Below are 133634 nucleotides of genomic sequence, written 5' to 3'. Positions count from 1 at the left end.
ACAATCGTCACAGTCTGATCACAGTCAGTCCCACGTCTGCCATGTTCTCAGCTTCCTTTAGTACAGGTAGCTTTAATGATCATTTCAAGTGTGGTTGTTTCATGGAAACAGAGAGCAGACTGCAACATCCGTGGCAGCCACCTCTAACACTCTGATGGACGTGTGGACAGCAATGCTGCCTGGAACAGTACCGATGTTTCAGGGCTGATGACGTTTTTGGGTGGGACATCTACATCCTGACATATCAAGGTTACTTTACTTTTACGTAAATTTGCTTTACAGAAAAATAATAGCATTTGTCATCCCTTCACAAACACACACATCGATTTAAACCTGACAGACACATATTTGGAAATTAGACGCGATGAATCAAATCAGAAAAACAGTTATTAGTTATTAAGTTTAGTGACGGCAGCAGGGACAAAGCTGCTTTTATAAGACTTTGTCCTGCATCATTGCATGATAAAACAGACTCAATGGCCCCAAGATATTTATATGACTGCACTTGCTCAGGTTTGTCCAGATTTCAAACTGTTCTAAAAGTCTTTTGATTCAAATCTGGGGCTGTGTTATTGAAAGCAGCAGAGAAATCGATGAACTGAAGTCCTTTACTCTCTACATGTTTGACAATCAGGTGAAGTAGAATCAAAAGCGCGTCCTCCACTCCTCTATTGGGCTCATGTGCAATCTGCATTGAATCAAGCTGAAGTTCAGTGTCTTCCATAATCACATTTCTGATGATTTGTTCAAAGACTGAGGTGAGGGCAGCAGGCCTGAAGTCGTTTAGAACTTTTGGACGACTAGATTTAGGACCAGGAACCACAACAGCTTCTTTCCCAAGAGAGGGCATGAACGATTTATTCAGAATAACCTAAAATATAGGACTGAGTTCTTGAGCACAAGTGTAGGAGCCATATGAGTTGTTCCTTTTTGTTTTGGATTAAGAGGGTTGGTTTAAATGCACACCTTGTATTGGTGCACGGGTGTGGGGCGTGACTCGTGGGCGTGTTAGGTGATAAATGTGGTTGCACTCACCTGATGAGCAGAAAGGTCGGGTGAGCATGAGGGGAACCTGTTGACCCCAGCTTGAGTCATTTTGATGCATTTTTGGCTGTAACTTGATGTATGTTTTATGCACTAATTGATGCCATAGGCCGATGTTGTAGTTTGGTGTAGTAATTGGTGTAATTCTTTGTGAGATGCAGTCATTGTGTTTGTGCAGTCTGTGCATTTGTTTAATAGTTCGATGTGCTGATTTGTATAGTGGACAGTAACACGTGGAATTAAAGGAGCAAATAGTGCAGAAGTGCATCTCATGTGTTTGTTGTTGTCGTCATCAGCGTCCTCATGTTTAGCCTGCTGCGGACATTTGCTGGAGGAGCCACAACAACTTGTCAACAGAAGAGTTTGTAGGTTTTATTAGATTATTTATATATAGTTTTATTGGTGAGAGTTTTATGGTTCGCTGTTGCCTTTTAGAGTAAGCCTGTGGCTTCACACAGCTGGTTTCAATCAGGAGTCTTATTCCCCTGTTAGGTTTCAGCAGTTTCACCTGCATTAGGCGTTGTACTGATTTGCTTTCTATTGTGCATCAGGCGGCTGAAGCCATTGGCTTGGGAGTACCGCCGCAGTTTGTGTTTAAGACAGTTTGTCTTCCTCACAGCTGACGGTATGGAGGTACATAAATACCCATCGCCAGTATGTACGGAAGACTAGGCTGGGTTAGCTAGGTTTAACAGGCAGATTAGTGGGGATGTTACTCCTGTTAATTGTGTGTGTCCAAGGTTTATTGAAAGGAACGTCATTAATTTGATGTGTTGGAATGAAGCTCTGTGGCATAGGTGCAGTTCAGCGTTTGGATTTTGTAATGTTTGAGTTATGAGTTATGTGAGTTATGCAAACAACAAAGTTTTTTGCAGCTGTTCACCTAAAAATGCAGCCAAGACGTTTTTAAAATAAACATTTCAAACTATTTACAGAACAATCAGCTGTTTGGCATCAAATCTGATGCCACACAAATTATTTGTGCCACTGCAAAAAATAATTTCTGTCCACTATGAGATAAAGGAGAACAACAGCCTGATACCTGCAGGCCTGACAACAGCAGATGTATCACTCCACATCAGCCACGCCGCTTTGCTAGCTAAAACACATAAGGACACTGTCATAGCCTGTCAACCATGTTGATTAGCTGCGTATATACACGAATGTGAATCGCATCATTGGCTGGACTATGGGATAAGGTGGCATCATTCTAATCGCATACAGGAGCAGCCGGACACTTACTGACTATTAACTACTCGATTTAAATCAAGACGCAACCTCTCGCGCTTTCTCTCTCTCTCTCTCACACACACACACACACACACACACACACACACACACACACACACACACACACACACACACACTTTCTAACAGCCATCTTCAAGATAAAACAAATCAAGCTCCAATAACTAGTGAAAAATGTAAAAACTCTCCAAGACATCTGGATTAACGTTAAATCCTAATAACTGTGAACTCTTTGCCATAAATGATAAACTGTAAGATTCCTGTTAAATCAGAAATAAGATATTTGGAAATTCATCTCACAAAGGACCAAAAAGTAAATCGGTCGTTGAACGTGGAGAAGAAACTAAAAGAATTCAAGACCAAACTGAACTCTGGGCTTTTGTCACGGTTCTGGGTCATTTTGACCCAGCATTTTCAGTTCTTATATTACTTTGTATTATGGTTTGTATCCCGATGCTTTTGTTTATTGGTATTCCATGTTTCTGTTATTCTTAGTGAGGGATTAGTTCTTAGGTTGTCTCGTGTTTAGTATAGGTTCAGTGTCAAGTCTGCGTCTGTTTCTTGTTTCCTGTTTTATTGTGAAGGGTTGTCTCATGTCAGTGGCTGTATCCCAATTCAGGGTCTGCAGCCTTAAAGTACGCATTTCAAGGCCGATTACGTCACAGCGGCGCGCCGAAGGCTGTCCCAATTCAAAGGCTGCTCCAAATGTGGCCGTGAAATGCGTCCTTCATTTCCCTGAATTTTAAGGCTGTGGCAGTGTAGACTTCGTGGCCCAACATATCCCAGAATGCATAGCGCGGCAGTGGGTGTGGATAATTTAGCCGAAAAATGGCATTAAAACGGATCTCCAATGTGCACTGGACGACAGGAGGGGGAAATCCTTGTGAAAGTGGCCAAAAGACACGAAAAAGGTTACGGCAAAAACAACTAATCATCCGTGTGGATACTAACTCACTCGCCTGGCTAGTGCGCTGCAGAGAGGACGTGAGTAACATCAGTTCTTTTAAGTGAAGGATGTTTTTGAAAATACTGAGAAAATGTCAGGAGGCGTTGGACAAATGGACATTTTTGATAATGGCAAAGAGGATTGAACAAATGTGGTGAGAGATGAACAATATTGTCTGGCTAACAAAATAGAGGATGAGAGGAAAGTTGCTGTGTTCCTGAGTGTCATGGGAGGAAAAACATACAACTTGTTGCGCAGCATCAAACAAAAACTAAATGTGCAAAAGAGACCGAAAGCTGCATGAAGTAACTGAGAAAGACTCAAATGATTCTCAGGAGGATTTGGCATGCCTGGAGCTGTACACAATGCAAGAGAAAGATAATGATGCAATATGGCTCACACCAAAAATACAAGAGGTTGAGTTACAGATGGAACTGGACACTGGGTCTGCCCTCTCACTGATCTTATATGAAGATTACAGAGACAAATTCCCCAATCTGAAACTGAAACACACCTCGGTGAAACTGAAAACATACACAGGTGAAAGAATAACTCCTCTGGGAAAAGTGAAAGTGGAATATGAGAAAAAGAAACGCAACCTGGAACTTTATGTCAATGAGACTGGAATGAGGCCTGAGTGCACATTCTGTGGATGAAAGACTGAAACAGAAACTTAATAACCGTGCCCAGGTGATCAAAGATGGAATCAGCACCCTGAAAAATATTAAAGCACAGATCATACTGGAGGACAATGCAAAACCAAGATTTCACAAGGCACGTCCTGTACCTTATGCTTTATGCCCCAAAGTCGAAGCAGAGCTCCAGCGCTTGGAAGAGCAAGGAATACTCACCAAGGTGGAATGGTCAGATTGGGCTACACCAATAGTGTCAGTAAGCAAGAAAGCAAGTGACAGAGTGCAGATCTGTGGTGATTTTAAGGTTTCAGTGAACCCAGTTCTCCACATAGATCAGTACCCACTTCCACGGATAGAAGACATATTCACAGCAGTCGCAGGTGGCAAACACTTTTCAAAAACTGACCTTGCCCAGGCTTATCTCCAGTTGGAAGTAGAAGAGACATCCAGGAAATATGTGGTGATAAACACTCACAAAGGCCTATATCAGTACAACAGGCTGGTATTTGGTATCGCCAGTGTCCCAGCAGTATGGCAACGTGCCATGGATCAGGTCCTACAAGGCATTCCAGGAACAGTGTTTTCTGGATGACATAATAGTCACTGGTGTTGATGAGGAGACTCATCTGGCTAACCTAACAGCAGTCCTGGCCAGGCTAGAAAAATATGGATTGAGAGCAAACAAAAACAAATGTGAGTTCTTCAAGGATGCCATTGAGTATTGTGGACACAAGATCGACAGACATGGGCTCCACAAAACCGAGGACAAAGTTGAAGCAGTCCTGAAGGCACCAGACACTAAAAATGTGAGTCAGCTACGTTCATTCTTGGGCTTAATTAATTATTACCACAAGTTTCTACCAAACCTTTCAACAGTCCTGCACCCGCTGAACTCTCTGCTGCAACAAAATGTCAAATGGAAATGGACAAAAAACTATGAAGAGGCATTTAATTTAGTTAAGTTAAACAGCTCATTACATCAGAGGAGGTTCTGACACACTTTGACCCCAATCTACCACTTCGCCTCGCCTGTGATGCCTCACCATATGGCATTGGTGCCGTGCTATCTCACAAAATGCCTGATAGATCCGAACGACTACTTGCCTTTGCCTCAAGGTCCCTAAATGCAGCCGAGCACAACTATACGCAGATAGACAGAGAAACACTCAGTCTAGTGTGGGGAGTGAAGAAGTTTAATCAGTATTTATATGGACGACACTTCACCCTGATCACAGACCACCGACCGCTGGTGTCCATCTTTAACCCTCAGAAAGGTATTCCAACCATGGCTTGCGTACGCTTGCTTGGGCTTTGTTCCTGGGTGCACACACCTACACCATTGAGTTCAAAGGGACAAAGCTACATGGAAATGCAGATGGACTTTCACGTCTTCCACACATGCAACCCACCGAAGAAATGACTGATCCAGCTACTGTGTTTCATGTTACACAAATGGAACCCCTACCTGTCACAAGTGCTCAGGTGAAAAGAGAAACGAGCCAAAACACAATCTTGTCAAACGATCTTACTGTGAATGGTTGGCCGTCCTGTAGTGACACTCAGTTCTCTGCGTACTCCACCCACAAAGACCAACTATCCGTTTGCCAAGGATGTGTCATGTGGGGAACTCGTGTCATCCTGCCACCCAAACTACGTACAAAGGTACTGGACTCACTGCACGATGGACATTTGGGTGTTAAGATGAAAGGTCTTGCTAGAAGCTATGTTTGGTGGCCAGGCACTGATTGTGAAATGGAGAATATGGCTAAATCCTGCATTGTTTGCCAGCAGACGCTGCGCCAGCCTCAAACAGCACCTGTACACGCGTGGGAGTGGCCATCTGCTCCATGGCAACGCATTCATATAGACTATGCTGGCCCATTTATGGACTAAATGTTCCAGGTTGTGGTTGATGCCCACTCAAAGTGGCCAGAAATCTTCCCCGTAAAGCAAGCAACAGCTGCCAGCACGATCAATAGTCTTTGGTCACCGTTTGCACGCACAGGTCCGCCACAACAGCTCGTAAGTGACAATGGTCATCAGTTTACTGGAGAGGAGTTCCAGTGTTTCCTTAGGAGTAACGGCATACGACATATCACTTCAGCTCACCATCATCCTGCAACAAAGCTGAACCAGCCAGTCGCACAGAGGGGAAACCGCTACAACAGAAAATTGACAATTTTTTTACTGTCTTACCACTCATGCAACAACTGGACACACACCTGCAATGCTCTTCATGGGATGAGATCTGAGATCACATCTAGATTTGCTGAAACCAGACATTCGCAAGGATGTCCAAGATAAACAGTCTTCCATGGTGGAAGCAACAAGAAACAAAACCAGGTTCTTCAATGTTGGACAAAGAGTTCTCGCCAGAGACTACAGAGACCCAAGTCAGAAATGGCATTCTGGCACGATTCGTTCACGGACCGGACCGCTGATATACACCATAAATGTTGGAGCCAACTTAGTCTGGCGTAGACATGTTGATCAGATTCTAGATGCAGAATGTCACTTGGTTCCAGAGCAACCTGAGAGGACACATCTACACTTCAAGATTCAGAAGAGTTTGCCCTCGCTTCACCACCTGAGGTTCAGGGTTTACGTGAAACCACCAATGTTCAAACACCTGAACTTTCCACACAGAGCACTATGGACTCTGACCAAACAGGCAGACGTTACCCTGAGAGAAATCGCAGAGCACCTCAGAGACTGAACTTATAGGTTTCCAGTTCATTTTGTAAGGAAAGCAGTTAAAATGTTTAAGAGGAAACAACCTACCTCTATGTTGTAAATCACTGAGTAGGTGTCATATTTCAGTTTAAGTACAATCTTATGCTTATGCATAAGATTGTACTTAAACTGAAATGTATTTAGTAAAATCAGTCTATATTTTGTGGTAAAGTAGAGAACACCAAGCGTGGTGCATGTGCGCATTGATATGCCTGTGCCTTTCCACAACATGGTTAATAAAGTAAGTTACTAACAACCAAAAATGTGTTGTTACTTTACCAGTTAAGTTATAAGAGAGAACATAACAAACTGGTTGAGATCCTGGATTAAAGAGGGAATGGGAAGGGAAGAGGAGTACAGAGGACTGATTGGTCGGTTCGTGAGGAGAATCACCTGAAACTGAATGTGGCCAAAACAAAGGTGCTGGTGGTGGACTAACTGTAATTTAAAATGTGAAAATTTTAGCTGTCCTCCATCATTCTCCCTGAGGAGTCGAGTTACGGTGACTTTGTATCTTCTACAAGAGACGCACAAGAGCAAGTTTAAAAAAAAACTGTAGAGGAAAATATGGCAAAGTCCCAAGACTTACAAAAGGAAGCTTATGCTAGACGAGTCCAGAAGTACAGAAACCTTGTGTACAGCGTTGGAGATGAAGTTCTTCTCTTGAACATGAAACGTGGAAGGAAGGGAGGAAGACTTCATCCAGATTTTTCAGGACCCTACACAATTCAAGACATCGCTGGCAAATGTGTGAGATTAAAAAAACACGGAAGGAGCAACTTTAAGAAATCACTACAGCATTGACCATATCAAGCCATACAGAAGAAGCCACCATGTAAATATCAGTGACAATTAAAAATACCCAACTCGCAGTCAGACGGTGAACAGCAGCACAGACCTGAAGATGCCTCCCTGCCATCCTACTGCTAACCCTCAGTGCCAGCAAAGTCCAGAGGATTCATTATGCACCCAAAACGGCTGACACAAGGAGTTTAATTGTGTTCCAGGACCAGAAACGCGTGAACAAGAACTTCCCTCCTGGAAACAAAGCTTAGAAAATGAAGGTGACATAGTGAACAACTCTTTTTGACCAGTTGGTCATTTGTTGCCAGTTTGGCGTTGCAACTTAATTGACTGTTGCATGACTTTGTTTGCATTTTGCAGTCTTCAACTCATATTGGATATAAAGAAACATGCAACGTGCACTGAGCTTGTGGAAGTCTGGAAATGGATCTGCCTGTCAGTAATTTTCTATTTTGCCCACCCGCTGTACCTTTCCTATTTCTCTGCGTGTAAATGCATGCCTATTGTATTGACTTTTTTCCTGTTGTGGCCCGTTGGCCTTTACCAAGTGTATCCACTAGAAATCTCAGGCATGCCTGAGCTAACTTATCATATTTTTCTTTTAGTAAAGAGGCTATGGCGTGCAAAGGATACTGGGCGCCTGGAGTCAGTTGTTGGAACATAAAAGTTATTTGATTCCTCTTTTCGAACACTGCAGGGGTCACGGTGGTTTCTGATGAGGTAAGAGAACTTATCATTATTGAGTCTGATTTCGAGGTTCTGCTCCTTCTGAAGCATTTGCAGTGCAGAGACCATTAATAGTTTAAAATGTGCGGGTAGGTGGGGGGGGGGGGGTTATATTGCAAAACTCTGATAAGGTTTCACCCATTCACTTCAACAGGAAAAAATGTTATCAACCACAACACAGATGTTGTGACATCTGTGACATCATAATACCCAGTTCCAGTATATGCAGAAAGAACCTTTATCAGCAATTCTATTCCTTTAGATGTTTTTGTGTACAGCACTCAAGCAGTTACTTCAAAAATTGTTGCTGTTGTTGTATAAACTCAGATTTTTCAAAACAGGTCATTGATGCATATCTGCACCGTGTTATTGACAGACGAAAGGTAAGTAAGAAATGTCATTTACCTACTAATTTTGAAATTTAAAAAAAAACCCTATTTACTGTTCTATAACATTTTTGTATACTTGTGCAGAATGCTGCACACCTGCTCTGTTCAGTAGTTGCAAGCTCGTTGTTTTCTGGGCAGTTCAGATGCCTCAACTGGTATGTTGAAAGCTCAGAAGTGGTCCAAACAGTTGACTCCTTTCTGTTGCTGAGGAAAGAGTTCGGTTCCTTTAAAGAAGACTATATTTGAAAACACCCTGAGACGCATGGTACCTAAGTAAATCCAAATTACTCTGCACTTCCAATCCCACAGATGAAGTTCCCAGTTGAAGACGTGGCTGTGCCCTGTGAACTTTGGTACACACTGGATTCTTGTGGTATGTGTTCATTTTGTTATTAATTTGCATAATTTGTTGTGAAGCAGTTTCTTGCACAAAGTGTTATTTTTAAATAAGTTTTCAGTGGCACAAACAATTGTAATTTTTAATTTAACTTTTTCTTTAGATTGTCAACATTTCTGCACAGAAAATACTGCTCATAGACCCCATGGGAATGAAGGTGTTTATGACAGGAAAATTCTGCGCAACTGGAGGTATGTATGATACTGAGGTGTTATTCTTAGATTAAAAAAAAAAATCTTGTTTCATTACAAACACTTTTGTTCAACTAGGAATTTTCTGAGGATGAGAGGGCATGAAGACACCATGGAGTGGCAGTTACAGACTATGCAACACAACAAGCGACAGGATTCCAGCAGTTGTGGAGTTTTACTGTTAAAGGTAACACTTATTCAAATGATTCAGTTTCTTGTTAGCTAGAATTAAGACTTTAAGTGAATTTAAGTGAAGTGAAAGTTATTTCGGTCAACAACAACAAAGATGATCATTTTACATAGAAGTACTTAATCATACAGTAACTGAAAAAGGAATAGGCTGAAGCCTTGTGGCTTATAATTATCCTATCCTTTACCTAATTAAGACTTTACATTCTAATTATGATCAATCTCACAGTTTGCAGAACACTACCTTGATTTTGGAGAGGTCGGTGAGGTGTCAACCACTACAGAGCCAGTTGTGCTGGAGCGAATGCAGATAGCTTGCACCCTACTTGAAAATCGAGGTAAGTCCAGTAAAGTCCTTATCACGTTAGTGCGTACTTCCAATTTAAATAGTGCTTTTCAAACAGCACAGTACAAATAGTGCTCTTCAAACACTTTCAGATAAGACCCTTCTCAAAGTCTAATTTAGACTAATTTTCCAGGAAGTATATTTGGAAAAAATGTACTATTATTTTTTAATTATTCAATAAATAATGTTTGATTAAAACCTAACTATGATTGTGTTTCAGGGAACGCTGAGGACTACTGCATTGTTTGCTCCATGTTAGATGCTAACGCTGACCGCAGCATGATTGAAATGGTAAAACAAAACAAAAGAAACACATAAGTCTTAGTATCATTACTTGCCAATCATGATTAAAATGTTGAGTAATAGTATTCACCAAACAGAATATGAGCCATTTATTTTCCTTATTTTTCCTTTCCAGGTGCAGTGTGAATCTTGCCAAAGATGGGCACATTTTGCATGTGAAAAATATAAAGAGAGCAACCAAGAATATAAATGCCAAAAATGTAGCCAGAGTCAGACAGAGACTGTGCAGAGACTGTAGAAGGACAGAGCAGCAGCAGAGCAGTCCAGATACACTGATGATCCTCTGTCAGATCCAGAGGGACACACAGGGATGATGCTGGACTCTACATTGTGTCTGACAGTGGAGCTGTTCTCAGAGCAGTTCACGCTGCAGCACTGACAGTCATCTGCACTTCTTCTCATTCCTCTGTCAGTCACTGCTGGATGAAGCTCTCCTCTCCACCTCCCAGTAACATGGCCCAGTCAGAGCGTCTCTACACACAAGCTGCTGCTGCTTCAACCTCTCTGGATCATCAGGACACAGCTCCTCCTCTCTCAGCACACACACCGTCCTGTTTAGAATAGAATAGAATAGAATTCAACTTTATTGTCTTTGCACATGCACAGGTACAGGGCAACGAAATGCAGTTTGCATCCATCCAGAAGTGCTTTAGTGATATAGATATATTACAATATATATTAGCAATAATATAGATATGTGAGTATATTACAGAAATGGGTCTATTATGGTATGTTATAATGTACACGGTATGAAGTATGTTGTGAATATTCTATAACTATAAGTATGTACAGGCTGTAGTGAGTACAAGCTATGTGCAGGCTATGAACAGGATATAAATATGAAAAACTATACAGAATATGAAATAAATAACTTTACAGGAATCTGAGATATACAGCTATACAGAAATGGGAACTATGCAAGTTGTAAACAGTTGTAGGATTAAAGATTATCGAATGTACAGAATGATTATTTACAGAGCTATACAGTAGTGCAGTTAAGATAAGTGAGATATGTGGATAATTTCTACAGAGGCTATATAAAGTGCTGGTGGTTGTGAGTGGTGGTTCAGTCCATGTTATTATTGTGTTTGAGGGTACAGTTGTCCGTTGTGGGTGTGTGTATGTTCAGTCCATGAGTTTAACGTGGGTCAGATGTCAGGAGGCAGAGTTCAGGAGTCTGACAGCTGTGGGGAAGAAGCTGTTCCGGTACCTGGTGGTCTTAGTCCGGAGGCTCCTGTGGCGCCTCCCAGAGGGCAGGAGGGTGAAGAGTCCATGTGATGGGTGACTGGGGTCTTTGATGATTTTCCCAGCCCTTTTCAGACACCGCTTCCTGTAGATGTCTTTTATGGCAGGAAGTGGTGCTCCGGCGATGCGCTGGGCAGTTTTCACGACCCTCTGCAACGCCTTCCGGTCCGAGGCAGAGCAGTTCCCGTACCAGACTGTTATACCATAATCGGCTCCACCTGCAGAGAGAAGAAGGAAGAGCAGAGGAGATAAACGAGTGTTTCCAGAGACTCTTCATCAGCTGTCAGTCAGTGATGCAGCACATCCAGTATAAAGAGCAGCAGGGACTTCAGTGCTGGGACTGTACTAGGACTCATTGTTGCTTCACTTTTTCGAATCTTTGGATTTTTATTGAAGTTGATGAAAATGTTTTTCCCTCCTAGTTTGAGTTTGGACTTTCATTCATTAGAAGAACCTTGGTGTGTCCACTCTGAGCTCTGTAGGAACCCCAACAACAAGCCCAACAATCCAGATGGACGGTTCCAGCTGTTAACTGGAGGAATTCCATCCAAACATCTGCTCTCACTAAATTCTTCCTCACCTACAGACTGTGTTCTTCACTGCTTTAAACTTGGAAATGAATGCAGTCATTGGTCTGCGTGCTGCTTTGTTCAGAGAGCTGATTGGCTGTTGACAGTGTTTGATCAGAGCGTGTCAGCTGTTACCATGGTGACCATAAAGGTCAGAAACAGGAAGTGTTTGTGTCCAATCCTGAAGCCTGTCACCATTCTCCTCTCACAGCTTCACTGAGAAGCTGCAGCTTTACAGGAAACACTGGATCTTTGTTTCATACTGACTGTGTTTAGTACAATACTGCTGACAGCACCACCCACTCACTCCATCACTCTACTTACTCCAGAGTCTCCAGTCTGTAGTCTGGACTCTGCTGAAGATCAGACAGCTGCTTTACATCTGGATCCTTCAGGTTGTTTCCCCACAGGTCCAGCACTCTCAGATGGGAGGGGTTGGACTTCAGTGCTGCTGCCAGATAATCACAGCTGATCTTTGACAAACCACAGCTCCTCAATCTGTATAAAGAATGAAAGATGTAAGTTTATTAGACAAAGTGTGAGCTTGAAATCATTCAGTGTTTCATCATCTGTTCAGAGCTGAAGAAGGTTCAGAATGTAGAAGTTTAAAAAATGGAAACTCCAAACAGCTGAAGCCAACAGGAAGCAGCTTCAAACAGGAAACTGTGCAGAGTTTCAGACTATATGTCCTGATGCAGCCAGTTGGATTTTGGAGATTTGAATCTCTGTTCTGTGACTAAGTCCTTGAATCATTTCTTCCAGTTGGTCCAACAAGACAGACTAAGTATTGGACATGTGTTGTGGCTCCATTAGGGGAGCTTCTAAATGTGATGTGATGGCCCCTCTGGGTCTGTCAGGTCACAGCACTGAAGAGAGCTCAAACTGGGCACACAGTTGTTCCAGTCTGGACCAAAGACTCTATACTGGGACTGAGGGACTGCTTTGACTGCACCCACTGGGACTTTTTAAAGGATCATGTTCTCACTTAGATCATCGATTTCTACTTACATCTCTTTCTGGGAAAAATGGGGATTACTTTGGAAACAGGAAGTATTTTCCCCAATAAGCAGCCCTGGATTAGTAAATCACTCCAACATGTTCTCAGGCAGAAGAAGCTGTCTTGTTATGAGGAAGAGAAGAAAAAGATTGAGGCACAGAAACTTGTTGAAAGAGAGATAAAGCAGCTAAAATCAGGTGTAAAAGTAAAGCAGAGGATGAGCTGAATAAAGGGCACTCAAGGCTGGCTTGGAAAGGAATGAAGTCCATGGTGGGGATGCAGAACAAGGAGCAAAGATGAATGTGATGCTGAATCAGCAGAAGACTTGGACTCATTTGATTCCAGCTTTGATATCATTGATTTCAATGAAGAGCTTTGTGATTGTAGCGAAGGGCTGGTAGCTCTGAGAGTCCCACTGATGAGGTGTTTGTGTGGAAATCTCTTAGTGGGACCAAAGAGAGAAAAAGCCCTGGTCCTGATGCTGTGGGAGGGAAATGATTGAAGTGTGCTGTGAGGAACTGACTAGGAGATTTTCACACATTTTCCAGTCCTCCTTGGAACAACAGGAAGTTCCCAGCATATGGAAACAAAGGTTAAGTGTCCTATGGCACTCAGTGATGATGGTGCTGTGGCCCCACCACCTCCACCTCTTTGTAAAGGAACTAACTGTAATCTGAAGCTTCAAATGGGACTAAGACTTCCTCCACTAGGTGGCAGTGTCTGATGAGAAAGTGTTAGTGGAGCTGGCCTGGAGTCAGAAACAGGAAGATGCAGGATTTGGGCTGAAATGGGGAAAAGTGGTTCGCACTAGTGCCTTAAAGCAAGAAGGTTGTAGGTTGAAGCTTGTTGGCCTTTCTGTGGAGGTTGGATGTTCTCCCACAGTCCAATGAAATGCTGCTTAGGTTCATTGGTACTTCTAAATTGGCTGTAGGTGTGGATGTGAGAGAGTGCTTCTCTGTGTCTCTCTGTTGGCCCTGTGATGGACTGCTCACCTGTGCAGGTGGACCACGCCTCTTGCCCTATGACAGCTGGGGCACAGGCTGCAGCCCTGTGAGCCTAAGCTGAATAAACAGTTAGCAAAAATGATCCATAGATGGCCTGAAATCCCCCAGTTAGCAGTTTGGTAGATAGCTATGACATGCTAATCCCATCCAGCAGCTGTATTCTACCTGTAAGCTGATCCCTGCTGAGCCAAAGCACTTTTTCATATACAAATTACAACCTTTAATAGAAACCTATTGGTCAGCATCTTATTAGCCTGCTGTTAGCTTCATTCCACAGAAAACTGAGAGAAACTAACAGAGTTGATAAAGAATAAAGAGAAATGTGCTGATTTAAAGCCTTTGAAGTGCTTCAGATGATCTCTGTCCACTTCTGTCCACTCATTCATTCATGTAAGCTTTCTAATGCAGCTTTGATCTTCACAGTCTGCTTCATGAAACTCATTCTAACCCTGAATGTCAGAGTGTTCCTCCTTCTCTTTCCCATCATTCATGCTGGCAGTGGAGGAGATTTGGATGTTGGACTGTGTTTTGGATGATGTGTGTATGTTTGTGTTGGACTGCTGTCTGTAAAGCAAACGCACATTTTGCTTTGGATTTCAGTGTCAGACAGACTTTAAGGTGGAATGAAGAGTTGGAGAGTTTCACAGTGAATTATCCAGTGGAGGATTTTTCTTCTTCTTTGAAGGTTTGAAATGTGAACATTGTTCTGCTGCAGTCAATGGACTAAACCAGAGAAGAAGAAAACAGACTTTACCATGAAGATCCTCAGTGTGGATCAGTATAATATCAGCCTGATGTCTGCAGTTTAGTGTCAGCACAACTTTCACATCATATTCATCTCAGCACAACTAAAACATGCTGACTGACCTCAGAGTTTCAAGTCCACATCCTGGACTCTCCAGGAAACCACACAGATGCTTCACTCCTGAATCCTGCAGCTTGTTGTTGTCACTCAGCTCCAGCTGTCTCAGATGGGAGGGGTTGGACTTCAGTGCTGCTGCCAGATAATCACAGCTGATCTCTGACAAACCACAGTTGATCAATCTGTATAAAGAATGAAAGATGTAAGTTTATTAGACAAAGTGCTTGAAATCATTCAGTGTTTCATCATCTGTTCAGAGCTGAAGAAGGTTCAGAATGTAGAAGTTTAGAAAATGGAAACTCCAAACAGCTGACAGAGTTCATACGCCTTTGTCAGGGTCAAATTCAAGCAAGACCATGTGAAAATTAAAACACATCATCCTAGGTGAACTTAAACACCTTTGTTCCCCTTTTGTTAAGACATAGAAAAGTACACCACACAAAAATACTGCAAAAGGAAACGGTCGCCTTATATACATAGTGTATAAACTCAAAATGCACATTTCACTTCAAATTAAGATTAAGGCTTTGAACAGATCACATAGTTCAGTTCAACATATAAGACTTTAAGAATGCACAAGCATCTACTTAAAATCTATTTAATTTATCATCCATGATATTATTTTGTACAATTCCAATGTATTTTGTTCATCTCCCTTAAATAAACAGGCAGTCTTAAAGTATGAAATATTCATATACAAACACATATAAATGTGTGTACTGTCTCAGTGGCTGATAGTACCCCACAGGCCTCAGTGTGAGCTTGAAGACATTTATAATGTTTAAGTAGTTTAATGTGCAGGTGCTGACGATAAACACATTTTGAATGAAAGCCGGGGAACTTTGGTAGCACAGAAACAAGTGGCTATTCTTTGTGACTATATGGATCACTCACAATACCATTATTTCACACAAAGGCACCAAATTAATACTCAAAAAAGCTGCAGCAATACACACAAATATAAACAGTACTTGGTGACAACTTTGCTTTTAGCCTTTAACCCTTCTTGACTACTTTTGATGTGGCCTCTATATTTTACCTTTAAAAACGGTTTATCTTGCCAATCTGTTATTTTCTCATTTTGACCAACTGTATCAGCACAATTTATCTAAATTCAGACAAAATTTAAAATACATGTAGAAAGTGATATTTTGACTGTAAAAACCACACACATGTTTAACGAATCATCTTCATAACTTGAAATGCAAATAGAGATTGTACACTTTTAAAAATACGCACACGTTTTGCAAACAACAAAGTTATATGGTACTATTTACCAAAAAATGCAGCCAAGGCTCAGACGTTTTTCATATAATCATTTCAAACTATTTACAGAACAATCAGGTGTCAAACAATAGTTTGTGTCACTCTAACACATATGAGAACAGCACAGGGATAAACCTGCAGGTCTGACAGCAGGTGTGTCACTCAGCGTTTACACTGCAATCTGCCTTTGTTGGCTTTAAGGCAGCAACTGTGACGATCACTAGTAGAACTGACACACAAAACAAAACAACAGCTACACACTAAATACACAAGACAACAAACTAACTTGAGACCAAACACGGTAAACGTCACAAATCTCTCACGTATCAAAACTCTCTCTCTCTTTCGCTCACTCGCTCTCTCTTGCCGGTCACTCCTAAAACTTCCCCCTTTTGCTAAACAACCAAATGTCATGTTTCCATATCATTTTTGATTGGTCGACATGGTACATTTTCCCACCTATAGGGCTTTGGAGCGTGATGTCACGGGAGATGGGCCATGCCCCCTTCCGCCATGACAGTAGGCCAGCCAAAGGATACCATTTCAGCTATGGATCGTACGTGTTGTGTTGTCGGTTGCAACGTTAGATCACACGATCGTGAAGGCAAGAAGCTGGATAACGGGCTCTCTTTTCATCGTTTTCCATCCTGGAGGCAACGTGAGGGATCCCATGTATCCGATATTACTAAACAAAGACGTCAGGCTTGGATTGCAGCGGTGAGACGAGGGGATATCGAGTTCTCTGCAATCCCCAGCTTTTTGTTGGTTTGCTCACGGCATTTTCTTTCCGGTGAGTTCTAAATTAATTCATATCACTCTTGAAAGGCTTTTAGTGTTATTTTCAACGTGCGGAGGTCATAGATAATGAGATAAAACATGCTAATGTGTGATGCTGCAGAACCACATCATGTCGACTGAGTAGCTTATGATTTGGCATTATTGCAGGCAAACCAGCATATGAAATGGATGTAACAAATCCAGACTGGGAACCAACACTGCACATGGGGCATGACGACATACCTGTATCAGACTCGGACCGGCACTCAAGGCGTACGCAACGGAAGCGAAAAAGAGCACCCATCGGAGGTAAACAACCCCCCCCCCTCTAAAAACATACTAAATTGCTATCACTGTACACTAATCCGCACATAACTTCCAGATGAATCACACACCTGTCATTGGAATATTGGTGTACATTTACCTTATGTCTAATTTTATCTTACAGGCTTTCGTTATGCAGCTGCAGAGTCTGAAGGTGTGCCCCGTGCAGAAGTGATTGATGAAGATCTGACAGAAGACCAACAGCAAAATCACAATGTCATGGAGGCAGTGGACAGCAGTTGTGTTGGACAAGTGGAGGTTGAGGTAGCAGCTGCAAATGTGGATATACTGAAGAAATGTAAACCTTTTAAAATGATGACAGATTACAAACTCTCAGCTGTGTCTGTAATCAAACCTCTGTAACTTTGCTTCACTTCAGCAGCATCAGCTCATGTTCACATGTTGATTCATGGTTTGCTTCAGTTTTTGATGGACTGCAGAATATTTTGAAGGTTATCTGCTATAAAAAGCCAGAACAGGAAAATCTGCTTCATGTGTTTCTGTTTGATCCTCAGTGACTTTGACACAAAGGCCTCTGCTGTGATGATCACACCTCTGATCAAGTCTCACAGTGTCAGCTTTGTTTTTATACATATGGATATGTGCTGATAAATGATCAGAGTTATAATATTTCCCACTGCCTGCTGTGTGCCGTGACCTTTGACCTGCTAAAGACAGTCAGCTGTGGATTATTCATTGTTGTGTCTGATACTTAGAACTGTGAGGAAGAACACTACACAGTTAATCAGGGTCCCCTCTCTCTGAATCAGGAAAGGTGGGCAGGCCGCGTGTGGGCCGCGGGCCATACGTTGAGTCTCACTGTTTGAAATGTGAACATTGTTCTGCTGCAGTCAATGGACTAAACCAGAGAAGAAGAAAACAGACTTTACCATGAAGATCCTCAGTGTGGATCAGTATAATATCAGCCTGATGTCTGCAGTATAGTGTCAGCACAACTTTCACATCATATTCATCTCAGCACAACTAAAACATGCTGACTGACCTCAGAGTTTCAAGTCCACATCCTGGACTCTCCAGGAAACCACACAGATGCTTCACTCCTGAATCCTGCAGGTTGTTGTTCCTGCTCAGGTCCAGCTGTCTCAGATGGGAGGGGTTGGACTTCAGTGCTGCTGCCAGATAATCACAGCTGATCTCTGACAAACCACAGTCCATCAATCTGTATAAAGAATGAAAGATGTAAGTTTATTAGACAAAGTGTGAGCTTGAAATCATTCAGTGTTTCATCATCTGTTCAGAGCTGAAGAAGGTTCAGAATGTAGAAGTTTAGAAAATGGAAACTCCAAACAGCTGAAGCCAACAGGAAGCAGCTTCAAACAAACACAACAAGAGAAAAAACTCTGAATGTTTCACATTAAAGTCGTACATTTCTCATAAAAACAGGACAAAGACTTGAAAAAGTCGTGTTTTTCCTTCCAGGAACCACAAGGCTTCACTTTTAAAGGTGAAGTGTGAAAGAAATGGACATATTTGAAGTCCAACACCTTTTTCCAGTCACATTATTAAAGCAGACAAACTACAAGCTCATTTTCATTCCAACAAGTCATCTTCTGACCTGGACTAACAACACTGGTCTCTATGTGCAGCTGGCTGTGAGACCAGTGCTCAGGGAGCGTCTACAAAGTGCAACACTGAAAGAACATCACACACTAGCTTTGTCCCAAAACGTTGGCTGCATCCTTCGGAGGACCCGGTATTCGCGGTCTACGTGGGCCGGGTCCTTCAAAGACCGAAAAGGCTGGAAGTGCGAGGCTGTGAAATGGGACGGTCGAGCCTTCAGATTTGCATCACCGCTGTGTTGGTGGAGTTTAATAAACTCGGCCGTCTGCTCCTTGCTATCTAAAATATAACAGGACACTGGCGTAAACTCTCGACCGTCTCACACTTCTGTTTAATCAGTTTCCTGTTTAACGTTTATTCAGCTGTGTGAAAATCCCGGAGGAACTTTGATCTCAGCCAAAGCGATTTACTCCGGAACAAATAAAACACAGAAAAAAGGCAAACAATTACATTTTTAAGTTATCTGGGTGACTTATATATCATGTTTAACCTGAGTAGCGAAAGAGCGGGGTCTGAAAACGATGAAGCCGGGCGTCCGCTGCTCTCGCCGGCTGGAGTGACCATTGAACCCCCCGGCTTGCTAGCGAGCGGGTGGGGAACAGACGTCTCCGAAAACGTCTGCACACTTTTGCAAATATGCGATGTCTTGATAAACCAAGCAGATATTTGAAGTTTACACAGCTACTTTCTCGCCTGAAAATATGTTAAAAGTTTATTTTGTGACCCAGAAAGATTAATAAGAGTAATTTGAAAACTTAGTAGCTGCCGCCATTGTTGGCAGCTGAAATTTGGCTGGGCCGCGCTATGAATTCTGGGATATGGTGGGCCACGAAGGACACACCCGACGAATCCTTCAAATTCGGGGAAATGAAGGACGCATTTGTCGGGCACATTTGAAGGAGTCGACAAATACGGACAGCCTTCATCGCCTGGCTGTGACGTAATCGGCCTTCAAATGCAGCCTCTGGAGGATGCAGCCGACGTTTTGGGACACAGCTACTAATTTGCTTCCATCATCCAACCTGAAGAGGAAACAGAGACGCCTCCCCTTCAAAGTAAAAGCTGCTCCTTTTGGACACAGTATCAAAGAAAGTCTACAGTATAACATAGAAAAGACAGAACAAAGTTTTGGTTGTTTTTAAATTGTGCAGAAATGAAACTACACTAAGCTCAATTATGTGACAGACATTTCATCCCATGTCAGTTTGGCCTCATCCTGGGCCGGATTATCCAGCACACACTCTGACCACAGGTCCATGTTGAGCAGGATGAGCTGCTGGCTAATCTGGAGGCTGTAGCAGCAGCTCACAGTCACAGTGGGTTTCCACTCATGAAAAAGCTCTGGCTGCTTCATTTCTCATCTCATATCAGAGACTTTAAAGCTTCACTGAAGCTGTACTGTGATGCTTCCATATCCCAGTGAGGCCTCCATAATGATTTCAGCTGTTCTGTACACACACTGTGTGCCCTGTATGGCTCAAAGTCTCTGCAGCCTGTTTTTATCTGCTATCATCAGATCTTCATCATCCTCATTCACATCCCTCACACACTCTACAGCCTCATCAGCACTGACTTCATCTTCACTGACTGATGGAGCACAACATGAACCTGTGGAGGCTGAAACACTGTCCTGTCAAACATCTCCCCGTCACCACTCCACTTCTGTCAGCCTTTAAATGAACCCTGCTCAAGTCTGTCACTTCTGTTTGGAGCCAAACGAGGTTAAAGATTACGCCACTACATTCTTGTCTAGAAAATATTAAAGTGTATTTGGTGACACACAAAAAAGGGTAAAAGTATAGTTTGGGTCCACACATGTCCAAACCCTGGTGTGTAGGCCTACTTAGTATTGAGAAAAGCCCACTAAAAGAACGCCCACCAGACCAAAGCAATGGTGTTGACTTGATCAGCATTAACCCCGCCCCCTGACTTTGATGGGTGAAGCTGACAAATAAAATGTATTTATGAACAGCGATGCAGGGCCAGGAGTAGCAACGTGAATTAAATAAATACATCATTAAATAATTCATTAAATGTGTCAGTAAAATAATTAAAATAGAAAACAAACCAACAAAATATGTAATTAACTAATTTGAATTGTACATAAATACTTAATGAATTATTTTAAATGAAATTAACTGATAATTCATTGTGATTTTGTTTTGTGTTTTGATGAGCTAATAATCAGCTCTCTTTTTCTCATTGTTGTTCTAAGCCGCTTATCCAAAGGTAAGGCACTACCTGTTGAATTATTTCCAAAGTGTGCCAAATTGGACATTACAAATTAAAGTCTACTCACTGAAATTACTGGGGAATGTCTGCTTTAATTTTGATGAGAATCTCATGACAGTACTGAGGATTTAATGCAGTTGGACTGCTAAAAATGATTGAATGCGGTTGGACCGCTAAAGGATTTAATACGGTTGGACCGCTAAAGGATTTAATACGGTTGGACCGTGGAAAGCAGTTGGACTGCTGAGTGATTTTAGTATATTAGGGAATTTGGTTATTGTTTGGGGTGGAGCCCGTATTGGTTATAAGGTTGGACCTGCTTCAGTCTTACACTTTTTTGGCTGTTTTACTGTTGTTCCAAAGTATTATAAATTATTCAAGAACGTCAGTTGGACTGATAGGAAGCACAGTGCTCAGAGGTAACGCTTGCCAATGCCAAGGACGCTTAGGCATTGTCCTCGAAGAGGGATAGTCAGTTGGTCACTGTGGAGCTTGGGGCACTCCAGAATAACTAGGAGTTAGAGTCTCCTTACCGTTTGGAACGGTAGTCTGCGCTTTTTTGGCCAGCAGAAGTTGGACTTCGGGCGTGTAACTTTAACTTAAAACTTCGGGGTAAGCCTTGGCTGTGAAATGCCAAAAATAGAGCTTCAGGCAAAGTTTGGGTTGGTTGACGCTTTTAAATTGAGTTAGGGATTTTAGAGATGAGGCCAGAAACTGTTGGACAGATACTGGTTAATTGATCACAAAAAAGTTGGACTTTATCGGTTGGACCGTTAACTCAAATTTGTCGAAATTGTTTAGGCGCTAAAGCTGACAGATGTGACAGTGGTTGTAAATATAAGACGTCTTTGTAATATAAAATAAGAGATCTCTGTGTGAAAGGAGTCTGAGGCAGTGCTGGAGCTATTTTTAGACTGTGTGTGTGTGAGTGTGAAAATGCAAATTAGTCAGCAGTGAACTGTTTAAACCACAGTTGGTTTTACAAATACTGCTGCAAACATTGTTGAGTGTGTGTTTAAGACGCCATTTATGTTCATTAGAGGGCTATAAATAAAGTTTTGAGTTGCCGTAGTGAATGTATAGTAATTGACTGAGTTTTGATATATATATATATAAATATAGTGAGTGCACTGTATATATTTAAGACTAACATATTACTTTTAGGAGTAACCTCTCATCAGCAATAAATGCTGGTGTGTTTTATTTTTTCTATTCTATGTGTGTGCTGTGAGAATTAATAGAGGTTTCAATTGTTTTCTTTGACTTGCTCTTTCTGATTATGAAAGGCATGTCTGAAATACTCTTAGGAAAGCGTGTTGTGAGTATATTCCTCAACTCTTGTCACAGTTTAAGTGTGTGAATGCTGTGAGTAGCAGGTTTTGAGCGATTGGGTGTGATTTGTACAAAATAATAAATAATAATAACACTATGAAAGTTGATAGTAGAGTGAGTGCAGAAGTGGAAGTGTGAGAGAAAAGGCGGTGTGTGTGTGAGACGATCTGACAAACGCAAAGAATTTAGTATATTTAGAAGTGTGTGCGTGAAATAAGGGTGAATTGTTTTAGATCAAGACTTAGTAAAACAAGAGTTTTATTAGCCTGTAAAAAAAACAAAACAGGAGAGATAGAAACAGAAAATATGGTTCTGAGCAGCTGCAAGGTTGACAGGAAATGGTGTGTGTGACAGGAACTTTGCATGCCCATAAAAGGAACTGACTGTGACAAGTGAGCACACAGAGAGAGAGAAACATACGAGGTAAACTCCAGGCAGATGAAGCAAATGGAGGTTTTAAGAAAAGAAATGAAAAGGATATTAATTGTATGCTTTAGTGTGTCAATACAGGTGGACTTCTTTCAACCTAGAATCTTGAGTACAAAACCATTGATTAACAGAATTGGGAGGAAAACAGGCCAGATTTTGGCTTAAAATTTTACAGCTTGACCTCCCACTTGTCCCGATCCTGAGAAGAAGCTCATAGGACAGTTAATCTCCTGATGAAGACCGACAGAACATCGTGGACTTCAAGAATTAACAGCAGGCAAAAGACAGTGCAACTGAAACTACACTGACGATACCAGCAGCAGCATGGAAGAAAAGCACGTGATGGAAAATGCACGGTGAACTGCAGGCTGGTAAGAACAGTGTGACATAACTGTTTAAAGACACTGAATGGGATATTTTGCCAGGCTGGGATTTAATCTAAAAGGAAAATACTGAAAAGAGCAACGGAGAAGAAACAGAGAAGAAACAGACTGTGTTTGCTGGGGATCACAAGACAACAAAGGACACTAAGAGAAGGGCACAGGGGCCAGTGGGAAGGTGAAGCCCAGACGAGTTCGACTGCGAGAATAGAGGGTACAATTGGGTTGAAATTGAAGCCGGAACTCAGGATGGTTTAGGGATGTCCACGTCACAAACAAAGAGGTAAACAAAAAGAAGGTAAAATAAAGAGAGAAAATAACTGACAATTACATTAATGAATAGAAGACACACATACAGATATTACATAGATTTATTTTTAGGATAAAGGGGAGAGCTTATACGTAGAAATGACTTTTTATACATATTGCATTTTGTGCCTTTAAGGGAGTTGTGGCTCAATTCGTCTCTTGTGGGTCACGAGCCTTTGGCTAGCGCTATGATTAGCCAATCTACTGTGAGGATGATATGAGTTATTGAAGGATTGCACACGCTTACAGACATATAGAGTCCATAAACACACATGACAGTATTGATTCCAGGCAAAAGGCCTCAAATTAATTTAGCGTTTAACTGAACTTGAGCTGGCCCTGTAACAAGTGACAGAAAAGAGGAACTGAATAGGAGTTTCTTGCTTTAGAGAAGGACCAAAGGAAGGAAAGCATATATTTTGGTTAAGTCTGATAAACTAGAATGAGAAGGTATTGTTACATCAAAGGAGCAAGATGAAATAAAAAGGCTATACCAAAAACAGGTTATAACATAGGAAATGTGAGTTTTAAAATGAAGTTAGTGTTAACACACAGGAGTTGTTTCAAGGCAGCGTTTAGCTATGATAAAATGTATGCAGGAGTAATTGCTTATATGTTTAAACTTAATTGATTAAAGTGGTTGTTTTTTTGGATCTTTTAGTAGAATAGGCGCTTATAATGATTTTCTTGTGAAAGGAGATTCTAGGTCAGAGTGGAGGCCTTGCAGCAGCGAGAGTTCTGTGTACAGGATGTTGATGATTAGATAAGGCAAGCGACAGGAAACGCATGCAGGGACGTGAAAGCAGCGTTTTAAGAGTTTTAAACTGATGAGTAACGTTGAAGAATATATATAAATACAAGTCAATAAGTCAAGAAGATAATTAGGATCAGGCTTTTGATTAAAGAGTCCCAAAGATGATAAGTTAGGGAGGTGCAGGAAAAGGTGTTTGGTTTGCTTTACACAAGATCTCGGCGACCACAGGGGGGTGAGGATCCTGGAGGCCCGAGGCATGATGGACCACAAGAGAGGGACGCAGAAAAAACCTAATCTTACGCATGGAGTGTTCTCGAGGGGGAGCTGGTGTTTATTACTGGACCACTTAGATGACATGAGGTTGTCTGATTTGCTGAGCCAGAGGACGGCTAGAGAGGGTCAGAGCGGGAGTGGTGACCCCGATGTCCACGATGCCATGGATGGACATGGAAGCAGCTGAGTGGGCCGAGGAGTGACCCAACACAATGTATTGTGACCTCTGGTGTTCCAGAGGTCGAGAGAGGGAGTATTGAGATTGGAGAGATATTTTGCTGCTATTGTTAAAGGCTCATGTTCTCACTTAGATCATCGATTTCTACTTACATTTCTTTCTGGGAAAAATGGGGATTACTTTGGAAACAGGAAGTATTTTCCCCAATAAGCAGCCCTGGATTAGTAAATCACTCCAACATGTTCTCAGGCAGAAGAAGCTGTCTTGTTATGAGGGAGAGAAGAAAAAGATTGAGGCACAGAAACTTGTTGAAAGAGAGATAAAGCAGCTAAAATCAGGTGTAAAAGTAAAGCAGAGGATGAGCTGAATAAAGGACACTCAAGGATGGCTTGGAAAGGAATGAAGTCCATGGTGGGGATGCAGAACAAGGAGCAAAGATGAATGTGATGCTGAATCAGCAGAAGACTTGGACTCATTTGATTCCAGCTTTGATATCATTGATTTCAATGAAGAGCTTTGTGATTGTAGCAAAGGGCTGGTAGCTCTGAGAGTCCCACTGATGAGGTGTTTGTGTGGAAATCTCTTAGTGGGACCAAAGAGAGAAAAAGCCCTGGTCCTGATGCTGTGGGAGGGAAATGATTGAAGTGTGCTGTGAGGAACTGACTGGGAGATTTTCACACATTTTCCAGTCCTCCTTGGAACAACAGGAAGTTCCCAGCATATGGAAACAAAGGTTAAGTGTCCTATGGCACTCAGTGATGATGGTGCTGTGGCCCCACCACCTCCACCTCTTTGTAAAGGAACTAACTGTCATCTGAAGCTTCAAATGGAACTAAGACTTCCTCCACTAGGTGGCAGTGTCTGATGAGAAAGTGTTAGTGGAGCTGGCCTGGAGTCAGAAACAGGAAGATGCAGGATTTGGGCTGAAATGGGGAAAAGTGGTTCGCACTAGTGCCTTAAAGCAAGAAGGTTGTAGGTTGAAGCTTGTTGGCCTTTCTGTGGAGGTTGGATGTTCTCCCACAGTCCAATGAAATGCTGCTTAGGTTCATTGGTGCTTCTAAATTGGCTGTAGGTGTGGATGTGAGAGAGTGCTTCTCTGTCTCTCTCTGTTGGCCCTGTGATGGACTGCTCACCTGTGCAGGTGGACCACGCCTCTTGCCCTATGACAGCTAGGGCACAGGCTGCAGCCCTGTGAGCCTAAGCTGAATAAACAGTTAGCAAAAATGATCCATAGATGGCCTGAAATCCCCCAGTTAGCAGTTTGGTAGATAGCTATGACATGCTAATCCCATCCAGCAGCTGTATTCTACCTGTAAGCTGATCCCTGCTGAGCCAAAGCACTTTTTCATATACAAATTACAACCTTTAATAGAAACCTATTGGTCAGCATCTTATTAGCCTGCTGTTAGCTTCATTCCACAGAAAACTGAGAGAAACTAACAGAGTTGATAAAGAATAAAGAGAAATGTGCTGATTTAAAGCCTTTGAAGTGCTTCAGATGATCTCTGTCCACTTCTGTCCACTCATTCATTCATGTAAGCTTTCTAATGCAGCTTTGATCTTCACAGTCTGCTTCATGAAACTCATTCTAACCCTGAATGTCAGAGTGTTCCTCCTTCTCTTTCCCATCATTCATGCTGGCAGTGGAGGAGATTTGGATGTTGGACTGTGTTTTGGATGATGTGTGTATGTTTGTGTTGGACTGCTGTCTGTAAAGCAAACGCACATTTTGCTTTGGATTTCAGTGTCAGACAGACTTTAAGGTGGAATGAAGAGTTGGAGAGTTTCACAGTGAATTATCCAGTGGAGGATTTTTCTTCTTCTTTGAAGGTTTGAAATGTGAACATTGTTCTGCTGCAGTCAATGGACTAAACCAGAGAAGAAGAAAACAGACTTTACCATGAAGATCCTCAGTGTGGATCAGTATAATATCAGCCTGATGTCTGCAGTTTAGTGTCAGCACAACTTTCACATCATATTCATCTCAGCACAACTAAAACATGCTGACTGACCTCAGAGTTTCAAGTCCACATCCTGGACTCTCCAGGAAACCACACAGATGCTTCACTCCTGAATCCTGCAGCTTGTAGTTGGAGCTCAGCTCCAGCTCTCTCAGATGGGAGGGGTTGGACTTCAGTGCTGCTGCCAGATAATCACAGCTGATCTCTGACAAACCACAGTCCATCAATCTGTATAAAGAATGAAAGATGTAAGTTTATTAGACAAAGTGTGAGCTTGAAATCATTCAGTGTTTCATCATCTGTTCAGAGCTGAAGAAGGTTCAGAATGTAGAAGTTTAGAAAATGGAAACTCCAAACAGCTGACAGAGTTCATACGCCTTTGTCAGGGTCAAATTCAAGCAAGACCATGTGAAAATTAAAACACATCATCCTAGGTGAACTTAAACACCTTTGTTCCCCTTTTGTTAAGACATAGAAAAGTACACCACACAAAAATACTGCAAAAGGAAACGGTCGCCTTATATACATAGTGTATAAACTCAAAATGCACATTTCACTTCAAATTAAGATTAAGGCTTTGAACAGATCACATAGTTCAGTTCAACATATAAGACTTTAAGAATGCACAAGCATCTACTTAAAATCTATTTAATTTATCATCCATGATATTATTTTGTACAATTCCAATGTATTTTGTTCATCTCCCTTAAATAAACAGGCAGTCTTAAAGTATGAAATATTCATATACAAACACATATAAATGTGTGTACTGTCTCAGTGGCTGATAGTACCCCACAGGCCTCAGTGTGAGCTTGAAGACATTTATAATGTTTAAGTAGTTTAATGTGCAGGTGCTGACGATAAACACATTTTGAATGAAAGCCGGGGAACTTTGGTAGCACAGAAACAAGTGGCTATTCTTTGTGACTATATGGATCACTCACAATACCATTATTTCACACAAAGGCACCAAATTAATACTCAAAAAAGCTGCAGCAATACACACAAATATAAACAGTACTTGGTGACAACTTTGCTTTTAGCCTTTAACCCTTCTTGACTACTTTTGATGTGGCCTCTATATTTTACCTTTAAAAACAGTTTATCTTGCCAATCTGTTATTTTCTCATTTTGACCAACTGTATCAGCACAATTTATCTAAATTCAGACAAAATTTAAAATACAAGTAGAAAGTGATATTTTGACTGTAAAAACCACACACATGTTTAACGAATCATCTTCATAACTTGAAATGCAAATAGAGATTGTACATTTTTAAAAATACGCACACGTTTTGCAAACAACAAAGTTATATGGTACTATTTACCAAAAAATGCAGCCAAGGCTCAGACGTTTTTCATATAATCATTTCAAACTATTTACAGAACAATCAGGTGTCAAACAATAGTTTGTGTCACTCTAACACATATGAGAACAGCACAGGGATAAACCTGCAGGTCTGACAGCAGGTGTGTCACTCAGCGTTTACACTGCAATCTGCCTTTGTTGGCTTTAAGGCAGCAACTGTGACGATCACTAGTAGAACTGACACACAAAACAAAACAACAGCTACACACTAAATACACAAGACAACAAACTAACTTGAGACCAAACACGGTAAACGTCACAAATCTCTCACGTATCAAAACTCTCTCTCTCTTTCGCTCACTCGCTCTCTCTTGCCGGTCACTCCTAAAACTTCCCCCTTTTGCTAAACAACCAAATGTCATGTTTCCATATCATTTTTGATTGGTCGACATGGTACATTTTCCCACCTATAGGGCTTTGGAGCGTGATGTCACGGGAGATGGGCCATGCCCCCTTCCGCCATGACAGTAGGCCAGCCAAAGGATACCATTTCAGCTATGGATCGTACGTGTTGTGTTGTCGGTTGCAACGTTAGATCACACGATCGTGAAGGCAAGAAGCTGGATAACGGGCTCTCTTTTCATCGTTTTCCATCCTGGAGGCAACGTGAGGGATCCCATGTATCCGATATTACTAAACAAAGACGTCAGGCTTGGATTGCAGCGGTGAGACGAGGGGATATCGAGTTCTCTGCAATCCCCAGCTTTTTGTTGGTTTGCTCACGGCATTTTCTTTCCGGTGAGTTCTAAATTAATTCATATCACTCTTGAAAGGCTTTTAGTGTTATTTTCAACGTGCTGAGGTCATAGATAATGAGATAAAACATGCTAATGTGTGATGCTGCAGAACCACATCATGTCGACTGAGTAGCTTATGATTTGGCATTATTGCAGGCAAACCAGCATATGAAATGGATGTAACAAATCCAGACTGGGCACCAACACTGCACATGGGGCATGACGACATACCTGTATCAGACTCGGACCGGCACTCAAGGCGTATGCAACGGAAGCGAAAAAGAGCACCCATCGGAGGTAAACAACCCCCCCCCCCCCTCTAAAAACATACTAAATTGCTATCACTGTACACTAATCCGCACATAACTTCCAGATGAATCACACACCTGTCATTGGAATATTGGTGTACATTTACCTTATGTCTAATTTTATCTTACAGGCTTTCGTTATGCAGCTGCAGAGTCTGAAGGTGTGCCCCGTGCAGAAGTGATTGATGAAGATCTGACAGAAGACCAACAGCAAAATCACAATGTCATGGAGGCAGTGGACAGCAGTTGTGTTGGACAAGTGGAGGTTGAGGTACCAGCTGCAAATGTGGATATACTGAAGAAATGTAAACCTTTTAAAATGATGACAGATTACAAACTCTCAGCTGTGTCTGTAATCAAACCTCTGTAACTTTGCTTCAAACACAACAAGAGAAAAAACTCTGAATGTTTCACATTAAAGTCGTACATTTCTCACAAAGCTCAATTATGTGACAGACATTTCATCCCATGTCAGTTTGGCCTCATCCTGGGCCGGATTATCCAGCACACACTCTGACCACAGGCCCAGGGGCCACGCACAGCTGGGCTCCATCCAAGAGACAGCAAACAAACCAACACAATAATAAAAAGCACCATGTGATCTTCTTACATCTTCAAGACAAACATAGTAAAAACATGAGCATATTTGTTTCCTGATAAAATGATGTGACAGGTAGAACAGAGTAAAGTGGTGGTGTTACTGTTAAGTCTAATTGTTGAATGTTGCCATTGTGTTTCTTAAATTTGTACAGTCTTAGTTCAAGCAGTAGGATCAAAGCCATTCCTTTGATCCTGACCACCTCTCCAACCTCTCTGTGCTGGGGGAGGTTTTATTGTAGATACATCCTATCTGGAAGATCTGTTTCTTTTGATGTAAGCTTCCTGGGTTTATGACCCTTTGGTCAGCAGGAGGTAACACACACACACACACACACACACACACACACACACACACACACACATAACACACACACACACACTTACATACAGTGCCTTGTCTATGTAACCAAAGGGGGGTTGCAAGGGGAGGTGCTTTGTAAACTATTGTTTGAAGATTGTCAATAAAAGGCAGCGAGAGGAGGCCACCATTGGGGTCATTGTCGTGCTGGACACAGACGAGGCCTCCCTTGCGCAAGTAATGGATCGATCGACTGTCTTGTTTTCTTCATGATGAATAAGTCTCTAGAATTAGCGGGGTTTGTGGAAACACAGACCCAACATTTATTTGGTCCTTCGGAGCCAGAGCCTAACACATTGCATCCACCGAGGAGAGGGAGAGGACGCCACCGCAACGTCTGGGATGATTGACGTAAAGCCCTGGTGTTTTTGGCTTGCCACCAGGCCGGGAAGTTTGCTCCTGACCTCCCCTCGGGATGGATGACGATTGACGGGATCCAGAGGCTCTTCCCATGAACGTAAACAAACAGTGAGTACAGAAGGCCTTAGAGAGCGGCTACGGGCTGTGCGTTAAACGTGAGTCCGGGAGCGCGCTAGCCGCGTGAGAGAGACGCAGGCTTCTCCGCCATTTGGGGCGTAGAGAGTTCTCCGCCATTTGGGGCGTGGAGATAACCTAGGTTCGGCGTCTCCGCCGTGAAGGAGTCCGGAATCTCCGCCATTTGGGGCGTTAGAGAGTGTCCGAAGGTTGAATTCTCCGCCATATGGGGCGTTTGAGAGTTTTCAACAGAGAGCGCTAGCTGTGCGTGCAGACGCAAGCGATAGGCCTATGTTGTGTGTGTGTGCGGGCCAGACGTGGTCTGCGTGAGTGTGGCTGATTGTTAATGGAGAATAAAATGTGTAAGTCTGCCTTAGAAGGAGATTTAAAATTTATGGAGAAATTTTTACCAGGCAGCATGCAGTATGTAGGTTGTTGGCGTAAGAAATGTGGATTTGAAGGGACATTAGTGGAAGTTCAGTGTAAAATGCTGGTAGAAAGAATAGCTGTAAGTGTAGCTGGTAAAACAGGTAAAGCGAAGCAGAGGAAGGAATTGCAGTTAGCAATTGCTAAGTTGTGGCTGGAGCAGGTTCAGAAGAGGAGAGAAGCAAGAATGTTAGCAGAAAGTAGAGCCAGAGAAGAGCGTGAGAGAGCAGAGGCTGAGTATGGAGAGACATTGGGAGAAGCATTGAGTCCAAGACAGACTGGGCAGGGTAGGAAACAGAAAGTAAAGTTAGTGAACACAAACGTTACAACTACATATCCATCCCTGACACAAAACAAACAAACAAACAAAAAAAACATATGGTGTTTCTGTCCCAGAGTGTGAAGATGAAGAAAGTTTTTCTCCTGATCCAGTCCGTGAGTGTGTCTGACGTCATGGTGTGTGTGAAAGGTATCCAGCTGGGGCAGACGTGATTCTGCAGGTCACCTGCCCAGTGGACAAAAAGAAATAAAATAGTTGTGTGGATGAATGATAGCACGAAGAGTGTTTGGTGTTTCTAAGTCTGAAACAGCTGTAATGCTATTTTCTGTTTTGGAGAAAAGTACAGTTAAAGAAAAAAAAACAGAGAGATGTGTGTTGTTTTAAGCAGTGATGAGAATAATGAAAGTGTGATGAGAGAAGAACACAAAAACATACTGAAAATGCAGTAACTATACTAACCCTACATGCATTTACACATAAATGATACTCATGAAGACCAGACAGCATCTTAAGCATGAGATTCTGTTTGTCATCTTGTCCAAGTCACTAGTAAGATGAAAGTGATACATAGACTAGTGGACTGAATATTATAGGAGGACAGATGGTTGCATCATAGATGAGAGGTCTTAAATGAGTGAGCTGAGTGAGCTGATTGTGAGTTTCTGGTGTGTGAAGAAGTTTTACCATGGCACACATTTAGTTACATGAGAACTAAAACTTATTATGTGCTAAGACAACAGGGTTATGCTGTATGTTGTGTGTATGGCTGATTGGATGAATGTTTGAGATTAAACTGGCTGTTTGATTTGTCTTTTGTTATTTAAGTTGAGCCTGCCAATTGGGTTGTGACGATTTATCCCCCTGGCATGAAGAACACGTGTCATGACTTAAACAAGGCCTTTCTTTCCTTTGATTTCCTTTATTTTCTTTCTTTTATTTTGTTACTTTCATGGTGCACTGAAAGTTTTGTTTGATGATCTCTGTTTGAGCACGATCAGAATCGAAGCGTCGTCGAGAAAACTGTTGCAAAGTGAGCTTCTCCAAAATTAAAATGGGCTCAGGAGAAATCCACTTATTTGAGACAAGTTCCTGTCCAAAAGGATTCAGCGAGAAAATCCAGTCTAAATTATTTTTCTTTTTGAAATGACGTTGTTTTGCTGAGCGTGGAAACGGATGCGACGATAATTTCCACAATTAGCAAAAGAAGGAATCACTGAGTGAATGAGTAAGAGTTTTAAAATAAATGGGAAACTGACTGACTGACAAAAGCTGACAAGACTGACTGACTTAACACCATTGTGTGAAGTCAACCCCCACCTGACAAAGGTGTGGATGTGTCTCTGTGTGTGTCTCTGTTGCAGGAGCAGAAGGAGACCACAGGAGGAAACTTGGGTCACATGACTATGTGAACTCTGAAAATTTAACCTTTTTAGTTTAAATTCTATGTCTGTGAATTTACCATGTGTGTGTCATTCACTACCTTGTGTTGCTCACAGAGATTACTGTGAGAAAGTGTGTACACACCTGCGCAGCGCTAACATTTACATTTCTCTTTACAGCAGATGGTTAATCATGTGATTTGATCATGTGGTTTACAGCAGGACACAACTTAATGATGTTTCTCTACCACAGGATTACTGAGATTTTGTATGAAGAGAACTGTAGTTACAGGCTATATGTTGATGATGAAATTACACTGTGTTTTTGAGAGAATGTTACAGGGAAGAAATGAATGCAGTGTGAGACATACTGTGATGAGACCATTGTTACTTTTTCCACAGCGAGTGTTAACTTTATGACTTTTCACAGCTCCTCTGGAATCTGGATGGCCGACACCTGACAACCGGGATGAACCTTGTGTTTGGCTAATGTTGTTTTTCTTTAAGAGTGCTTGTAAAGGATTCAGCACAGACAGACGAGTGACAATTGAACAGATGTGCAGTGGTTACAGAATAGTTACATCGGGGCCCATTATCTGACCACACTGTTGGGCTCATGGTGAGTAACAAACTTAAGGGACGTCACTGATTACAATGTGGAATGACGGTGAGATGTTAAATAATTTGGAACAAATTATGGGGAAAAGTAGGAGTTTAATGATTTAGAATAAACCTGCAATGATACTTGTCTCTGTGATGCTGAATACTTTATTACTCTTATGATCTATAGTTGGTTGCAAATGTGAAGTTGTTTTAATTTTAAGACTTTGTCTTCTAGGATACAGGAGCTGGGAGCTAAACAAGCTGAACATTTCAATGCTGACTAATGTTTTTACACAGGGTTACAGCTTGGAGTGAAGCTGCTCCAAGGGACAAACCTTGGAGATTGTTTTAGGGAGACTGTGCAACACTCTTGTACATGTCTCATTGGGGAGTTGACACATGGCGAAAGCCGTGTGGCGAGAGGAGTGTCATTTTTTAATTTGTAGATATCGTGAGGTGCCATGACGAGAAGGAGTGACTGAGAGGATCGTCCACAAGATGGAAGCTGAGGCCAGGAGAGAGTTTTCAGGAGGATCGGAGATCACCTTCAGCACAGAGAGCTGTGTTACTGGTCTTCCAAAGGATCGTCACGAGGAGACTTTGCACAGCAAATCTTAAATAAGATGAAAGAGTTTCGACGTTGACGTTAAGGAAGACAACTAAGCTGTTTGCGTGTCGAGGAGCCTGTGCCATCACCAGGGAAGTCTCAAATGTCCCAGGAATGGGTGGACCAAAGACCAGCTTTCCAGAGTCATTATTTTGTTTTAGGAGTTTTATTTTTCATTTTGTTAGACATGGCACAGTTGAAAGTAAAAGAAGACCACTCTAATTTGTCATGTGTTGTCATATTTTGATATATTTGATTACTTTTCATTGGTTATATTATATCGGGTAAAAATCACCCGGCATTAGTGATCGTGTTACTATTTATAGCGATAGTGTTCTAGGGTTAAATCTTCAGCAGCGTTGGAAAATGGAACCTGAGGGAGCGTGCCAAGCTCCAGAAAGTGACAGCGCAGAGGAGGTCCAGCAATGGACTTGTGGTTCTGTGAACAGCACAAATGCCAGGTGACTGTAAAATAACTAACAGCACTTTTTCCACAAGTGAAGCCAGTAACTTACTATCCTAAAAGATTAGCTCTAGTTGCTCGTGCTTTACCTCCATGCGTGAGATCAGTATGTGCAGCAGCTTAAGCTGTACAATGTTTCAATAGTTTATTTCACCTTTTGACATTGTTAGTTCCACACGAGGTAGATGTCTACTACTGCAGACTAAACTTACATTTCTGACACCTACAAGACACTTGTCTTTAATGTTACTCTCACAACCACACATATTACCATAAAGTGGTGCACAATTCTGAATCTGTCCAACCCTTTTTGCCAACGGAGGAGGGCACTTCTCATGAGTGTAGAGAGCGCGAGGAGAAGAAGTGTAAGCTGAGGGATGACTTAATAGATGTGCCACTCGTTGAGGGAAAGGTTTGGTTTGCTGATGGTTTGAGTTTTACAACAGCAGAGGGACAGACTAGAACACGTTTTACTGTAGCAGACAGTGAGAGAAAGTTATCTATGTAGGACAACTAGCATGTTTCATATTTGCTTGAGCAGCAGAGATGCTAGCTTTAACGGAAGTGTGTAAAGCTGTAGAGAGACAATATACACTGATAGGCAGTATACATTTGCTACTGTACATTTCTTTGTAGTGCAGTGAGTGAGACGAGGTGTGACAACCTCTACAGGGAAACCTGCAGAACACACCAAACTCTTGCAAAATCTGCTGGAGGCAGTGTTATTAACCAGTAGAATTGCCATTTGTAAATGTGCAGCACACATGTGAGGGAAAGATCCAGTTGCATTAGGGAAAGTTTTTGCAGATAAGATCACAAAAGAAGCAGCTGTAGTTAAACATGGTGTTAACCTTTTATCAGTACAGCATCAGCAGACATGCAGGCCCACTCACCTACAGCAGGAAAACAGTTGTGACTTACAGAGGGAGCAAGCTTGCAGGATGATGTTTTTTATCTGTGTGATAAACCAGTACTGCCTGATAATTTGTATAAGACTGCTGCTATTTTGAGCCATTGGCTTTGCCATGTCTCAAACAGGAGGGAAATGAGCAGTCGTTATACTCATTCTAGGATTATTAAATACTTTTTAAAAAAAAAAACTTTTGCAGGCAGAGAGAACTAATGGAACAGTAAAGTTAAGATTTAGGAAGACAGGCAGGACATGGTTAGACTGTATAGAATAAGTACATGAGGATTACTCCAACAGAGAATGGTCTGACTCTTTGAGATTACACATGTTAGAGCATTTAGAGTTCCAGTCTTCTGTAGTGATGATAGAAAAGCAGAAGAGAGAGCGTATTAGCAGATTAGATGCTTGAAAATGTTTAAAAGTAAAGTAGTCATGAGAACAAATGATCTGCCAGATGATTCTGTTTCTCCGCAGGAGCAGAGTCTGAAGTCTGGAGATTGGATGTTGATAAGGCCATGGAGAGGAAGTGCTGGTCCAGTCCATGGTGGGAAGGTCCATATCGGATGCTGCTGACGACGACCACAGCAGTGAAGATTGCTGGAAGGAACACTTGGATATATCAAGCGCACTGCAAGAAGGTGACACACATCCAGGCCAGCTCGGAGTAAGTGGCAGGAAGACCGGGAACAAAGGGGGGGGAAAGCCTCCAGGGCCCCTCGTCTCAATCCGGTGAAGAAACCAACTGAGCCACAGGTACTCATCAGAATGGCTGGGAATGTGCTGTGCATCTTCTTGTGCCTGTGGACCCTGAGTGGGATGACAGGGAGCGCACTGGAACAGAGCAAACCACACCCAGTACCAGCATGGGTTTTCAACAACTACTGGTGGCAGTTTAAGAACACAACCGCTCACATAAAGAATGAGACCAATGGTTATGCTTGTGATGCCACTGGCTACACATTCTTCTGGACTGTGGCCCTATAGCATCACTGAGAGCGAGGCAGTTTGTTTGGTTGCTTTAGCAACACATCGGGAACACTGCCAACTTTTCAACTGCTCTGAACCTGAATGGAAGGTTGATTCACCAGTAGCTGGGAAGGTGAACTGCTCTGGTGAGACAGACCTGCTCGTCTGACTCAAAGAATATGACTTGTTGCAGGACATTGAACAGCTAAACGAACTGGAAACAGGCCAATTGCCTATGTGTATGAAGGACAATGGATTAGCCCAAGTTGGAGATCAACCATGGAACATGGCAACATCACCTATTCTTTTTGTTTTCTGCAAGAAGGATGTAAACAGAGAAGCCTTTTGTCTACATTACATCATGAACACTTGAGGTTTCGAGCCAAGAAGTTCAAAACAGCTTGATCCAATTTCCTTTACAAAGCTTTTTCTGTGGTGACAACAGGACAGGAGAAGAGTTGTAAATGCAGATAATTCACCAGTTGACTCTAACCCCCACAGGATGCCTACAGTGAAAAGATTTGGGGGGTTGATAGGAGTCATAAAGAAGGGTGTTGACCAGGCTGCAGCTTTGAAGTTAGCTGAGAGCCATATGGACAAACAATAAAGTCAACTGATGCGTTTAAATACCTATGTCTGTATACAGTTGGATTGTAGTGACATATGATTTTTGAGAATGATGATTCTTCTTGTTTGACCTTTGACATTCAGTTGTTTACTTGAAGAAATACATAATGAATTGCACGACAGGAGTAGATCCGCCACAAGGCTGGATAGCTTGGTTACCGTCTGGTCCTTGGTGGCATCTTCTTTTGAAAAAATTAATTCCTGTTTTTGGACTGTTGATACTGATTTGCTTATGTATAGGATGTAGTTTACTGTGTATGAATGAAATCTATACTGACACTGTCCAAACAAAGGGTGCATAAGTTGAAATTTAAGAACAATGACAAAAAGGAGGGAAATGTTAAGTCTAATTGTTGAATGTTGCCATTGTGTTTCTTAAATTTGTACAGTCTTAGTTCAAGCAGTAGGATCAAAGCCATCCCTTTGATCCTGGCCACCTTTCCAGCCACTCTGTGCTGGGGGAGGTTTTATTGTAGATACATCCTATCTGGAAGATCTGTTTCTTTTGATGTAAACTTCCTGGGTTTATGACCCTTTGGTCAGCAGGAGGTAACACACACACACACACACACACACACACACACACACACACACACACACACACACACACACACACACACTTACATACAGTGCCTTGTCTATGTAACCAAAGGGGGGTTGCAAGGGGAGGTGCTTTGTAAACTATTGTTTGAAGATTGTCAATAAAAGGCAGCGAGAGGAGGCCACCATTGGGGTCATTGTCGTGCTGGACACAGACGAGGCCTCCCTTGCGCAAGTAATGGATCGATCGACTGTCTTGTTTTCTTCATGATGAATAAGTCTCTAGAATTAGCGGGGCTTGTGGAAACACAGACCCAACAGTTACAGCCTTTCTCCCCTCTGCTGCCGAGGCTGTTAGTCTCTCCCAAACTCAGCTACAGGACTTCCAAATGAATGAAAGCAGCAGAAGTGGCTTTACAAATGAAAGAGGAAGAGGAGAAGAAGAGGAGAGGGAGGCCACCCTGACCATCACTCCAGCTGAAAACATCACACTTCTATTAAAGTTGGTGAGAAAATGTTGAGCAGGATGAGCTGCTGGCTAATCTGGAGGCTGTAGCAGCAGCTCACAGTCACAGTGGATTTCCACTCATGAAAAAGCTCTGGCTGCTTCATTTCTCATCTCATATCAGAGACTTTAATGCTTCACTGAAGCTGTACTGTGATGCTTCCATATTCCAGTGAGGCCTCCATAATGATTTCAGCTGTTCTGTACACACACTGTGTGCCCTGTATGGCTCAAAGTCTCTGCAGCCTGTTTTTATCTGCTATCATCAGATCTTCATCATCCTCATTCACATCCCTCACACACTCTACAGCCTCATCAGCACCGACTTCATCTTCACTGACTGATGGAGCACAACATGAACCTGTGGAGGCTGAAACACTGTCCTGTCAAACATCTCCCCGTCACCACTCCACTTCTGTCAGCCTTTAAATGAACCCTGCTCAAGTCTGTCACTTCTGTTTGGAGCCAAAAGGAAAAACTGTTGTTCAGTCGTTTGGAAAGACAACATTTCTGAAAGCACTCAAACTTCTTCACATTTGTCTTCAGACACATCCTGAACATTTAGGAACTAAAGAAAGTTTCAAACATCAAAGACCTGAAATATAGAAAAACAACAACAGCCGCAGTCAGTGAACTCACCTCAGAGTCTCCAGTCGACAGTTTGGACTCTCCAGTCCAGCACACAGAAGCTTCACACCTGAATCCTGCAGCTTGTTCCAACTCATGTCCAGCTGTGTCAGATGGGAGGGGTTGGACTTCAGAGCTGAGGCCACAACTTCACAGTGAGACTCTGAGAGTCCACAGTGAGTCAGTCTGTGATGATAGAAAATATAAAATGTGTTATTATAAAAGCAGAAAATCTGCATTATAAACACAGACTGAATGTATATGAAGACAAAACAGAGTGAGGTCATAATCTGATGAATCTGCTCTTCACATCTGTGCTTCAGCTCCTCTTACTGTGTTTGACATGACACAACGATTGAGTCTCTCTCAGACCTGCAGACTTTTAATGAGAATCTTTGTTTGGCTTTAATCTGCAGATGAAGGAGGAAGATGGTGTCACATTTAGGCTTCCATAATGTCCACAGTCTGTCACTGAGATCTGATCCAGAGTCAGAGTGAAGACACACATTTGGACTGTTTCCTGTTTTGACTCCAGAACATTTTGAATGAGTTCAGCTCAGTGAAGAGTTCCAGCTGGAAAGATGATCTCTGTTTGCTACCTGCTGTCAGGTACGACTGTTCACGTCCACACGCAGGAAAAACCTGCTGACTGTTACCAAACGGAGCAGAAATCTCATCACTGGACAATAATGATGAATGAACTCAGAGCTGCTGATATCAGATCTGATTTCAGGGGAACTAAACACAGAAATGATTGGCTCATTTTAGCTTTCTGAGCCATTATCTGCTGGTGTGTCGCTAGTTGGCAGAAAATGATTTGTATTCCTGTTCAGGGCTTCAGTGTTTATGAGTCCAGATCCATGTGACAGCAAGTCAAAATGATGTTACCTGTCTGTGTCCAGCAGCAGCCTGTATTCACTTTGAATATTGTTATAACCTGACATGGATCAGTTTGTCTTTGATTGGTTTGTAAATGTCACTGTTTCCATTGGACCTGAGTGACGTACAAAGACAGAGAGGGAGAGAAAGGAGAGAGAGGATGGAGACAGCAAAGAGAGAGCAAACACAAACAGGTGAGAGTGGACAGGTGACCAAGGTCAGCAACCAATCAGAGAGCTTCTGTTTGACCCACAGTCACTGATGATGACTGCACATAACCAAGCAGTGTGTTACTCTGATATCAAATATGGATCCTGCTCTTATAATAATGATCATCAGATGATATTATTGTGTTATTTTGTAGCTGAATACGATGTTTGTGTGATTATCAGTGAAAGAAGCAGTGAGGAGGATGGAGAGAGAGAGAGGACAGAGGGTGAAGTTAGAAACACTAAAAGGATTTTTCATGGATTTCATGGATGATTTGAGTGATTTCCAGCAGGACACTTAAACATGTCAGTGGACGTCCTAAAGAACATATTCACTGATATGAAACGTGTCATTGAACAGGATTAATATCAGTGGAAATATGGTGGAAACAGCTGTGACTGCATGGATGTGACACACTTCAAATCTGTTCTCCACTCTTGGATTTGGGATCCATGGAGCTGCTGCTGAGTCTGTACAATAAAGGAATGGTGTGGAAGGTTGCAGCGTACGGACACAAACACTTTGTGGTTACAATCTGATTTTATTTTCAAAATTAAACTACTAACCTACACTGATCAATGATGTTAATGATCACATCTGGACTCACCCAGCCTTTCTGCAGTTCCTCACAGCTGGAATCAGTCTCTGTCGTCCCCGCTCTGATGTGTTGTACTTCTGCAGGTCAAACTGATCCAGAACCTCCTCTGACATCTGCAGCATGAAGGCCAGAGCTGAGCACTGGATCTCAGAGAGTAACTTCTCTGACTTCAGGAACTCTTGGATCTCCTGAAATAATGAGAGGTCGTTCATCTCCATCAGACAGTGGAAGATGTTGATGCTTCTGTCAGGAGAGATTCCATCACTGTTCATCTCCTTCAGGTTGTTGATGACTCTCTGGATGGTTCCTGGACTGATCTCTGTCTGACCCAGCAGACCTACTAAGAGTCTCTGGTTGGACTGCAGACAGAGGCCATGAAGGAAGCGAACAAACAGGTCCAGGTGGCCATTTTTACTCTGGAGGGATTTATACATGGCTCTGCTCAGGAAATCATCCAGAGAGGACATGTTGTATTTTTTTCCCAAAAAGTTCTTCAGCACCTTTGTCTTCCTGTTGGTGTGACAGTGGAACATGTAGACAGCAGCCAGAAACTCCTGAATGCTCAGATGAACAAAGCAGTAGACTGGTTTCTGGAAGATCTCACACTCTCTTTTGAAGATCTCTGTACAAACTCCTGAGTACACCGAGGCCTCTGTCACATCCAGACCACACTGCTCCAGGTCTTCTTGGTAGAACATGATGTTTCCTTTCTCCAGATGTTCAAACGCCAGCCTCCCCAGCTTCAGAAGAACTTCCCTGTCAGCCTCCGTGAGCTCCTGTGGACTCGTCTCATGTCCCTCATGGTACTTGTTCTTCTTCCTCTTTGTCTGAACCAGCAGGAAGTGTGAGTACATGTCAGTCAGGGTCTTGGGCAGCTCTCCTCTCTGCTCTGTAGTCAACATGTGCTCCAGAACTGTAGCAGTGATCCAGCAGAAGACTGGGATACTACACATGATGTGGAGGCTCCTGGATGTCTTCATGTGGGAGATGATTCTGCTGGACAGCTCTTCATCACTGAATCTCCTCCTGAAGTACTCCTCCTTCTGGGCGTCAGTGAAGCCTCGTACTTCTGTTAGCCTGTCAACACATGTAGGAGGGATCTGATTGGCCGCTGCGGGTCGGGAAGTTATCCAGACGAGAGCCGAGGGAAGCAGATTCCCCTGGATGAGGTTTGTCAGCAGCTGGCTGACTGATGACTTCTGTGTGACATCAGACAGCAACTTCCTGTTGGTGAAATCCAATGAAAGTCTGCTTTCATCCAGGCCGTCAAAGATGAACAAAAGCTGAGAGACAGCCAGCTTCTCTGCTGTGACCTTCTGTAATGTTGGATGGAAAACATGGAGCAGCTCCAGAAGACTGTACTGCTCATCTCTGATCAGGTTCAGCTCCCTGAATGAAAGCAGAACCACCACACTGACATGTTGGTTCTCCAAGCCCTCTGCCCAGTCCAGAGTGAACTTCTGCACTGAGAAGGTTTTTCCAACACCAGCCACGCCGTTGGTCAGAACCACTCTGACGGGTCTCTGTTGGTCAGGTAAGGCTTTAAAGATGTCCTGGCACCTGATTGGAGCGTCATGGAGGGCGTCCATCTTGGAAGCTGTCTCCAGCTGCCTCACCTCATGTTGGGTATGAACCTCTTCACTCTGTCCCTCTGTGATGTAGAGCTCAGTGTAGATCCTGTTGAGGAGGGTTCTACTTCCTGTTTCATCACTTCCTTCAGTCACACGTTCACATCTCCTCCTCAGACTGATCTTATGTTCATCTAAAACCTCCTGCAGACCAACATCTGCTGAAAGAAAGAAAAACAATGAGACTAAAGAGAAAGAAAACTCTTCAATGTCTGAACAACACAAGAAGTCCAGTTTTCAGAAATGAGTCCATCAGCAGACAGATGTTCAGTCTTACTTTGTACACAGCTGCTCTGACTGGCTGTCTGCAGTCCAGCTCTGCTTCTGGATCTTTCTCCACACTGTGCAGAAGCTCTGATGGTGACACAGAAAAGTCACAGTGGAGATACTTCTGTCCACCTTTGATTAGACTCATTATAAAAAGGAAAACAAAGTTTGAACACAGTCATGTTTCCAGTTCACTGACTTACATTTATTCCATGGACACTCACTCTAACCTGAACCACAGCTACAACCCAACATTGTTGAGGCCTCATCTCCTCCTTTCCTGACTGTAGAGGTTAAATATGCAACAACCAACAAATAAAAGAATTTGGTTCATTTCCAAGAAATTCACACGGTGACCAAGTAAAGTAACCGTAGTAAAGGAGACAACATCCCGTTGATGGTGGGATTATTTGAAAGATTTGCTTTGGTCACGTCACCAAATGCAGTTGAACCACCCGTGGATCCATGTTTGACCATTCTACCACTCTGAGCTCTGCTTTTTAATCATTTTATTCTTATCATCATTCATTTATTCATTCTTTGGAGGGGGGCTATTTCCTAATGCCGCCCTAATAAGCTGATGTTCAAGGGGAAATATAACAGAAACTCTTTCAGTGTTATTCATTAATAAATTAACAGATAAACTGTGAAGAAGAAAAAAACTGAGATTTAAAGGAGAGAGTGAGAAACTTGATCATCCATCCTCATAATACATGTTTATCAGTATCTGCTGTGACCATACTGCAGTAATAACTACAAGTCTACATTTCTGTGACTGTTGATCAATCACAGCAGGAATCTGAGCTCATCTCTGCACACAGAGCAGCTTCAGCTCTGGGATAAACTGGTCGCTTCACGTCCTTCTCAGCTCACAGACACTCATCCTGATATTTTCCTTTAACATTTGATGGTATAATTCATCTGAGTTTACACTTTATCTGCATAAATACAGAAAAACAGACCCAAACACCAGAAACCATCAGTTTCACCATGTAGAATATATTGTTGTTTCCTTGCTTTTAATTCAGAGAAAAACTCTGATTTGGATTTTCTCTGTTCTCTTTGCCACAGCCCATCCCAGCAGCAGCTGAAGCAGCTGACTGTCACAACACTGAATAACACTTTAGGAGGAATTTCAGAGGTCAGTAAAGCTCCAGTTTCAACATCAGTTAATTAATCATAGTTCATCATAAATGTGAACCTGGCTGGCACACATGTTAATGTTAGCCATTTAAATATTAGCAGTTAGCTGAGGCCACAAGAAGAAGAGGCCCTAGAAGAACAATGGATGATAAGATTAGATTTTCAAGACTAGGCAGAGACGTGTTTTCCTTTACTGTCTCTTACAGAGGAGGGAGCAGATACCAGACGAGGTCACGGAGGTACGGGGAGGATTCGCAGCAGACAGCAAGACTGCCACGTCCATGCGAGAGAGCGATGGCTACGATAATCTCTGTTTTTAAGATAAGATAAGAGATAAGATAAGATAGAACTTTATTAATCCCTCGGGTGGGTTCCTCTGGGAAATTCGACTTCCAAAAAGCACAGCAACGACCGAAGTTACAGTTACAGAATTGTTTTATTATATATATATATATATATATATATATATATATATATATATATATATATATATATATATATATATATATATATATATATATATATATATATATATATATATATATATATATATATATACATACATACATACACATATATAAATACAGAGACAAATATAAATAAAATATACAAAGGGGATAAATAGAATAAATAGGAATAAAAAATAAAATAAAAATACAATGTCTCCCTATATAATGTTGTACAGCCCATGTGAGGGTTATCCTCTCTGCGAACCAGATGCTTGATTTCACACAGAGGTCCACCAACTGAATTTGATCAGTTATGGAACGATTTACCTCGACAGGCTCCTTCACTCGCTGCTTTTAAACCTCCTTTAAAACACACTTTTACTCCCTGACCTTTGACCCAGTGTGACATGTTGACTCACTACCTCAGACAGCTTAAAAATAGTCTTTTTGTTTTTTGGTGCTGCCTAAAAGAACCGTGAAATATCTGTCCTATATACAGTTATGTTCATATATTTTTGTGCTACATCAGGAAACTCAAAAACATAGTTTTTAATATTTTAATCCTTATTTTTAAAACTTTTTTTGTCATTTTTCTGAATAACACTTTAGGAGGAACGTCTTGATGCATTCTCAATCATCCAGGAAAGTAAATCTCCAAAAGTTGATTCTCTTCATCTGGACGTAGCGTAAATGTGTCCCAGCTGGACTTTTGTCAAAGCTGGAAAGGCTCCTAAAGAAAGTTCCAGTCGATCCAGGAGAGAAGGACAACCGCTGCCTAAGAGAAAACCTGTAGCTATCCCATATGTGTCAGGAGTGTCGGAGCAGCTGAGTCGCATTTTTTCTAAACACCGGGTCTCTGTGGCTTTTAAACCCCAAAACACGCTGCGCCAAAAACTGGTCCACCCCAAGGATCGGGTCCCCCGACACAAACAGAGTAACATAGTGTAGCTGTTAAGTGCAGGACGATTGGCAGGATTTATACATCGAGGAAACCAAACAACCTCTGGCTACAACACAGAAGAGCCACCTCGTCAGGCCAGGACTCTGCAGTCTATTTACACCTACAGGCCAGTGGACACTCTTTCAATGATGAGGATGTAACATCCCGGACAGGGAGGAACGCTGGTTTGAAGGCGGAGTCAAGGAGGCCATTTACGTGAAAAGGGAAAGACCATCTCTGAATTGAGGAGGGGGCCTAAGGGTACATCTGTCACCATCTTACATGCTGTGATTGCAGCCGTTCCCCAACTCTCTGTGAATGGTACTCATGACCATTGATCAGTGGTTGTTGATCAATGGTCATGAGAATTTGCATAATTAAGATTAAGGAACTGACCTCACAGCCCATTGTTCCTTCAGTGGGCAGGTTTCAGTCATTATGCAAATGTCCTGTTTATAAGATTGAATCCTGCAGTCAGCTGAGACTGAAGGAGTCACCTGGATGAGAGACGAAATGTTTCTCCCACAAAACGCTATGTCCAGATGAACTGAATCAACTTTTGGAGAAAGAAGTTGAATCATTATTTCAGCTTTAAGAGGGTATTTTAACACAAACATCAGTCCTTCTACTTAAGTATGTTTGACACTTTGTTTACACCTAAATTAACTTTACTGTTAACCAGTTTTCATGTTTCTGTAATCCACCAGTGTGCTCATGCTTTTTTAAGTGAAAACATATTTTTAATGATCAAATATAATTATGTTTGTTATTTGTGGATTTTAAATGTCCTTGACAGAGACAGATGATGATCATTATCCTGCACTGTGGTCTCAGGTTTGGTCGAGCTAGCACAAAGAATGGCTATGTTGAACTTCCTCCTGGGATCTACACTAAGAAGTGAGTCCAACATTAGCAGGGTCTCTTTCCTTTATCTGGATTCACTTTAGCATTCACAGTCACGTGAAGCTTGTTATTAACTCGATAAGTCAACCCAGGGTTTCAGCTGAGCGCTCACATGAAACACATGGTGTTGGCAGCATCTGATCAATCATATTCATGGAGACGTGTATCAGCAACAGAGCAGCTGAGTTTGCAGAAGGAAGTCAAACTAAACCACAGGAACAATATGAGGAGATTACACACATAATAAAATACTAGCAGTAACACAGCTGCTGCAGACAAATCAGTCGTGTGATCGTGTGTGAGAGGAGAAGGACTGTAAAGGAGTTTGGTGTTAAAAGCTCTGTATGAATGTGGGAGACTTTGAAGGGCTTTAAAAAGGCCAATATAAAATAAAAGGCAGCAAAATTGCTGAGTGTGAAAGTCACCAGACTTATCAGACCTCTGTGATTAAGACCTGTAAGAACACCTGTTTGTACTTGTTGGCATTATATCAAACACACACGTATATTAAGCCTTTGTTTGAACTCTGGTTGAATTTGTTACTTTCAGACTGTGAAACATCACAGAGGCTGCAGCTGCAGATCTTTTATTCACCTGGAAATTTACTTTAAATGTTAGATGGAAAATGTATTGCTCAGTTTAACCAAAGTAAGAACAAGAATCCATAAACCTTCATAAAGACAAACATCTCCCAGAACATTGAGCTGCTGAAGTGTCACTGAAGGGAAAAACTATTTGTCCTCCTCCATCCAGCAACACCTGAAACACCTGAGTGGAAGCTCCTCCCTACACTGTGTTTGAAGCAAAGCACAAAGGAGACACCTGCTGGAGCAGCTGGAGTCCTACAGACACTCAGCCTCTTCACTACACAAACACCTCCTACAACATCCACTCTTTCCACTCTGACTGCTGTGTTTGTGGAAACACTCCAACACACACCGCTTCACATACCAACATAGAAATGTGTGAAAAAGAGCTGAGCTGATATTAAACATGAGGATTTATTCAGAAATACAGAGTCAGGAACAACATCTAGACACACATTACCTCTCAGCAGCAGAAGAACAGCCTTTAAAGCAAACACCAGCACCCTTCGACTCGTTGCTCTTTAAGGAAACACAGCTGGGTTCAGGTCCAGGAGATTCTGGCCTCTTATTGATCCTAAGAGAAAAACAATAAATGTAACAGCTTCATGAGACAGGAAGGAAAAATTGGAAATATTAAATTAAAGACATGATGAACAATCTCATAAAAATAATGTACTTACTCTTTGTCACATAACAGTCTTTTGTTAAAGTTTACAATAACACCCTTGCTTAGTCTTTGCTCTGTACTGCAGTACTTGCACTGGTTTCACTGGACAAGTCTGCATGTGAATCTACAACTGATCTGACATTGTGGCACAAACACAGTAAACAAACACTACGAGCACCTTGTTTCATGTGCAGTGGCTTTCTTCTCATTCTGTTACTGAACACTGTATGAAAAGCCTCTCACTGCCAGCATCCTTCCAGCCCCACGACAACAAGACCAACTCACATCTTCACAACACCAAGAATTTTTCCCCTTTTCTTTGGAGAAACTGAGAAGCCAATAGGATTGTAGCTCAAACTTGCCCACAGTCCTGCTTCATCACTGCTCACTCCTACCTGTGTTGGTGCTGAGTGGACAGTCATAGCCTGCTGCTAGCATGAATGCTAAACGTACTGCTGTGGATGATCAGCAGAAAAACATGTGGTCAGTTTGACTGTTTGCTGTATTTAAAGTCTTTTTCTCAGTTCGTCTGTATTCAAAGTGCATTCGGGGCTTTAGCTGACAGCTCTTTGTGCTAACAAACTAAACTCTCTTAGTTTAAGCCAACAGACCAAACACAAAGCCTGCTGCTGCCTCCATGGGTTAGCTTGTGTGACTGGTGTTTACACCAATGAAATCTAAATCACACTACAGGGAGTGCAGAATTATTAGGCAAATGAGTATTTTGTCCACATCATCCTCTTCATGCATGTTGTCTTACTCCAAGCTGTATAGGCTCGAAAGCCTACTACCAATTAAGCATATTAGGCGATGTGCATCTCTGTAATGAGAAGGGGTGTGGTCTAATGACATCAACACCCTATATCAGGTGTGCATAATTATTAGGCAACGTCCTTTCCTTTGGCAAAATGGGTCAAAAGAAGGACTTGACAGGCTCAGAAAAGTCAAAAATAGTGAGATATCTTGCAGAGGGATGCAGCAGTCTCAAAATTGCAAAGCTTCTGAAGCGTGATCATCGAACAATCAAGCGTTTCATTCAAAATAGTCAACAGGGTCGCAAGAAGCGTGTGGAAAAACCAAGGTGCAAAATAACTGCCCATGAACTGAGAAAAGTCAAGCGTGCAGCTGCCAAGATGCCACTTGCCACCAGTTTGGCCATATTTCAGAGCTGCAACATCACTGGAGTGCCCAAAAGCACAAGGTGTGCAATACTCAGAGACATGGCCAAGGTAAGAAAGGCTGAAAGACGACCACCACTGAACAAGACACACAAGCTGAAACGTCAAGACTGGGCCAAGAAATATCTCAAGACTGGTTTTTCTAAGGTTTTATGGACTGATGAAATGAGAGTGAGTCTTGATGGGCCAGATGGATGGGCCCGTGGCTGGATTGGTAAAGGGCAGAGAGCTCCAGTCCGACTCAGACGCCAGCAAGGTGGAGGTGGAGTACTGGTTTGGGCTGGTATCATCAAAGATGAGCTTGTGGGGCCTTTTCGGGTTGAGGATGGAGTCAAGCTCAACTCCCAGTCCTACTGCCAGTTTCTGGAGGACACCTTCTTCAAGCAGTGGTACAGGAAGAAGTCTGCATCCTTCAAGAAAAACATGATTTTCATGCAGGACAATGCTCCATCACACGCGTCCAAGTACTCCACAGCGTGGCTGCAAGAAAGGGTATAAAAGAAGAAAAACTAATGACATGGCCACCTTGTTCACCTGATCTGAACCCCATTGAGAACCTGTGGTCCATCATCAAATGTGAGATTTACAAGGAGGGAAAACAGTACACCTCTCTGAACAGTGTCTGGGAGGCTGTGGTTGCTGCTGCACGCAATGTTGATGGTGAACAGATCAAAACACCGACAGAAACCATGGATGGCAGGCTTTTGAGTGTCCTTGCAAAGAAAGGTGGCTATATTGGTCGCTGATTTGTTTTTGTTTTGTTTTTGAATGTCAGAAATGTATATTTGTGAATGTGGAGATGTTATATTGGTTTCACTGGTAAAAATAAATAATTGAAATGGGTATATATTTGTTTTTTGTTAAGTTGCCTAATAATTATGCACAGTAATAGTCACCTGCACACACAGATATCCCCCTAAAATAGCTAAAACTAAAAACAAACTAAAAACTACTTCCAAAAACATTCAGCTTTGACATTAATGAGTTTTTTGGGTTCATTGAGAACATGGTTGTTGTTCAATAATAAAATTATTCCTCAAAAATACAACTTGCCTAATAATTCTGCACTCCCTGTAATGTGTCCTCCAAGGTGTTTGGTGGGAGCACTGAGTGAAACATAAGAGCTCTGGTAAAATAACAAACAGGGCTGTGAGAGCAACTGAAGTGATAAAAATACTGTTTAAAGATAAAAAACACTTTGATGTTCTCTCGTTACCTAACAAAGTCCAAACCCTGTGAACTATTTTAGCTTTAATAACTGTGGATTCAGGTATCCTGAACCCATCTTTGGACATTTGTAATTAAATATTTTAAAACTCCATCAGAGACTCCTGATGTGGCTGTTTGGAGAAGGAAAAGAGGGACAAAGTGGAGCGTCGAGCTGAGGCTTCATTCACTGCAAACCTACAGTTATGTTTCCTTATTTCTGCTGTTTGCATGTTCACAGCTGAAATAAAGCTGCCTCTTTGACTTCATCCTGTTGTGTTTGGGTCCAATCCTGCCTGCCACACAGCGCTACAGGACAAAGTCTAATATTTTTATCTTTTTAATGAATCTTTGGTCATATTTATCCAGGAAAACACAAACATGTAAAGGAGTCATCACAGGTCTCTGACCTCATTGGTCCAGGTTCAGCACTGAAGTCTGGAGGGTAATGTTTGGACCGGTCACTCCTCATAGACGGACAGCTGGATCCTGCAGACTGTGACCTCTGACCTCTGCAGACACAAACATGTTTTATTCAATGATCAATTCTCTGATGAAGTGATTGAAGCAGCTGTGATCACACAGACTGCAGATAATGCAGCTGTTTCCTGTCAGTAACAGTCCTCTTAGATTAGAGTTCAGCTTTTTACAGGAAAACAAATGTCCCTGAATGCAACAGTGAGACACAGTCTGCCTGTGTGGCTGTGATAGCTGCCGTTAGGAGCGCTCATGTGTTTGCAGTTAGACGAGGAGATGTTACCATCATGGACACGTTAACAAATCCTGCAGCATCACGTGGCACAAACACTTTGTGTTCCTGTCATCTGCAAGCAACAGGAAGTTCATTAATAAAGGCGGGATGGAGACGTGACTGTGATGGTTCTCCTTCATCCAGCTGTTACACACATCTGGGCTCACACGACGAGCCTTTGTCTAATACAGCAGCTGCTCTCTGAACACTTTTCTGAAGAGGAGCTGCACAAACCTTTGTTTGCTTTCTAGAGCAGCGTATCAAAGTCAAACTACCCACTGCTAGCAGCTGTTTCTATCATAGTTTAGGATCCAGATGTGTGAGGTCTAGATTTACACCTCTGATTAAAATACATAGTTAAAAACAGCCAATTGAGTCCAAATGTGTCTTAAACCAGATAAACTGACAGTTACAGCTGAGCCTGTGTGTCCTTGGAGACACTGCTCTCCTACAGAGATGCATTTTAGAAACCAGGAAACATCAAAATCATTTAAATCAGAGAGTTCTTGTAACTAACAGCTCACCTCTCTGCAGCAGACACAGGCTGGGATTTAAAATTAATGCCTCGATGATTTGACCGGTCACTCTGTAAGGACACAGAGCTGGGTCGAGGTCCAGGTTTGAGTCTCTGATGGATCCTGAAAAAGTTATAAATCTTCAGTAAAATTCTCATCACATATCAGCTGATATTATTGGTGTTAGCTTACCTTTTCTCAGCTGACTGTCTTTGCTCAAATCTCTTAATGACATCTTTGACTGAGTTACTTTCACAGGACACAGAGCTGGGTGGAGGTCCAGGCTGGTTCCTGTGAATATGGAGCAGTGATGTGAGTGCTGAGCTGTGACATGGAGAAGAGTCATGGACAGTTAGAGATGGTCATCTCACCTCTGAGCTTTGGTCTGGCTCTCATGTTCCCCACACAGAGTGCTTTTAGGGGGAGGGACTCCCTCCTCTCTGTCCTCACACTGATCCATGCTGCTCAATTCACATCAGCTCACACACACTTTCTACCTTCACCTGCAGAGGAAACACAAATCATTCATGTGCACATCAACTGAGAGCTGCAGAGGTCGTGTCTGATGTGTTGGACTAACATCCATCTGAGACGCAGCTTTCATCAGTTCACTACAAAAAGTGTCACAGAGCCCAGTTCAGCCTCCAAATCCTCCATTACTGTAGTCCTACAAAGCAGCAGGTCAAACATGGCTGCAGAGAGCAGCTTTATGTCAGTAACCATGTCCAGGACCGAGCTGACTGCTTACAGAGTTCATACTCTAACTGCTAGCTGCTCTGCTAGCTAAGCTAACTCAGTAACAGTGACTCTGACAGCAGTTACTGTGGAACAGCGGCCGAGCTCAGGACACATTCAGTGTGTTTAGACACAGGAGTGTTTATGTCAGCAAATCAGTGTGTGTGAAGAGTCTGAGGGAGTGTGTGAATGAGACTCAACACTGAAACCAACAGTCCAAGAAAAGCGTCTGGATTTCTTTAAGTTTAACTTAAAGAAGTCCAGACGCTTTTCTTTTTGTCTCCATAATGTCTCCATAATGCTGCAATGTTATCTGCCCCAGAAACACACTGTGCAGAAGCTCTGATGGTGACACAGAAAAGTCACAGTGGAGATACTTCTGTCCACCTTTGATTAGACTCATTATAAAAAGGAAAACAAAGTTTGAACACAGTCATGTTTCCAGTTCACTGACTTACATTTATTCCATGGACACTCACTCTAACCTGAACCACAGCTACAACCAGTGTTGGGGAGTAACGGAATACATGTACCGCCGTTACGTATTTAAAATACAAAATATGAGTAACTGTATTCCGTTACAGTTACCGTTTAAAAAGGTGGTATTCAGAATACAGTTACTTTGTTGAAATAAATGGATTACACTGCGGTACTTTCCTGTTTCATTTTGTCGCGGGTCAGGACTGTTTGGGTTTTGTTTGACAGCTACGTTCTGTTGTTCCAGGCGGCAGCGTTACGGTTGCCATGGTTACAGGGCTACGCTCTCTCTCTCTCTCTGCGACTGTGTGTTTCCGGGGTGAGAGAGCGCCTTTTCGTTGTTGTTGTTGTTGTGCTAAGCTAACAGGCAGAATGCTACAAGCATAGCTCTAAAGCAGGGGTGTCAAACTCAAATACACAGTGGGCCAAAATTCAAAACTGGAACAAAGTCGCGGGCCAACGTTAATATTTATTGAAAAAAATCTTCCTCCAGATATAACAAGGAACCTTTTCTTACAGACTCAAATAAGTTTTGCTGAAAAACTGAATATGGAATAAGCAACGCTTAATACTGAACGATATAGAACTTATATAAACATATATAACTTAATATTGCACACATGCAAAATTGAAATTCCAATTAAATAACATATCACTGGAATGCATTTCTTAAATAAAAATTGTATTTGCAGCCTTCTGATTTAAATTTTAGCAGTAAACTTTTTCCCCAGGCTAATAATAAATGTAAAAATAAAATAACAATAATAAACCACTTAACTAATAAAAATATCATTAAACGTGAAACCATTCAAGCCCATGTCTGGGAGTAGCAAGACAAATTGCACAAAGAAAATGGTAATTATAGCTCAGTTTGCTACACACTGATCTACTCTGATGCGTCCAAGCCAGATACCTGGCATCTCTTCTTGGATGCTAGTTCCTCAATGTCTGGGCTCAGGCTCTGAGCTGAGGAAATCCTCAGGATCGAGTGAAGGTGTTCATCGGTCAGACGTCTCCTCTGAGATGTTTTGGCCATCTTCATTGAGGAGAATAGTTGCTCACATAGGTAAGTGCTGCCGAACATGGAGAGCATCTGAGCAGCGTGGGTGCGGAGCCCAGGCATTTTGAAATGTGGAAATTGTGAAGCGCCCACAGCATCATACTTTGATTTCAGCGTGTCACTACACTGGAGTTCAATCAGCTCCATTTGGAGGTTTGTTGGTGCTTTTGCCACGTAAACTGCAAAAGGATTACTGAGCAGTTCAAATCGACATTTCTGGGCGTCAAAGTCGGCAAACCGCCGGGTAAACTCAGTACTGAGTACACAGAGTTTTTCAGCAAACTGTACGCATGGGAACACAGCAGTAGAGATTTGCATGTTCATCGTTTGGCAGCAGGGAAAATGGCCCAGGTTTCCTTGTAGCATCTGATTCTGCCACAGGCACAATTTCGTTTTAAAAGCCCTCACTGCAGCGTACATATCTGTGATGATACGCCCCCGTCCCTGAAGCTGCAGGTTCAGTGCAATGAGATGGCTCGTGATATCACACATAAAGGCCAGCTCACACAGAAACTCTTGCTCCCTGAGCTCAGCTGTGTCTTGCCCTTTGCTTTCCAGAAACTGAAATATTTCCTCGCGTAGCTCGAAACATCTGTTCAGTACTTTCCCTCGGCTTAACCACCTCACCTCCGTGTGATACGGCACGTCTCCGTATTCCGAACCACACTCCTCAAGAAAAGATTTGAATTGGCGGTGATTCAGACCTTTGGCTCTTATAAAGTTAACTACTCGTGTTACTGCGGTCATAACATGTTCCATCTTTAGGGCTTTACCACAAAGTGATTCTTGATGTATGATGCAGTGATAAACAGTCAGCTCACCTGCACAGTTCTCCGCTCGCATCTTCTCCCGTACCCTGCCCACCAGTCCGCTCCTTTGACCACACATCGCTGGTGCACCATCTGTCGTTAACCCCACAAGTTTTTCCCATGGCAACTTCATTTCAGTTAGACATTTGGAAACCTCTTCAAATATTTCCTTCCCTGTGGTTGTTCCATGCATTGATTTTAATCCTAAAAGTTCTTCCGTAACACAGAGAGTTGAGTCCACACCACGGATGAAGACTGAAAGCTGGGCAGTATCAGAGGCGTCGCTGCTCTCATCCACAGCGAGGGAGAATGCAACGAAACTGTTTCCCTTCTCCATCAGCTGGTTATTTAGATTGTTGGCAAGTTCACGTGTGCGATCAGCTACTGTGTTTCTGCTCAGGCTAACATTTGCCGGGCTGATTTTGCGATCTCTGCTGCCACAACAAAACTAGCCTTTACAGCAGCCTCACTTTGTGATATGGCTTTTTTTGAACATAGTCTGTTGTGAAACAAAACTTCTTTTCATCTCTTCTGCTTTCCGGCGCCTTTGAGTCATGTCCAGGTCCTTGTACTTCTCTTGGTGTTTCGTTTCATAGTGTCGTCTAATGTTGTACTCCTTGGTTAAAGCCACATGAGCTCCACATACAAGACAAACAGGTCTGTCTTTTACATAAGTAAACAGATATTCTGTCTCCCACCTGTCCAGGAAGCTCCTGTTTTCGTTCTTTCTTTTCGCCATTTTGGGAGAGGTAGCGCGGCAGTATTCGCGCGGTTGCTATGACTACAGTCAACAGAGGAGAGGGCGTTAATGGGTCCTCTCCTGACTGACGCGCCAAAACGCCAACAGAGCATTCTGGGAGTTGTAGTATTAGCAGTACATGCGCTGCTTAAGACCGGCGGGCCAGCTCTAATAGTAATTTGGTATGGCCTCGCGGGCCAAATGTAATTAGGCTGTGGGCCAAATTTGGCCCGCGGGCCAGAGTTTGACACCTATGCTCTAAAGAATGTAGCATCATGGGCAGTGTAGTCCGTGCTGCAGGGAGAATGGACTGCCATACACGTTATGGGTCTGTGAGCGCGAGGAGGGAAAAAAGGGGAGTGGAAAGGTACAGCTGTCATCGAGGAAAAACGGGAGCTGGAAGCATGTAACTTTTACTGCCGTTTTGACGAGCCATCAGGCAGCCTTCACACCTCCAACGGCCCCAACAATAGAGGCACTTTGGACACTAATTGCCCCACCTCTCCCCCCTCCATAGAGACATCACCACCTTCAAACTGTTCACCTACAACACCCGCCTCCTCACCCCACACAAAAGAGGATTTCACACCACCTCCTCCCACCACAACTCTTCATATTCATGAAGCAGATGTGAGGAAGCAGTTTAAGAGTCTGAATGCTCGGAAAGCTCCCGGCCCAGACGGTGTGTCTCCTGCCACCCTCAGACACTGTGCAAACGAGCTGGCCCCAGTGTTTTCTGGCATCTTCAACTCCTCACTGCAGGCATGTCATGTGCCTGCCTGCTTCAAGTCCTCTACCATAATCTATGTCCCCAAGAAACCTAGGATCACTGGACTAAATGACTACAGACCCGTGGCTCTGACATCTGTGGTCATGAAGTCATTTGAGCGCCTAGTTCTCTCCCATCTCAAGACCCTCACGGCCCCCCTCCTGGACCCCCTGCAGTTTGCATACAGAGCCAACAGGTCTGTAGATGACGCCATCAACATGGCCCTACACTTCATCCTGCAGCATCTGGACTCCCCAGGAACCTACGCCAGGATCCTGTTTGTGGACTTCAGCTCTGCCTTCAACACCATCCTTCCAGACCATCTCCAAGGCAAGCTTTCCCAGATGAATGTGCCTGATCCCATCTGCCGGTGGATCACTGACTTCCTGTCGGACAGGAAGCAGCACGTGAGGCTGGGAAAGAATGTCTCGGACTCCCGGACCATCAGCACCGGCTCCCCTCAGGGCTGTGTTCTTTCTCCTCTGCTCTTCTCCCTGTATACCAACTGCTGCACCTCCACCCACCAGTCTGTCAAGCTAATCAAGTTTGCAGATGACACCACCGTTATTGGACTCATCTCGGACGGGGATGAGTCTGCCTACAGGAGGGAGGTTGAACGCCTGGTGTCTTGGTGCAGCCACAACAACCTGGTGCTGAATGCCCAGAAGACAGTGGAGATTATTGTGGACTTCAGGAAGCACACAGCTCCACTCCCCCCCATCATCCTGACTGACACCCCCATCACCTCTGTGGACTCATTCCGCTTCCTGGGTACCACCATCACCCACGACCTGAAGTGGGAGCCCACCATCACCTCCGTCATTAAGAAAGCCCAGCAGAGGATGTACTTCCTGAGGCAGCTGAAGAAATTCAACCTGCCAACACGGACGATGATGCAATTCTACACCGCTATCATCGAGTCCATCCTCACCTCCTCCATCACTGTGTGGTACGCTGGAGCCACTATCAGGGACAAACAGAGACTGCAGCGTGTTGTGCGCTCTGCTGAGAAGGTGATTGGCTGCAGACTCCCATCTTTGCAGGACCTGTACACCTCCAGGACACTGGGGCGTGCAGCTCGGATCTCAGCTGACCCTTCTCACCCTGGACACAGTCTGTTTGACCTGCTCCCCTCAGGCAGGAGGCTCCGGTCCATTCGCACCAGAACCTCTCGCCATAAGAACAGTTTCTTCCCCTCTGCTGTTGGACACATGAACAATAACCGTATGACTGTTCCCACCACTAACACATGACCCTACGCTGTGTTCACTGCATCATTCCATGTTTGGCACTGATCACCACCTGCACTCATGTATATATCTTTCTACGTAGCACTTTTAATTCTTATTCTTACTTTTATTTTTTCATGTCTATTTAAGCGCAATTTATGACAGTATGTTTGCACTGAAGCACCGCAGCAATTTCCTAATGTTGTAAACCTGCTCAACATTTGGCAATAAAACCCTTTCTGATTTCTGATTTCTAATAACCACTTGAGCCAAGAGAGCCTGACGAGCCCAGTTGTAAGTAAGCTATTAAGACTCGACTGTACACCGTGTTCGTGTTTTCCTCCGAAAACAATAAGTTCCGTTGGAGCAGCCTTTCAACGCCTCTCTCTGTCTCTGGCAAGAAAAGTTGACCCACACAACAAAGTAAAGCTATTTTTCGGCTACAAGCCGACAGGGACCCCGCTGTATTAGTCAGAGGTCCCTTTACTACAGTTCGGAGTCGCGGACCTTCAGTAATAGTAATAAATCACACAGCAATAGTACATTCACGTTGTTGTAAAAAGCATGATAATATAATACTTTAAGTAATCCAAAGTATTCAGAATACGTTACTGTCATTGAGTAACGTAACGGAATACGTTACAGAATACATTTTAGGGCATGTATTCTGTATTCTGTAATGGAATACATTTTAAAAGTAACCTTCCCAACACTGGCTACAACCCAACATTGTTGAGGCCTCATCTCCTCCTTTCCTGACTGTAGAGGTTAAATATGCAACAACCAACAAATAAAAGAATTTGGTTCATTTCCAAGAAATTCACACGGTGACCAAGTAAAGTAACCGTAGTAAAGGAGACAACATCCCGTTGATGGTGGGATTATTTGAAAGATTTGCTTTAGTCATGTCACCAAATGCAGTTGAACCACCCGTGGATCCATGTTTGACCATTCTACCACTCTGAGCTCTGCTTTTGAATCATTTTATTATTATCATCATTCATTTATTCATTCTTTGGAGGGGGGCTATTTCCTAATGCCGCCCTAATAAGCTGATGTTCAAGGGGAAATATAACAGAAACTCTTTCAGTGTTATTCATTAATAAATTAACAGATAAACTGTGAAGAAGAAAAAACTGAGATTTAAAGGAGAGAGTGAGAAACTTGATCATCCATCCTCATAATACATGTTTATCAGTATCTGCTGTGACCAGAGCTTATATTATATTTTTTCATGTTTTAGTGACATTTTTGGGAGCATTTCAGTTCAGTTCATTTTTATTTCAAACATTTCAAATATGTGCCTTCATAATCATTACAAAATTATTACAAAAATTATTTGTTTGAAAAGGAGTAGGCTGAAGTATTTACTTATTTGTCCCTACCCCCTCAAGTTTTACCTCTCATTCATTTAAATTTTTTTTGTCTTAAATTAAACAAACAACATATGAAACATATGAAACATATGAAGTTGCTATACATCAATACAACCATTATAGCCCAAGTTTAAATAATATGTATGCATTAAGTGCATAGTAATTACATAAATTGCAAAAAAATGCAATAAACTACCAAAAAAATGAAAATCATTTTTTTTAACATATATTTCTAGTTAGAGAAATTTAAGAGGCTTATCCCTCAAAACTGTAAATACAAAAAAGTTGCACAAAATAGTTTCCCACCACAGGAAATTTATTTTGAGTGTCTTCATATTTTTATTTTTGAAATGCACCAACTAATATTGTTTAAAAATCCAAGAGATAAATATCAAGTCATGCTTTTAGGTAGGCAAATCTTTCCTGGTAATACTAAATATATTATAGAAGCGTTTAATGATGCCACATCCACAACACACGGGTATGTTTTAATAGACTATAAAGGTAAGACCCCGGACTATTTAAGACCCCGAAGAAATTTACTGTCAGACCGTCCGGTTGTTTATAACCCAAAACAAAAAACAGTGAAGAGGTGAAAGGATGTCATCACGCATGCGGAGGAATCTGTCTCTGTTGGAGTTGATATACAAGTCTCCCCCGGCTCTACGCAGAGTTATTATTAGCAATGCAAACTTCATCAATGCATTGTGTGAGATAGCCTTTAACGTATTGCAAGGTAACATTCCACTGACAAATCAGAAGTACAAACAGCTAAAAAGAAAAAATCTCTAATCAGACTGATTGCCGAAGAAAAGATCAAAACTTTGAAAAAGAGAAAGACAATCAACCAATCTGGTGGGTTTTTACTAGCCTGATTAGGGGCTGCAATCCCTTTCATAACCAGTCTGATAGCAAACAGGTGAAAATGGAACATGTGCAAAAGATGTTTTTGGTGCCCCAACATCAGTTGGACTTATTGAAACAACCGCAGCAGTACACAGGCAACATCAGACAACAGGCTCAGAAAGACTTGGACAAGGAGATGCTTCAAGTGTTACAAGAATCAGACATAGATGTGTATGAGAAAGCTAAAAAAATATGGTGTTATTCTCCAAAGATACCGCACACTTGTGAGACAAGGTGCCCGTGAAAAGAATATATTGTCTTCATCCCTACCGGAACAATTTAACATGGATGTGCAAACCCAGCCTGCGGACACCCAACCTGTTTATGGTGATGCTGAAGGATTTTATTGCAGAGAATGTTTTGACACACATACCTAAAAGGAGAAGGAGGAATGCAGAACTCATTCTCTCGTTGGCCAGACTTGGTTTCTTACAATGACAAAGGTGAAATTGTTGTTGATAAACGCACCAGCCCGGGTTCACACATTTACGACCTGATTAAAGCCGTCACAACCACACACACACCTTCAGACCTATTGGCTGGACAGAGTTTTTAAAGGCTGTTTCAGATTTTAACATACCGTTATCAGCCATATCCAACACCGGCATACGTAAGACCATTGCCATGTATAAAACTGATCACACACTGACTGAAGACCCTGAAGCATTTGAGTGTAACTTTCATTCAAATTAAACTTTATACACAATTACAAAATGGAAAAAATTACTAAATATTAAAACACTACAACCACTGAAGAAACAAATAAAACCAATCACAATCAACATCAAAATATGATAATAGAAACATAGAAGAGACATATCATTCAATTCATATACGTTCATGTGATCTCTACGTTCAAAAACCCAATAACCTTGAATCCTTCATTTAAATTACATTTAAATTCCAGCTGGCAGCTGTTGGAGTCAAATTGTTAAATGTTGTCATTGTGTTACTTAAATGTGTAAGTCTTAGTTCAAGCAGCAGGATCAAAGACATTCCTTTGTCTCTGACCACCTCTCCAACCAGTCTGTTGGTGGGGGAGGCTGTAGTGTTTTATTACAGGGACATCCTATCTGAAGGCTCTGTTTTCTTGGTTAATAAGCTTCCTACTTTTATGACCCTTTTGGTGAGCAGGAGGTCACACAAACACAACCCCAAACACCCCCCCCCCCCCCCCCCCCCACACACACACACACACACACACACACACATTGAAGCACATGCATATACACACATATATACATAAGGAGGTCTGGTTTCCCCGCCAGTTTCAAGGAGGGTTAAGGATGGTTTCTCCACCGAAAGGAGGTTTTTCCTCCTCCGCTGAGGGTGTTGAGTGCACCATGTATGCAGGTAAACTCAAACATCCATTCAGCTGCTTCAGAAGGAAAATGTCAGCTTGTGGTTTCAGTCACAGGAAACTCACAGGTTAGAGTCCAGCCAGAGGGCTGCTGTTGTTTATCTGTAAAGTCTTTACATTTACAGAAATAAATAATTATGTGGACACATCTGGATCATCAGCAAACATGAAACCAGGTGACCACCAGGACCAAGCTGACTGCTGACACAGAGTTCATACTCTAACTCTAGCTGCTCTGCTAGCTAAGTTAACTGATGTTAAAGGTCAGAGTAAAGAAATGACGTGATGCTGCTGGGAGTGACACCACAGACTAGCAGCATTTAGTTACTCAGCATATAATGCAGTTAATCTGAAATCTCTTTTTCTCTCTGAAACAAAGTGACAGCAGACTGAGTCAAAGACAGAAACCTTATTGAAACACCAAATATTCCCCGGCTTCACTTCCTGATCCAGGATTCAAAGAGGACGTTGCACTTACTCAGCTTCTTCCCATGAACGTCTTCCCTCTGCAGCTCTGCTGTCTGGACCAGGTCTGTGTAGAAACAGAGAAAATCTTCTGCTTCATCAGTCCTCTGTGTCTGCAGGCTGAAGTCACATTAAACACTTCACACCAGCAAAGAGTCTGAAGCTCAAAGGTCAAAGGTCAGCTGCTACACCTTGTGTGATATTGTTTGATCAATAATTAACCTGCAGCAGGTTTCTGCTCCAACTCCGACACACTGAACAACCCTGAGAACAAATCAGAGGATGTGGGTGTGTCTGCAAGCTTCAATAGTATTAAACACTTCACACCAGCAATGAGTCTGAAGCTCGCAGGTCAAAGGTCAGCTGCTGCACCTTGTGTGATATTGTTTGATCAATAATTAACCTGCAGCAGGTTTCTGCTCCAACTCCAACACACTGAACAACCCTGAGAACAAATCAGAGGATGTGGGTGTGTCTGCAAGCTTCAATAGTAAACACCTCACACCAGCAATGAGTCTGAAGCTCGCAGGTCAAAGGTCAAAGGTCAGCTGCCACACTGTATATAATATTTCAATATATATAAAACCTGACTGCGGGTGTGTGTGCAGCCATAAACAGTTTAAACATTAAACACTGAACCATAAAAGAAGCTTAAGCTGCAGCTCACAGGTCAAAGCTCAGCTGCTGCAGCCAGTTATGACTTTACATAAATCATCATGTTTTCCCTCTCAGCACTTGGGCTGTTTTGACTCAGCTACACTATGGCAAATGGCCAATGGTTCCACAGCTGTTCTTGTTGTGTTAGGGCTGAAAAGCCCGACTTGTTCTCCTCTGCAGGTCATCAAATGCACCACAGAAGTTTGTATTTGCAGAAGCCTGTATATGTTTGATGGCTTTATTATTCTCTGTTCAAAGACAATAAATGTGGAAAATGTCTCATGTAGTATCAGCGTCATTTAAAAATGACTGCAAACATTTAGAGAACATGTGCTGCTGTTTGTCCTACATTTCCAACACTGAACTAACCCTGAAAACGTGATGGCAGGTGTCAGATTGGAGTTCACATGAAATATCGGCTGCATGAAGACTGGAAAATATAGATGATAAAAATATGCAGCCAAACATTTGTGGACATGGATAAACTATCTGATCCAAAAAGCAGGAAGTGACACAGCCAGAAAATGAAAGTGTGTAACAGCTGAAGTCAAATGTAATGCAGAGTTGAATCTGCACTTGAATCCATCTGTGAAAGGTCCACATGTAGGGATCACATGAGTCCTGATGTTTGTCAGTCCAGCTTGAAAACTCCATCTACTGTGGGCTACATATACTGGGCTGGTAGCTCCATAGTGCTGGAAAGAAACTATTCAATGTGCATATTTTAAAATCAGAGGCTCTTCTAACACAGGAGCCATGTTGAGTTTAGATTCCAGCCGACCACCGGCAGTCTGAAATGGAATGAAGCCCATTGACAGCCAGTAGGTCTAAACAGGAATGGAACGCATCCATGGATAATACACCACTTTATTTGAAGACATCTGTAGCACTGCCTCAGTTCTGGATGTTTCCACAGACTCCTCTGGCCTCTGTGCACCTAAAGAAAAGGTCAAAGGTCAGCAGCACATGTAGTTGGGATAAGTTTTCATTTACAAACAACAGTCGCACTGTGACAAAGTGGAGGAGCAGTTGCAATGCTCTCCATTTGTCCCATATGTGTTTACCTTTTCTTGCACATTGTACACATTATTCTGTTTCTATGTATTTGCTATGATTTGCTATTTGTCAAGTAACATTGCTTCACTCACTATCCCGGGTTTGTTTGTGTAAGCGTTCTGTTGCCGGCAAATCAAACATTCTGCAAATTAAGACAAATACTAAGTTATGTTTCTTTATATTTTATTATGTTACAGATTAAGTCATTTGTTCATACTTACTTTGTTTGTCTTTTCAGTCGTCCTAAGGGTCAGGTGTGGGGAAACGCCCGCCTGGGATTTCCTCATTTTAAAGTCCTGATGATGTCACATATGACATCAGCAGGTCAAACAAAGTGGAGGGGTTTCTTTTTCCATAGAGATGCTTCCTTTTGTTTGTGTTAAGGTTTAAAGGGATTTGTTGAATGTTTTTCCTTTCGTTAATACTGCCATTTAGTTGTGTAAATGTGCATGTTAGAAGTGTGTAGAGGTTTTGTGTTTTTTGGATAATCTGTGTAGCGTTTTAGATCCCTCAGTTGAGTGAGTGGTACTGGCTGGGCAATTGGAGGGAAATTGGTGGCCCTATTTAAAGCAAGTCTCTATCAGATGCAGGAGAGAGGAGAGGTGAGCTGTGTCACCAGATCCATGTTATGTTGAGTTTTGTTAATAGAGTTTATTTGGGGAGGAAGTTTTGTTAAGTTACATTAAATTAACTTCACTGTAAATAAGTTGCTCACCTTGGAAATCTGAAATGTCTGCTTCCCTACCACCTTCCTTGACGTTCGAGTCTGACTACTTCACACGCACAAACTATACAATTATTTTCCTCCAATTTTCACTTGCAGAAATGGTCCTGTGTGATTTCTAGGCTGTGATATAAAAACTAGTTCCTAATGGCAGCGATTCACTCAGTAAACATGTGTTTCCTTCACCAACCTCACACACAGATCCAATAAGATCAGGAAGTGGGCAGTATAGTACAATATGTGTTATTTTGTGCTGTACTGCCCAAACTAAAGATCTGCTGAAGTGTTGGAAATGATTCAGATGTTTATTTTGGACGATACAGCAGAAGATCAGACATGAAAGTGGAAATAACACAGAAGACATGCAGCAAAGGGTCAGAGGTCAGACTGGGCCACTGGATTCAACAATGAGCCAATGATCATCAAGTAGTGACTAAAGCAGAGCCCTGACGTTCTGACATTTATCACACAGTTAAAACAAATGTCTGCTGATGACTTGATCTCATGAAACGACTGATAGATGTCAATTCATTGATCAGCTGAGCTCCTGCTGCTGATCTTCTTCATCGTGCACAGAAACATTCAGCTTGTTTCAATCAGTAAATAACTTTGAACTGTTCCCACTCAAAATGCTGTCAGAACAATGATCATTGTTACTCCCCTCGAGTCTTAATAAAGCTCAACTTGTTCTTTGTGTTTAAACTGACATTTATTTCGGACAGGAGGATTCTTCCACATCTTAACATGTAATGATGTCCAACCACAGCCGATACAATGCCGTCAGAACTAAAAGGAAATACAAACTTAAATGAATATTCTTACTAAAGTCCTTAAGCATTATATACAACGAAACAGTCCAACAAAATGATCAATAAAGTACACATTACACCTCACACTGCGGCTATTGCACTTGAATACCACGCAACAGTCGCGCATTTACATACAATGATAATAAATAAAACATTTACCTCATTGGCCTCACTCAAAGGGAATAAACTTTCATTTTTACGTGGTGGGGAGGTCCAAAAAAAGGCACTCTTTATTTATCTTTCTGCACACGTGCAAACCTCGTGGCTCGTCTCTTAATTAGCTTGCTGAGTGTGACAGCCAAAAAATGCCCTCTTAGCCACAACACAACTTTAGAAAAGGTTCCTATCTAATTGCACAATTAGCACAAATAACACATTTAAACATATAAATCTAATCAACAAACATGAATTACTATTTATTTCTTAATATTTCAACTCAGGGGCGATTTTAGCCCATTTTTGGGGGTGCTGAAATGAATCAAAGCACCCCCAAAGATTTCTTACTTTTTTGACAATATTTGCTGTTTGTGTGACACACTACTAAAAATATAAAAAGCATACAGTATTTGGTTGAGACGTAACATTTTAACAACAAAAGTATAGATACCCCCCCTCCCATAATGGTTTGTTCCAGCTCGCCTCTCCTCTACTCTGGCTCTAGCGCCCTTTCTGCCAGAGCGATGGTGGCTGAGACGCAGCGGAGCGGAGGTGTAAGTGCCTGGCTTAAAACAGGACATATTAGCTACATTTAACCTTCAGTTACTCTTTATATAGTTAGGTAGGAGTCAGACCATGTTTCTTTTTAGCTGAAAAACATTACACCAGGTAACCTGCAGTGTTGAAAATGTGTTTTCCGACGATGTTTGCTACCCAACAATCCGTCCTGCTCTGTAGTAAAATCAGCGAGATTTGACCGTCCTGTTGCTCCCATTGAAATGCATACAGCCTATTTAAAATCTAAAACTTAAAATTGTCCGTAGCCTGCTGTTGTTACCACTGTCCTGTTTGAAATGGATACTTACGAGCTAACTGACTGGATCAGAATCAGAATCAGAAAGGGTTTTATTGCCAAATGTTGAGCAGGTTTACAACATTAGGAAATTGCTGCGGTGCTTCAGTGCAAACATACTGTCATAAATTACGCTTAAATAGACATGAAAAAATAAGAATAAGAATTAAAAGTGCTACGGAGAAAGATATATACATGAGTGCAGGTGGTGATCAGTGCAAACATGGAATGATGCAGTGAACACAGCGTAGGGTCATGTGTTAGTGGCGGGGACAATCATGTGGTTATTGTTCATGTGTCCAACAGCAGAGGGGAAGAAACTGTTCTTATGGCGAGAGGTTCTGGTGCGAATGGACCGGAGCCTCCTGCCTGAGGGGAGCAGGTCAAACAGACTGTGTCCAGGGTGAGAAGGGTCAGCTGAGATCCGAGCTGCACGCCCCAGTGTCCTGGAGGTGTACAGGTCCTGCAGAGATGGGAGTCTGCAGCCAATCACCTTCTCAGCAGAGCGCACAACACGCTGCAGTCTCTGTTTGTCCCTGATAGTGGCTCCAGCGTACCACACGGTGATGGAGGAGGTGAGGATGGACTCGATGATTGCAGTGTAGAATTGCATCATTGTCCGTGTTGGCAGGTTGAATTTCTTCAGCTGCCTCAGGAAGTACATCCTCTGCTGGGCTTTCTTAATGACGGAGGTGATGGTGGGCTCCCACTTCAGGTCCTGGGTGATGGTGGTACCCAGGAAGCGGAATGAGTCCACAGAGGTGATGGGGGTGTCAGTCAGGATGATGGGGGGGAGTGGAGCTGTGTGCTTCCTGAAGTCCACAATAATCTCCACTGTCTTCTGGGCATTCAGCACCAGGTTGTTGTGGCTGCACCAGGACACCAGACGTTCAACCTCCCTCCTGTAGGCAGACTCGTCCCCGTCCGAGATGAGTCCAATAACGGTGGTGTCATCTGCAAACTTGATTAGCTTGACAGACTGGTGGGTGGAGGTGCAGCAGTTGGTGTACAGGGAGAAGAGCAGAGGAGAAAGAACACAGCCCTGAGGGGAGCCGGTGCTGATGGTCCGGGAGTCCCAGACATTCTTTCCCAGCCTCACATGCTGCTTCCTTTCCGACAGGAAGTCAGTGATCCACCGGCAGATGAGATCAGGCACATTCATCTGGGAAAGCTTGCCTTGGAATTGGTCTGGAAGGATGGTGTTGAAGGCAGAGCTGAAGTCCACAAACAGGATCCTGGCGTAGGTTCCTGGGGAGTCCAGAGAGAGAGGCCTGCCGGTCCGCGCGCAGCAGATGAAAGCCCTCCAGCTTGAGCGCGCAGTCCGGGATGTCCTCACAGAGCCACGACTCCGTAAAACATAAGACACAGGAGGAGGCAAAGTCTCTGTTCATGCTTCTCATCAGGGCCAGCTCGTCTATCTTATTCCTGAGTGAGCGTACATTGGAAAGGAAGATCCCAGGAAGAGCAGTTCGCAGTCCGCGTCTCCTCAGACGCACGAGTGCGCCGGCTCGCTTTCCTCTCTTTCGGCGTCTCACTTTCCTGATCAGAGTCTGCAGTAAATCTGCCGCAGATGTGACAAATATTGGAAGTATTGGAGTTGACGTCACGCCGCAATGCATTGTGGGAGCGCAGCGCCATTTTCGGGGTCTACGAATCAAAACAAACACACTGTGTTGGAACGACGACTACAAGAAAGATGCTTAAGAGCCTCTCAAAAGAGACCGATTGCGTCCAGAGGCGAAGCAGCGGTACTTGCAGAAAATAGCGTGCATTGGAAATGCGCACCCGTATGAAATACGGCCGTGGAGTAGAAACCCTGAAGACCAAGCGCTACTGACGTAGCCTGACGTAGCCTGACGTAGCCTGACATATTTTCGTACCTTGTCTGTGGCGTCAACGCGTACAAGTCGTCATTCAAACAAAGGTAAGTCAGCTCGAGTACTGCGTGTGAAATGCGTTTGATTTCCCTGCAAACATTCAGATTACTGCAGCATAAATTCATTCATGAGGGGAAATTACAGTGAGCACATGTGGAGGCTGTTAGAGGGATAACATAGTGAGTTCAGTGCATTGATGAGACATTCTCCTGAAGGATTTAGTTATTCTTTATGGTTAAAGAAATTGCACTAATTAATTCACATTTATTATAAATAATTCTAATTATACATCTTGCTTCCATGTTTGTATCCTGTGTCACTAAAAATACATTTTATTTTAGTTTTATACATTGATTAATGACCTGCATAATCTCCTTATCATATTAAGTGATTCATAATTGTCACTTTATGCTTTCTCCATCTCTAAAGTGATGACATCCTTGCATTACATGCTTTAGGTTCATTTTCTGCAGGCAGGTTTCTGACAGAACAGACAGATTTAGACTATAACCTGCAGCGTTCTATAGATGGACACATAAAGAAATGAAAAATTACATGTATGTGCCAACTTTCTAAACACTTTGTTACATTTATGTTAAAGTAGATAAAACACATTTGTGTTGGCCTTGGCTCATAGTTCTTGTCTTTAAATGAACTTTGTCTGTGTGTGTTTCAGGTGCTGCACTCTAAGACTGAATGAACCAGCATTGCAGCCATGGGTCACTGTGAGCATCACAGGGAAGGTTGAAGCCGCCCACTGCACCTGTATGGCCGGAGTCGCAGAGACCTGCAGCCATGTCGCTGCTCTTCTGTTTAATATAGTAGCAACAGTGTTGATCTGTGGCACAAGGACTGTTACAGATGAACCTGCATACTGGGTTTTGCTGGGTAATGTGACCAAGATACAGCCAGAGGTTGGCCATAAGATGGACTTCTCCTCTTCAGCTGCCCAAAAAAAGGCTCTTGATCAAAACATAAACAGACCATCTGTATTGACAGGTAAAAGGAGCCGTCCTCAAAACAGAAAAATCCCACCTGCTACTGTGGAGGAGTTGTCACTGCTATTGGATACTTTGCTGGAACACAGTAAAGCTGTGGGTTGTGGGAATGACCCATAATGTTTTATCTAGGGGTCTAGATTTATGCCTGTAGTGCACTGCCGTGTAAATAATTTGCATTTACTGAATATCTACTGACTGAGTCCCACTGTTCAAAAGTTGAATAAAGAAACAAACTAATTTTTGCCTCTTTTTTTATTTTATTAAAACCACCTTATAGAACATCACATCAGTTCCAATGTAGAATCCATGTCATTTATAGTTTACAAATGACAAAATGTTTACACAAAATCATGAGTGTTTACATGATATCACCCACTACTAACATTACTTTATTTACTATCAATTACTTCAATTTATCTTATGAAAAATTACCGCTATTTATACAGCACAAGACTTAAGAATATTTAACAGGAGCAAGTTTCATTTTTCCCTGGTTTTATTACCACACTGTTCACCAAAACGCAGCAAACCTTCACCATCTTATCCAGAAGGGTCACCTCTTCACCCTCACATGGAAGAAGTAATCTGATTGGCATGGTGGTTTGTTTGAAGCAGGTCCCTTGTGTAGCGCTGGAACACAGTCACGATGTTTCATCCATTTCATAGGCTGGTTTGCTGCAATAATGCCAAATAATTAGCAACTCTATAAATAGAAGGTAGTTCTGCAAAATCACTCAGTAGGATGTTTGTTCTAATTTGCTATGAGCTCAGAGCGCATAGAAAATAAAACTAATAGGCTATAAAGAGAGATATGAACATATTTAGAACTTACCGGAATGAAAATGTCTGGAGCACCAACAGATATTTGGAGATGGAAGAGAACTGCACGTCAGCTCGTCTCACAGCTGCTATCCAGGCTGGACGCCTTCGTCTGGTAACATCGATACACTAGCTGCTCATGTTGCTTCCAGGTTGGGAAAGAATGAAAAGATAAACCATTTTCAAGCTTATTCTCTTGCCGGTCGTGTGATCGAACATTGCAGCTGACCACACAGCAAATACGAACCATGGCTGTTGTGTGTGCCTTCGCTCCCTTTTCACTTGCGCTAGACCCCCAAAATGGCAGATCGGGCCAAAATCCTTTCCACGCCCACCCCCGTGACATCACGCTCCAAAGCCCTATAGTATTTTTTTCATGTTAATGTAATTTTTCATCTAATTGAATACAATCTATTTGTGTATGATTGTCAGTCAAAGAGGGAGAGAGGAAAGAGAGGAACGTGAGGAGAAGCACAAGGTCAGGAAGAACCAGGTAAGCAAACAGACAGGGAACAGTGACAGGCACAACAGAAACTGTTAAACTGACAAAGAAAAAAAAAACCTGATTTTACTCACAATCAGGAAGTTGTGTTCTCCCTATATTAAAGCTGCTGTACAGAATCTGCAAAACAAACTGGGTTGAAACATTTTTGACCCTCTTTAACAACATTCCAACATAACATGATCATTGATCGGGGAGATTAAAATTAATTATATATTTTTATGTGGTTCAGCCACAACTCTACTAAAACCTCAGCCAGTAATAGGTCGGCTAACTTTTGGACCGTCCAGTTGTCTGTATGACTGCCGCAGTACGTGCACCACATTTGCACACTATCAGAAAGCACCAAACAGCCCTGGTGGAGTGAGGAGCTGTAAAGAGAAGCAGAAGCTCTGTTTCTAAAAATGTTTTAAGCTTGTTTCAAAGATTCTGTACTGCAGCTTTAAATGTTTTCCAAAAGCACACAGACACTTAGTGTTTCTCACACTTTTTACAGTGTGGACCACCTGATAAAAATGTCAAGCTCTCCTAAGGACCACTATGAAAGCATGAAACTCATAAATCTTACAACACAAAATTAGTATTATTAAATTAGTAAAATTAGCATCTGCAGTAAAGATTTTTTCATACGTTGTATACATTCTACCACAGGCAAAGTTGCCTCCATTTTTATATATATTTTTTAAATATTTTGTAATAATTTATTTGTAATAATTTATTCTGTTTCGGGAGTGTTTTTTATGCATCTGTATTATATTATACACACACATTAAAAGTGAATCTCTGTCCAAAAAATGCACTCAGTTTACTTTTTACTCACTGTGAGCATCATTCATTATTCTCCCCCAGTAATTAAGGTTAGGATATGTATTTCTTTTATTCTAATCCATTCTTCTTTTGCAGCATTTAAATAACCTTGATCAGATTTGATGGTTTTGTTACAGACTTTTCAAAAATAGTGTTTTGCTTTTCTTTCACAAATGTTGGGATTAAATTGTGTTAAAATGTACAAAACAGTGATGTCATGTTTTGTGACGAGGACCCAGGCACAGAGAGACTTGATGAATTTAAGAATCTTATGATTTAATAAAGAAATTTGCAGACTTGCACAGAGATGGTAAAATTATGATGACTGATAACGGAGACGAAGACAACAGACGATGAGGACAGGGAGGAACAGGGGTTTAAATGCACCAAGGAGACAGTCAGAGAGAACTCGGGACAACTGGAGGCATTTAGGGATGCAGGGACTGACAGAGATGGGGAAGAAGTCTCATTGTGACAAGTAAAGTTTATCTTGCCTGGCTGGGCAGCTGCAATCATTGTAGAACTCCACAAACATCACGTGTTGTTTTCCACATGTAAGATCAGCAAACATACAGAAACTTCCTGTTGCCACACACGGCCTCTAAAATCTCTTCCACGGTTTCTGTCTGAAGTCCACTCTCTGTGTCGGATCCACAGGAAACAACAAGATCTTATTAACATGGTTTGCAATGTGTCTCCTTACAAAAAGTCCAACCAATGAACAAATGTGTGTATTTGTGGAGGCCGAACAAAAGCATGACACATTTCTCTGTTTCTATAAACTGGAGTCAAACACAAACATGAAGAGTTTCACTGACAGACTCCAAAATGCCCCCACAGTGGATCAAAGGGAAATCCTACAGTGTGGCCAGAGACTCTTAATGGCTCCAACATCAACACATCCACAATGTTGGATCCAGTTCTGCCTCACAGAGTTACTAAGACACACCCTCTGCCAGCATCACAACAGCTCCACCTGCTTCACCTGCCTCCTCAGCATCTGTACACCTGAAGAGAAAAGAAAGGCTCCAACAGCTCAAATCTACAAAGGATTCATGAAGTTTCATCCAACAATAACATGTTTGCCTTCCACAGTGTGCTGTTAGACACCACTGTACCTCTGCCATTTCAAAAAGAGCAGCTTGGGAACATTTTGGCTCCAAACACTTTGTGTTTAAGTTCTTTGTTTTCTTTGTGAAGCCGACAACATCTGGAGCTTTGTGACTCATAGAAACATCATTTTGTTCTTTAGATGACAGCAGATTGGGACTGAATAATCAATCACTATCAAACCAATAAAGACAAAAATGCTGATTTTACAGGAACTTTGTTGGAGAAGCTGTAAAGACATGAAACTGGTGGAGATCCCAAACCAGTTGATAGTGCTGATTATTCCAAATAAAGCTGTTTCCATTTGAGATGAAATGACTTTCTGTCCTGATATATAATAAAGATGTTGTTGTTTTTGAGCCCCTGTATTAAAAGTAGTTTAAAGTCAGCTTGAGTTTGATGTCTTTATGTCAAAGCTGCTCATGATGTTGAGCTGCTGATGGAATAAAAACAGTGAAAAATCTCCTCAATATAAAAACATGTAGTCCAGACTTAAATGTAGCCTGTTGTTAGCTGAGGTCCACACACAGTGTTTGACTGTGTAAAGTGTGTGAAAGGGCTGCTGGTGGAGCTCACTAGGATGAGCAGGTGACCATGTGCCACGAGGTGGAGAGCAGCTGGCCTGGTTTGATTCTGACCCGGGCCACGCCCCCTTTCTCTCTCCCTCTGCTTTGCTGTCACTTATCTTCACTGCTCTGTCCAATAAAGCTGAAAAAGGCCCCAAATCAAAGAAATCTGCCTGCAGCCTCTGAAATGTCGTCTGTTTCCTTCCAGAGGCCGACGGCTTTTTCACCGTCATACATACATGAAACTATCAAAGCTGACAATCATTTCATTCCAATAACATCTAATGGTACATATATATAGACACAGGACTACAAGTAAATGGCTCTCAGCATCTGGCTGTGGTAACAAATGTCCCTGTTTGTGTTCAAATTGTGTGCATGTTTTAGACGTGTGTCACATGTAGAAACACAAAAATCCCACAATGACACAAAGATTGGTTTGACACAACTGTGCAGCTGTAAGTTGCTTCTAATGATTCATTGAAGCTCTTCTAACATTCTGGAGACGATCAGTACATGAATCTGTTCAACACGACAACAATTTGACTCATGAAGCATGAGATTCTGTTTGTCATCTTGTCCAAGTCACTAGTAAGATGAAAGTGACACATAGACTAGTGGACGAATATTATTTTGGAGGACAGATGGTTGCATCATAGAGGAGAAAACAGGACGCTGATGAGGGGTCTTGAATGAGTGAGCTGAGTGAGCTGATTGTTGAGTTTCTGATGTGTGAAGAAGTTTTAACATGGCACACATTTGGTTACATGAGAAGAAAGTCGTTATGTGATGAGACAACAGGGTTATGTTGTGTGGTGTGAGGTGTGTGGCTGAATGTTTGAGATTAATCTGGCTGATGATTTGTCTTTTGTTGCAAAGTTGAACCTGCCAGTTAGGTTTGGTATGATTTCCCCTCCTGGGATGAAGAACACATGTCATGACTTAACAAGGCCTTTCTTTCTTTTTTCCTTTTTATTGTGTTACTTTCACAGTGCACTGAAAGTTTGTTGCTAAATCTCTGTCATTTAAAGCACATCTGAACATTTGAACAGGAAGAACTACACAACATGTTGTCGGGAACAGTTGCAAAGTGAGTTTCTCCAAAATTAAAATGGGCTCAGGAGAAAGCCACTTATTGGGACAATTAGGAAGCGAGTCCCTGTCTGAAAGGATTCAGCGGTGATCCAGTCGAAATTCTTTTTCTTTTTTTGAAATGGCGTCATATTGCTGAGGGTGGAAACGAAATGCGACGATAGATTCCACTATCAGCACTGAATGAATAAATGAATAAAAATGAGTAAAAATGGGGAACTGACTGGACTGCTGAAAGCTGACAAGAGTTGACTGACTTAACACCACTATGCAAAGGTTAACCCCCACCCAGATGTGACAAAGGGGTGGATGTATCTCTGTGTGTGTCTTTTGTTGCAGGAGCAGCAGGAGACCAGAGGAGGAAACTTTGGGTCACATGACTGTGTGAACTCTGCAAATTTAAGCTTTTAGCTGTAATTTTTCTGTGTGTCTGTGAATTTACCAGCAGTGTGTTATTCATGATCCTGTATTACTCACAATGCAGACGTCACTGTGAGAAAGTGTGTACACACCTGCGCAGCGCTAACATTTATATTACTTTTCTACAGCAGAGGGTTAATCATGTGATTTGATCATGTGATTTACAGCAGGACACAACTTAATAATGTTTTTCTACCACAGGATTACTGAGTTTTTGTGTGAAGGAAACTGTGTTGACAGGCTGTATGTTGGTGATGAAATTACACTGTGTTGTTGAGGAATGTGAATATTACAGTGGAGATGTGAATACAGTGTGAGAGACATACTGTGTTGAAGCCAGTGTTACTTCTTTTACAGCAGAGTGTTAACTTTATGACCTTTTACAGCACCTCTGGAGTCTGGTGACCCAGGCCTGACCTAGGATGCTACTGCTAATGTTTCTCTAATGTGCTTGTAAAGGATTCAGCACAGACAGACAAGTGGCAACTGAGCAGATGTGCAGGGTTATAGAATAGTTAAAATGGGCTCATTATCTGACCACTATTGAGCTCATAGTGATGAAATAAGTGAGTGACAAACTTCAGGAAAGTCACTGATTACAATGTGGGATGAAGTTGAGATGATCGATGATTTGGAGCAAATTATGGCAAAAAGCAGGAGTTTAATGATTTAGAATAAACCTGCAATGATACTTGCCTCTGTGATGCTGAATACTTTATTACTCTTATGAGCTACAGTTGTTTGCAAATGTGAAGTTTGTTTTAACTTACAGGGTTTTGTCTACAGGCAAGGATACAGGCTCCGGGTGGAGCTGGGAGTTGAACAATCTTAACATTTAACCACTGACTAATGTTTCTTTGACACAGGGTTACAGGTTTGGAGTGGAGCTGCTCCAAGAGAAACCCTGGAGAATTTTTCAGAGAGAATGTGCAACATTCTTGTGCATGTCTCATTGTGTGGAGTTGACACATGGCGAGAGCCGTGTGGCAAAAGAGGAGTGTCAATATTTTAACTTGCAGATGTTGTGACGTGCCCTGAGAAGGAGTGACTGAAGGAGATCATCCACAAGATGGAAGCTGAGGCCTGGAGAGAGGCTTCAGGAGGATCATAGAGGAGTAGAGATCACCTTCAGCACAGCAGACATCCCACAGTGAGCTGTGCTACTGAGCTTCCAGAAGATCGTCGAGAGGAGACTTTGAACAGCAAACAACCAGAAGGAGTGAAAGAGATTCAACGTTGACGTTGAGGAAGACAACTAGGGCGTACGATGTGCTCTGCCCTAATTCTTCAGCGGCGTTGGAACAGAAGCAGAAGGATGAAGGGAGCGTGCCAAGCTCTAATCGACGGTGCAGAGAGGAAGTTCAGCGATGGAATTGTGATTCTGTGAACAGCACAGACGCCAGGGGACTGGGAAACAGCTGACAGCACTTTTCCCAAGGATGGAGATCACCTAAAGTGTGTCACTGTGCCATGCAGACTTGATACTGCAGAGGGGCTTTTGTTTACATTTGCATCATGTGTTACACTTTTTTAATCTTTCATTTTAAATTGAAACTAACATTTAAAAACATTTGGTACAATGTGGAAAGAGGAAGAGTATTTCCACCAGGAGCAGAAACGTCTGACTCAGCATGACGATGCTGTTGGTGGATACTGAAGAGCTCAGCCTGTCAAGACAGGATTAGGTTATCGTTTTTAAACATGTTTATTCAATTATATTCTGAGGCCAGTTATCTGGTATAATCTTTGGAAGTCTATTAAAATAAAATAAAATCAGATGTGTGGACTTTTGGTTGTTTTTGTTTTGTTCAATAAGCAGATGTTGGTGTTTCAGCAATGCAGTAACTTAAGTTTAAAAGGCTTGTTAGAAACTATGAAACATCATACAGACTTGTGGACATTAGAAGACGACTAATAATCATCATGAATAAGACTAAAGGCAGGAAGGTGTCCTTTATAACTAATAATATTAATAACTAATAATATTAATATCATAGTCTGTCTGCAGCTGAGACAATACAAACTCAAACTGTGGGGAGAAGATTATATCACTTCAGTTTAAATTGACCTTAAGTGCCACATTTTCACAGACTTCTTTATTTACAGCATTTTTTACGTGCTGTATAGATTATACAGTTAGGTCCATAAATATCTGGACAGAGAGAACTTAGTTTCTGATTTTGGTTCTGTACATACACTAAAATCAATTTTAAATGCAACAACTCAGATGTGTTTGAAGTGCAGACTTTCAGCTTTAATTCAGGGGGTTGAACAAAGAGATGCAGAAAAATGTGAGGAACTAAAGCATGTTTAACACAATCCCTTCATTTCAGGGGAAATGTAGAGGAAAAATTAGAAAAATTAAATAACTTAATTAAATTAATTAAATAATAAGATTGTCAGCTGATAACCAGCTTCATGCGACCGCTTATCCTGGTCCCAGTGTTAGTGTCAGTGAATCCAGTTAACAGAAAGATATCCTGGATATACTTGACTGACTTTTTAGACTCAAGATTAATAATCATTATAAAAATTATAGTCTAACATCCAGAAATCTGTACGATGTGTTTCATTATGTCTAACAAGCCTTGTACAGTTAAAGCTAACAGTTACTACATGCATCAGAACATTTCTATATTTTTATATCTATAAAAAGAAATCTGACACTTGCGAGACTTTATCAAAGGTGTGAGCGTCACAGCAGAGGCCTTTGTGTCAAAGTAGCTGAGGATCAAACAGAAAAACATGAAGGTTTTCCTGGCCTGGGATTTTATACAAATATTCTGCAGTACATCAAAAAGCAAAGAAAACCATTAATGAACATATGAACATGACCTGATGCTGCTGACGTGAAGCAGAGCAAAGTTACAGAGGTTTGATTACAGACACAGCTGAGCATTTTGCAATTTTGCATCATTTTAAAAAGTTTAAATTTGTTCAGTATTGAACGGCAGAAACGAGGCTTTGTTTTCAGAAGTAAGTAAAAGAAAAAAAAACAGCGTCCGACAGGCTGTAAGAACGGTAGACTTGTGCGTAACAAGCAAGCGAATAATGCAGAAAACAGGAAACTGTTCTAGAAGTACAGAGAGAGAGAGAGAGAGAGAGAGAGCTGTGCATGAAGTGTGATTTTATCCTGGTGGCAGCAAAACAATCAGAGGGAATTCATGACGATGTTTATGTGAAGCGTAGTTTGGAGCTTCTTTTGCTGCTGGTTTACTCAATATTGTTTGGAGAGATCAAACCTGCAGCTTCAGAATCAGCGCAAAAAGGGCGTAAACACAAAGCGCGGAAACATCAGAATCAGCGAGCTGTCGGCTTTCAGCTCGTGTCCCTGCAGTCAGGTGAGAAAGTCACATCTCACTGATTCTGATGCGTCGGCGGCTCCGCGCTTTGTGTTTACGTCTTTGTGCAGAATCCGTGTTCCTGCTCTCATTTACTGTTTTAGCTGTTTGGTGGTTGTTGAAATTTTGGGAGATTTAACCTGAGATTCTGGCGTTTTGGCCAAAATAAATTTATATTAAAAAATCGATTCAGGATTTTAATGAATCGATATCACGTTATCCAAGCGAGAATCGATTTTAATCGATAAATCGATAATCAAAACCACCCCTGATGCATATACACGGGTCACACTGCTTATTGAAACCCCCCAAAGATCAGATCTTAATCAGACAGGTTTCTGTTTTCAAAGTTTAGACTTTGCTTCTATTGGACTTTTTATCAGTAACACGTGCTCACTTTCTGCAGGAACAGTTGAAACTAACATAAATAAATAACTCCAGAGGTGATAGTCAGCAGGGGGTTTACAAGTTGTGGCCGCGTTGTCGGCGGTATAAGCTCGACCACTTGCAAGGTGAGCTGGCAGACATCACTGAACTCATCAGAGATGATTAGGTTCATTTTGACAAAGTGAGCAGATATTTAACCTCCTAGGACCTGGCGTCCACATATGTGGACATCACAATTTGGGTTGTTTAGACCAAAATACGACATTTTGCTCTACAAGGGCCTGATATCCACTTACGAGGACGTTATACTGCCACTGTGCTATCAAAATTTTAGACAAATATCCTCATATGTGGCTCTCATTTTTCTCAGAAACAAAATTGTTGTTTTTACATTCATCAGGTCCCAATCAGCCCAAATATCAAAGAGAAACTAAAAATGAATGCCACGGAGGAGTTTGGGTCTTAGGAGGTTAAAGATTGTGCCACTACATTCTTGTCTAGAAGATATTAAAGTGTATTTGGTGACACACAAAAAAGGGTAAAGTTTAAGTATAGTTTGGGTCCACACATGTCCAAACCCTGGTGTGTAGGCCTACTTAGTTTTGAGAAATTGTCATGGGACCGGGGTCTGGGTGACCCAGGGCCTGTAAGAAGTTATGGACATGTGTGTTTTTGGTGCTGCTGTCTCCTGTTTCCATGTTTGTGTATCTAGGTGTGTGTGTGTGTCAGCCAGGAGCCTGGCCACACCTGCGGAGGAGAATTACTCACACCTGCAGCTGATCAAGCCTCGTCAGAGGAGCTACTTAGGAGTGTGGTGGAGCTGTCTCTGATGCTGGATCATTGCGTAACTTCACGTTAGTCTCTTGGCGAGTTAGTTAAGGTTAGTCTGCTGCATTGTGGCGTTGCTGACGGCTGCCTCTTTGTTATTCCCCAGGAGGAGTGTGGAGACGAGAGGGCAGCGAGCACGGGGTGCTCAGACACTGAGGAGCGGAGACAAAGAACACTAACACTGGCAAGAGGACATGTCAGAGTCGGGAACGCACTGGGGATTTATTGTTGTTTGGATTATTTAGCATCACTGTAAATAAACTGACCTCATCAAAGAGTCCAGCATTTGGGTCGTCCTTCCCCTCATCATAGTCTGCCACGCAGGCCGTGACAGAAAAGCCCACTAAAAGAACGCCCACCAGACCAAAGCAATGGTTTTGACTTGATCAGCATTAACCCCGCCCCCTGACTTTGATGGGTGAAGCTGACAAATAAAATGTATTTATGAACAGCGATGCAGGGCCAGGAGTAGCAACGTGAATTAAATAAATACATCATTAAATAATTCATTAAATGTGTCAGTAAAATAATTAAAATAGAAAACAAACCAATAATTGATTAAATATGTAATTAACTAATTTGAATTGTATATAAACAAATAATGAAACATTTTAAATGAAATTAATGGATAATTCATTATTAATATATTTCTTTAATTGACTATGTACATTTTTAAATTAATTACTGAAATAATTAATTCATTAGTGATGTATTAATTTAATACAACCATAAAATACCATAAAATTGCTAATTTACTCAAAATCTATTTAAAACATCAATATTAAAGGTTAACTTATGATAATGAATACATGCAACTATAACTGATGACATAAAAATGAGGATTTCTTAAGCTGAAGCCAAAGTGCTGACTCATTTTTCATGTTACTCTCAAATGTTTTCCTTAATAACAAGAACATAATTACACTTTAGCCACAAGAGGGCAGCAGCATTAATATAAGTCACATGTATATAAAGGTACAGTGATTATATTACAGTGATTTTGACAAAAACAAAACAGTTGATGGCAGTGTGTTTTTCCATGACAGAATAATTACGCACACCCCACTTTGCAGTTATTTATTGTAAAAAATGTTTGGAATCGTGTCTGATTTTCGTTCCACTTTGTGTTGGTCTTTCACGTGGAATTCCAATAAAACTGATTCATGTTTGTGCTGTAATGTGACAAAATGTGGGAAAGTTCAAGGGGGCCGAATACTTTTGCAAGCCACTGTAAAGTTCACTATCAGTAACATCATAGCACCACCCAGCTGTATAGAAACTCCGTCATGCTAGCTAGTACACAGTATGAGTTATTGTAACTGACTGTAAAAAGTCAGCACAAGGAAAATAAACTGCACCTAAACTTGGTTTATATCTGACCCAGACAGACTGCAGGTCATAACTTCTTACCTGAAGTTCAGTTCACCTGACACTCGGACCGGCGGCCGCCTCGGGTCTCTGCTCCTCCTGCCTCCCCTTTCCCTCATCCACCTGCTGCCTCTGTGGAAGCTCCGCCATAGCCACCACCAAACAACTGACTTATTTTTACATATCGACCAGCATCCGGAAAATCCGCCACCTTCCATCGTTTATACCGTTACAAAAAAATAAAAAAACATCATCAGCCCATAAAAATGAAAAATCACCATCAGTATGCCCGATGGCCAGTCCAGCTATGGTCGTGCCATCAGTTAACCCTTCGCTTGCCAGCTGTGACACGTGTGCCCAGGGTTGCCGACCCCTGCTCTAAAGCATCTGATTTGGATTCCTGAGATCAAATATATTTTCCTTTGGCTTTGTTTTCTTCCCATTTGTGGCTTTAATGTAGTGTTACATCCTGTTTGTTTGCTTCCATCTGTATACATGTCCAGATTGACTGTTATGTTTCTATTCTTACATTGCTGTGTGATCACTGTTCCCTCTGCTGACTGATGTGACCTTTTGTATCTCACACTGATACTTGTCATATTTGTATCTGCGCCTAAAAGATAAAAAGTTTTCCATGCTAAAACACAGCTCCACCTCCTGCAGTTCTCCCTCTGAACCACTAGATGTCTCTGTTATCTAAATGAAGACGTGCAGCACAGCAACCACAGCAGCGCTCAGATCACACGTGTCCTGTTATTATGTATAAAAGCATGAAACAGGTGAGACAGGTGGGATCAATATTAATGTTGTGGAAATATATGAAAAAGCAACAGAAGAGAGAAAACATTTCGTGCTTCTAGAAAGATCTTTCAGCTCACAGCTGCTCGCAGACTGTATTTACAAGTGACAAACTGCAACTCTACAGTACATCTACAGTATATATCAAATATATTCTGTATTCAAATCTATTGAGTGATGTTTGAAAGTCTTTCCAGGTGAGTTTGATCCAGGAGGGTCTGAAGCCAGAGTCAGACAGAGACTGTGCAGAGACTGTAGAAGGACAGAGCAGCAGCAGAGCAGTCCAGATACACTGATGATCCTCTGTCAGATCCAGAGGGACACACAGGGATGATGCTGGACTCTACATTGTGTCTGACAGTGGAGCTGTTCTCAGAGCAGTTCACTCTGCAGCACTGACAGTCATCTGCACTTCTTCTCATTCCTCTGTCAGTCACTGCTGGATGAAGCTCTCCTCTCCACCTCCCAGTAACATGGCCCAGTCAGAGCGTCTCTACACACAAGCTGCTGCTGCTTCAACCTCTCTGGATCATCAGGACACAGCTCCTCCTCTCTCAGCACACACACCGTCCTGTTTACCATCACCACCACCACCTGCAGAGAGAAGAAGGAAGAGCAGAGGAGATAAACGAGTGTTTCCAGAGACTCTTCATCAGCTGTCAGTCAGTGATGCAGCACATCCAGTATAAAGAGCAGCAGGGACTTCAGTGCTGGGACTGTACTAGGACTCATTGTTGCTTCACTTTTTCTAATCTTTGGATTTTTATTGAAGTTGATGAAAATGTTTTTCCCTCCTAGTTTGAGTTTGGACTTTCATTCATTAGAAGAACCTTGGTGTGTCCACTCTGAGCTCTGTAGGAACCCCAACAACAAGCCCAACAATCCAGATGGACGGTTCCAGCTGTTAACTGGAGGAATTCCATCCAAACATCTGCTCTCACTAAATTCTTCCTCACCTACAGACTGTGTTCTTCACTGCTTTAAACTTGGAAATGAATGCAGTCATTGGTCTGCGTGCTGCTTTGTTCAGAGAGCTGATTGGCTGTTGACAGCGTTTGATCAGAGCGTGTCAGCCGTTACCATGGTGACCATAAAGGTGAGAAACAGGAAGTGTTTGTGTCCAATCCTGAAGCCTGTCACCATTCTCCTCTCACAGCTTCACTGAGAAGCTGCAGCTTTACAGGAAACACTGGATCTTTGTTTCGTACTGACTGTGTTTAGTACAATACTGCTGACAGCACCACCCACTCACTCCATCACTCTACTTACTCCAGAGTCTCCAGTCTGTAGTCTGGACTCTGCTGAAGATCAGACAGCTGCTTCACATCTGGATCCTTCAGGTTGTTTCCCCACAGGTCCAGCTGTCTCAGATGGGAGGGGTTGGACTTCAGTGCTGCTGCCAGATAATCACAGCTGATCTCTGACAAACCACAGACACTCAATCTGTATAAAGAATGAAAGATGTAAGTTTATTAGACAAAGTGTGAGCTTGAAATCATTCAGTGTTTCATCATCTGTTCAGAGCTGAAGAAGGTTCAGAATGTAGAAGTTTAGAAAATGGAAACTCCAAACAGCTGAAGCCAACAGGAAGCAGCTTCAAACAGGAAACTGTGCAGAGTTTCAGACTATATGTCCTGATGCAGCCAGTTGGATTTTGGAGATTTGAATCTCTGTTCTGTGACTAAGTCCTTGAATCATTTCTTCCAGTTGGTCCAACAAGACAGACTAAGTGTTGGACATGTGTTGTGGCTCCATTAGGGGAGCTTCTAAATGTGATGTGATGGCCCCTCTGGGTCTGTCAGGTCACAGCACTGAAGAGAGCTCAAACTGGGCACACAGTTGTTCCAGTCTGGACCAAAGACTCTATACTGGGACTGAGGGACTGCTTTGACTGCACCCACTGGGACTTTTTAAAGGCTCATGTTCTCACTTAGATCATCGATTTCTACTTACATTTCTTTCTGGGAAAAATGGGGATTACTTTGGAAACAGGAAGTATTTTCCCCAATAAGCAGCCCTGGATTAGTAAATCACTCCAACATGTTCTCAGGCAGAAGAAGCTGTCTTGTTATGAGGGAGAGAAGAAAAAGATTGAGGCACAGAAACTTGTTGAAAGAGAGATAAAGCAGCTAAAATCAGGTGTAAAAGTACAGCAGAGGATGAGCTGAATAAAGGACACTCAAGGCTGGCTTGGAAAGGAATGAAGTCCATGGTGGGGATGCAGAACAAGGAGCAAAGATGAATGTGATGCTGAATCAGCAGAAGACTTGGACTCATTTGATTCCAGCTTTGATATCATTGATTTCAATGAAGAGCTTTGTGATTGTAGCAAAGGGCTGGTAGCTCTGAGAGTCCCACTGATGAGGTGTTTGTGTGGAAATCTCTTAGTGGGACCAAAGAGAGAAAAAGCCCTGGTCCTGATGCTGTGGGAGGGAAATGATTGAAGTGTGCTGTGAGGAACTGACTGGGAGATTTTCACACATTTTCCAGTCCTCCTTGGAACAACAGGAAGTTCCCAGCATATGGAAACAAAGGTTAAGTGTCCTATGGCACTCAGTGATGATGGTGCTGTGGCCCCACCACCTCCACCTCTTTGTAAAGGAACTAACTGTAATCTGAAGCTTCAAATGGGACTAAGACTTCCTCCACTAGGTGGCAGTGTCTGATGAGAAAGTGTTAGTGGAGCTGGCCTGGAGTCAGAAACAGGAAGATGCAGGATTTGGGCTGAAATGGGGGAAAGTGGTTGGCACTAGTGCCTTAAAGCAAGAAGGTTGTAGGTTGAAGCTTGTTGGCCTTTCTGTGGAGGTTGGATGTTCTCCCACAGTCCAATGAAATGCTGCTTAGGTTCATTGGTGCTTCTAAATTGGCTGTAGGTGTGGATGTGAGAGAGTGCTTCTCTGTCTCTCTCTGTTGGCCCTGTGATGGACTGCTCACCTGTGCAGGTGGACCACGCCTCTTGCCCTATGACAGCTAGGGCACAGGCTGCAGCCCTGTGAGCCTAAGCTGAATAAACAGTTAGCAAAAATGATCCATAGATGGCCTGAAATCCCCCAGTTAGCAGTTTGGTAGATAGCTATGACATGCTAATCCCATCCAGCAGCTGTATTCTACCTGTAAGCTGATCCCTGCTGAGCCAAAGCACTTTTTCATATACAAATTACAACCTTTAATAGAAACCTATTGGTCAGCATCTTATTAGCCTGCTGTTAGCTTCATTCCACAGAAAACTGAGAGAAACTAACAGAGTTGATAAAGAATAAAGAGAAATGTGCTGATTTAAAGCCTTTGAAGTGCTTCAGATGATCTCTGTCCACTTCTGTCCACTCATTCATTCATGTAAGCTTTCTAATGCAGCTTTGATCTTCACAGTCTGCTTCATGAAACTCATTCTAACCCTGAATGTCAGAGTGTTCCTCCTTCTCTTTCCCATCATTCATGCTGGCAGTGGAGGAGATTTGGATGTTGGACTGTGTTTTGGATGATGTGTGTATGTTTGTGTTGGACTGCTGTCTGTAAAGCAAACGCACATTTTGCTTTGGATTTCAGTGTCAGACAGACTTTAAGGTGGAATGAAGAGTTGGAGAGTTTCACAGTGAATTATCCAGTGGAGGATTTTTCTTCTTCTTTGAAGGTTTGAAATGTGAACATTGTTCTGCTGCAGTCAATGGACTAAACCAGAGAAGAAGAAAACAGACTTTACCATGAAGATCCTCAGTGTGGATCAGTATAATATCAGCCTGATGTCTGCAGTTTAGTGTCAGCACAACTTTCACATCATATTCATCTCAGCACAACTAAAACATGCTGACTGACCTCAGAGTTTCAAGTCCACATCCTGGACTCTCCAGGAAACCACACAGATGCTTCACTCCTGAATCCTGCAGCTTGTTGTTCCTGCTCAGGTCCAGCTGTCTCAGATGGGAGGGGTTGGACTTCAGTGCTGCTGCCAGATAATCACAGCTGATCTCTGACAAACCACAGCCCCTCAATCTGTATAAAGAATGAAAGATGTAAGTTTATTAGACAAAGTGTGAGCTTGAAATCATTCAGTGTTTCATCATCTGTTCAGAGCTGAAGAAGGTTCAGAATGTAGAAGTTTAGAAAATGGAAACTCCAAACAGCTGACAGAGTTCATACGCCTTTGTCAGGGTCAAATTCAAGCAAGACCATGTGAAAATTAAAACACATCATCCTAGGTGAACTTAAACACCTTTGTTCCCCTTTTGTTAAGACATAGAAAAGTACACCACACAAAAATACTGCAAAAGGAAACGGTCGCCTTATATACATAGTGTATAAACTCAAAATGCACATTTCACTTCAAATTAAGATTAAGGCTTTGAACAGATCACATAGTTCAGTTCAACATATAAGACTTTAAGAATGCACAAGCATCTACTTAAAATCTATTTAATTGATCATCCATGATATTATTTTGTACAATTCCAATGTATTTTGTTCATCTCCCTTAAATAAACAGGCAGTCTTAAAGTATGAAATATTCATATACAAACACATATAAATGTGTGTACTGTCTCAGTGGCTGATAGTACCCCACAGGCCTCAGTGTGAGCTTGAAGACATTTATAATGTTTAAGTAGTTTAATGTGCAGGTGCTGACGATAAACACATTTTGAATGAAAGCCGGGGAACTTTGGTAGCACAGAAACAAGTGGCTATTCTTTGTGACTATATGGATCACTCACAATACCATTATTTCACACAAAGGCACCAAATTAATACTCAAAAAAGCTGCAGCAATACACACAAATATAAACAGTACTTGGTGACAACTTTGCTTTTAGCCTTTAACCCTTCTTGACTACTTTTGATGTGGCCTCTATATTTTACCTTTAAAAACAGTTTATCTTGCCAATCTGTTATTTTCTCATTTTGACCAACTGTATCAGCACAATTTATCTAAATTCAGACAAAATTTAAAATACAAGTAGAAAGTGATATTTTGACTGTAAAAACCACACACATGTTTAACGAATCATCTTCATAACTTGAAATGCAAATAGAGATTGTACATTTTTAAAAATACGCACACGTTTTGCAAACAACAAAGTTATATGGTACTATTTACCAAAAAATGCAGCCAAGGCTCAGACATTTTTCATATAATCATTTCAAACTATTTACAGAACAATCAGGTGTCAAACAATAGTTTGTGTCACTCTAACACATATGAGAACAGCACAGGGATAAACCTGCAGGTCTGACAGCAGGTGTGTCACTCAGCGTTTACACTGCAATCTGCCTTTGTTGGCTTTAAGGCAGCAACTGTGACGATCACTAGTAGAACTGACACACAAAACAAAACAACAGCTACACACTAAATACACAAGACAACAAACTAACTTGAGACCAAACACGGTAAACGTCACAAATCTCTCACGTATCAAAACTCTCTCTCTCTTTCGCTCACTCGCTCTCTCTTGCCGGTCACTCCTAAAACTTCCCCCTTTTGCTAAACAACCAAATGTCATGTTTCCATATCATTTTTGATTGGTCGACATGGTACATTTTCCCACCTATAGGGCTTTGGAGCGTGATGTCACGGGAGATGGGCCATGCCCCCTTCCGCCATGACAGTAGGCCAGCCAAAGGATACCATTTCAGCTATGGATCGTACGTGTTGTGTTGTCGGTTGCAACGTTAGATCACACGATCGTGAAGGCAAGAAGCTGGATAACGGGCTCTCTTTTCATCGTTTTCCATCCTGGAGGCAACGTGAGGGATCCCATGTATCCGATATTACTAAACAAAGACGTCAGGCTTGGATTGCAGCGGTGAGATGAGCGGATATCGAGTTCTCTGCAATCCCCAGCTTTTTGTTGGTTTGCTCACGGCATTTTCTTTCCGGTGAGTTCTAAATTAATTCATATCACTCTTGAAAGGCTTTTAGTGTTATTTTCAACGTGCTGAGGTCATAGATAATGAGATAAAACATGCTAATGTGTGATGCTGCAGAACCACATCATGTCGACTGAGTAGCTTATGATTTGGCATTATTGCAGGCAAACCAGCATATGAAATGGATGTAACAAATCCAGACTGGGCACCAACACTGCACATGGGGCATGACGACATACCTGTATCAGACTCGGACCGGCACTCAAGGCGTACGCAACGGAAGCGAAAAAGAGCACCCATCGGAGGTAAACAACCCCCCCCCCCTCTAAAAACATACTAAATTGCTATCACTGTACACTAATCCGCACATAACTTCCAGATGAATCACACACCTGTCATTGGAATATTGGTGTACATTTACCTTATGTCTAATTTTATCTTACAGGCTTTCGTTATGCAGCTGCAGAGTCTGAAGGTGTGCCCCGTGCAGAAGTGATTGATGAAGATCTGACAGAAGACCAACAGCAAAATCACAATGTCATGGAGGCAGTGGACAGCAGTTGTGTTGGACAAGTGGAGGTTGAGGTACCAGCTGCAAATGTGGATATACTGAAGAAATGTAAACCTTTTAAAATGATGACAGATTACAAACTCTCAGCTGTGTCTGTAATCAAACCTCTGTAACTTTGCTTCACTTCAGCAGCATCAGCTCATGTTCACATGTTGATTCATGGTTTGCTTCAGTTTTTGATGGACTGCAGAATATTTTGAAGGTTATCTGCTATAAAAAGCCAGAACAGGAAAATCTGCTTCATGTGTTTCTGTTTGATCCTCAGTGACTTTGACACAAAGGCCTCTGCTGTGATGATCACACCTCTGATCAAGTCTCACAGTGTCAGCTTTGTTTTTATACATATGGATATGTGCTGATAAATGATCAGAGTTATAATATTTCCCACTGTCTGCTGTGTGCCGTGACCTTTGACCTGCTAAAGACAGTCAGCTGTGGATTATTCATTGTTGTGTCTGATACTTAGAACTGTGAGGAAGAACACTACACAGTTAATCAGGGTCCCCTCTCTCTGAATCAGGAAAGGTGGGCAGGCCGCGTGTGGGCCGCGGGCCATACGTTGAGTCTCACTGTTTGAAATGTGAACATTGTTCTGCTGCAGTCAATGGACGAAACCAGAGAAGAAGAAAACAGACTTTACCATGAAGATCCTCAGTGTGGATCAGTATAATATCAGCCTGATGTCTGCAGTTTAGTGTCAGCACAACTTTCACATCATATTCATCTCAGCACAACTAAAACATGCTGACTGACCCCAGAGTTTCAAGTCCACATCCTGGACTCTCCAGGAAACCACACAGATGCTTCACTCCTGAATCCTGCAGCTTGTTGTTGGAGCTCAGGTCCAGCTGTCTCAGATGGGAGGGGTTGGACTTCAGTGCTGCTGCCAGATAATCACAGCTGATCTCTGACAAACCACAGTCCATCAATCTGTATAAAGAATGAAAGATGTAAGTTTATTAGACAAAGTGTGAGCTTGAAATCATTCAGTGTTTCATCATCTGTTCAGAGCTGAAGAAGGTTCAGAATGTAGAAGCTTAGAAAATGGAAACTCCAAACAGCTGAAGCCAACAGGAAGCAGCTTCAAACAAACACAACAAGAGAAAAAACTCTGAATGTTTCACATTAAAGTCGTACATTTATCATAAAAACAGGACAAAGACTTGAAAAAGTCGTGTTTTTCCTTCCAGGAACCACAAGGCTTCACTTTTAAAGGTGAAGTGTGAAAGAAATGGACATATTTGAAGTCCAACACCTTTTTCCAGTCACATTATTAAAGCAGACAAACTACAAGCTCATTTTCATTCCAACAAGTCATCTTCTGACCTGGACTAACAACACTGGTCTCTATGTGCAGCTGGCTGTGAGACCAGTGCTCAGGGACCGTCTACAAAGTGCAACACTGAAAGAACATCACACACTAGCTTTGTCCCAAAACGTCGGCTGCATCCTTGAGGCGACTTTTGTTGTGATTTGGCGCTATATAAATAAAATTGAATTGAATTGAATCCTTCGGAGGACCCGGTATTCGCGGTCTACGTGGGCCGGGTCCTTCAAAGACCGAAAAGGCTGGAAGTGCGAGGCTGTGAAATGGGACGGTCGAGCCTTCAGATTTGCGTCACCGCTGTGTCGGTGGAGTTTAATAAACTCGGCCGTCTGCTCCTTGCTATCTAAAATATAACAGGACACTGGCGTAAATTCTCGACCGTCTCACACTTCTGTTTAATCAGTTTCCTGTTTAACGTTTATTCAGCTGTGTGAAAATCCCGGAGGAACTTTGATCTCAGCCAAACCGATTTACTCCGGAACAAATAAAACACAGAAAAAAGGCAAACAATTACATTTTTAAGTTATCCGAGTGACTTATATATCATGTTTAACCTGAGTAGTGAAAGAGCGGGGTCTGAAAACGATGAAGCCGGGCGTCCGCTGCTCTCGCCGGCTGGAGTGACCATTGAACCCCCCGGCTTGCTAGCGAGCGGGTGGGTAACAGACGTCTCCGAAAACGTCGGCACACTTTTGCAAATATGTGATGTCTTGATAAACCAAGCAGATATTTGAAGTTTACACAGCTACTTTCTCGCCTGAAAATATGTTAAAAGTTTATTTTGTGACCCAGAAAGATTAATAAGAGTAATTTGAAAACTTAGTAGCTGCCGCCATTGTTGGCAGCTGAAATTTGGCTGGGCCGCGCTATGAATTCTGGGATATGGTGGGCCACGAAGGACACACCCGACGAATCCTTCAAATTCGGGGAAATGAAGGACGCATTTGTCGGGCACATTTGAAGGAGTCGACAAATACGGACAGCCTTCATCGCCTGGCTGTGACGTAATCGGCCTTCAAATGCAGCCTCTGGAGGATGCAGCCGACGTTTTGGGACACAGCTACTAATTTGCTTCCATCATCCAACCTGAAGAGGAAACAGAGACGCCTCCCCTTCAAAGTAAAAGCTGCTCCTTTTGGACACAGTATCAAAGAAAGTCTACAGTATAACATAGAAAAGACAGAACAAAGTTTTGGTTGTTTTTAAATTGTGCAGAAATGAAACTACACTAAACTACATCTTTGCAAAATTGTTGTAATTCAGCCACACTGGAGGGGTTTTGAGTATGAACCACCTTTCCAAGGTCACAGCACCTCAATCAGATTCATGTATGAACTTTGGCTAAGCCATTCCAAAGTCTTTCTTTTGTTTTACTTAAGCTGCTTAGAGGTGGACTTGTTGGTGTGCTTTGGATCAAGTGCACTTCAGCTTGTGGTCGTGAACAGATGGCCAGACATTCTCCTTCAGGATCCCAGAAACTGGATTCTGTTCATCTTGACGTTGCATCTCCAGACTGAGAGATCTCAATTACTTTGTTTCTTATTTGCTTCTGAATTTCCTTGGATTGCGCCATGATGTGTAGTTTTTGAGGATCTTTTGGTCTACTCTACTTTGTCAGACAGGTCCTGTTTAAGTGATTGATTCAGCACAGGTTTGGCAGTAATCGGGCCTGGCTATGACTATGGAAAAATTGTATATTTTCTATTGATAAATGCAAATATTTTACGTCTGTTATGTGCATTGCCGTGTGGAGAATATAAGGAAAACAATTGTGTGGTTTACCTTGTTTCTTCCTCTTAGATTTCTTGATTTTTTTTTTAAAATTGCAATAACTTTATGTTAATTTCAGTGCACTTTCACATTTCTTTAAATTCAAACTACAGTCCTGTGAATAACTAGAAACACTTCTAGCAGCACAAATGTGAGCTAATTGTTTTCTGCTTGACTTTATCAGTCTCTCATATTGTTGTGGAGGAATGTTGGCCCACTCTTCATTACAACGTTGCTTCAGTTCTTTGAGCTTTGTGGGCATTTATTTAAGCACAGCTCTCTGAATGTCCCAGGTTGAGGTCTGCACTTTGCTTTTCAGCTATTCTGCTGTAGATTTGCTGCTGTGTTTGGGATCATTGTTCGACTGCAAGACCTAAACTTTACCTATTAAACAGTTAACTCTGTATTTTACACTTTATGTGAATATTGTTGCAGATTTCAATTATTAATGTTTTTATAACTTTGTTCTTTCTTATATTTAATATTATACAATATTTATACTTCATGTCTCTGTCTTCTTTTGAACACTCCAGCACAGCATCACTATAACTTTGTCCTCACTGACAATAAAGCTGTTTTATATATTTCATTGCAAATGTTTCAAGCAATTTGTAGCTGTATCTTAAGATATTTTGTTAATAATATAGTATTTTATATTGTTTTTTTCCCCATATTTGAGAAATATTTAACATGTAAAAGTCTGTTTATGTACAATTTGGTGATATTAGCCCTGATTACTGGAGGAACTTGTACATGAAGCAGATTTCTGAGACTTCAGATTTGAAGGTTGTTGTCATATAATCTAAATGATGGCAGATTAACGTTCCCTACCTCTGTCCTACAACCACAGAACTCCTTTGCATTCGACTGATAGAAATTTCAAGCTCAGTGTTAATGAAGATTTCAAAGGCCTTAGTGCAGGGGTAGGGAACGTCTAAAACCTGCAGGGACACCGGCCCTCGAGGCCTGGAGTTCCCTACCGCTGCCTTAGTGTGAAAGGAATGAAGCTGTAGCGCCTCCCAGTGGTTGAAAAGAGGTACACAAGAGGTTTTTGCAACCTGCTGTTTAATGAAGGTAATCAGCTGGGACAAAGGTACATTATGAGAATAATATCTCTGACAAACCTCTACCTCAATTAAAAGATGCATTTTGATTTACATGAATGCATTTCATCTTCTCTGCAAAGGCTACACAACCTTCTTTGCCATTTGAGTGTGTCCAGTCCAGCTGAAACCAGCTCATTACTGATGGCATGAAAACGATCTGTGAGGTAACATTTTTACTGTCATTCATTCCTGTTGAAAACTTGTCACGTGTTTGCTTAGGTTCTTCTCAGTAATCCTCCCGTATCCTGTGTAAAAACTACCCGAGCTTAAAGTATACAGACTGCCGGGAGGGGCGAGACGGGAATTTTCATTGCATATATATATATATATTAAAATACAGATAGCAGCAGCCACGAAAACATAGGCAAGAGAGAGCATAGCAGTGTCGTAGATGTAGCCAAATAAGACAGATAAATTAAGATGGAAAATCCCCAAAACAAAACCCAATCTTTAGTGTGGGAGCATTTCCATGTCATTCCCAAAGGTGTAATTATTTTCAGCGACTGCAAACTGAACACAAACTTTTCATAACTGAGTTTGTTTCTTCAGTTGTATTTTGGTAATGCTGTTGTACAGCAGGGAAGCAAACACAAGTGCTAACGCTAACAACATCCAATCAGGATTTATTGGTTAGATCAAAGCTAACATCTGCATTACATGTGAGCACTACACATGTTATTTAACATATATAACGTATAAGATTTTTACATCTTTCTCTTTCCCTCGAGAAGAACTGCTAAAACTGTAGAAATAACATTACAGAAAAGCAGGACATGCTCAAGCAAAACATTATAGAAAGTCTGTCACGGTTCTGGGTCAGTTTGACCCAGTATTTTGAGTTGTCATGTTTTTGCAGGTTTAGTTTAGTTCCATGTGTCATTTTCTGTCTCTCTCTCTATGTCGAGTCTGCGTCTTAGTGTGATGGTTTCTTGTTCCTGTTTTATTGTGAAGGTCTGCGTCTCATGTGAGTGTGTTCAGTTTTGCCTCTGTCTCGTCTTGGTGATTATTCCCAGCTGTGTCCACCACCTGTGTGTAATTCCCTTGTGTTTCTCTGTGTATTTAAGTCGTGTCCTCTGTCATTGTAGTTGCTGGTCCGTCTGTGTGTCCACCATGTCTCACCCGTGTGTTTGTGCTCTGTAGTTTAGTTGTTTCCAGTCTAGTTTACTTCGTGCTCCATTTGCTGTTTGTCCATATTTATTTTTGTGTTCAATAAACCACCTTCACTTCTCCACTACTGCCTGCGATTGGATCCTCATTTATTATTTTCACACGGCTCTCCTCACCCGCCGTGACAGTACGGACCAGCCAGATATGGATCCAGCGGCAGTCACCCCACCTAGGGAGCTTCAGGAGGCCGTTATCGACTCTGCTTCTAAATTGATTTACCAGCTGTTAGAGCATGAGGGAGAAGCGTCTCTTTACACTGTGGAAGCCAACCTACAACACCTTATTTCCAGTTACCCCTGGTTATTGGACTCACTGCGTCCGCTCGTACAGGATTTTGTTCTTCACGAGCTTCACCTACACCCCCCCGCCGCTACCGCTCGCCTGCTCATGCAGTGATATCATCAGTGACAAGTCAGGTGATAGAGGCTAATGCAAAATGGTGTTTCAGTGAGGCAGAATTTATTATGACAATACATTTTTTTAAATACTCAGTATGAATTAAACAGGTTAAAGGTCAATGCTCTGTTGTAATATAAAGACAAAATGATTGACAGCAGCCCAGCAATATCAGTAAAACGCAAATTAGCCACATGGTGCTATGTAAGGAGCTCTGTGATTGGTTAGGAAAGGACAGACTGGCCACCTCGATTTTTCTTCACTGCACATTGATCCATAGCTTTGCTCTGTAAAGGCTAACAAAGTGCTTTTGCTTTACAAAGACATTCAGCGTCGGTATTCACTCTTTTAAAATGCCACTGAACACTGGAGTGAAATGGAGCCCTGATCCTCAGAGTTTTATTGTTGCTAACATTTCTTATAGATAGCACAGATAGTGCCCCACTGCAGTAATCACTCATGTCTAGATATTCCTGTTAAAAAGGAGTTTTTCCTCCCCACTGTAACATGGCAAACATAGCAAACGGATAATCCAGCTGAAGCTTCAGACAGCCGTCAGACAGTGAAACACTGCCATCTGCTGGACGCGAATAACAAAGACGCTGCTTTGACGGGTGAGGGAGTTTCAACAAGTCTGCAACGACTCAAGCATCAAACTACAGAACTATTCTAGCGGACATGGTGCTCTAATGACTGCTTCATTAACGCAGGTCAGAAAGGATCAAACATATCAATAAATCATAAAACACAAAACGTCTCTTATTGCCCAGGGCTCAGGAAGTGAGTGTGTTCCTTATAGCCCAACACGTTCTCACTCCCAACTCGTCAAACGTGTGACGCATGGTCAGGCTCCCTCTGCTTCACTTATGGACCATATGGACCACCAGGTAAGACCATTTAAACGGACAGCATTTATAGAATGACTATTAAAAGTCTGCGAGTGTCAGTAATGTTAATGTGGTTATGTTAGTAATACACCGAGTGCTAATATAACAGCTTTAAGATGCATTTGTAGATATTATTACGTGTTTTACCGTCTTTATGGTGCTAGCTTAAAGTTACGGTGTAAACGTTAGCTTATATTGGAGGAAAGCTGTTACTGTTTAAACGATGTTAGCACAGAAATATTAGCTTCTGTCATGACTGATGAAGTTACTAGTTAATAAAGTTTCCAGTAAAGTGTTTAATCGCAGCCACAGACTGACAGCAAATATCTCGATTAGCTTCAGTGCATCTGTAATAAATATGTGCAAGTTTCAGTGCTTCGTTTAAACTGTATGATACTTATACTGACCCAGGGTCAGTGTAAAATACAATCCTAGCTGTGTGAACAAAGCCTGGCTGCTTTAATCCTGCATGACAAACCTCAGGATGCAGGTTATTATTACTCTTTCCTGCTGGCACACCTGTCACACCTGAGAGTCAGCTAGAAACTCACAGTGACGTGGACATCATGCAAAGACTGCCAGACTCTGTAATACTGCAAATGATCAGTGACTCAGGTTATCACTAAACTTTAAACGGCACCTCTGTGTCTCTGTGTGCTGAACATCTAGGATTGAGTCAGGCTGCATTGACTGTGGGACTTTAATGTGTTAAAAGCAGGTTGAAGACGGCTCAGAAACATTTGAAGATTAAAATTTAGCATTATGGCTGCTGGTGGTTTGTAAAGCCTCTACTCAGCTGTATTTTTGTTACTAATTTATGTTTGTTGTTGTTTAACACAGATTTCAGAAGAGCAAATATGCTTAATAGTTTAACTAGATTTCATTTGTCAGTGTGGGACTGCTGAGTCACCTGAAGAACTCATTTCATTCATTCTCCACATGATGTTCATTTACAGAAATGTTTCACAGGAACTGATTTCTCCCAAAGGGTGAACTAGTGTGTTTCCATAGATTACCTCTGTATGAATGTACTTCTTAAATGAAGGCAAGTGTTTGTCCTTTTTTGTTCCTCAGGTACAGTACGTGATATCAAGGGCAGGCGGTCATCACTGGGGGTAGACAAGAAGCAGACGTACTTCCAAGAGGGAGCTGCAGTGAGGTCAGAGGTCAGAATCTGAAACAGCTCAGGTTTATATTTTAGAGGTTATAAAAAATCAAAATGTATTATTTAAAGAAACCTTTAAATAATAGTCATAATTATGATTATTATAAGAAATATCAAACATTTAAGTGGATTTTCTGTTACACATATCGTGTTAGCCCTGCAATAAACTGGCAGCCTGTCTTTGTCCTGTATCAGCTGGGATAGGCTTCATCCTCCTGCAACCCTGAATTGGATACATTGTATTCCAATTATGTAATCTGATCATTTACAAACTCAAGGTATCTAATCAAAATGTAAGTGATGCCGCCCTTGACAGACAGGGAGATTTTATTCCTCAAAGACCATCATCCAGTCGAAGTACTAGTTGCCACGTGGTCAGTGTTCTCACAACCATTGATTTTATCTCACAACTTGTTTTCACCAAAGAATTTCAGTAAGTAAATATTCTTCAATCTCTTTTTCCCCCCAGTGTCTGCAGATCAGCATCAGTGTCCACGTGAAGAACCTAGTTATGTTGCCAGTGTCAACCCAACAAAAGGTACTTTACCTTCTTGTATATATTGTGATTCCTTTACTTTTATATTTGTTGTTATAGTTGAGTTAGGCAGGGCTTTTGTGCAGTCCTAAGAAACATACTGCCTAGAGTGTTTTTCACTTTGTGGAAGAGTTTCTTTATTTTTTTTCTGTTAGTGTGTGGAACTGAGGTGCTTCGTCAGGAGCTCCTTCAGTTGTTGGAGGATGGAGAAGAGGACGCAGCCATGACTTGTGAGACGTTGTCTGAGTCAGCTGCTACTCACTGGGCGATCAGAAACATGGTGTCCTTGCTAAAGTGGAAAGAGGCCAGGCCTTGTCTTATAGACAATATGTTAGCTACTCTGGATCCACAGTCACACCGTGTGTGTCAGTGTGGCAAACAAGTAGTTGTGAGGTGTCTGGACTGCCTGCCTCTTCCATTCCTTTGTGCTGACTGTGATATTGCAGTTCACACACGCTTTGTCCTGCACAGCAGAGAGGCAGTAACAGGAGGGTTTTTGCAGCCTTCATCAGAGTTTCACAATCCAATAGGTACGGTTTTTAAGTCTTATGCATTTATTGCTATGTACTATGAGTGTGTGCTGTTATTGTATATTTATTGTGTATCATTTAATTTCCAATTCTTTTTATATATATTGTGTGTTTTTAATGTTAGTTCGGCTGTTGCCTGTGCAAAGACCAGACTGTGTGTGACTGCCCAGCAGGTAACGTTGAGGTTTCACCCGGTGCAATTGTGGCTCTTGTAACCATAAATGGTAAGTTGCTCTTTTGTCACACAGTACATACACAATAGATGTGTTTGCAGGTTTTATTGCAAATTGTACATTGCTACATTGTTTTGAATTACCCTCGGCCCGCAGTATATGTGGGCACCTGTCAAAGGTCATTTGGATTTACCAGACCGCTTTGAAAACAACATGGGAAAAAATGAATGTCTTTGTTGAGCCATGACTGGATTTCTCCTTATCCTTCCTAAAGGCCGTTATAACCTTGCACTGCCAGTGGTGAGCTGCACCAGCTGTGGCCTAATGTGGTCCCCCTCAGTTAAGGACTTCCAGGGTGGTGGATATTGGCCTGGCACCTTAAATTTCTGCACCCTGTTTTCAATGGATGTCTTTCAGTCTTTCTATGACATTAAGAAGCTGCAGCAGGGATGTCACTTAAGGCCTTTGTCAAAGTGCTGGATGAACGAACAGCCCATTTTGGAAGGGTGAGTTTCTAAATTTGTCAAGTTTAAGGAAATTGTGCAAATCAATGTTTATGATGACTGTCCGTGAATATTCTGTTGTTTGTCCTCTACTTAAAAGACTGGCCGAATATCAGCTGATGCCTTCAGTAAAAGTTTCTTGGAGTGGAGTGCTGTAAAGTGTGAGGTGGACAGGATGTGCAAGGAGCCATGCTTTAGCTGCCCTGCCTGCACTCCAGACATGCTCGCCGTCTCAGTTGATGGAAACTGCAAGCTTTATCGCTTTCAATCAAATGCAAGGTACGTTATGCATTGTGTACATAAATCAAATATGGATTTGTACAAAAATTGTATTTTGATGTTTCTTTTCAAACAACTGTCACCGTGTTCGTTCAGCACTTCAGAGCAGGGGAACTTTGAAGGTGTCTTCATTGAGAAAGATGAGGAAGTTGCTGAGTTTGTGAAATACATCCAGAGACACACAAATGATGTAAGATACACATATATATCAGTGCTGTCAGCGTTAATCTTGTTAAAATGACGTTAACGCCATAACCATATACTCATACGTGTGTGTGTGTGGATACATATTTGGATGGGTGGATATTTATTTTGTTTTTCTCTTGGTGTTGTCGTAATACTATTTACTTGACTTTATCTTAATGTGTACTTCATTTTGAGTAGCTCACACTTGGATATGCGAGGTATACTGCAGCTTGTAGTCTTGGATACGTTTAAGACATTTTGTTATAAGGTTGAATGAATTCAGCAGTCATGTATTGTGACCTCCTTTCTATAGATCAAATGGGGAGGTGCGTTTCAGGATGGGGCCGGTTCTACAGTTGGAGAAGAGGTGGAGCAAGTAAACAGTTTCCTGTCTAGGGCGGCCATCACAACGAAGTACATGTCTAAAGCAGGTGTGTGTCTGTGTGTGAGATTCCACTCAGTCTCCTGCTCATTCATTCTTATTTGTATACTAACTGAAATGCAGGGCGAACAGACATGCTGAGCCTCCTGGCTTTGGGCTGGAACAAAAGGAAAGTGGAACAACTGGGCCGCACTTTGAGCCAGAGATATCTAAAGGTCATTTTTTCAACACCCATTTTAATGTGTGTGGTAATGGGGGGGAAACACCAGTACTCTAAAAATGTCCATATGAATGACATTTATTAATGTATTCTTAGATCATAAGGATCTTTAGAGAACAAGTGGAGCCTGAATGCGAGCAGAAATGAGCTGGGTGTGGATGACGACACACTGCAGCAATGGGCTGAAGGTGAGTCTCAATATAATGCACTCGTGTATAACAACAGGACCCACCATGGCCTCATTAAAGAACTTAGAGTTAAGATCTTTCTGACAGTGTCAACAAACAATGAAAAATAAGCTTGTAAAAGCAGAATTGATGGCAGAGTTGTTGCGTTTGATCAAATTGGATTGGACCTGGGTTGAAGTGATGTCGTACTAGTTGGTTTTATAAAGCTGAACACCAACATACTTGTTATCTCATGATAATGCAGCACATGAAGGCTCCAGATGTCTTATAATGAATATCATCAAGTCAGTGATTACAGAGTCCACTGTAGTTTGGTGACTGTTACTCATCCTGTGTTCTGATTAATATTCCTCTCACTTAGAAACGGATCAAACTGATGGCAGCCTTGGAGCGTTGCAGGCACGAGTAGAGGAGCTTGTCGTCATCATCAGAGTGCGAACACAAAGTCTTTACAGACAAAATGGTGTCACAGTTTCTTTGAAACGGACCGTTTGATGCTCAGTTTGTACAGCTTGTACAGCTACTTTGTAAACAGAATAAAATCAGATCCAGGTTTGTTTAAGCTGGATGTGATTTGTTCTAGCAAACGAATTGATGAGTGTAGATTAAAATGTAAATATATGCATTATGTGAAGGTGTTCCTTTTTATGATTATTTACAGATAGCAACAAGAGGCGACACAGAATTCGCAAGGTCATCTTAGATGAGAAGAAACGCTTGGCGGCTGCTGTTGACGACTACAACAAGGAAACAAGCAACAAAGCAAATCGTATCCAGTGATGCCCTCATGCAGAGCGACGTTTGGCCCTGGCAGAGCACAAGTGAACGTAAGCTCTTGATTTCTAAATATCCTTTTTAAACAAACTCCCAGTATCTGAGCAGCAGTTGAATGTTTTGTTCTTGAATCATAATATGCTGCTATGTTTTCCCATCTGATGTTGTTAAACTGCAGCTGCTGCTGACCTCCGGACAAAGAGAAAGGTCTTTGAGAAGGTGATGGCTGTGAGGCGCCTGAGAGAGGAGGAGATGATCCTTTGCAGGGAGATGCAGCATCACTGGACAGTGTTGCAAATGCGATCTGTGGTGTTGGGGACAATCTCCTCAGACTGTAAGCACATCTTTTATTTATTTATACATTTGGTGATGAATTGATTGAAAATAATAGCAGATGCTAAAGTCTTACTGGATCTTTTACCTATATTTGGGTTGCTAGCTAACACTGCCTTCTCCCTTAAAAAAAGCTTAATTACATGATCCTAACTCCTTGTGTTTATGAGGTGAGTTTTTTTGTCTGTTTGTTTGTTTTACTTATATTTAATAGTTTTGTTGTTTTTACAGCCTCCCTTGTTGGCATGTCGGAGGATGCACAGAAAGGACTCCATAGCCTGGTTTAAAAACAAAGTGAACTGAAAGCTGAAACGCTCAAAGTAAAGGACGTGTACAAGAGAATCCTCAGCCACCAACCACTCCTGGAAATGGACTCGGAGGAGGAGGAGGACGTTTCAGACGATGAGAGTGATTTGAGCACTTCTGATGAAGACTGATTGTGTCATCATTGATGTTATGTTTGCTAGAATAAAAAGTTAATCACATCTGTTTAATGTGATTTTTATAATGTCTGTTTCAGAAATTGCTTATCAACAGACATTTTACATGTTGAGAAGAAAAATGTAATTCCCTTGGTGCAGTTGTTTACCCTGAATCATTCTTTCCCATCTAATTTAATGACTCGTGTACATGTTCAGATACAATAACATAATTGAATTCATGGGATGCTTTCTGGGCTGCTCAAATTACCACAAAATGTAAAAGCACCAGGCAGCACACTCACAAGGACATGTTTTGTTCAGTGTTTTGTTGAAGAAATCAACAAGTACAACTGAGATGTTTGCTGTAGTGGTGTGTTTGTTAAGAAGCATGCCAGCACACTGGTGAACTGACAGTCCCAGAATGCACCCGAGCCAGTGACTCGCCCCAGAACAAATGACATTAATTATCTAGAAAGACAACCGTGATCAAAGACTAAGTAAAAGAGTAGGAAACAAAAGATAAGGAAAGGTACTGTGGGGTAGGAAAGAAAGGCCAGAGCTGTGCAAAATGACCTCCAGCAGGCCACAAATATGCACGTCTGCTCAAACGGTCAGATACTGACTCCATGAGGGTGGTATGAGGGCTCGACGTCCACAGGTGGGGGTTGTGCTTACAGCCCAACACCGTGCAGGATGTTTGGCATTTGCCAGAGAACACCAAGCTTGGCAACTTTGCCACTGGCGCCCTGTGCTCTTCACAGATGAAAGCAAGTTCACACTAAGTACTTGTGACAGAGTCTGGAGACATATTGGAGAACCTTCTGCTGCCTGAAACATCCACCAGCATGATGGTTGGGCAGTGGGTGACTAATGGTGTGGGTGGCATTTCTTTGGGGGACCGCACAGCCCTCCATGTGCTCGGCAGAGGTAGCCTGACTGCCATTAGGTGCTGAAATTAGATCCTCAGACCCCTTGTGAGACTAAATGCTGGTGCGGGTGGCCCCGGGTTCCTCCTAATGCAAGACAGCGCTAGACCTCATGTGGCTGGAGTGTGTCAGCAGTTCCTGCAAGACGAAGGCATTGATGCTGTGGACTGGCCCGCCCATTCCCCAGATCTGAATCCATTTGAGGACATCTGGGACATCACGTCTCACTCCATCCACCAACTGCACCACAGACTGTCCAGGAGTTGGCAGATGCTTTAGTCCTGGAGTCTGGGAGGAGATCCATCAGGAGACCATCTGCCACTTCATCAGGAGCATGCCCAGGTGTTGTAGTGAGGTCATACAGGCATGTGGAGGCCACACAGACTACAGAGCCTCATTTTGACGTGTTTGAAGGACATTACATCAAACCAGATGAATGATTCTGTATTGCACTGATCAAGGAACCAACCCAATAGGAGCTAAAGGCATCCTCTTCACATTACTTAACATAGTGAGTTTATACTATGTTTAATGTGCATTTTCTTCATCAGTCTAGAACATAACATGTTAGCGCTCCCTGGTTCTTTTTGGAGACAGATCCTGAGACAGCAGGCAGCTTTGGAGAACTCATGCCAGCTGTGGTCATTAAGGAAAACTTTGATTTAATATTGATTTCATGACAACTATCCTCAGGCACATATTCCTGGATATATACAATGACACGAGTAGACACTAACCCCCAGCAGTCTGGTGCTATGACAGCATAACTAAGGGCTGACCTGAACCAGCCCCAACTATAAGCTCTATAAAGAAGTGAAGTCTTACGCCAACTCTTAAAAGTCTTGACCATGTCCACCTCCAAAACTCATAATGGACTTTGGAGGTGGACAGCTATCAAGCTCCTCACAGAGGAGCAGCTTGACAGCTAACAGCTCCCAATTTACTTTAGTCCAAATACATGAATTCAAATTGAGGTGATAACTATTTATCAACAGTATGAATGTCTGTTCCCGTCCAACAAAGTTGTTACTACATACCATGTTGAGCAAGGCTTCCACTTGACTTTAACTTCTTCTTTGTCCTGAAAAACATGATATAAACAAACAATTAATTCAGAAAGACATGCAGGTTGCATACAAAAAGGAGCCTACAAACATTTGTGTACTGTTGAATGGCTCAATATATTATACAGTTAGTTTACAAAAATATAAGAACCACTACAATGCTTGTACTGCCAGCATCGAGTGCATGTCAGCAAAGCAACACTGCTTACATTGTGGCTCACAAGCTCCACTCCTTTTCATCAAAACCAAAATTTTATCTACATTCTGTTTTTTACACTTTAAATCCCAGTTAGGTTAAATATTACCAGTAGCTTTTCAGATAAAACAGTAATAAAGTCCTAATGGTTTCATAAATCTTCATATTTTTTTTCATATAAGCATCGGGGACAAGGCTGTCTTGCAACTGTTGAGGTCACTAGTGTGCGCCCTATTTCTTCCAGGATCACTCTTCATTTGTAGGTTTTAGTGGACTCCTACTACTGTGAAGTGGTTTTCATGGGACAGGGGCTTGTATTCCAAGATCTGGGAGATTGTAGAAATGAGCAGTGATGCCCTTCTTGCCATCTTTCCAGAAATATCAGTGATCTGGAAGCTGTTAGGCTGACTTACAGCAGCAGCACTTTCTGCACCTGCAGAAACTCCAGGACACATTTACTAACAGTGTTTGTTGCTGTGTGTGCTGCAGCTGCAGCTTTGGATTTTTTTTGAGAGCTAATATTTTGGCTTTGGTGTCTTGTTATGAAATGTACAAGAGTAAGAGTGTTAGCATGTGTGTCAAAGCTACGTTTGACTGGGAAACTCAAAGCTCAATAACCTGTATCAACAACAATTCACTGCAGCCTGTGTAATATTTGATGCATCATAATTTATTCCAGTCTATCTTGCAAATACATGTTTGCGTTGCAATGTCATGCACAACACACACAACTATTAGAGCCTTAAGATCAAACCTGCGTCATTCTTTTGGTCCACTGCAGTGTAGCAGTCAAACAAGGAGAAGTGAAGTGGCCCCAAATGGCCAGGATAGAGATCAGAGGGTTAATGCGTAAAATGCATAAAAATATTATTGATTACAGGATAATACATTAATGTTAATATCAACAATAAGCTTTTTACTCTGAAGTTACAAGTATAAACAATGCTGTTACATTTACACTTACATTTTTTACTATAAGTATGGAAACAAGTGAACAGCATTTTATAATAAGTTTAACTGGAATTCTGTACACTGAAAAACAAACAACAGATAAAAAACACAAACAAACAGCCAGTGCCTTCATCTGTCCATTAAATGTCAAACATCGCTTTGACCTGTAGTCTCTGCTCGTCAGCACATGCTTTTAAAAAGAGCTCCATGTCCTCTGCAAACTGAAAAACAAAGAGGAAGAAGTCCCTCTACACAAAAACACTGTGGATGACAGGCCAGGCAAACATCTATTGACCTGTTTGAATGCCTCCTCATCATGTGAGCCTTGAAGTTTTTTTGTAAGAAGACTAAGACCACAGTGAGGACGTTTCATTTTCATGGACTTTCCACAAGCCCCAGTTTCATTTAGCACAGAGGGTGGAGCACATGAATGTTCTACCCAAGATTCAGGAAATGGTTTAGATGCTGGAGACGAGACATGGAGAGGGAGACGAGGCTCCACGGAGAGTTCAGTGGGGAGCAGTCCTGAATGCTGACATGACAATAATTGCCTTGCCATATCCCCACGCTGTATGACTGTCATGTTACAGAAGGGCAGTGAAAGTGCACCGGCACATCATTTTGTCTGTAAGAGAGAAAAAAAGAAAAAACATGTAATTTAAATGTAGTTGTATAGAATGCAGTCAGTTTATCTAACAATCAGATTGTACATATTAACAAAAATATCCAAGCTGTCCTCAATAATGAAAGCAAAATGGTGTGGATCACAAGAGCTGTCAGGAAATGTGGTGAACAGGAAAAATATTTAATGAAAACACTTTTTTCTCTCGCTGATGAATGAACTGAACTGTACAATGTGAAAAATAACTTTTAAGTCAACAAAGACCTGCAGAGGTGCTGAAAAGAAGTGCATATTTATGACTTTAACTATGAGGTATATTTAATACCAACATACCTTTGAAAGGCAAAGCACTTTGAATGTGTCCATTTATATGCTGCTCAATCTTTGCCCTGACAGCAGGGCTGAGAGTGGGGCACAGAGGGCAGTGAAACAGCCAACACGTGGTGCATTCCTGCAACTCTGGCCTGGAGGCAGAACTCCAATTTGATATTTGCATCTAAAACAGAGAGAAAAACAGATAAACACCATATACACATTTAAGTTCAGGTTTTAGCAGAAATAACACGTTACAGTTAGCATGTAAGAGATTTGGGAGAAAATTCTTTACAAAAACATAATTTACAAGAAACTTTTATTTGTGACATACGTATCTATTGACATATAAAAGACAACTGAACAAAGGCTAACTAACATCTTGGCAATAAAGCAGAATAAATAGAGAATATTAGTATTTATACATACATAAAACTCTCTGTGACGACTTTACAATGTTTTTGCAGGTGGAATGAGAGATATGAATAAAGTGCAATATGCAGTAAATGGAACAATGTGCATTGATGTTACAGATCGTGAAAAGTAGTGAAGTGAATTTGTTCATAACAAGCAAAAATCAAATACGTTTGAAACTGACCACTAAATGCTAACCAGAGGTGTCAAAAGTGCACATTCTTACTAAAGTTTAGATGCCTCGGGGGTCTGACCGTTGTTGTAGCGCTAACAAAGTGCCAACGTAATCAGTGTAAGCAAACTAGATGATTCCTACAATTATATAATTATTAACGGCAAATTTAGACATGAAAGACTCTGTAACAACCTTTACGATCCACTTGCAAGGTTTCCACAGTCGATGGCTGTATCCCAATTCAGGGTCTGCAGCCTTAAAGTTCGCAGCCTCAACGGTCCATGAACTCTGAACATCTGAACTCTGAAGCATGAACTCTGTGTCAAAGATTCAAGTTGCAGTTATTTATATTTCCTATCACCTTAAATCTTCACTCAAAGACACTCAAGTATCTGTGACAGTGTGTATATAGATGTATCATATATAAGAGAGAAATATTGTTCTTTTAATATGTTGGTATTACTAAATGTGGCTCAGTGCTTACATATATGTGTAAAAAGCAAATGTACGAGCTGTGATAACTGTGTCTGATAGAATGAAGAGTAGACTGATATATGAAATATTCCTTTATTGGGTGAGAAAATCAGACCATGTCATAACTGCTTTAAGTCATACAGAATAGACATCAGAGCCTTAAACAGGCTGACTTCTGCTAAATGGGTCAAACTGGGCAGAAAGTCTACAAACACATAACATCCTTATAGAATATGATGTAACACTATAGATCAACTTAGCTCAGAATATATAAAGCATATAAACAATCACAGCAATATGATGCAACAAACACAGCAGTGCTACTGATCCAAAATACTCAAAGCTTCATAGAACTGAAACAAACATTTATTTTTAGCTCCATTCTGCTGCTGATACAGACTTTAGGTTTCTGAACATTAAACTTGTTGCTGCCTTTCATAGTGTGTAACTTGAAGGCCCTGAGTACTTTCTCCCACACTGAAAACACTGGGAGGACAACATTATTTGAACATTACCTAATAAGACTGATTCAGCACAGACAGTTATGTTAAACTTTCCTAGCAGTCCTTCACAAACAGGGAACAGTCTGTCTATTCTCTCCATCTGTCAGCTGCTGCTGGCTCTTCCTCCTCCTCTTCCTCACACACTGCTGAGTTTGTCCTGGTGGATCATCAGGGCTGCAAAGCCTCACAGATGATGTGCAGCAGTGGGTCCCTCAGTCTGTCCTCACTCTGGACACTTGCAGTCGTCACACATGGAAATCAAATGTGTGATAAGCTGCAGGATTCAAACACAAGTGTGACTTATAAACACATGTTCATACTTTTATTCCACAATCAGAGAGAAAGAAACAGAGAGAGAGTGCAGGACCATAGCTGGACTCGCCAGCGGCCCACCGGGCATTTGCCCGGTGGGCCGCTGGCGATTTTTTGCTTTTATGGGCCGATCGATTTTTTTTTTCTTTTGGAAGGGTATAAATAATGAAAGGTGTTGGATTGGCCAATTGGTCATGATCGACTCTGGGCTGGACCAATTACAGCCGAGGAGGTCGGATGCACCCGCCCCCTTGTTTAGCAATCTTATAGATGAACTAAAGAAAATGGAGAACAAAAAAAGGAAAGAAGGTGCAGAAAAAATTAGGGCCAAAAAGAAACAAGCCCTTGAGGCAGACGCTGCCAAATGTGCAAAAATAACTGAATTGTTTGGCGGTAGCTGTGGCATAGCTTCCACAGATTTAGCAACATCAGCAAGTGGTGGAGGCCAGCAGGTGGATAAGGGAAAGGGGAGGCAAGAGGAGGAGAGACCCGAGGCCGCCACCGGTCATAGTGGCAGAGGAACTGAACTTCAGGTAAGAAGTTATGACCTGCTGTCTATCTGTGTCAGATATAAACCAAGTTTAGTTGTAGTTTGTTTTCGTTGTGCTGACTTTTTACAGTCGCTTAGAATAACTGGTACTAGCTAGCATGACGGAGTTTATATACTGCTGGGCGGGTGCTATGAAGTTACTGATAGTAAATTTTATTTTATGCTTAAGGTTAGTTTCTCAAACTCCTCAAAATCTTAACAAATTGTGCCAATCCTTACATGTTGCACCAGGCTGATTTATCATCAAAAGTGGAGAAGTCTGTGACAGAGGAGACAGAAGAGCAGCAGAGAGAGATGGAGCAAGAGAGAGAAATAAAAGAGCAGGAGATGGAGATGGAGAGATGACTTTATGTCATCCATGAGGGATGCATTTGACATATGTTTCACATATTATAGCCCAACAAGTTACTTATAGCAATTTAAATACGAGCAATCACTTTTTGGCACAACACCGGCTATTTTTTGTGTTTCTTTTTATCGCTCTGTAACTGAGTTCAATTGAAAGCCTGCATGCGCTAGTACCTCTTGCCACAAGTTCCCAGAATCCTTTGCGGTTTTTACCCCTGAATGACGTCACATTTTTGGTGGGCCGGTCTCTAGTCAAAATGCCCAGGCCGATTTTTTGTCCCAGTTCAGCCCTGTGCAGGACAGACAGACAGGTGACAGTCTCAGGTGTACACACTGCTACACAACAGCACCAGAGAAGGAGGATTTAGTGTTTGTGTTATTACGAGTGCTAAACAAGAAGAGTTCCAGATGGTGCAGTGGACACATGTGTGACTGCTGTGATTAAAGCATCTTTCTTTCAGCTTAACGAGTGAACCGTCAGCTCGTTCAAACACACGTTAAAGTCCGTTTGGCTCGACACCACCGAACAGAGGCAGCAATATAACATAGCTAACATTAACAGTGCAGTGAATCCTGCTTGTGCCGTGATATTCAGGACTGCAAACCGAGCAGCATCACTGACTTTCAGCTTGTTGTGTTTGTGGATAAATGACTGACTTTAATTATCCACAAAATCATCACATTCTCTGTAGGATTAAGGTCGACTATTGAACAGCGTATATTTTAAAGTAAAGGCTTTAAAACCAAGTAAACGCTGAAAGTACAAACATCACTAATGTCACATAACTTTGCCGACATGTGGCCAACAGGAATGTTTTAATGTTCTTCATTATTAAACATCTGCACATAAATAAGTGACATAATATTCAGTACTTACTTCTGAAAGTTTACTCTTCAGCCGCCCCTCTTCCGCCGTTTTCTTTCGGCAAAATTATCCACACCCACCGCCGCGCCGTTCTCTCAGAACTGAAGAAACTTCTTGGATAAAATGTCTTCAAGAAATTTAAAGCAGTTCAGACGCTTTTCTTTCCCAGCTCCTCAGACTGTCCACCCTGTTAGCTTGGTTAAGCAGCCATGAAGAGTAGAAGGCCAAGTATGAGTTTCAAACAATAAACACATTTATTTTTAAACCCTGCAAATAAACAACATTAACATCAAAAGTTTTACATTTCCTAAATGTATCCCACAATCTGAATATAACACCCACTTCCCCACGTTTGATCCGCTGTGTTAAATATGATTAAGAACAGAATTCAATCATTTGCAAATCCTATAAACCAGTATTTTAAACAAAGTGAGAAAATGAAACATTTAAAGAAAAATATTAGCCCATTTTGAATTTGATGGCAGCATCCTCTCTCCAAAAACTAAAGGCTTTACGATGTTTAGTGCTGGACCATGTTGGTTAATGTGTAAACTCAACAGTTTCCATTTTGATTAACCTGACCAACATCTAACATAGAACACCTTTGAAGTGGACCTCGCAGCCTGTGGATAACTTCAAACACGTCGAGGTCTTCAGAGGCTGAACTTTGACCCAGCATCACAAGGAGCGCCATAAACACTTGTTACGGTTATTAGAAGGAAGCCAGCCTTTAGACATCCCCACAACGACATCGTGACCAAGGGTCTGTTGCATGATTTTTAACATGGCTACAATGTGTCGTCTGCTGCGTCATCGTTTAATACAACAATGTACTGAAAGAGAGCATTCAGCATCTGTCTGAGCTGGACTAACCTTCCCTTTCAAAAGTGAAAACTGCAACATAAAACTGGAATACAACCAACTTCTAATGAAATGTAACATTTTATAACATGAACACAGATTCCAGGTGAGCTGTGTCTTCCAGGACTGGATTTACCAGAACAGGTATGAGGACGGTGCCTGACGGGCATGTACGAGCTGGAGTGGATCCCAGCTAACACAGGGTGAGGAGACAGACCACCGTTCACGCTCACACTTATTCACCAGTTAACCTAACCCCACTACCTGAATGTGTGTGAACTGTGGGAGGAAGCCAGAGTCCCCTGAGAGGACCCACACAAACACGGGGAGAACATCCAACCTCCACAGAGACTCTCTCTGCACTAAAAGCACAAAATAAAAATCACACCGTCATGTAATTCAAGAAACTGGTCTTAAAAAACAGTTAATCTAATATGTCCACATGGAGCCCGTGTTAAGGTCCGTACTGGGCTTCAGAACATCAAGTGAACAACGTCAGATGGGACCTGAGTGCGTTGTCTCCTGATAGAAAGTGCTGAGGATCAGAAGGACTCAGGGGCAACACGATATCTGTCCAGCAGAGGGCGGCATTATTCCAAACGGCTCCATCCTAGAAACATGATGTGGAACAGCTGACCTGTAGATCTGCTCAAGAACAATCGTCACAGTCTGATCACAGTCAGTCCCACGTCTGCCATGTTCTCAGCTTCCTTTAGTACAGGTAGCTTTAATGATCATTTCAAGTGTGGTTGTTTCATGGAAACAGAGAGCAGACTGCAACATCCGTGACAGCCACCTCTAACACTCTGATGGACGTGTGGACAGCAATGCTGCCTTGAACAGTACCGATGTTTCAGGGCTGATGACGTTTTTGGGAGGGACATCTACATCCTGACATATCAAGGTTACTTTACTTTTACGTAAATTTGCTTTACAGAAAAATAATAGCATTTGTCATCCCTTCACAAACACACACATCGATTTAAACCTGACAGACACATATTTGGAAATTAGACGCGATTAATCAAATCAGAAAAACAGTTATTAGTTATTAAGTTTAGTGACGGCAGCAGGGACAAAGCTGCTTTTATAAGACTTTGTCCTGCATCATTGCATGATAAAACAGACTCAATGGCCCCAAGATATTTATATGACTGCACTTGCTCAGGTTTGTCCAGATTTCAAACTGTTCTAAAAGTCTTTTGATTGAAATCTGGGGCTGTGTTATTGAAAGCAGCAGAGAAATCGATGAACTGAAGTCCTTTACTCTCTACATGTTTGACAATCAGGTGAAGTAGAATCAAAAGCGCGTCCTCCACTCCTCTATTGGGCTCATGTGCAATCTGCATTGAATCAAGCTGAAGTTCAGTGTCTTCCATAATCACATTTCTGATGATTTGTTCAAAGACTGAGGTGAGGGCAGCAGGCCTGAAGTCGTTTAGAACTTTTGGACGACTAGATTTAGGACCAGGAACCACAACAGCTTCTTTCCCAAGAGAGGGCATGAACGATTTATTCAGAATAACCTAAAATATAGGACTGAGTTCTTGAGCACAAGTGTAGGAGCCATATGAGTTGTTCCTTTTTGTTTTGGATTAAGAGGGTTGGTTTAAATGCACACCTTGTATTGGTGCACGGGTGTGGGGCGTGGGCGTGTTAGGTGATAAATGTGGTTGCACTCACCTGTTCACTGCACCTGATGAGCAGAAAGGTCGGGTGAGCATGAGGGGAAACCTGTTGACCCCAGCTTGAGTCATTGTGATGCATTTTTGGCTGTAACTTGATGTATGTTTTATGCACTAATTGATGCCATAGGCCGATGTTGTAGTTTGGTGTAGTAATTGGTGTAATTCGTTGTGAGTTGCAGTCATTGTGTTTGTGCAGTCTGTGCATTTGTTTAATAGTTCGATGAGCCGTTTGGAATAATGCCGCCCTCTGCTGGACAGATATCGTGTTGTCCCTGAGTCCTTCTGATCCTCAGCACTTTCTATCAGGAGACAACGCACTCAGGTCCCATCTGACGTTGTTCACTTGATGTTCTGAAGCCCAGTACGGACCTTAACACGGGCTCCATGTGGACACATTAGATTAACTGTTTTTAAGACCAGTTTCTTAAATTACATGACGGTGTGATTTTTATTTTGTGCTTTTAGTGCAGAGAGAGTCTCTGTGGAGGTTGGATGTTCTCCCCGTGTTTGTGTGGGTCCTCTCAGGGGACTCTGGCTTCCTCCCACAGTTCACACACATTCAGGTAGTGGGGTTAGGTTAACTGGTGAATAAGTGTGAGCGTGAACGGTCGTCTGTCTCCTCACCCTGTGTTAGCTGGGATCCACTCCAGCTCGTACATGCCCGTCAGGCACCGTCCTCATACCTGTTCTGGTAAATCCAGTCCTGGAAGACACAGCTCACCTGGAATCTGTGTTCATGTTATAAAATGTTACATTTCATTAGAAGTTGGTTGTATTCCAGTTTTATGTTGCAGTTTTCACTTTTGAAAGGGAAGGTTAGTCCAGCTCAGTCAGATGCTGAATGCTCTCTTTCAGTACGTTGTTGTATTAAACGATGACTCAGCAGACGACACATTGTAGCCATGTTAAAAATCATGCAACAGACCCTTGGTCACGATGTCGTTGTGGGGATGTCTAAAGGCTGGCTTCCTTCTAATAACCGTAACAAGTGTTTATGGCGCTCGTTGTGATGCTGGGTCAAAGTTCAGCCTCTGAAGACCTCGACGTGTTTGAAGTTATCCACAGGGTGCGAGGTCCACTTCAAAGGTGTTCTATGTTAGATGTTGGTCAGGTTAATCAAAATGGAAACTGTTGAGTTTACACATTAACCAACATGGTCCAGCACTAAACATCGTAACGCCTTTAGTTTATGGAGAGAGGATGCTGCCATCAAATTCAAAATGGGCTAATATTTTTCTTTAAATGTTTCATTTTCTCACTTTGTTTAAAATACTGGTTTATAGGATTTGCAAATGATTGCATTCTGTTCTTAATCATATTTAACACAGCGGATCAAACGTGGGGAAGTGGGTGTTATATTCAGATTGTGGGATACATTTAGGAAATGTAAAACTTTTGATGTCAATGTTGTTTATTTGCAGGCAGTGGCGGTCCTAGCCTGTTTGGCACCCTGGGCGAACAATCCCTCTGGCGCCCCCCCCCCCCCCCCCCCCCCACACACACACACACACACAGACACAAATCCTTACACACATTAACATAAAGCTGCTGCACACACACACACACACACACACACACACACACAGAGTATGCATTGTATGCAGACGGCTACCAAACAGCCATCATAATTCGTCATACAATGAGAACAGGACAAATCAACAATTGACAAGGACTAATTAATATTTAAATCTGTAACATAATGTATTGTTTGGAGTTTAGTCTGTTACTGTTTGTTTTTTTACCATTTCTTCTTGGAGCAACTGTAACCCACATAATTTCTGACTCACTCTGATTCTGATAGTTTCAGGATGACCTGCCATTATCCAATCACACATCTGCTTACCTGCATCTTTTGCTCGTTTCTCCTCCTCTTCTTTTCTATTTTTTCTAAGTTGAGCACCATGATGGCTTTGAACTTTTCTTGTCCATCTTCCATTGGTTTTAATTTTGCACTCCAGTATGAACACAAATCCCCCAACACAAGGATCACCACAACATGATCTAATAGACCTACACCTTAGTTCACAGATTCACTTCATCTAGGGTGCATTTCTGAGATTTCACACAACCCAGGATTCAAATCATGAATACATAATGGACTTGGATTTACAACATTATAAATGAAATGTGCTCTTTTTGGAAGCAGCAGGGGCCCCCTCCCCTCAAACTGTAAATTTAAATTGTTATTGATCCTTTACCCCTGGTCCTAAAGTGTATATTTATTTTCTTACTCTTCTTATTGTTTGTTTACTTGCACTGCTGTAACTGGAGCCTCGTCATCTCATATCTCTGTATACTGGACTGTCTGTAGCGGAGATGACAATAAAGTTTACTTTGACTTTGGCAGCGAGCAGGCGCACCGAGGGCTCTCGCGCTCACTTTCGTGTATAGAATTTCGAAAAAACATTGGTGCAAATTATAAGTCTGTATCATGATGCCTGGTGTTTTTGTGTTTGTTGGTTTGTTTTTATTTTTCTTTATTTTGTGAGTTGGTTATTAGATGCTGCTCCAGCCGGTCAGACTCATCTGGCTAACCTAACAGCAGTCCTGGCCAGGCTAGAAAAATATGGATTGAGAGCAAACAAAAACAAATGTGAGTTCTTCAAGGATGCCATTGAGTATTGTGGACACAAGATCGACAGACATGGGCTCCACAAAACCGAGGACAAAGTTGAAGCAGTCCTGAAGGCACCAGACACTAAAAATGTGAGTCAGCTACGTTCATTCTTGGGCTTAATTAATTATTACCACAAGTTTCTACCAAACCTTTCAACAGTCCTGCACCCGCTGAACTCTCTGCTGCAACAAAATGTCAAATGGAAATGGACAAACTATGAAGAGGCATTTAATTTAGTTAAGTTAAGCAGCTCATTACATCAGAGGAGGTTCTGACACACTTTGACCCCAAGCTACCACTTCGCCTCGCCTGTGATGCCTCACCATATGGCATTGGTGCCGTGCTATCTCACAAAATGCCTGATAGATCCGAACGACTACTTGCCTTTGCCTCAAGGTCCCTAAATGCAGCCGAGCGCAACTATACGCAGATAGACAGAGAAACACTCAGTCTAGTGTGGGGAGTGAAGAAGTTTAATCAGTATTTATATGGACGACACTTCACCCTGATCACAGACCACCGACCGCTGGTGTCCATCTTTAACCCTCAGAAAGGTATTCCAACCATGGCTGCGGCACGCTTGCTTGGGCTTTGTTCCTGGGTGCACACACCTACACCATTGAGTTCAAAGGGACAAAGCTACATGGAAATGCAGATGGACTTTCACGTCTTCCACACATGCAACCCACCGAAGAAATGACTGATCCAGCTACTGTGTTTCATGTTACACAAATGGAACCCCTACCTGTCACAAGTGCTCAGGTGAAAAGAGAAACGAGCCAAAACACAATCTTGTCAAACGATCTTACTGTGAATGGTTGGCCGTCCTGTAGTGACACTCAGTTCTCTGCGTACTCCACCCGCAAAGACCAACTATCCGTTTGCCAAGGATGTGTCATGTGGGGAACTCGTGTCATCTGCCACCCAAACTACGTACAAAGGTACTGGACTCACTGCACGATGGACATTTGGGTGTTAAGATGAAAGGTCTTGCTAGAAGCTATGTTTGGTGGCCAGGCACTGATTGTGAAATGGAGAATATGGCTAAATCCTGCATTGTTTGCCAGCAGACGCTGCGCCAGCCTCAAACAGCACCTGTACACGCGTGGGAGTGGCCATCCGCTCCATGGCAACGCATTCATATAGACTATGCTGGCCCATTTATGGACTAAATGTTCCAGGTTGTGGTTGATGCCCACTCAAAGTGGCCAGAAATCTTCCCCGTAAAGCAAGCAACAGCTGCCAGCACGATCAATAGTCTTTGGTCACCGTTTGCACGCACAGGTCTGCCACAACAGCTCGTAAGTGACAATGGTCATCAGTTTACTGGAGAGGAGTTCCAGTGTTTCCTTGGGAGTAACGGCATACGACATATCACTTCAGCTCACCATCATCCTGCAACAAAGCTGAACCAGCCAGTCGCACAGAGGGGAAACCGCTACAACAGAAAATTGACAATTTTTTTACTGTCTTACCACTCATGCAACAACTGGACACACACCTGCAATGCTCTTCATGGGATGAGATCTGAGATCACATCTAGATTTGCTGAAACCAGACATTCGCAAGGATGTCCAAGATAAACAGTCTTCCATGGTGGAAGCAACAAGAAACAAAACCAGGTTCTTCAATGTTGGACAAAGAGTTCTCGCCAGAGACTACAGAGACCCAAGTCAGAAATGGCATTCTGGCACGATTCGTTCACGGACCGGACCGCTGATATACACCATAAATGTTGGAGCCAACTTAGTCTGGCGTAGACATGTTGATCAGATTCTAGATGCAGAATGTCACGTGGTTCCAGAGCAACCTGAGAGGACACATCTACACCTCAAGATTCAGAAGAGTTTGCCCTCGCTTCACCACCTGAGGTTCAGGGTTTACGTGAAACCACCAATGTTCAAACACCTGAACTTTCCACACAGAGCACTATGGACTCTGACCAAACAGGCAGACATTACCCTGAGAGAAATCCCAGAGCACCTCAGAGACTGAACTTATAGGTTTCCAGTTCATTTTGTAAGGAAAGCGGTTAAAATGTTTAAGAGGAAACAACCTACCTCTATGTTGTAAATCACTGAGTAGGTGTCATATTTCAGTTTAAGTACAATCTTATGCTTATGCATAAGCTTATGCTAGACGAGTCCAGAAGTACAGAAACCTTGTGTACAGCGTTGGAGATGAAGTTCTTCTCTTGAACATGAAACGTGGAAGGAAGGGAGGAAGACTTGATCCAGATTTTTCAGGACCCTACACCATTCAAGACATCGCTGGCAAATGTGTGAGATTAAAAAAACACGGAAGGAGCAACTTTAAGAAATCACTACAGCATTGACCATATCAAGCCATACAGAAGAAGCCACCATGTAAATATCAGTGACAATTAAAAATACCCAACTCGCAGTCAGACAGTGAACAGCAGCACAGACCTGAAGATGCCTCCCTGCCATCCTACTGCTAACCCTCAGTGCCAGCAAAGTCCAGAGGATTCATTATGCACCCAAAACGGCTGACACAAGGAGTTTAATTGTGTTCCAGGACCAGAAACGCGTGAACAAGAACTTCCCTCCCGGAAACAAAGCTTAGAAGATGAAGGTGACATAGTGAACAACTCTTTTTGACCAGTTGGTCATTTGTTGCCAGTTTGGCGTTGCAACTTAATTGACTGTTGCATGACTTTGTTTGCATTTTGAAGTCTTCAACTCATATTGGATATAAAGAAACATGCAACGTGCACTGAGCTTGTGGAAGTCTGGAAATGGATCTGCCTGTCAGTAATTTTCTATTTTGCCCACCCGCTGTACCTTTCCTATTTCTCTGCGTGTAAATGCATGCCTATTGTATTGACTTTTTTCCTGTTGTGGCCCGTTGGCCTTTACCAAGCTTATCCACTAGAAATCTCATGCATGCCTGAGCTAACTTATCATATTTTTCTTTTAGTAAAGAGGCTATGGCGTGCAAAGGATACTGGGCGCTTGGAGGCAGCTGTTGGACCATACAAGTTATTGGATTCCTCTTTTCGAACACTGCAGGGGTCACGGTGGTTTCTGATGAGGTAAGAGAACTTATCATTATTGATTCTGATTTCGAGGTTCTGCTCCTTCTGAAGCATTTGCAGTGCAGAGACCATTAATAGTTTAAAATGTGCGGGTAGGTGGGGGGGGGGGGGGGGGGGTTATATAGCAAAACTCTGATAAGGTTTCACCCATTCACTTCAACAGGAAAAAATGTTATCAACCACAACACAGATGTTGTGACATCTGTGACATCATAATACCCAGTTCCAGTATATGCAGAAAGAACCTTTATCAGCAATTCTATTCCTTTAGATGTTTTTGTGTACAGCACTCAAGCAGTTACTTCAAAAATTGTTGCTGTTGTTGTATAAACTCAGATTTTTCAAAACAGGTCATTGATGCATATCTGCACCGTGTTATTGACAGACGAAAGGTAAGTAAGAAATGTCATTTACCTACTAATTTTGAAATAAAAAAAACCCCTATTTACTGTTCTCTAACATTTTTGTATACTTGTGCAGAATGCTGCACACCTGCTCTGTTCAGTAGTTGCAAGCTCGTTGTTTTCTGGGCAGTTCAGATGCCTCAACTGGTATGTTGAAAGCTCAGAAGTGGTCCAAACAGTTGACTCCTTTCTGTTGCTGAGGAAAGAGTTTGGTTCCTTTAAAGAAGACTATATTTGAAAACACCCTGAGACGCATGGTACCTAAGTAAATCCAAATTACTCTGCACTTCCAATCCCACAGATGAAGTTCCCAGTTGAAGACGTGGCTGTGCCCTGTGAACTTTGGTACACACTGGATTCTTGTGGTATGTGTTCATTTTGTTATTAATTTGCGTAATTTGTTGTGAAGCAGTTTCTTGCACAAAGTGTTATTTTTAAATAAGTTTTCAGTGGCACAAACAATTGTAATTTTTAATTTAACTTTTTCTTTAGATTGTCAACATTTCTGCACAGAAAATACTGCTCATAGACCCCATGGGAATGAAGGTGTTTATGACAGGAAAATTCTGCGCAACTGGAGGTATGTATGATACTGAGGTGTTATTCTTAGATTAAAAAAAAAAAATCTTGTTTCATTACAAACACTTTTGTTCAACTAGGAATTTTCTGAGGATGAGAGGGCATGAAGACACCATGGAGTGGCAGTTACAGACTATGCAACACAACAAGCGACAGGATTCCTGCAGTTGTGGAGTTTTACTGTTAAAGGTAACCCGTATTCAAATGATTCAGTTTCTTGTTAGCTAGAATTAAGACTTTAAGTGAATTTAAGTGAAGTGAAAGTTATTTCGGTCAACAACAACAAAGATGATCATTTTACATAGAAGTACTTAATCATACAGTAACTGAAAAAGGAATAGGCTGAAGCCTTGTGGCTTATAATTATCCTATCCTTTACCTAATTAAGACTTTACATTCTAATTATGATCAATCTCACAGTTTGCAGAACACTACCTTGATTTTGGAGAGGTCAGTGAGGTGTCAACCACTACAGAGCCAGTTGTGCTGGAGCGAATGCAGATAGCTTGCACCCTACTTGAAAATCGAGGTAAGTCCAGTAAAGTCCTTATCACGTTAGTGCGTACTTCCAATTTAAATAGTGCTTTTCAAACAGCACAGTACAAATAGTGCTCTTCAAACACTTTCAGATAAGACCCTTCTCAAAGTCTAATTTAGACTAATTTTCCAGGAAGTATATTTGGAAAAATGTACTATTATTTTTTAATTATTCAATAAATAATGTTTGATTAAAACCTAACTATGATTGTGTTTCAGGGAACGCTGAGGACTACTGCATTGTTTGCTCCATGTTAGATGCTAACGCTGACCGCAGCATGATTGAAATGGTAAAACAAAACAAAACAAAAGAAACACATAAGTCTTAGTATCATTACTTGCCAATCATAATTAAAATGTTGAGTAATAGTATTCACCAAACAGAATATGAGCCATTTATTTTTCCTTTCCAGGTGCAGTATGAATCTTGCCAAAGATGGGCACATTTTGCATGTGAAAAATATAAAGAGAGCAACCAAGAATATAAATGCCAAAAATGTAGCCAGAGTCAGACAGAGACTGTGCAGAGACTGTAGAAGGACAGAGCAGCAGCAGAGCAGTCCAGATACACTGATGATCCTCTGTCAGATCCAGAGGGACACACAGGGATGATGCTGGACTCTACATTGTGTCTGACAGTGGAGCTGTTCTCAGAGCAGTTCACTCTGCAGCACTGACAGTCATCTGCACTTCTTCTCATTCCTCTGTCAGTCACTGCTGGATGAAGCTCTCCTCTCCACCTCCCAGTAACATGGCCCAGTCAGAGCATCTCTACACACAAGCTGCTGCTGCTTCAACCTCTCTGGATCATCAGGACACAGCTCCTCCTCTCTCAGCACACACACCGTCCTGTTTACCATCATCACCACCTGCAGAGAGAAGAAGGAAGAGCAGAGGAGATAAACGAGTGTTTCCAGAGACTCTTCATCAGCTGTCAGTCAGTGATGCAGCACATCCAGTATAAAGAGCAGCAGGGACTTCAGTGCTGGGACTGTACTAGGACTCATTGTTGCTTCACTTTTTCTAATCTTTGGATTTTTATTGAAGTTGATGAAAATGTTTTTCCCTCCTAGTTTGAGTTTGGACTTTCATTCATTAGAAGAACCTTGGTGTGTCCACTCTGAGCTCTGTAGGAACCCCAACAACAAGCCCAACAATCCAGATGGACGGTTCCAGCTGTTAACTGGAGGAATTCCATCCAAACATCTGCTCTCACTAAATTCTTCCTCACCTACAGACTGTGTTCTTCACTGCTTTAAACTTGGAAACGAATGCAGTCATTGGTCTGCGTGCTGCTTTGTTCAGAGAGCTGATTGGCTGTTGACAGTGTTTGATCAGAGCGTGTCAGCCGTTACTATGGTGACCATAAAGGCAGAAACAGGAAGTGTTTGTGTCCAATCCTGAAGCCTGTCACCATTCTCCTCTCACAGCTTCACTGAGAAGCTGCAGCTTTACAGGAAACACTGGATCTTTGTTTCATACTGACTGTGTTTAGTACAATACTGCTGACAGCACCACCCACTCACTCCATCACTCTACTGACCACAGAGTCTCCAGTCTGTAGTCTGGACTCTGCTGAAGATCACACAGCTGCTTCACATCTGGATACTTCAGGTTGTTTTCTCTCAGCTCCAGCTGTCTCAGATGGGAGGGGTTGGACTTCAGTGCTGCTGCCAGATAATCACAGCTGATCTCTGACAAACCACAGCCCCACAATCTGTATAAAGAATGAAAGATGTAAGTTTATTAGACAAAGTGTGAGCTTGAAATCATTCAGTGTTTCATCATCTGTTCAGAGCTGAAGAAGGTTCAGAATGTAGAAGTTTAGAAAATGGAAACTCCAAACAGCTGAAGCCAACAGGAAGCAGCTTCAAACAGGAAACTGTGCAGAGTTTCAGACTATATGTCCTGATGCAGCCAGTTGGATTTTGGAGATTTGAATCTCTGTTCTGTGACTAAGTCCTTGAATCATTTCTTCCAGTTGGTCCAACAAGACAGACTAAGTATTGGACATGTGTTGTGGCTCCATTAGGGGAGCTTCTAAATGTGATGTGATGGCCCCTCTGGGTCTGTCAGGTCACAGCACTGAAGAGAGCTCAAACTGGGCACACAGTTGTTCCAGTCTGGACCAAAGACTCTATACTGGGACTGAGGGACTGCTTTGACTGCACCCACTGGGACTTTTTAAAGGCTCATGTTCTCACTTAGATCATCGATTTCTACTTACATTTCTTTCTGGGAAAAATGGGGATTACTTTGGAAACAGGAAGTATTTTCCCCAATAAGCAGCCCTGGATTAGTAAATCACTCCAACATGTTCTCAGGCAGAAGAAGCTGTCTTGTTATGAGGGAGAGAAGAAAAAGATTGAGGCACAGAAACTTGTTGAAAGAGAGATAAAGTCAAGTCAAGTCAAGTCAACTTTATTTGTCAATTCTGCCACATGTACAGGACATACACAGAATAGAAATTGCGTTACTCTCAAACCCTAGTGATTAGAAAAATGCAAATAAAATAATTAAAAAGTAAAAATTTAAATAAATACAATACAATTTTACGTATAACAAAAAAAAGCTATGCAATATACAATATACAATATTCAAGTAAGAAGGCATAGTGGTGCAAAATAGGCAAATAGTGCAAATGGGGATTTAGTAGTGTACGGTAAGAGATAGTGTAACAACAAAGTCTTATGAGGTAATGGCAGTCCAATGCTCCACAAAGTGACTGGTAACTGGTGCAGGCCAGTGAGTGAGTCAGAGAGTGTGTGTGTTTGTGTGTGTGTGACAGAGTTCAGTGAGACCGTGGAGGAGAGAGGGGAGAGGGGGCAGAATCGGGAGGGAGTTAAGCTTCCTGACAGCCTGATGGATGAAGCTGTCCTTCAGTCTGCTGGTCCTGGCCTGGAGACTCCGCAGTCTCCTCCCTGACGGCAGCAGCTTGAAGAAGCTTTGCATTGGGTGCGTGGGATCAGCCGCTATGCAAAGGGCTTTTTTAGTGAAACGGGTGCTGTAAATGTCCTGGAGGGAGGGGAGAGAGACACCAATGATCCTCTCTGCAGCTCTCACTATGCGTTGGAGGGTTCTATGGCAGGACACATTGCAGGCTCCAAACCACACAGTGATGCAGCTCGACAGGATGCTCTCGATGGTGCCTCTGTAGAAAGTGTACATGATGGGGGCTGGTGCTCCTGCTCTTCTTAGTTTGCGGAGAAAGAAGAGACGCTGCTGTGATTTCTTGGCCAGTGCTGTGGTGTTGTACGTCCAGGAGAGATCCTCTGTGATGTGCACACCCAAGAACTTGGTGCTGCTCACTCTCTCCACAGACGCTCCGTCAATGGTCAGAGGAGCATGTTGGGTGTGCATTCTCCTGAGGTCCACAACAATCTCCTTCGTCTTCTCCACATTCAGAGAGAGATTGTTGTCAGCACACCACGTGGCCAGGCGTCTCACCTCACTTCTGTAGTCGGTCTCATCCCTGTTGCTAATGAGACCCACCACCGTTGTGTCGTCCGCAAACTTGATGAAGAGGTTGGAGCTGTGTGATGGAGTGCAGTCATGGGTCAGCAGAGTGAAGAGGAGGGGGCTCAGCACACATCCCTGCGGGGCCCCCGTGTTTAAAATGATGGTGCTGGATGTATTACTGCCGACCCGTACTGCTTGAGGTCTTCCGGTGAGGAAATCCAACAGCCAGTTGCACAGTGAGGTGTTGAGACCCAGCTGGACCAGTTTTTGAGTGAGCTGTTGGGGGATTATAGTGTTGAATGCTGAACTGAAGTCTATGAACAGCATTCGAACATATGAATCTTTTTTGTCCAGGTGTGTGAGTGCTGAGTGGAGTGCAGTGGAGATGGCATCATCGGTTGAGCGATTGGGCCGATACGCAAACTGGAAGGGGTCCAGGGAGGGGGGCAGGACAGACTTGAGAGAGAAGCCGCTGCGTGTGCACGCGCCGCCATGTTTGAAAAGCAGCTAAAATCAGGTGTAAAAGTAAAGCAGAGGATGAGCTGAATAAAGGACACTCAAGGCTGGCTTGGAAAGGAATGAAGTCCATGGTGGGGATGCAGAACAAGGAGCAAAGATGAATGTGATGCTGAATCAGCAGAAGACTTGGACTCATTTGATTCCAGCTTTGATATCATTGATTTCAATGAAGAGCTTTGTGATTGTAGCAAAGGGCTGGTAGCTCTGAGAGTCCCACTGATGAGGTGTTTGTGTGGAAATCTCTTAGTGGGACCAAAGAGAGAAAAAGCCCTGGTCCTGATGCTGTGGGAGGGAAATGATTGAAGTGTGCTGTGAGGAACTGACTGGGAGGTTTTCACACATTTTCCAGTCCTCCTTGGAACAACAGGAAGTTCCCAGCATATGGAAACAAAGGTTAAGTGTCCTATGGCACTCAGTGATGATGGTGCTGTGGCCCCACCACCTCCACCTCTTTGCAAAGGAACTAACTGTCATCTGAAGCTTCAAATGGAACTAAGACTTCCTCCACTAGGTGGCAGTGTCTGATGAGAAAGTGTTAGTGGAGCTGGCCTGGAGTCAGAAACAGGAAGATGCAGGATTTGGGCTGAAATGGGGAAAAGTGGTTCGCACTAGTGCCTTAAAGCAAGAAGGTTGTAGGTTGAAGCTTGTTGGCCTTTCTGTGGAGGTTGGATGTTCTCCCACAGTCCAATGAAATGCTGCTTAGGTTCATTGGTGCTTCTAAATTGGCTGTAGGTGTGGATGTGAGAGAGTGCTTCTCTGTCTCTCTCTGTTGGCCCTGTGATGGACTGCTCACCTGTGCAGGTGGACCACGCCTCTTGCCCTATGACAGCTAGGGCACAGGCTGCAGCCCTGTGAGCCTAAGCTGAATAAACAGTTAGCAAAAATGATCCATAGATGGCCTGAAATCCCCCAGTTAGCAGTTTGGTAGATAGCTATGACATGCTAATCCCATCCAGCAGCTGTATTCTACCTGTAAGCTGATCCCTGCTGAGCCAAAGCACTTTTTCATATACAAATTACAACCTTTAATAGAAACCTATTGGTCAGCATCTTATTAGCCTGCTGTTAGCTTCATTCCACAGAAAACTGAGAGAAACTAACAGAGTTGATAAAGAATAAAGAGAAATGTGCTGATTTAAAGCCTTTGAAGTGCTTCAGATGATCTCTGTCCACTTCTGTCCACTCATTCATTCATGTAAGCTTTCTAATGCAGCTTTGATCTTCACAGTCTGCTTCATGAAACTCATTCTAACCCTGAATGTCAGAGTGTTCCTCCTTCTCTTTCCCATCATTCATGCTGGCAGTGGAGGAGATTTGGATGTTGGACTGTGTTTTGGATGATGTGTGTATGTTTGTGTTGGACTGCTGTCTGTAAAGCAAACACACATTTTGCTTTGGATTTCAGTGTCAGACAGACTTTAAGGTGGAATGAAGAGTTGGAGAGTTTCACAGTGAATTATCCAGTGGAGGATTTTTCTTCTTCTTTGAAGGTTTGAAATGTGAACATTGTTCTGCTGCAGTCAATGGACTAAACCAGAGAAGAAGGAAACAGACTTTACCATGAAGATCCTCAGTGTGGATCAGTATAATATCAGCCTGATGTCTGCAGTTTAGTGTCAGCACAACTTTCACATCATATTCATCTCAGCACAACTAAAACATGCTGACTGACCTCAGAGTTTCAAGTCCACATCCTGGACTCTCCAGGAAACCACACAGATGCTTCACTCCTGAATCCTGCAGCTTGTTGTTGTAGCTCAGCTCCAGCTGTCTCAGATGGGAGGGGTTGGACTTCAGCGCTGCTGCCAGATAATCACAGCTGATCTCTGACAAACCACAGCCCCTCAATCTGTATAAAAAATGAAAGATGTAAGTTTATTAGACAAAGTGTGAGCTTGAAATCATTCAGTGTTTCATCATCTGTTCAGAGCTGAAGAAGGTTCAGAATGTAGAAGTTTAGAAAATGGAAACTCCAAACAGCTGAAGCCAACAGGAAGCAGCTTCAAACAAACACAACAAGAGAAAAAACTCTGAATGTTTCACATTAAAGTCGTACATTTATCATAAAAACAGGACAAAGACTTGAAAAAGTCGTGTTTTTCCTTCCAGGAACCACAAGGCTTCACTTTTAAAGGTGAAGTGTGAAAGAAATGGACATATTTGAAGTCCAACACCTTTTTCCAGTCACATTATTAAAGCAGACAAACTACAAGCTCATTTTCATTCCAACAAGTCATCTTCTGACCTGGACTAACAACACTGGTCTCTATGTGCAGCTGGCTGTGAGACCAGTGCTCAGGGAGCGTCTACAAAGTGCAACACTGAAAGAACATCACACACTCATTTGCTTCCATCATCCAACCTGAAGAGGAAACAGAGACGCCTCCCCTTCAAAGTAAAAGCTGCTCCTTTTGGACACAGTATCAAAGAAAGTCTACAGTATAACATTGAAAACACAGAACAAAGTTTTGGTTGTTTTTAAATTGTGCAGAAATGAAACTACACTAAGCTCAATTATGTGACAGAAATTTCATCCCATGTCAGTTTGGCCTCATCCTGGGCCGGATTATCCAGCACACACTCTGACCACAGGCCCATGTTGAGCAGGATGAGCTGCTGGCTAATCTGGAGGCTGTAGCAGCAGCTCACAGTCATCGTGGATTTCCACTCATGAAAAAGCTCTGGCTGCTTCATTTCTCATCTCATATCAGAGACTTTAATGCTTCACTGAAGCTGTACAGTGATGCTTCCATATCCCAGTGAGGCCTCCATAATGATTTCAGCTGTTCTGTACACACACTGTGTGCCCTGTATGGCTCAAAGTCTCTGCAGCCTGTTTTTATCTGCTATCATCAGATCTTCATCATCCTCATTCACATCCCTCACACACTCTACAGCCTCATCAGCACTGACTTCATCTTCACTGACTGATGGAGCACAACATGAACCTGTGGAGGCTGAAACACTGTCCTGTCAAACATCTCCCCGTCACCACTCCACTTCTGTCAGCCTTTAAATGAACCCTGCTCAAGTCTGTCACTTCTATTTGGAGTCAAAAGGAAAAACTGTTGTTCAGTCGTTTGGAAAGACAACATTTCTGAAAGCACTCAAACTTCTTCACATTTGTCTTCAGACACATCCTGAACATTTAGGAACTAAAGAAAGTTTCAAACATCAATCAAAGACCTGAAATATAGAAAAACAACAACAGCCGCAGTCAGTGAACTCACCTCAGAGTCTCCAGTCGACAGTTTGGACTCTCCAGTCCAGCACACAGAAGCTTCACACCTGTATCCTGGAGGCCATCATTCCAACTCATGACCAGCTCTGTCAGATGGGAGGGGTTGGACTTCAGAGCTGAGGCCACAACTTCACAGTGAGACTCTGAGAGTCCACACCGAGTCAGTCTGTGATGATAGAAAATATAAAATGTGTTATTATAAAAGCAGAAAATCTGCATTATAAACACAGACTGAATGTATATGAAGACAAAACAGAGTGAGGTCATAATCTGATGAATCTGCTCTTCACATCTGTGCTTCAGCTCCTCTTACTGTGTTTGACATGACACAACGATTGAGTCTCTCTCAGACCTGCAGACTTTTAATGAGAATCTTTGTTTGGCTTTAATCTGCAGATGAAGGAGGAAGATGGTGTCACATTTAGGCTTCCATAATGTCCACAGTCTGTCACTGAGATCTGATCCAGAGTCAGAGTGAAGACACACATTTGGACGGTTTCCTGTTTTGACTCCAGAACATTTTGAATGAGTTCAGCTCAGTGAAGAGTTCCAGCTGGAAAGATGATCTCTGTTTGCTACCTGCTGTCAGGTACGACTGTTCACGTCCACACGCAGGAAAAACCTGCTGACTGTTACCAAACGGAGCAGAAATCTCATCACTGGACAATAATGATGAATGAACTCAGAGCTGCTGATATCAGATCTGATTTCAGGGGAACTAAACACAGAAATGATTGGCTCATTTGAGCTTTCTGAGCCATTATCTGCTGGTGTGTCGCTAGTTGGCAGAAAATGATTTGTATTCCTGTTCAGGGCTTCAGTGTTTATGAGTCCAGATCCAGGTGACAGCAAGTCAAAATGATGTTACCTGTCTGTGTCCAGCAGCAGCCTGTATTCACTTTGAATATTGTTATAACCTGACATGGATCAGTTTATCTTTGATTGGTTTGTAAATGTCACTGTTTCCATTGGACCTGAGTGACGTACAAAGACAGAGAGGGAGAGAAAGGAGAGAGAGGATGGAGACAGCAAAGAGAGAGCAAACACAAACAGGTGAGAGTGGACAGGTGACCAAGGTCAGCAACCAATCAGAGAGCTTCTGTTTGACCCACAGTCACTGATGATGACTGCACATAACCAAGCAGTGTGTTACTCTGATATCAAATATGGATCCTGCTCTTATAATAATGATCATCAGATGATATTATTGTGTTATTTTGTAGCTGAATACGATGTTTGTGTGATTATCAGTGAAAGAAGCAGTGAGGAGAACAATGTTCTGGACATTTTCCAGTCTGGTTTCCGCAAATTGCACTCCACTGAAACCGCTTTGCTTAAAGTGTCTAGTGACATTCTGATGGCAGCAGACTCTGGAGAGTACACTGTTCTGGTTATGTTGGATCTCAGCTCTGCTTTTGATACTGTTGATCACAGCATCATGATAAATAGGCTGAAGGACTTGTTTGGGATTACTGGCGTTGTTTTAAAATGGTTTATGTCATATCTATCTGAGAGATCCTTTACTGTCTGTATAAATCATGTGCTGTCGGAAACATCAGTTCTGTCTTCTGGGGTACCTCAAGGATCTGTTTTAGGTCCTATTCTCTTTTTGCTGTATATCCTCCCTCTAGGCCACATTATCAGATGTTACAATAACATTTCTTATCATCTCTATGCTGATGACATTCAGTTGTACTGTTCTTTCAAAGCTTCTGAGTTGTATAAATTGTCTTGTTTAAATAATTGTCTGTCAGAAATCAAACAATGGTTAAATGACAATTTCCTTCAGTTAAATGTAGATAAAACAGAAACTTTGATTATTGCACCTGATCACATGCTCTCAGAAATTAGGCAGCATATCAGTTTTTTAGACCCTTCATTTCAGTCGACTCTCAGAAACTTAGGTGTTATATTTGACAGTTCGATGTCTCTTGAGAAACACTCTAAACAACTTGTCCGGAACTGTTTTTATCATCTAAGAAACATTTCTAAACTCAGGCTACTGGTGTCAAAGGCAGAACTTGAGATGATTATTCATGCTTTTATCTCTTCTCGTTTGGATTATTGTAACGGTCTTTTTACGTGTCTTAACAAATCAGCTCTGGATCGCCTTCAGTCTGTACAGAATGCAGCGGCAAGACTTTTAACTGGTACAAACAAGAGGTCACACATTACTCCAGTTTTGGCTTCTCTTCATTGGTTGCCTGTAAATTTTAGGGTTCATTTTAAAATTTTAGTTGTAACTTTTAGAGCTCTGCATGGTGAAGCTCCCCAGTATATCTCTGACCTGTTGAAACCTCATGCTTCATCCCGAGCACTTAGGTCTTCAGGTCAGAGGCTACTGGTGGTCCCACGTACTAGGTTTAAAACACGTGGGGATCGGGCTTTTCAGGCACTGGCACCTAGGCTGTGGAACTCTCCGCCGTTGTCTTTACTACTGTGTCTAGACTCTACTGACTCCTTTAAAAAGCAGCTGAAGACATTTTTATACAAACGGGCTTTTAATTAATTTAATTAATTTTAACTTGTATGTCTGATCTTACTGTAAAGCACTTTGTGATTTTTATCTGTGAAATGTGCTATATAAATAAATTTTACTTACTTACTTACTTACTTACTAGGATGGAGAGAGAGAGAGGACAGAGGGTGAAGTTAGAAACACTAAAAGGATTTTTCATGGATTTCATGGATGATTTGAGTGATTTCCAGCAGGACACTTAAACATGTCAGTGGACGTCCTAAAGAACATATTCACTGATATGAAACGTGTCATTGAACAGGATTAATATCAGTGGAAACATGGTGGAAACAGCTGTGACTGCATGGATGTGACACACTTCAAATCTGTTCTCCACTCTTGGATTTGGGATCCATGGAGCTGCTGCTGAGTCTGTACAATAAAGGAATGGTGTGGAAGGTTGCAGCGTACGGACACAAACACTTTGTGGTTACAATCTGATTTTATTTTCAACATTAAACTACTAACCTACACTGATCAATGATGTTAATGATCACATCTGGACTCACCCAGCCTTTCTGCAGTTCCTCACAGCTGGAATCAGTCTCAGTCGTCCCCGCTCTGATGTTTTGTACTTCTGCAGGTCCAACTCATCCAGAACCTCCTCTGACATCTGCAGCATGAAGGCCAGAGCTGAGCCCTGGATCTCAGAGAGTTTCTTCTCTGATCTGTTCTCTGACTTCAGGAACTCTTGGATCTCCTGAAATAATGAGAGGTCGTTCATCTCCATCAGACAGTGGAAGATGTTGATGCTTCTGTCAGGAGAGATTTCATCACTGTTCATCTCCTTCAGGTTGTTGATGACTCTCTGGATGGTTCCTGGACTGATCTCTGTCTGACCCAGCAGACCTACTAAGAGTCTCTGGTTGGACTCCAGACAGAGGCCATGAAGGAAGCGAACAAACAGGTCCAGGTGGCCATTTTTACTCTGGAGGGATTTCTCCATGGCTCTCCTCAGAAATACATCAAGTGATTGGAGATCTTTGTTATCAAAAACACTGGAAATCAACTTGGTCAAAGATTTTGGTTTAAGGAAGTTCCTCAGCACCTTTGTCTTCCTGTTGGTGTGACAGTGGAACATGTAGACAGCAGCCAGAAACTCCTGAATGCTCAGATGAACAAAGCAGTAGACTGGTTTCTGGAAGATCACACACTCTCTTTTGAAGATCTCTGTACAAACTCCTGAGTACACCGAGGCCTCTGTCACATCCAGACCACACTGCTCCAGGTCTTCTTGGTAGAACATGATGTTTCCTTTCTCCAGATGTTCAAACGCCAGCCTCCCCAGCTTCAGAAGAACTTCCCTGTCAGCCTCCGTCAGCTCCTGTGGACTCGTCTCACGTCCCTCATGGTACTTGTTCTTCTTCCTCTTTGTCTGAACCAGCAGGAAGTGTGAGTACATGTCAGTCAGGGTCTTGGGCAGCTCTCCTCTCTGCTCTGTAGTCAACATGTGCTCCAGAACTGTAGCAGTGATCCAGCAGAAGACTGGGATACTACACATGATGTGGAGGCTCCTGGATGTCCTCATGTGGGAGATGATTCTGCTGGACAGCTCTTCATCACTGAATCTCCTCCTGAAGTACTCCTCCTTCTGGGCGTCAGTGAAGCCTCGTACTTCTGTTAGCCTGTCAACACATGTAGGAGGGATCTGATTGGCTGCTGCGGGTCGGGAAGTTATCCAGACGAGAGCCGAGGGAAGCAGATTCCCCTGGATGAGGTTTGTCAGCAGCTGGCTGACTGATGACTTCTGTGTGACATCAGACAGCAGCTTCCTGTTGGTGAAATCCAATGAAAGTCTGCTTTCATCCAAGCCGTCAAAGATGAACAAAAACTGAGAGACAGCCAGCTTCTCTGCTGTGACCTTCTGTAATGTTGGATGGAAAACATGGAGCAGCTCCAGAAGACTGTACTGCTCATCTCTGATCAGGTTCAGCTCCCTGAATGAAAGCAGAACCACCACACTGACATGTTGGTTCTCCAAGCCCTCTGCCCAGTCCAGAGTGAACTTCTGCACTGAGAAGGTTTTTCCAACACCAGCCACGCCGTTGGTCAGAACCACTCTGATGGGTCTCTGTTGGTCAGGTAAGGCTTTAAAGATGTCCTGGCACCTGATTGGAGCGTCATGGAGGGCGTCCATCTTGGAAGCTGTCTCCAGCTGCCTCACCTCATGTTGGGTATGAACCTCTTCACTCTGTCCCTCTGTGATGTAGAGCTCAGTGTAGATCCTGTTGAGGAGGGTTCTACTTCCTGTTTCATCACTTCCTTCAGTCACACGTTCACATCTCCTCCTCAGACTGATCTTATGTTCATCTAAAACCTCCTGCAGACCAACATCTGCTGAAAGAAAGAAAAACAACGAGACTAAAGAGAAAGAAAACTCTTCAATGTCTGAACAACACAAGAAGTGCAGTTTTCAGAAATGAGTCCATCAGCAGACAGATGTTCAGTCTTACTTTGTACACAGCTGCTCTGACTGGCTGTCTGCAGTCCAGCTCTGCTTCTGGATCTTTCTCCACACTGTGCAGAAGCTCTGATGGTGACACAGAAAAGTCACAGTGGAGATACTTCTGTCCACCTTTGATTAGACTCATTATAAAAAGGAAAACAAAATTTGAACACAGTCATGTTTCCAGTTCACTGACTTACATTTATTCCATGGACACTCACTCTAACCTGAACCACAGCTACAACCCAACATTGTTGAGGCCTCATCTCCTCCTTTCCTGACTGTAGAGGTTAAATATGCAACAACCAACAAATAAAAGAATTTGGTTCATTTCAAAGAAATTCACACGGTGACCAAGTAAAGTAACCGTAGTAAAGGAGACAACATCCCGTTGATGGTGGGATTATTTGAAAGATTTGCTTTAGTCACGTCACCAAATGCAGTTGAACCACCCGTGGATCCATGTTTGACCATCCTACCACTCTGAGCTCTGCTTTTTAATCATTTTATTATTATCATCATTCATTTATTCATTCTTTGGAGGGGGGCTATTTCCTAATGCCGCCCTAATAAGCTGATGTTCAAGGGGAAATATAACAGAAACTCTTTCAGTGTTATTCATTAATAAATTAACAGATAAACTGTGAAGAAGAAAAAAACTGAGATTTAAAGGAGAGAGTGAGAAACTTGATCATCCATCCTCATAATACATGTTTATCAGTATCTGCTGTGACCATACTGCAGTAATAACTACAAGTCTACATTTCTGTGACTGTTGATCAATCACAGCAGGAATCTGAGCTCATCTCTGCACACAGAGCAGCTTCAGCTCTGGGATAAACTGCTCGCTTCATGTCCTTCTCAGCTCACAGACACTCATCCTGATATTTTCCTTTAACATTTGATGGTATAATTCATCAGAGTTTACACTTTATCTGCATAAATACAGAAAAACAGACCCAAACACCAGAAACCATCAGTTTCACCATGTAGAATATATTGTTGTTTCCTTGCTTTTAATTCAGAGAAAAACTCTGATTTTGATTTTCTCTGTTCTCTTTGCCACAGCCCATCCCAGCAGCAGCTGAAGCAGCTGACTGTCACAACACTGAATAACACTTTAGGAGGAACGTCTTGATGCATTCTCAATCATCCAGGAAAGTAAATCTCCAAAAGTTGATTCTGTTCATCTGGACGTAGAGTAAATGTGGTTATCCCAGCTGGACTTTTGTCAAAGCTGGGATAACCACATTTACCAGCCGCTGCTTAAGCAAAAACCTGTAGTGATCCCATATGTGTCAGGAGTATCGGAGCAGTTGAGACAGATTTTTTCTAAACACCGGGTCTCTGTGGCTTTTAAACCCCAAAACACGCTGCGCCAAAAACTGGTCCACCCCAAGGATCAGAGTAACAGAGTAACATAGCGTACACTGTTAAGTGCAGGACGATTGGCAGGATTTATATATCGGGGAAACCAAACAACCTTTGGCTACAACACAGCAGAGCCACCTCGTCAGGCCAGGACTCTGCAGTCTATTTACACCTGCAGGCCAGTGGACACTCATTCAATGATGAGGATGTAAAATCCTGGACAGGGAGGAACGCTGGTTTGAGGGCGGAGTCAAGGAGGCCATTTACGTGAAAAGGGAAAGACCATCTCTGAGTGGAGGAGGGGCCTAAGGGTACATCTGTCACCATCTTACATGCTGTGATTGCAGCCATTCCCCAACTCTCTGTGAATGGGACTCATGACCACTGATCAATGGTTGTTGATCAATGGTCATGAGTCCCATTCACAGATTCACACACAAATTTGCATAATTAAGATTAAGGAACTGACCTCCCAGCCCATTGTTCCTTCAGTGGGCTGGTTTCAGTTATTATTCAAATGTCCTGTTTATAAGATTGGAAACCTGCAGTCAGCTGAGACTGAAGGAGTCACCTGGATGATGACGAAACGTTTCTCCCACAAAATGCTACGTCCAGATGAACAGAATCAACTTTTGGAGAAAGTTGAATCAGTATTTCAGCTTTAAGAGGGTATTTTAACACAAACATCAGTCCTTCTACTTAAGTATGTTTGAAACTTTGTTTAATCATCATTTTTACTGATCAAATATAATTATGTTTGTTATTTGTGGATTTTAAATGTCCTTGACAGAGACAGATGATGATCATTATCCTGCACTGTGGTCTCAGGTTTGGTCGAGCTAGCACAAAGAATGGCTATGTTGAACTTCCTCCTGGGATCTACACTAAGAAGTGAGTCCAACATTAGCAGGGTCTCTTTCCTTTATCTGGATTCACTTTAGCATTCACAGTCACGTGAAGCTTGTTATTAACTCGATAAGTCAACCCAGGGTTTCAGCTGAGCGCTCACATGAAACACATGGTGTTGGCAGCATCTGATCAATCATATTCATGGAGACGTGTATCAGCAACAGAGCAGCTGAGTTTGCAGAAGGAAGTCAAACTAAACCACAGGAACAATATGAGGAGATTACACACATAATGAAATACTAGCAGTAACACAGCTGCTGCAGACAAATCAGTCGTGTGATCGTGTGTGAGAGGAGAAGGACTGTAAAGGAGTTTGGTGTTAAAAGCTCTGTATGAATGTGGGAGACTTTGAAGGGCTTTAAAAAGGCCAATATAAAATAAAAGGCAGCAAAATTGCTGAGTGTGAAAGTCACCAGACTTATCAGACCTCTGTGATTAAGACCTGTAAGAACACCTATTTGTACTTGTTGGCATTATATCAAACACACACGTATATTAAGCCTTTGTTTGAACTCTGGTTGAATTTGTTACTTTCAGACTGTGAAACATCACAGAGGCTGCAGCTGCAGATCTTTTATTCACCTGGAAATTTACTTTAAATGTTAGATGGAAAATGTATTGCTCAGTTTAACCAAAGTAAGAACAAGAATCCATAAACCTTCATAAAGACAAACATCTCCCAGAACATTGAGCTGCTGAAGTGTCACTGAAGGGAAAAACTATTTGTCCTCCTCCATCCAGCAACACCTGAAAGACCTGAGTGGAAGCTCCTCCCTACACTGTGTTTGAAGCAAAGCACAAAGGAGACACCTGCTGGAGCAGCTGGAGTCCTACAGACACTCAGCCTCTTCACTACACAAACACCTCCTACAACATCCACTCTTTCCACTCTGACTGCTGTGTTTGTGGAAACACTCCAACACACACCGCTTCACATACCAACATAGAAATGTGTGAAAAAGAGCTGAGCTGATATTAAACATGAGGATTTATTCAGAAATACAGAGTCAGGAACAACATCTAGACACACATTACCTCTCAGCAGCAGAAGAACAGCCTTTAAAGTCTATAAAAACATCCTTCGAGTCGTTGCTCTTTAAGGAAACACAGCTGGGTTCAGGTCCAGGAGATTCTGACCTCTTATTGATCCTAAAAGAAAAACAATAAATGTCACAGCTTCATGAGACAGGAAGGAAAAACTGGAAATATTAAATTAAAGACATGATGAACAATCTCATAAAAATAATGTACTTACTCTTTGTCACATAACAGTCTTTTGTTAAAGTTTACAACAGCATCCTTCGACATGTTGCTCTTTAAGGAAACACAGCTGGGTTCAGGTCCAGGCTCTGGATTAGTTTCAGGGTTATGTCCAGCTGAGCCTGGTACGCCCCACAGCTCTGGGCTTTAAAACAACACACACAGAGGTATGAGTGTGAATAATGATGGAGCAGTGATGTGAGTGCTGAGCTGTGACATGGAGAAGAGTCATGGACAGTTAGAGATGGTCATCTCACCTCTGAGCTTTGGTCTGGCTCTCATGTTCCCCACACAGAGTGCTTTTAGAGGGAGGGACTCCCTCCTCTCTGTCCTCACACTGATCCATGCTGCTGAAAACATCCAGATGAACAGAATCAACTTTTTGGGGATTTACTGGATGATTGAGCATCCAGACACTTTTTAATATTTTACTCATTTCTGAAGCTTTTTACCAACTTTGATCAAATTGGTCTGCTGTCATTTTATTGTTGACAAAAAGAGATTTTGAGTTTGAGTGTTGACGTTTCCATGTGGGACTGTTGCTGCAACACCAGGATGTTACTACAGAATACACTTTATATTGTGAGCACTTGGATGTTAGTCCAGTGGTCCTAAACTGACACACCTGCACCTGGATTCATTCTGACCAGATTTTAGCCCAACAGTGTTTCATACTTAATACATCAGACACAAACTCTGCAGCTGTCATTGTCATCAACTGCTACTATGTAAGGAGTTGTTTTGATCGAAACTATATGTGACGTAGCAGAAATATATATACACATGCAGCTTGTGATTTTTTTTCAGAGCTGTGGGTGCATGATAGCGCCTAACAGTTCTCCGTTCCCGGGAATGTAAAATAAAGATCATTTTTTGAGTTTGACCACTTTGAGCCCAGTTTTTCTTCGCCGCCAAAAGAATGCAAAGAACTGAATTTAATAAGACGATCAACTGCGCCACAACATTCACGAAAGCGAAAGTAAAAGCGACGGAAGGAAACGCCCAGAGAGGCGTTTGAGGGACGGTCAGAGTCAGGAACCTCAGAAACGCATCAGGCTGGAGTTTAATTCTGTTTTCATCTTTAGAAACATCTGGAAATAGTTATAAAAACGCTGCGTAATAAAGAAAAATAGTGTAGATTAGTTTGAGTTGTGTTTAGCTGAGCTGTGTCTTTAATCTGAAGTTCATTTTGTGGAGGAGCAGCAAGACTTTCAGTGTTACTCTCAGAGAAAGCCTCCCAAATGTCTGTTGTCTTAATAGTGGAATTATCTGGAAAATGAACCAGTTCTTATGAGCTGCTTTTCTGTATGAGCAGTCAAAGCATTTTATACAGCGTGCTTCATTCACACAAGCACTTCTTTTTCTAACAATGACACTATGATGGATGCATCGGAGAGCAAGTCGGGGTTCCACATCTTGCCCAAGGATACCGTGGCGTGCAGACTGGAGCAGCCAGGGATCAAACCTCCAACCTTCCAGTTAGTAATTCTACCTGCTGAGCTACAGTCTGTACTTCCTGAACAACACACCCTCCTTTTGTTTCTTTATTTCCAGTAGCAACCAGGACCATAATGAACCCTGACTCCAACAGACACTCGGGATCCACCTGCCCAGTAAGTCACCCGCTAACTGCAACTATCAGAGCCCTGACCTTCTGCAGAGACGAGTCACACTGAACACAGCAAGTGTCCCTGCTCTCAGATACAAAACCTGCCTTTAAAAGTTCAGAGTAATGAAATCAGCAGTTCTGATTCTAGAATCTGTAGTCTCACACACATGTGCAGAGCACTTTTGTTGTTTTGGTTCACATCAGGTGATATTCTGCTGCAAACAACTAATGAGAACATTTTATGAAAGCTTTGAGTGTCCATCAGGATCCTGTAGAAACAGCTTCCATGTCAAAGATCAATATTCTGAATTCTGTTTTGAAAGAAAAAGATTTCTAGAAAATTCTCTAAAGAATTCACCATCTGTTTTGTTTTCTAAAACAGATGGTGTTTTAGAAGCTACCTGGTTTCTCCACCGGTTTTTCTTTATTTTTTTTAAGGAGGTCTGGTTTCCCCACCAGTTTTTTAATTATTCTAAGGAGGTCTGGTTTCTTCGCCAGTTTTTAAGGAGGGTTAAGGATGGTTGCTCCACCGAAAGGAGGTTTTTCCTCTGCCGCTGAGGGCGTTGAGTGTTTGGTTTATCCACCAATATGTAAGGAGGATAGAGCTCTCATTGGTGGGTAAACGCACGTGTGAGCGAGTGCGGGCCAGACGTGGTCTGTGTGAGTGTGACTGATTGTTGTCTTGTAATGGGGAATAAACTGGGTAATTCTGCCTTGAAAGGGGATGGAATACATTGCAAAGTATTCACTGGGCAGCACGTAGTATGTAGATCATTGAAGGAAGAAAGTAATGAATTTGTGCACAAAGCAGATGGAACAGTGAGTGTGACTGTGTCTGACGTCACTGTGTGTGT

At 42.1% G+C, this 133634-nt stretch overlaps 3 protein-coding genes, 1 long non-coding RNA gene and 1 pseudogene across 6 annotated transcripts; 1 reads left to right on the top strand and 4 right to left on the bottom strand.

The window, feature by feature from the left end:
* Positions 1-30088: 30088 nt before the first annotated feature.
* LOC147336287 (protein NLRC3-like) lies at positions 30089-41855 on the bottom strand. Of its 2 annotated transcripts, none has more exons than XM_086285333.1 (4): positions 41795-41855; positions 39899-41678; positions 38215-38388; positions 30089-31200 (listed from the first exon to the last, which is right to left on the bottom strand). In XM_086285333.1, exons 2-4 carry the CDS (start codon positions 41476-41478, stop codon positions 31197-31199), a joined length of 1758 nt encoding a protein of 585 aa, XP_086141459.1. In that variant the 5' UTR covers positions 41479-41678; positions 41795-41855; the 3' UTR covers positions 30089-31196. The 2 variants fall into 2 exon arrangements, with proteins under 2 accessions (XP_086141459.1, XP_086141460.1); XM_086285334.1 differs by having other exon boundaries at positions 39899-41675.
* Positions 41856-50128: 8273 nt separating this feature from the next.
* Positions 50129-50620, bottom strand: LOC147336286 (uncharacterized). The gene is made up of 3 exons (XM_086286166.1): positions 50495-50620; positions 50316-50414; positions 50129-50246 (listed from the first exon to the last, which is right to left on the bottom strand). Exons 1-3 carry the CDS (start codon positions 50581-50583, stop codon positions 50129-50131), a joined length of 306 nt encoding a protein of 101 aa, XP_086142292.1. The 5' UTR covers positions 50584-50620.
* A 1198-nt stretch (positions 50621-51818) lies between these two features.
* Positions 51819-53943, bottom strand: LOC147336285 (general transcription factor II-I repeat domain-containing protein 2 pseudogene; annotated as a pseudogene).
* Positions 53944-60020: 6077 nt separating this feature from the next.
* On the bottom strand, positions 60021-129053 carry LOC147336283 (protein NLRC3-like). The gene is made up of 7 exons (XM_086286165.1): positions 129044-129053; positions 127639-127713; positions 125695-127522; positions 122657-122833; positions 121099-121275; positions 83033-83209; positions 60021-60168 (listed from the first exon to the last, which is right to left on the bottom strand). The coding sequence occupies exons 1-7, from the start codon at positions 129051-129053 to the stop codon at positions 60021-60023; spliced, it is 2592 nt and encodes an 863-aa protein (XP_086142291.1).
* LOC147336284 (uncharacterized) lies at positions 92060-95267 on the top strand. Of its 2 annotated transcripts, XR_015128268.1 has the most exons (4): positions 92060-92302; positions 93377-94532; positions 94657-94756; positions 94980-95262. It is a non-coding gene; the product is annotated as an uncharacterized LOC147336284 (long non-coding RNA). The 2 variants fall into 2 exon arrangements; XR_015128267.1 differs by having other exon boundaries at positions 92061-92302; positions 94657-95267.
* Positions 129054-133634: the final 4581 nt, after the last annotated feature.

This window comes from Aulonocara sp. 'chitande type north' Nkhata Bay, linkage group LG3 (genome assembly GCF_057382095.1).
Source record: "Aulonocara sp. 'chitande type north' Nkhata Bay isolate Kocher_YH1m ecotype deep benthic linkage group LG3, A_spYH_male_GT1.1, whole genome shotgun sequence".
Taxonomy (NCBI): Eukaryota; Metazoa; Chordata; class Actinopteri; order Cichliformes; family Cichlidae; genus Aulonocara; species Aulonocara sp. 'chitande type north' Nkhata Bay.
This window is presented reverse-complemented; position numbering and strand designations above follow the sequence as displayed.

Coding starts and splice junctions, on each gene's coding strand:
- LOC147336287 (XM_086285333.1), bottom strand. CDS start 41,478: ATGGACGCCCTCCATGACGCTCCAATCAGGTGCCAGGACATCTTTAAA. Junction 38,389..39,898: donor AGGAACTGCAGAAAGGCTGG/GTGAGTCCAGAT, acceptor CTATCATCACAG/ACTGACTCACTGTGGACTCT.
- LOC147336286 (XM_086286166.1), bottom strand. CDS start 50,583: ATGGATCAGTGTGAGGACAGAGAGGAGGGAGTCCCTCCCCCTAAAAGC. Junction 50,415..50,494: donor AGCCAGACCAAAGCTCAGAG/GTGAGATGACCA, acceptor CCATATTCACAG/GAACCAGCCTGGACCTCCAC. Junction 50,247..50,315: donor AGACAGTCAGCTGAGAAAAG/GTAAGCTAACAC, acceptor TAACTTTTTCAG/GATCCATCAGAGACTCAAAC.
- LOC147336283 (XM_086286165.1), bottom strand. Junction 127,523..127,638: donor TCAGAGCAGCTGTGTACAAA/GTAAGACTGAAC, acceptor TCTTTCTTTCAG/CAGATGTTGGTCTGCAGGAG. Junction 83,210..121,098: donor TGTGGACTTGAAACTCTGAG/GTCAGTCAGCAT, acceptor TTCTTTATACAG/ATTGAGGGGCTGTGGTTTGT.